Source organism: Ambystoma mexicanum, chromosome 7q (assembly GCF_040938575.1).
Source record: "Ambystoma mexicanum isolate Mex_15411 chromosome 7q, UKY_AmexF1_1, whole genome shotgun sequence".
Taxonomy (NCBI): Eukaryota; Metazoa; Chordata; class Amphibia; order Caudata; family Ambystomatidae; genus Ambystoma; species Ambystoma mexicanum.
The window spans coordinates 716,140,231-716,284,409 of NC_090941.1; the positions used below are offsets into that span (position 1 = coordinate 716,140,231).

Genomic DNA, 144,179 nt, shown 5'->3' on the forward strand with positions numbered 1-144,179 from the left:
CTCCACCCGTTGGCTGCACTTATGAGTCCCCACACTTGCCACCCGTTGGCTGCATTCTTGTTTCTCCTTTGTTCCTGCACTTCTGCATCCTACCCCATCCTCGGCACATCTCCCCTCCCCCTTCCCTGCTCTTGCGCGATCTGAATGACACAAGGCCTAGTAAGATCTGTGTTTTGTCCTAGGGCCTCATTACACGGATGGCGGTAAGGGTTTACCGGTACCGGTAAAACCTTACCGCCTTACTGCAAGGTCCCTTTGCGGGTTGGGGAATTTAAAGCCTGCTTTTTGCAGGCGTTAAAAACCAACCCGCAAAGGGACCAGGGAGCTAATTACGGTACCGCAATTTGCGGTGCCGTAATTAGCGCCTTCCCCATTCCCATTATGCCCTAAGGGGCAAAAATGGGAATGGGGAAGGGCAATGGGGGAAGGGGTAATTACCACCCCACCAACCTTGGAATAGGGCGGTAATTCCCCTTTCCACCAAGGTGGTGCCAGTATTTTACCGGCATGGACCAAGGTGCTAATAGCACCTTGGTCCACCGCCGTCCGTGTAATGAGGCCCCTAGTCTTTTGTTTCTCCCTCCTTGCCTTGTCGCGCTTGGAAACAATTTTGTACAGGCACGTTATAAATGCCATATCATATAATTAAGGAGCACCCTGCCCCTGTGTGCGCATTAAAACACACATCATACACAGTGACAAATGATGTACAGTGGAGGCTGGTACATTTGTCAACTTAAGAGGCTTAAATGTTTGTGCCAATTAGGCAGGATCAGCAGAGCACAGTGAAGGAGCCCAAACCAAACAAGGGTTGCTTGAGGGGGGTTCTCACTCCCAAGAAAATGTTTGAATCATTGGGTTAAAAGTATGCATTTTACAGCACTTTCTTTGCAAAATTGGGTAGAAATCAATACAGTTTGCAATTAGTTTTGATTGGAAGCACATGAAAATTCCCAATAGTTGCAAATCACAAATTGTGCATAGGAACATTTGCCAATACATTTCATGCCGCCTTTCCACGCGAGATATGGTAGTATAAAAATATATTCATGCTGGTTGTTCTAATTATGTCCATGCAGGCTGTATCAATGTATGCCATTATTACCATGTACGGACTCCCAGCCAGTAAAAATGCCATGTCACAGAAAGTATATCCAGGCTGACTGTGTACCATAAGTGTTATTACTGGCTAGATTGGCCTACATTCAATGTGGACCAATTTAGCCAAGTAGTATGTTTGCTTCAACCTTGATGCATAGTCCTGTGCATCAAGGGTAAAGCAAAAAGAGCACTGGCAATGATAACAGTTTGGGCATTCGTGTAGGCATGGGAAAGGCACTTCTGTATTGGTATTAGCTGGCCATTGATAGTGACAGTGCTAAATGGTTTGAGTACCTGAGCAGCCAATAGCAGTGCCTGGTAAATGTCTGATACTTATACACAAGCCAAAACTGTTGGCCTTGCCAATACTTATTTTTAAAAGAACTTCAGCGAAAGACATGCAGAGTGTTTTTAAATTGAGTGGCCAAAGGCAGACCTGATTAAGACATTTTTATTACACCAGTTACGTGTTTACAACTCCAATGAAGTCATGAACTCTCAGAAGACTCCTTTGAGGATACACTTGCAGACACATTGAGGGCAAAGTTTGATGGCAAGGCATGTTTAAAGCTAGCTCAAAGAGTTCCAGTGACGAGGTGTTTTGGGTGGGGAGGGCAGGAACTTGGTGAGAATTGCCATAGGGATTAGCAGGGCCATGAGACGTAATTTCACTGTTCGCACCTGCATTCATGTCCATACATTTTTAGGTAATTGAAATCGTGATGTGGTGTTAGCATTTGCATGCTAGGGGAGTGATTAGAAGGGAAGTGGTGACATGAGACATATCATTCTTACAGCAGTCCTTAAGTGTGACGTTTCAGAAATGAAGGCAAAAGGTAGCTGCTTGTAACATTGAAGCTTTACCAGAATAGTCTCATTCGAAATGTGGAAAGATGTTGTTGCCTCTTACAGGCCGCGGAAAAGGAGGACGCGCACACGGAGATGTCGTATGACTTCTTTATTCCTTGTCTACACATAGATTACTGGCGCCCCTACGCGCCTTCCGCAGAAACCCCTTTTCCTCCCTTGGCGCCGTAACATGGCTCTGCCTCCACAACGGTGGGGGCAGCACTCCTTAACCCCTGAGTGCTTGGTAACATCAACCCCGAACAATATATTCAAACATCGAAATCAACATTCTTCAACAAGTCTCATAGGTTTCCTTACGACTCTCCGTGGCCTCTCCTCTTGGTCACCTGCCTCTTGCAGTTCCGTGGTTCTTCCCTGCTTGTCCCTCCTGGGTCTCCTCCCGGAGGGATCCACAGGTCGTCCCGCGACTCTCGCGGTTCTGGGGAGGTCGATCGCTGGAGCGGCTCTGTTCCCTCTCGTCTGGTGTAGTGTTTAAATTGTTGACAGTTCCTGGTGACAGCTCTGCTTTGATCCTCAGCTGTCACCATCGTGCCTTTCACTGCGGTTACCCTCATGGGGCTTGGAGCAAACCGCGGATCTGTCTTCCTGGGCGTTGGTTGCTGGACGAGTACTTCGTCTCCTATGTGGAAATCTTGTATCACCGCATGGCGGCGAGCATCTGTCTCTCGTCTTGCTCTCTCCTTGGCTTCCGCGTCCCTTCGGAGTACGTCCATGTCAGGCAGCTGCTCATCAGATGGATTGTGCGGTATGCGGGTTCGCACTTTGTAGCGAAACATTAGCTCGGCCGGTGTCTTGTTGGTGGCTTCATGAGGAGTGTTTCTGTAGTCCCGTAGGAGTCGGCACAGTGCCTGGTGCGCATCGACTCCCTCTACTCTGGCTCTTTGTCTTGTTTTCTTGATCGACGCCATGAAGCGTTCAGCCATCCCATTCGCTTGTGGGTGGCGAGGAGTTATCTTCATATGTTCAAACCCTAGGTGTTCCGCTAGTGTACCAAATTCGTGTCCACTGAACGGGGGCCCGTTGTCAGATTTGACTATTTTGGGGATCCCCCACTCACTGAATACCTCCTCTATTGCCGCTGCTACTTGAGGAAATGCGGTGGTGGTGACCGTTTTGACGATCGGGAAACGTGAGTGTTCGTCTATTAGGAGCAGGAGGTAGTCACCCTCTTCCGTGGGCCCGTAGAAGTCCATGGCTACACGCTCCCACGGCCGATCGGGTATCTGTGTGTGTTGGAGCGGGGGTGGATATTCCGCAGGAGCCGTGCACTGGCAGGCATGGCAGTTCTTCACCCATTCTTCTACTGCCGCGTCTAGAAACGGGAACCAGACATGGCACCTCAGCTGTCTTTTGGTGTTCTCCGCTCCTCTGTGTCCCTCGTGGGCCGTACTGACTACTTCGTTCCTGAGCGTGGCGGGGATGACAATTCTGCACCCTCTGAGGAGGATGTCGTTGTCCTTGACGGCCAGTTCGCTATGTACCCTGGCCAGCCTTTCAATTTCTTGTCTGCACACCCCTGGTTGTCCCAGCATTGCTCTGTGGTGATCCCTCCATTTGTTGGTCAATGTGAGGCTGATGGCGAGTGCCGTGGTGGGGTCAGCCGCTGATGAAGCGGCAACTCTCTCCAAGGACAGCGCAGGTGGTAGTGAGTTGGACGCTATGTATTGCACATAGGCGATGTCTCCCTCGCGGGTCAGTGGGGCCCCAACTGGGTGTCGTGACAGATAGTCAGCGGGGTTAAGGTCACCCCCGGGTCGATGCACGATGTCGTAGTCATATTCTTGTAAGCGGATTCCCCACCGCTCGATTCTAGGGGGCATCTTGGTGTGCGGGTTGCCGAAAAGTGATAACAAGGCCTGGTGGTCCGTAATTAGAGTGAACTTTTTCCCAATGATGAAGTCATGGAAATGTTCGCACGCCCAGACGGCAGCTAAACTCTCCTTCTCTGCCTGGGAGTAAGCCAGTTCCGGGGTGGACAGGGCCCTGCTCGCATAGGCGACCACATGTCTCGGGTGGACATCCGCCCCGCTGGTTTGGGCTAAGATGGCACCAAGGCCCACCGGGCTTGCGTCCACCACGATTTCAGTGTGCCATGAAGGATTGAAATATGCCAGGCGGTGTGCTTCCGTCAGGGCACGCTTGATGTTAGAGAATGCCTGGTGGCAACCAGGGGTCCACTGGAACACAGTCTCTTTTTGGAGAAGCTTCCGTAGCGGGTCGGTAAGGGACGCATAGTGTGGTATGTACCTCGCACAGTAGCCAGCCATGCCGAGGAATGAGCGAACATCTGCAACCTGTCACGGTTCACCCAAGTTGGTGATGGTGTCAACCTTGTCAGGATCCGGCATCATCCCTTCGCTGGAGAAGATGTGTCCAAAAAATGTCAGCTTTGTCTTGCTAAAATGGCACTTGGCAATAATGAGAGTGAGGCCCGCTTCCTGGAGTGCGGCACACGCGGCGAGTAGGGCTTTGTCATGAGACTCTTTAGATGATCCAAAGACGAGGATGTTGTCACTGTAGTTCAGTGTGCCCTTGATGGGTCTGATCACCTGCCGGATGGCCTCCTGAAAGATTTCCGCGGCTGATGAGATCCCGAAGTTCAAACGCCGATACCTGTAGAGGCCGTCGTGAGTCGCGAACGTCGTGATGGGTCTGGATTCCGGATGTAGCTCCAGCTGATGGTATCCTTGGTTGAGGTCGAGTTTGGAGAACATCCGAGCATTGTTCAGTTGTACGATCATGTCCTCAATGCACGGTCCCGGATGCCTCTCGCGTTGAATGGCGGTGTTTGCCACCCTCATGTCGACGCACAAACGGATCTTTCCTCCCTCTTTGGGTACAACCACGAGTGGGGAAACCCATGGTGTCGGACCTGTGGCTGGTTCAATGATGCCATCAGACAGCAGTTGTTGGAGAGCGTCTGATACCGCCGCTTGCAGGTGAAAACCTACTCTCCGGGGATGTTGCGGTACTGGCCTCACCGATGAGTCGATGTGGAGCCGGATGGGAGGGGCCTTGAGTTTGCCCAGCCCTGTGCAGAGGTTGGGGAACTCCCTTGTGACGTCAAGCTGTGTGACCGGGTTCTGCGGCTGGTAGCACGCGATGGTGCCAACTGTGTCTCTCGTGTTTGTGCTCTCGGAGGTCGCTGTGATGGAGTCTCCCGGCCTCACGTGTATTTCAATCAATCCCAGGCGGGAAGCTGTGTGGTAGCTGAGTAGGCATCGGCTTCTGGCAAGTGACCGGATAATGTGTATTGTTGTGTCAACTTTCCGGCCATTTAGGAGGAGGCGTTGTGTGAAACATCCTATCGTCGGTAGGGGGGTGGTAGCTCCCCACTGAAATATCCTTGAACGAGATTGTTCAAGCGCCGGTGGGTTCGGTAGTACGGCATAGTCTTGCTCGCCCATTATGTTGACAGTAGCGCCTGAGTCAATCATGAATTGAAATTGCCTGTTTCCCATTTTGATGGGGATTTTTGGGGCTTCTCTGGCCTCTTCAGTGTCGAGTATGAGATTGACAAACTCGTCTTGGTCATATGGGTCATATGGCATGTCATATGCAGCTCCCTGCTCGTCCTGGTAGAGGGTCTCAGGCCTGTATTCCTCTGGTGGATGATCATATTCGTCCATGAAATATTTGGTCTGATCAGCCTGCTCTGGCTGTATTGGGTACCCCGGCGTTTGGTATTCGTCGATGGCCCTGACATACCGCCTCTGTCCCTGGCCTTGTTGGTAGTATTTGGGTTGGATGTATCGTGGAGGTGGCGGACGAAAGAATGGCCTGACAGGCGTTTGGGGCCTTGCGGGGGGAAAGGGTATGCCTTCCCGGCACACCGAGTGAAAATGCCCTTCTCTTCCGCAGTTCGTGCACCGTTGTGATAGGGCTGGGCATGAGCCTGCATGTGGAAAAGACATCCCACAACGATAGCATTGTCTTTGCTGGCGAGGAGTTTGGATGGTTTGAGTTCTGTATGACTGTGGCCCTCTGTCACCTGGACGAGATGGTTGTATGGTTGCGACCACTTCCGCTGTGTCTTGCTTGGGGTTCCTCGGGTTGCCCATGGATGTGGCTTGGGCATCAACCCTCTCATGTATGCGAGCGAGCTCGCTCACCTCCTGGATGGTGAGGGGTTTCTTCAGGAGCTGTTTTTTGAGAGCAGGGGATAGGCAGCCTTCAATGACCCTCAATCTTATAGCTTCATCCAACGAGAATGCGTCAAATTGGCAATTTGCTCCTTTTACTCTTAGGCGGGTTATGAATTCGTCGACTGTCTCCTGTGGCATTTGGGTGTACTTGTTGAATAGGTAGCGTTCATAGTCACGATTAACTTCTATGATGAGGAGTCTATCTAGAGCCTTGATCAAGTCCTTGAAAGTGTTCTGTTCAGCTGCAGGGATGGTCTTGACCACAGTCTTTATCTCACCCCCTACCAGATTGAGGAAGATGTCCCTAATATTGGGGGAATTACCATCACCAGACCCCCTGACGTAATGCTGGAAATCTTCCATCCAGTCAGTCCATCTGGGCCCCTTCGTGGCTTGTGGAGTCATGGTGAAAGGCGGGGGTAGTCGCAGCTGAATCGGCTGTACGATATGGGCAGGTGTAGGTGCCCCAGGGTTGGACTCTGCGGTGGAGGCCGGTGTGCTCATGATGCCAGAAAGTGGGTGTGTGTTCGGCCCTTGTGGATGCTTTGGTTAAGCTGGCAGAGCGTCACCCACCTGGGAGGTCGGGTGCCACAGATGGGCATGCAGCTTCACAGGCGTCGTGAGAAGGGAATGGCACTCAGCACTGCTGGGGCTTCGCTGCGAGCGCTGGCAGTATGAGGACACTGCTAAACGTCCTTGTTGGTCCTCTGGAGGGCGTGGGCAGGCTTGCCGGCACGCGAAGTAGGGGGGGCCGCAGCGGATGGCTAGGGCCCAGCTGCAGACTCCCCAGAGTGCCCGTAGTAGTGTGGGGACCAAGCAGACTGCCAGGGTCCAACGTCGTGCTTCTAGATGTAGTGCGGGAGAGAAAACCGCAGCGTTTTCGGGTGCGGCCAGCAGCTGCCGCCCGTGTAGGAGGTGGAGGGGCGGGAGGAGGCCCAGCCGCAGCCGGAACGAGGAACTGGCGGATTGCCAGCAGGGACGGCTTCGAACGCGCATGCAGCACCGAAGTGCCGGAAAGCCACGGACGAACGGCGGACTGCCGAAAGGAGGACTCCGTGGGTGCACGGAATTGACCTCGTCGCCTGTGTTGCCTCTTACAGGCTGCGGAAAAGGAGGACGCGCACACGGAGATGTCTTATGACTTCTTTATTCCTTGTCTACACATAGATTACTGGCGCCCCTACGCGCCTTCCCCAGAAACCGCTTTTCCTCCCTTGGCGCCGTAACATGGCTCCGCCTCCACAACAGTGGGGGCAGCACTCCTTAACCCCTGAGTGCTTGGTAACAGATGTTAGGTGCCCCCACACAAGGACATTTGCCCCTTCCTCACAGCCTCTGACGTTAGCGCCTCTCCCAACATTTGAAGTGTTAGTCCCCTTTCCCCCTGACATTTTAGCCTAGGTGCATCTCTGATGCCATGAACCCACCCCTTAATGAAGTGGCCCTCAGGGCGGCCACATTTAGGGGTGGTGCTGAACACACACTCACAAAAAACACTTCACCCATGCATTCATCCACCAGTTACACAACTCCATACATGAATGTATACATAAAACCAAACACAGCATTGACACAAACACCAGCATGCATGCATGCATTCATAAATACACATATACATACTAACTTAATTTAAATACACATATACACTTTTAATTTAAAATAAAAAACGTACCTTACCTCCATGCACCCTTAAAAAGCATCCACGCAGCCGACACGTAGACATGCTGCCTGACAAGAGAGAACTCCTCTCTCATCAGTCAGCGTGGTCATGCTGACAACATGAACACACTGACTGACAGGAGAGGAGCCCTCTCCTGTCAGTCAGAGTGGTCATGCTGAGCAACGTGAACACACTGACTGACAAGAGAGAACTCCTCTCCCATCAGTCAGCGTGGTCACGCTGAGCAACGTGAACACATTGACTGACAAGATAGAACTCCTCTCCCATCAGTCAGCGTGGTCCCGCTGAGCAACGTGAACGCACTGACTGACAAGAGAGAACTCCTCTCCCATCAGTCAGCGTGGTCACACTGACAACATGAACACACTGACTGACAAGAGAGAACTCTCCCATCAGTCAGCGTGGTCACGCTGAGCAACGTGAACACACTGACTGACAGGAGAGGAGTCCTCTCTTGTCATTCAGCATGTCCACGTTTTCAGCTGAATGACGGGAGGCAGCAGAGCCCACTTCTGAGCCCTGCTGTCTCCCATTATTTTGCTGTTTGTTGCGGGGCCAAATGGCTTTGCAACAAACCGCAAAATCATTGTAGGGGCAGAGAGCAGACAGCACAGTCCCCCGTGTGAATAAATGACACGGGAGACTGTGCTGCTTTCCACTTAGGAGAGGGGGCTGCGAGGCCCCCCGCAAGTGCGAGGCCCAGGGCAGTTTGCCCCCCCTGCACCCCCCTCGTGACGGCCCTGGATGCGGCTCAATTTTTCCAGAGGGAAAGTATCTGTCAACTCCTTTTAGGTTTGGCTAAAGATTTCTGAAAGCCAGGTGACATTTGCATACATGGCGAAAATGTGATCCAGCACCTCCACTGGAATGTTTTTGAAGGAGAGTATTTATCCTGACCCTTATGGGCTGTGAGTGTGATAAGGAGAATGAGATGGGTGCATGTACTGCCCAATAGAGAAGGATAGGGTACACACAGATTAGGAGGGGGCAAAGGATAAAACAATGTTGAGGGTATTGACCCTGATGTGTGTGGGAGTTAGTATGTGTTGGGTTATGTCCAGTGATTCTGCCCAGAGCAGGAATTCATCTCCTGTGTTTTTTATTGCTTGAGTCCTGGGGAGGTTGAAGTATTGAAGAAAGATGTTGGTCATGTGAGAGACTGAAGCTTTAGAAAGTAAGCCTGTAATCTCATCTAGGAAGGTACCCCACATTTGAGGTTGTCTGAAGTTGAGGTGGAAAGTGGTTGAGTCTTTGAGTGATAGAGGAAATTGGCAATTGAGTGTTTCCATTGAATCTAATGTAGATCAAGCATGTAACATATAAACCCAGTCGATTATGTGTATGACTGTCACTCCTCTGGCTAGTTTCCATGACCGGTCAATTTGTTGGATGCTATATTCGGGTGGGACAAGGACATCAAAGAGGTTGGAAGAGGTTTCTGTGTGCCAGGTTCTTGTAATGAAGATAGCATCAAGTTATCTGTGGATGAATTACTCAACATTAAAGATAATGTACAATGCAAGGGTGAGCAATGATGAGGGAGATTTGGAGAAGGTTGGCCAGGTTAGATGTGCAGTGTGGACGAATGTGTTTGGCCAGGCAGTCCCTGGACAGTGTATGGCTGAGCTGGGTTTGTGAGAGGCAGATGGTTATGAGTCTTAAGAGTAGCAAGGTGCAGTGAGTACAGCCTTGGCCCTGCCAGGCCAGTACAGGCACAAATAGACATCATGGTCTTCATGAAGACGATTGAAGAGTATTGCTTTGATATCCTTGATGAATTTGAGGAAATCCTCTGTTGGTTCAATGTTGGCAGAAGCATTTTTCAAACTACTGTAAGAAATCACTCCAGACTGGATTCAGTTGTAAAAGATGGAGCAAAATTACCAGCCACAGTAGATCTCAGAATGCAGAAATAATAGGGCCTGCACATCAAGAATACCAAGAAACCTTCTTGTTACTTGTGACGTAGTGAAGAATATTTTTCTTCTCACCAATGTGCCTCTCTGGATGTCTAATACACATACAGATGGACTAATTGGTTGGAAGATGGATCCCACGAAACACCAGGCTGTAAGCAGGAAAAAGGGCCTGTTAAGTACAATGTCAAATAACAGTACAAAAAAACAAAGTTTCTGAGTGTTTCCTAACCTGTACTGGATGATGACTTGACTAAGAAAGAACAGCAGAAAGACAACCAGGTGTAGATGGTAGGTCTAAACAAGTAAAACAAGGTATCAAATAAAGTACACTAACCAAAAGCAAAAGGCTATACAAGAATTAGGAGTAGATCTTACCCTTGGAATCAAACGAAAGGTGGTAAGGAAAATAGGTGATGATTTTCAGTAGAGCAATCCGAAATAATAGAACTGCGATGACCAGAGAGCAGTTCTAACAAATCCAATGAAAGAAGCTTTCCCTCAGTGCGCGCATTCGCATCCTCAATTAGAGTCTGGAAAGAAGGAAATAACCAGCTGATCCTTCGGTGCATGCGTTCGCATCCTCACAGATGACGATAGGAAGAAGAAACTGCTGCTCCCTCGGTGCGCGCATTCGCGTCCTCAGATATGAAAGGAGAAAGTTAAACAGCTGATCCCTCGGAGCATGCGATCGTGTCTTCAACGATGATGGTGAAAACAAGAGCTATCGGCCCCACCAAGTGAGTAAACTTACTCGAAGCTGTAGAGGAGTGTGAGCAGGTAAAGCAAGCAAGTTAGTGGTTAAGCTAAGGCATGTCGAAAAAACGTTCTGAGTCCCAGCATCCATAAATCAATGAATAACCAAAACACCAAATCCGATAAGGGCAAAACGAAGGCAGAATCCGTGAACCAGGCAAGAAATACCGGCGACGTGAAGTTTCCAGAACCAAAACACAGCGTAGTGGAAAATGTTCAGATGCGAGGTCTCCTTCCGAAACAGGGCTGAGAAGGACCTGATCACATGACTAATCTGACCGGTCCCATACGTAATGGACGCCACCGTTTCCAGGGCAACCGTCATCTGTCCATCACACGCCCAACTTGGAAAGTTTTACTTAAAGGAGAAGTACTTTTAAGACCGACTTTGGGAGAACGGCCTTTGTTTACTTTGTAACCTGGTCTCCAGGCACTAGTGAAACCGGCATTTCCAGGTCCATAAACCCAAACCATGACAGTACCCTCCCACAAAGAGAGCCCCCGCCGGGATGCCCAAAACCTGCTAACAAGACATGGGACGTGAATGTTCCCAACCGGCTCCCAGGTCCTATCCTCTGGTCCATAGCCTTTCAAACCAACCAGATACATCTAAACACCCCAAACGACCTTAGTATCCAGTATCTTGGAACCTCATACTCATCCTCCCCATGAACCGACAGTGGGGCAGGATGCCAGACTAGCCTAGTATCAGGATGGCTTGAGAAGCAAGACGTCTAATACCAGGTGAACCTTCCATTCATCAGGAAGCTCTAGACGGACAACCACTGGATTTATGATAGCAGAGACAACAAAAGGACCCACATAGCGCGGGAGCAGAATCTTACGACCAGGAATGTGAAGGTTTTTTGCTGATAACCAAAGTTTGGTGCCAACAGTGTACAATGGTGCAGAGGAACGAAGCTTGTCAGCATACCTATTGTAACAATCCTAAGCTTCAAGGAGGTGTTGTTTGATTTCTTTTTGAACATCTAGGATATTGCCAACACAGGATTTAGCTGCAGGACTGTTGCAAGATAAAGTGGGAGAAAGGGGCAAGGATCTAGGAGGTCTACCATAGAGGGCAAAAAACGGGGATGAACGAGTCGCTGTGTGGAGAGAGTTGTTATAAGCAAATTCCGCCATTGGCAAGACGGAAAGCCAAGATCTTTGCTATTGCAGCGTAAGACATCTTGGATATTGTTCCATGGTAGAATTAAGATGTTCAGTTTGACCGTCAGTCTGCAGATGGTAGGCACTAGAAAAATTATTGTCAATACCGAAAGACTTAGAGAGTGCCAAAAACGAGACGTGAATTGAGAACCCCTGTCTGTGATTATAAGAGTGGGGAGTCCAAAGAGTCGGAACACATGTTTGATGAAAAGATCGGCTAAAGCCGGAGCAGATGGAAGGCCATGACAGGGAACAAACAAGGCTGCTTTCGTGAGATAGTCAATAACGACCCATATGGTGTCATACCCATCAATCGCTGGTATTTCTACTACGAAATCCATGGATATCATGGACCATGGATGGTCAGGACAAGGCAAAGGTTGCAGCAACCCAACAGGTTTAACTGGCAAAGTCTTGCACTGTGCACATACAGCACAGGCAGATATGTAGTTGTTGACATCCTTTGACATTGACTGCCACCAACACCATCGCTGCAAGAGATCCAACATTTTCTTGATCCCTGGATGTGCTGCAATTAACGAATCATGACACCATTTGATAGCTTTGTTTCGAATTGGTGTGTTAGGAAGGAAGACCAGACCTTTTACATAAGGAATAGGTTGTATTGTTGTATTATTTCCATTTTGTAGTTTTGGATCTCTGATGGGGAGATTTCACCCAGTCCTGCAGATCACTACGCAAGGTAGGTTGCAAGGTACAACTGCAGATGACTTGATGCGTGAGCAGCAAAGACTAACTCGATCTAGAGGTATTGGCCTCTAGATACATACGCGACAGAGTATCTGCTTTAGTATGTAAGGAAACTGGACGATAAGAAATCGCAAAGTGAAACATAGACAAGAACTCATACCATCGTATGTGACGTGCGGTTGTACACTTGACCGACTGTAGAGCCAAGAGATTGCGATGATCCGTGTAAACTTGGACCGGTAGTGCTGTTCCTAACAAATGGTGTCTCCATACCAAAAAGGCATCCCTGACAGCAAGCAATTCTTTTTCTTTATTAGTATAGTTGTGTTCATAGGATGCTAATTTCCTTGAATGGTAAGCGACTGGATGTAAGCCGCTAGCATCAGGACAAGACTGAGAAAGAATAGCCCCCAAAGTGACATCTGATGCGTCCGTCTCCACAATAAATGGAAGCATGGGATTGGGATGCTGCAGAACAGGAGCAGTAGTGAATGCCGTCTTAAGTGCAGAAAAGACCTTATTGGCCACATTAGTCCATACAAACCTGCTTTTGCTACTGGTTAGAGCAGTTAGTGGTGCAGCTATGGCTGAAAAGTTATGTATAAACTGCCTGTAAAAGTTAGTGAATCCCAAGAAAGATTGGAGGGCCTTCAGGGTAGTAGGAGTGGGCCATTCCAGAATGGCCCTGACATTGTTATCGCTCATCTGCACTCCATTGCTAGCGATTTCATAACCAAGAAACTCTACCTCTGAAACATGAAATATACATTTTTCTAATTTAGCGTAGAGATGGTTATCCCTTAAGCGGCAAAGAACCCTGGATACATGAGACACATGTAGTTCATAGGAAGATGAATAGATCAATATGACGTCTAAGTAAATGACCAAGAATTGATCCAACTTGTCTCTGAAGATGTCGTTGATGAAATATTGAAACGTGGCCGGGGCATTACAAAGTCCCAACGGCATCACTCGATATTCAAAAAGACCATGGGCCTCATTACGAGGATGGAGGTAGCCATGGAGCTATTAGCTCCATGGCTGCCTCCGTTATGGGCTCCATTACCGGGTTACTCCGAGATAGGAGGACCCGGTAAGTCCTCCATGCAGGAACCCATCCCCATTCCCATTTGAGCCCCCATAGGGCTGAAATGGGAATGGGGAGGGAGGTAATAACGGGCAGAGTACAACTTGCCCGTTATTGCCTCCCTCTTCCCCTTGCGGGACGCGGCAAGCACGCCTGGTTTTACCAGGCATGCGATCCAGGTCCCACGATGGGAAGCTCGTGATCGGTGCTCCCGGATTGACGTGGCGACGTGAAGTTTCCAGAACCAAAACACAGCGTACTGGAAAATGTTCATAAGCGGGGTCTCCTTCCGAAACAGGGCTGATAAGGACCTGATCCCATGACTAATCTGACCCGTCCCATACGTAACGGATGTCACTGTTTCCAGGGCAACCACCATCTGTCCATCACACGCCCAACTTGGAAGGTTTTACTTAAAGGAGAAGTACGTTTAAGATCGACTTTGGGAGAACGGCCTTTGTTTACTCTGAAACCTGGTCTCCAGGCACAAGTGAAACCCGCATTTCCAGGTCCATAACCTTGAACCATGACACTGCACTAGGTCAACCTTATGTTGTTGATTTAACATAAGGACAGTTTTGCTGAACATGTGACAGGACAGATGTGCCAGCTCTTTGTCGCTGCATTCACTGTAAGGATCAAAAGTGCTGGATTGTATACAACACACATGTTTCTTATTATAATAGCTGGTATGGGTGTCATTCCCAGAGAGGACAGCCAGTAAAGCAGTAGCGAGTTGAGTTTGAAAAATAGCATAAACTCTGTTTATCAGCCATGTAGGTAAAGGCAGCTTTCTCTCGTATATTCTCCTGTCTTTGTATGATAGGAATCAATTGTTTTGAACGCTTCTGGGCTTATTGATAGGTGGAAAAAGATCTTAGTGTCATTGACTACATTTGATAAGGACTGTTAAGCTGATCCAATGTGTAGGCTTGGTGGCAAATGTGTATAATGAAAAAACAAGTTGACAGAGCTAAATCTTAGGTTGGTCTAGACAGAGCCCACAATGTCAGAAAGGTAGGTGAAAATGTTTTCTGAAATGATGAAACGTGCACGGTTTTAAGGTGTTGCTTGGCTGTCTCCTCATTGGTCCTGAGATTGTAGCGCAGGCTCTACGAGTCCAACTGGGCAAATGCAAGGTGATCAGAGAGAGAGAAGACAAACACTTGGGTATTTATTTTAAACCCTCTACTTCCAAATCTTGAAGTTGAGTTGAAGATCATGCGTAGCAGGAGGCCTGTTGAAAGGATGGGTACTTGAATTATCTGCTTCAACTCAAGCTTTGGTGTGTTAGTTTGGGTAGTAATAATCCACTAAGTGATTTAAGACTCTGAGGATAATGAATTGGTTAAAGCACTGCTACAGCATTATGGTTCCGGAATGTGTCTGTGAAGCTTACATTGGAAGCTGAAAAGGCGGATATGTTTGCCATAATGTAGGAATTATCATTTCCAAGTGATAATCAGGTATTTAAACTCTGAGATACTTCTGTAGTGATCCCTATGCACCCGAATTAAGAATAGAACGCTAAGGCCATTTAGCGTCCTCGTTTGTTGTCCTTGCATGGACGATTTGCCATACTTCCAGAAAGAGTTAATCAACATATACATTTAAGCTCTGATAGAACTCTAAGTCTCTATCATCTCTAGAAAGGTGACATTCGTGGCAGTGTTTTATTTGCAGGGCTGTAGTTTGTCAAGTCCATGTTTTTATTTGTAATTGTAGGGCTGACGTGGCTCCTGTTTCTTTGTATTCATGCAATGCTCGGGCACATGATGGCTGTTAGGGTCAAGATCTTGTCTTTCAATGTGGTGTATTTAATTGATTTGCGTGTCCTTCTTGGGTTGCTGCAGTTTGATTTTCTCCATCACTCCAGCATTCAGGTTTGCAGGTTGGAAGGTCTGGACGTGTGTGTAAAATGGCTACTGACAGGTTGTGCATCCGTTTATAGTCTAGGTACTGGTGCACGATTATTGATTTAATGCTATTGTACAGTGAATCATAAGCACAAAAGGACAGCCTTTCCTAGTTTGGTGTAACATGTGGATAGACAACAGTCCTGTTCCCGGGCGTGACATAGGAAAACAAAAGAAGTGATGGCTAGAAGGTTTAGAGTTAATCTTAAACCTCTGGCAATGTCTCTGGGCAACACTATAGAGCATTGTTCTGAAGCATGCAAGTCTTTACAGAATGGGCAAAGACCATATGCAAATCAGGCGGAGTCCCACCCTTGTTCGGGTTGCTGGTGGTTTCTGCAGAAAGGATGTGATCTATCAGTTCGGCATGACTGCACCTTCTGGGGTGCGACCAAGCCTGATTTGTATTCGGTCTTTCCCTTTCTGTAATGACTTGACAAGCAACGAAAGATGGTCTGGAGGCTTGCCCAGGGTGATCCCAGAAGTTAAACTAATTCTAAACCTCCCAGATAACACTTATTTTGTTTATCTGTAGTCAGTCTGGGTGTGGCATTCTAGATACATGTAACACATTCTCTGCTTGTGTATCGTTCCTTTTAGTTTATTCTGGGGTTGAGCAAGTAGCTTCAAAATTGGCATGCATTTTGCCTGTGATGGGAAATGATTACTTTCTCGGTTGGTGGTAGTGGACAGTTGGTAATGGGAGGCAAGGGTAACACTCTTCCTATTGTTGCTTTTCTTTGGTCTCTTTACTCCAGGACAGCGTGAGGTTGATGGTCAGAGGATTTGCATTGAAGGGCAGCATTATGGTGGTAGGTTTTGGTTCCTTGTAGAATTGTATATCTGTGGGCATGGGATATTATGTGATATTATGTCCATTTTTTGTACTATGCTATTTTTATTGTGTAAGGTTTAATTTAAGCCAAACACATAATTAAAAAAAGGGCCTCAACTTTTGCCCTACGACCAGATATGACTATGCTGAAACTTGGATTGACTTTGACAAATACATGCATAAAGTCAGATTGAAAAAATTCTTTACCATGTATCCACCTAAACTTGAATCAAAATCTAATCTCCAGGGGGGCACTGATGTTTCTATTCACGATGCATTTACTTTAAGAGATTTGGAAGATCTAGAAACTGATGGGGATCGTGACATGGATGTTTGGGACCAAGAATCTGCCTCCATGTATGTTGACACAGCTTGGCCTGGCAAGACACAACTCAAAGCTAAATCACGCTTCAACCCGGTATTTAATCCAGGGGAACATGTTGAGGCCTTTCAGGATTTGGTGGTTCAGGATCTAAAAAAAATCAGGAAGAAACGGGTGCCTCATAAAAACTAATCTTACTTCATCACAACAATGCACTATTGAACATTTGAGTGCCATGACGGACTGCATTATCAAACCATCAGATAAGGGCATGAATATCGTCCTCATGAATCGTGATGATTATATCAAAGAGGCCAATAGACAACTACTGAACAAGGACTGTTATGCTAAATTACTAAAGGATCCATCTGGAACCATGAGTGACAAATTAGAGCATCTCTTACAGACATGGAAAGAGAAAGACCTGTTGGATGAGGACATTTGTTCTTATCTACATCCGAAGTTCCCAGTTATTCCGACTATTTACTTTCTGCCTAAAGTACACAAGAGCCTTATAAGGCCTCCTGGCAGACCAATAGTCACCCTATGTGGTGCCTTGCTAGAAAACACTTCGAGATTCATTGATGAGTCTTTGATGTCCTTTGTTACTACCTTGCCTTCTTATCTTCGTGACACCAAAGATTTTCTCAGTCGTATAGAAGGTATACCATGGGAATCTACTTTTCTATTAACAACACTTGATGTAGTCTCTCTCTACACGTCAATTAGACATTCAGATGGTCTTAAAGCATGTAAACATTTCTTGCATACCAGATCTTTGAATTACCTCCAACATTCTCAAATGATATTGTAATGATTTCGCTTTGTTTAACTAATAATTGTTTTCTTTTCAACAAGCAGTTCTTCAGGCAATTACAAGGTACTGCTATGGGTTCTACATTTTCCCCCTCCTATGCTAATTTGTTGATGGGCTGGTGGGAGAAATTTGTTGTATGGGATCCTAGAAACTGTCACCACACATCCAAGATTGCCCTATGGCTTAGATACATAGATGATTTGTTTATCATTTGGGAAGGAACTAGTGCAGAATGGTTGGATTGTGTCGCAGTACTCAACATCAATGATCTTAATCTGCAGTTCACGGAGAGCCACAGCAAGACTGCTATCACATACTTGGATAGTCTTGTTACTGTGGCTCAAGGTGAATTGACCACTTGTCTGTTTAGAAAACCTACTAGTTCTAATATCCCTCTTCACGCCAAGAGTAATCACCCTACAGCTTTAAAATGGAGTATCCCCTATGGGGAGTTCATTCGCATACGCAGAAACTGTTCCAAGATCGAAACATTTGATTGCGAATGTACCCTCATGGCCAACAAATTTAAGCAACGGGGTTACCCCAAAAAAGTGTTGGAGAGAGCCTTCCATAAAGCTAGAGCGATTGATCGCTCTCTACTTTTGTCAGCTGACATCCCTGAACATAGAACCACAGACACCAGTGAGACACGTCTTATCTTGACTTATGGTGAGGGTGCCCACAGGATTCCACAAGTCATGCAATGTCATTGGCATATCCTTAAATCAGATGAGCATTTAAATACTATTTTGGGAGATCGCATTAATATTACTTTTCGCAGATCTACCTCATTTAGGGATACCTTAGTTCCCAGCTTTATGAGTCCTATCGACAATGCATTGACCGATGGTTGGTTAAACACCAAACCACGAGGCTTTCATAAGTGTTCCAAATGTAAAGCCTGCACTTATGCAGTCAACAAGACGTGTTATATACATCCTATCCTGGGAAACAATGTTCAAATCGCATCCAGAATCACTTGCGATACAGAATTTGTGGTCTATGTTTTGAATTGCCCTTGCAATATGTGGTATGTGGGCAGTACAAAGGGTAAATTGAAGCTGAGAATGCTGCAACACATAAGAGCCATAAGAAATGTTGATCCCAACTATCCGATGGCTCTGCATTTTCAGTCTCAACATGAAGGTAAATTGGAGGGCTTTTGCTTCTTTGGTATTCGGACAGTGCCTAAATCACCCAGAGGTGGTAACCGGGAGTTAATGTTGAGACAACTGGAAACTAGGTCCATTCTCGACCTTGAAACAAAAAAACCCAGGTGCCACAATCTTGATGAAGAGTTATATACGTTTTTAGGTACCAATTAAGTATACTTTGTGAATTTTCTTGCACCTTTATGCAATACTAGGTACCTGCAATGTTCAAGAGTGACCCCTTGTGTGTTTAATATTTGAATACTTTTCCATTCCGGTCCACACTCTTATGTATTAATGTACATTAACTCTTCTTTCTTCTTCTTTTTTATTGATGCATCTTACAGGTTCTTTCTCCAAATGATTGTGAAGCATATCTTGCATATGATTGTTTTTAACATGATTTTTAGGAGGGTATTTTCCATTGATATTTATCACTTTGATCAATATTTTTGTATAGCTTGGTTTTAGGCTTCTCAATTGCTTTTTTACTCTGTCCCCATATCTTGGTTTTTTGTCTCGCATTGTCTCATTGTCGATTGATTATTTGTAGTTTGGTATGTAGTCTTTTTAAGGTAATAATTTCCCAGTGATGTTATTTTCCTTGCTGGGCTCATCGAGCGGAAAGGGTCTTGAGGATTTTTTTTATAGGGAATAGTTTACCATTCATGGTAGGTAATTTTAAGTAAAGTTTTTTGCACTTGCACTTTATTGGGGATAAATTTGTTGTCTACTTTACAGCCGTCCATGGATGCACGTTTTTCTGTTGTTCCAGTCGCATTGTTATTTTATCTATTTGTGAGATATATATATTTATTGACTTTCATTCTTTTATCTATTTGATTGTTAAATCGTATTATGTGACTTAGTATATGCACCACACATTTAGGTACATATTTGTGCATCCATGGACGTAGAGCACTGTGCATTTTATCATTGCTATTGTCTGGACATTTCTCTCCTTTAAACTTTTTCCCTATTTTGCTGCTAAATATTATGCATTTTAACAACTGCTGCTATTGCACTAAGCACTTTAAATTTGCTGCTAAAGCACTTAGCACTTTACATTGCTGCTAAAGCACTAGGCACTTTATATTGTCTCAAGACTGCATTATTATGTTCGATTTGTATTACACCTCGCATATATATGCGTAAACCTAGACCTACATGACTATATATCTTTGTTTATTCGAGACGAACGTTGGACACTTAGAATGGCTACATTTTGTCTAGTAAACACATCATGTTGTGGGGCTGCTTGGACACCGTTGAGGTAATGGCTGTTTCAGACGTTATAACGTCGACAGACCTACAAGGCAGGGCTCGTCATATTTGGCGGTTGCCCTAGAATGGCATTATTTTTTGACTTTATTTTTATCTTGGGTACCAGCCTTTGTTGACAGACATATCATTGGAAAACACACGTTTATTTTGAACGATGTGTATTTATATATATATTTATATATCCTTTTTTATATATATTTTTTCCTTAGACACTCGTTATGTACCTGAGGTTTTCTTTTTGCCATTTTTCTTTTTGCCATTTTCCTCCACAGTCCTCGCAGCCAGCACATCTGTGCAATTGTTGCTATATTCTTCATCATATAATATTTGGTTGATGTATTGACACCAACGATGTGTTTTTATTTTATTTTATTTAATACACTGCATGTTGCAGTGCTTTAAATGTTCTAAGATGGCTGCCATGTGTTCATCAATTTGTACCACCTCGTGAATGGGGACATTCTATGCACATGTATCATAGAGGTTTTTAAAGCATATATAAGAAGTCCTTCTTCCATGAAACACCCTACCTACGTGAACAAGCGGTCAGTGTACCGCGAAACGCGTCGTTTTGTATCCAGGCTTTCCCTTTTTGCTGCACCTTTTTATCAATAAAGAAACATTTGTGCTGCCTGGAATTGCTGTCATGCCTTTCCCTTGCTGAGACTGGATTTCGTTTCTCAGCTGCTCTTGGGAGTGCAATAATCTTGCCCTGTTTTAGGGCATTTTTTCTTTTTTTGAAAATATATATATTTGGTTCGTATGCCCTCTACAATCAATGAATAACTGTGGTATTAAGAAACACTCAAAAGCATCCGCATAAAGCAAGTGTGGGGCTCCACAGGTCAGTGGCAGCTTTTTGGGCTTTGTAACAGTAGAAACGGTCTTCTACAAGTGTGTTTGGCCATTTCTGCATTGCATCATTTTTAGTCTTTTTTCTCGCATTTATAGATTTCATATTTACTGCGTGTTTGATTTGGAAGCTTTTATGACCTTATTGACAAAGTACCATTTGCTGGTTTCTGAGTAGGTCTAGGCAGATGTGAATGTACCTAGTCTGTAGACACAGAATGTCTTAGTATGCATTCATTTACCACTACTGCATCTCTAGTGTTAGATGATCTATGTATTTTTTTCTTTTTCTGGTCATTTATATGACCATTCACTTTATGTCTTTGATTGCTTGCTTATTCTGCTGTTACACGTGTATTGGTTTTGTTACATTTGAATTGTATTTGTTTTAATTATATATTTTTTATTGAATAATTCAAATAATACAAACTGGACGGAGTGGACGACGAGTGGCAGTCCTGCAGGAGAGCAGTGCGAGTCTGTTGCTCATTTCCAATGTGTTCTGAGTTGGGGGAGGATCCTACATAATCCCCATCCACCCGCGGAGTGGATGACGAGTGGATGACGAGTGGCAGTCCTCCAGTCATGTCCGTCAGGGCTACCAGGTCTAACAGGGAAGTGAGAGACACTGAGCTAAGTGACTCCTCCAGAGAAGAAGATGAAGGTCGGCGCTTGAGAAGCGCGAAAACATGTCAGAAACTGGGACAAAAACACCAACAAATCGCCTCCAAAGAGCAGCCCGTTGGTGGTCCACACAGGACCAACAAGGGCAGTAGTGTGGAGCCTTGGAGTGCGAAAGAACCCCTTGATCTAACGCAAACGGAAACCTATACTCAAACGAGGTGTGAAGAACTAAGTGAAGAACCAAGATCGGCAGTCAAAATCATCAAAGACAGAAACCGCCGGCCGTCAGTTTCAACGGAAGACTCTAGCAAAGAGAGTCCACCACACAATCTAAACAACTTACGTCAAACCTCACTTGCCGGGGTGTCCTCCTCGGCGAGTTTCCAGGAACTGGACCCGGCCTCAGCCGTGGCCCCTCCCTACCTGGAACATGTCCCAATGCCTCCCCTTGCCTGCCTGGCAGCTGCGGATCCAGCGGCACCGCCGGTCCCCACGGCAGCGGCTGTCGAAGGAGGGCCGCGGTCCGTGGGATAAGGTGATGAGTAGTGGGTGGGGCGGGAAAAGGAGGCCACCGAGGATGCGAAATCCAGGCTTGGTGCAGAGTCGGCGGACTCCGCTCATTGCTCCCCCCTCGGGGTGCCTGCGTCTGCAGTCGCTCCCCGCCCCACGTCGGCGGCTCTCGGAGGAGGGCCTCTGCTCGTGGTTGTTGCCGAGGGGAGGAGGAGGAACAAGGAGAGCGAGGAGAATGCGAGGACGGGCGTTGGAGAGGCGGCTAGGGAGGAGGCCGCGGCCCCCCCCGGTGAGAGTGGGGAGCTCCAACAGGACCCTGTCTCGCCTCAGCCTTGGCCGCCTGCCCTGCTAGCGCAGGTACAGGTAGTGGCGCTTGTCCACACAGACACGGAGAACAACGCAGAAGTTAGAGCGGCTCGAGAACAAAATGACATAAACGAAACAATTGAACAGTCGGGAAACACTGTAAACATTAAGAAAAGACAGAGAACTAGGTCCTTGACCATCAAGGAATACAAGAACCGCAAAACCCTGAATAGTAAGAAGGGTTACAGAGCAAAAAAAATGATGCAGAAGCCCAAATTAACAGAAAACCCACCCCAAACAACGCCGGTTATAACCAATGAAAACCGGGCAAGGGGAGGGTGGGACACTCAAAAACTCCATAAAATACTATTTTCTGGCAAATGGAAGACAAAGAGCAGTAAATGGGCTACACCACATGGAACTTTCAGACCACAAAATTTTGGAAGCACTAAACGAATGTTTACCTGTGGCCAAATTGCGAAGACGGGAGTATTATGTCAGTGAAAAACCGACCGTTAACAAAGGCACAGTGTCAGAAGAGAGTAACGAGGCATTAACTAAACCAAATGAAGAAGAGAGGGCGGAGAGGGAGACGCCGAACTTGATTTCGCCCTCGAGGAGCTCACAGAAACTGTTAGATCATCAACCAAATTTGTCGCCGCCAAAAGAACGTAGCAAGAGTGAAGTAATGACAAATATTGGCAACAAGCCCGAAATGGGGAAGGAGGCAGTAGACAATCAAAGTGATAACAATAACCAACAGGAAAAGATTCATACAATAGACGAAATTGACGTCCTCCGTGGACCAACAATAGAAATACTTGAGGCACCCCCCCAATCAACCCTGGATACACACTCACTATTAGGGGAAGTCACCTTGCCATCAGAAAAAGAAAAAGAAAAAAAAGAAGAAACCGCTGACAGAGTGCATAGAACACCAAAAAAAAATCTCAACGGGAAGAACCAAACCAAATGGAGCGGCCAAGGTCGATACGACGAGCGAGTATGTCCATCGACAAGGCAACCTCAAAAGATGCAAACGATCCAAACCAAGATACAGCCCCGAGTCCACAAGATTATCTAAACCAGAATACGGGGGGCAACGTCAGTTCCAGTCATTGCACAGATAGTAACAGAAATCAAAGAGTCCCATTAGAAACAGCAAGGCCGTCGCGAAGCCTATGGGCAAACAAAACAACGTCAACTGACTCACCAACAAGGAGAGGTACTACACAGCAACAACCGATAAGCCCGACGGACCCGCCAAACAAGAGAAAAATGGATCTATTTTCTATCATGTCATCTGTAAACATAGCATTAGCTCCCTTTATGAAGCTATATGAAACCATTGCAGATTCATTGAAAGACCACACAAGCATCCAAGCAATGATATACAGCAAAGTCATCTTCTTGGAAGCCTATGTTATGGCTTTAGAAGCAAGGAAAACAAACAGTTTGAAAGTAAACGAGGATGCATCCGTCCCACGCCAAAAAGAAAACCACCCAGACAAAGACCAAAGACTGGTGGGAAAATCAATCGAGACCCAAACCATCGCAACTATCGATCTAACTTCAACCAAAACAGTAAGCGATGTACTAAACAAGAGGGCGACGACGAAACCAGCTCTGGGCCAAACAATACCTACACCCAGATCAAATAAAACTGGAAACCATCCTGTAGAAGGAATCCTTCAATTCTTCACACGCCCAGTAATTCAAAATGAACCAACACAAAGGGAAGATAACAAAGTAAATCTACAACAATCACAGAACCAAAAAACGTTGAACAAAAGAGACATCAGCTTATCTCCGACAACAATTGACCTAATTGAAAACGAGGAACTGATGAACCTGAGTCAATATTCAACAGAGGAGACCCCGACGACCCCAAAGCGGGACAAAAGTAGCGAAACACCACACCAAAAAACCTGTATGGAAAAGGAAAGACCAGAACCATCACAGCGAACCAAGAAAGAGACAGGTGAAAAAGCAGCGACTGACCCGAGGGCCAAGGAGAAAAACAGTAACAAAAAAGGCACTCCATCACTTGAAACAGCAAGACAGACAATTCTAAAACGTATGATGAAAGAAACGAAAAGTGAAAGAGAAAGAGTGAGATCAAAAACCCCGGACAAGCGGACTCCCAGACACCGAGAGACAGTTCAAAAACGAACCCACTCGAAACAGAAGGTCCGAGACAATGATAAAGCAGACAAGAGGCCTGAAAATAGCAGGAGGGATCAACGAAGAAACAGGAAAAGCCATAGCAATGAAACACAAATAAGACCTCGCACTAAATCCAGGAACGATCGAAGTAGAAACAACGCTAAAATCGATCCTGTTCACCAAGAGAACTATGGGAAACGGTCTTTCGTTACAGGTCCAGGACACAAAATTACAATCAAAAACCTAGAAAAGTGGATAAAGCAAAATGGCGAATCAAGCTGGCACAAGTGCAAGAAAATAGAGATGACATAATACTGAACTGCAATTCGGTGTTAAAACTCTTCAAGTATATTCAAAAGCTGAAGCACATCAAATCAGAAGATCTGCTGCTGGTAGAGCCCAGCCATGTAGACACTAAAGCAAAAACGGTGCTCTACATAACATCAACAACGCTAAAAAAACCTTCTCTTTAATAGAAAAACTGAACTAGCAGAAATGGGATACGACTTAAAAGTGCAATCAACAACAAGCACAGAAAATAACAAAAAGGACGTAGAAAGTAAAGAATAAAATACGCTCCAGAAAAAACAAAAAGCTAAATATCAAAAACATGACACATCAACAACTGCCACAAAGAAAAACCTCACAAACATCAAGGAAAGAATAAAGGAACTGGAACCCGAAAAGAGCTTGGGGGGAAAGCTGACAGTCCTTAAAGAAAATAAACACCATGAAAACTCACCAAAGACAAAAGACACAGGAAAGACCACCAGAGCCAAGAAAACATCCCTAGAATCTGACAAAAATCGAAAAATTGAATGCGTATTGCAAACCAAAATGTGAACCAATGAAAGGGATATGGTCCTGGTTGCCAAAAGCACTGAGGGACAAAAAGCAAATATAGCAATGCAGCAGAGACGAGCACATTTTTCAGGAAAAACCTTGTATGATCCATCAGAAGAAGAAGATAAAAATGTGCTTGTGGAATACGAGAGGACACAACCATTTACTGGCAACCAGTGACATGGACCTGGGGGCATATGATTTAATATGCCTCCAAGAGACCTGGCTGACTGAACCACCCTCTATGGCAGGTTTTGAACTCATTCTGGCACCAGCTAAACAAGGGCTTCTACGAAGGCCGTCCTCGGGCCTACTGATTGCATGTAAAAACGATTGCGGGATCAAACTGGAAGAAACTTTGATCAGCAACCAAATGATACTGATGGTCAAGGCATCATGGACCCTCCAGGAAATAAACAAAGCTGGATACGGAAAATCTACTCTAATCATCGCCAACACCTATTGGAACCCAGCTAGCGTGGAGACAACCACCTACCTAGAAAACATCAAGGGTGCAATAGACAAAGCTCTGGCAGACCATCTGGCAAAATACTTCCTTATCTGTGGTGATTTAAACGCCACTTGTGCAGGTTTGGAAGAAACTGGAGAGAACCAAGGTCAAGGTTCGACAGGTAAACAACGAGGAAAACTATGGGCCAAATTGATGAAATCAAGAAACCTCCATAACTTGTACAAAGTTTTTCCTGACCCAAATCGTCTTCCATCGTGGGAAAGAAACAAATCTATGGCGACAATAGATTACATCTTTGTATCTGAACCTATTCTGGCAATAACCAAATCCTTTGATATAACACGAGTAACAGCAAATGACCATAATCCACTGTCAACGACCTGGGAGTCAACAAGCCCCCTGAACGATTACGTTGAATTTAACGTAATTACAAACGCGAAGGGAAACCGATTAAAACTGTCAAGTGATTCTATCATTGACATAGAAAAAAGATTTAGTTCTATGTCAAACAAAATAGGCGCAAACAAAACGGATTACATTCCGCTTTTGACGAAGTGCAAAAAGACGTCAACCGCAAACAAGAAAGGTGGAAATCCTCCAAGACATGTGTTTGGCATAATATTGGTGGAGAAACGCTGTGTTCTTCACAAAATCCAACGCAGAGCAAAATCGTCAGGAACACAAGCAGCAGTAAAAGAAGCGGAAGTGGCAACAAAACTCTACAAGTCATGGGCAAAAGGACACAGATTGAGTCTTTACCAACGAGACGCCGAAAACATTCTAAAAATAATAAGCGGAAGAAATACAAAAGAATTTTGGAGGACTCTGAGATCCATCGATGACACACAAGAAAACTCCATAATAAATGAGATTGTAGAAACAACTTGGACAAAACACTTTATGGCCATGTATCAGGCACCAACTACCCAAACAGGGGCACCAATAGAGTATAACTCAGACCCATGGGTTAAAGTGGACGACCCAGAAGAGATTCCACTAAAGATCGCGGGATTAAAAAACTCACGAGCCCTTGGACCAGTCGGGATTACGAATTTAAAACAAACCAAGAGGAGTGGACCAGCCTATTGAGCAAAATTTTTGACAGATGCACGAACCTGAACATGATACCGCCTTCTTGGAAACCAGCTACAGTGGTACCAATTTTCAAGAAAGGAGACAAAAAGGATCCCGTAAACTACAGGCCAATTACTCTCCTTGACATAATGGGTAAAGTGTTCGGCTCATTACTCCTCGACCGCTTCAGGATCTGGGCGGCAAATTCACCTTGCAACGACCCCTTCCAAACAGGATTTTAAAAAACATGGGCACGGCTGAAAACATTGGTTGCTAAACGTGTTGAAAAACAGAGTACTGGAAGGTGGCACAAGAATTTGTCGCTTTCATTGACCTCACTCAGGCATTTGATCGCATAGACAGGGCGAGACTGTGGTCTAAATTGGAAGCCTGGGATTGTCTGCCAGCCCTACTGAATCCGATCAAGGCCCTATACTCGGACACCAACATGCACATTCGATTGGACCAAAACGGCTTGCTGTCTTCACCAATTACTACGGCACAAGGTGTGAAACAAAGCTGCCCGCTGGCTCCCGCCCGGTTTCTGGCATTTATTGGGGATATAAACAAAGAAGATTTGGAAACACGATCATTCCCTACCAAAATTTGCAAAACTTTGATAACGCGACTCCTATATGCAGATGACCTGGTCTTATTGGACCAAACGCCAATAGGACTTCAACGGCAATTAACAAAACTACAAAAATACATGCAAAAAAACAACCTGGAAATAAATGTAAAAAACACGAAATTTCTGATATTAGAACCATCGCACAGGAAAAAAAAAAAACCAAGACTAAACTTAGAAGGAAGTCCAATCGAATGAGTATTTCATTTCAAATACCTAGGAGTAATTTTGGATTCTTCAAAACAGGACAAAGCGATGCAACTAGCTCTAACGACCAAAGTCAACAAACTGGCAGCCCAAGCAAGAGCTATAGATAAAAAGTTCGGCAGATACTCGTTGATCCCTGTACTTGAATTTTATAAGAAAAAGGTGATGCCAACGCTAACATATGGGGGAGACACAATGATAAACCTACCATCAACCATCTGGTCAAAAATGGAGGCAAAATTTTGGAAGAAAGTTCTAACGCTGGCAAACTCCACCCCGATCGCATCGATCCGCCAAGAGCTCAGTTTACCATCCCTCAAAAGTACAGTGATACAATCATCATTAATGTTGTACAGAAAATGTCGGATGGCGGAACCCCTGTCAATATACAACCTCATCAACCAGGAAATAGAAAGAAAGACAAACAAACGCCTCACCAATTGGAAAGAATAAAACATCAGAGTCTTGGAACAGATACATGCCGACGAAGATTTACTAACGAAGAACCCAAAGAAAACTCTTATAAAACTCAGAGAATTCGACTGGATATCAACCTTGGAGATAGCCGGAAAGAACAAGCTAATTACACATCTGCCACCCAATACGAAGAAAATAAATGAGCTACAAGAATACATAAAAAAGTTTCCTTCCAGGAAGGGGAGAGACATGCTGCTAAGGGCCCGTTTAAACTTATTGCCAACAAATGAGATTTTGGCCATTCGAGGCAAGTCAGAAACTGACTCTTGCCGTTTCTGCAAATCACAAGAAAAGGAAACAATCCGTCATTTACTCCTAAAGTGTGCCGCAAACCAACATATAAGGAACCGATACTTAAGGCCAACCTTTACGGACTTCATCATTTCGGACGAAGAAATATGTTGGTTTCGTCTGATTGGAGGCGACAAAACAAAATAGCAAATAGCCACATACAAAATACTGTAAGCTGGCCACCGCAGGCACACTTTTAGAGAGTCAAACTCTTTTTCTTCTTCTTTTTCTTTTTCCTTCGCTTCACTATGCCAAATGCATGACAAAAATTATTTTTTTGTAAAAATCTTTTGATTAAATACAAATAAAAAAATGAATAAATAATACAAACAGGAAAAAGCACTCCAAATAATGTCTGTCGATCTATGTCATGTTTAATGTAAGCTGTAGGAATTCAAAAAATGTTATGAAACAAATAAAACCAATACAAGGGGAAGGGAAGAAATGATGTTTAGGGGTAGAGCTGGTCTTTTAATCAAGCTACTTCAAGTAAAGGGACAATCACTTTTCTTATTTTTTAATGATATTGTCCTTGCAATATTTTCACATCAGCAGAAGGCTTGATAGGCATATGTTTGATCTTTCTTCATCCTTATTTTTCCCAATTCTACCTTTTTTAAACGTACTGTTCTGTGTTTCGTTTTTTAAAACTTTCTTTAGATAAATATTTTTTTTGGGTGCAGTATTTATCTCTGTTTCTTCTGAGACTTGACTTGAACCAAATCCCATTTTCCTTCAGTAATAAGGAGTGCATGTAACATTGCTACAGACCCTTTCCTTTTGATTGGCCCATTTTCATGCTACTTTCTTTCATCAATTGCTGGAATGTGTTTTCCTGCATAAGCAATGGCGGCCACCTTCATAGTATGCATGCACAGGATTTGCCTTTAGGATGCCCCATTATACACAGTGTGACTGTGGGGTCTTAGTGCCTGCTTTGTGCCACTTACTCTCCTAATTGTTGACATGTATGCCTCTGCTACTCCCACCTAACATGGCCTTCTGGGATTTGCACTGCAGTCCTCCATCATTGGCTGAACAATTTCAGCCCAAAATCAGGTTGCTAACACCCCTACTTTGATGAACCACTGTTTTTCTATCAGGTTCCTGAAACCGTATTCTGATTACCCACTGCTTTTCTATCAGGTGCCAGGAATCTTAGTCTGAATACTCAATGTGTTTCTATCAGGCGCTTTTCTTCTAAAATTAAGCATCTGCTGAGGTGACTGGAAGTGGGGAGATGAGGGGACCCAGGAAGCCAACGTATGGAGAAGATGAGGCAGTCTGTCCAGCCCAGTGATATTCAGAGCCGTTTGCCATCTTCTGTTGCAGGATCATAATTCCCTTTCCTACATTGGTGATAGAAAAGTTATATTGTACATTAGCACCCAGGGTGGGAGAGCAGTCAATCAGTTTCCTTGTATCGCGGGCTGACACCGCTAATCACAGCCCACATTCCCTGGAACCTGGAGGCTGCTTCCACTGCCCGCAGCTTCATTTTTTCCTCACCTTCCCTTTTGTTATGTTCCATTCACCCTCCCCCGCCCCACTTGCCTGTTTTCTTCGGCGGTGACGGCCCCTCTGCCTCCGTCGCGCTTCTGCTCCTGATCTGTCGCCACCATGGAAATGGAAGAGGGGCTCCAAATAGAGCCTCCCTTCTATATCCATGGCAGCCATTTTGGCACAGTATTGTCATTCATTGAACAGGGCGTGCTCCGCTCAGGCCTCTAACTCGGGTCCCGGGCCGATAACACCCAATCCGGCCTGCCGGATCGTTGTTAACTGCACATGAAAGCCCTCTTACGAGCTACACTTTCCCTTCGGAATGTTTTGCATCCTATGGCAAATAGGCGTTATCGCCTATTTGTCACAAATGATCACTAAATTGTCCTTATTGTTCCTATGCTGGACAGCAATCACTGCTAGATACCGTCCATGGTGGAACATTTAAGCATTTAAGTCGGGCAACGCCTTTTGCCAGCACCTGTCATTCTTCCAGTCATTCAAAGCAATGGCCTATGACGCCATATTCACTACTAGCAGTCTATCTGCCTTAATGGACATTTTGTTTGTCTGAGCACATGCACTCCCACTTCCATGTTGTCATTTCGCTGAGGACGTGTAGAAGCCTGCACCAAGTGCTGTAGAGTCTCATCAGACAGATGCAGTGGTGCATTAATCTGTGGCATTCAATTTAAGAAAGGTAAAAAGTCTGACATCAACTTTACACTATTGTCCATTTCCTTGTGTGCTAGGTGCAACAGACTGCACTTATGTGGCCTTACAGTCACAAATCAAGACTGTACACCTTACATTGTGATCGGAAGGGCGGGTAGTCCAGCAGTGTACCAACTTATAACAATGATCAACATCAAAAATGTCTATGATTTTTGCTCATTTTAGCTAAGCGTTGTATGGTGATAGCGTGGGAATCCCCACAGGGCCCGGCGGTTAATCAATGGCGGAAGGATGTGCTGAGATGGGGAGTAGCGCAGTTAATGGTGTTACAGAATGCAGACTCAGAGGCGGAGCGGGCAGATGTACCGATTCATTGGGCCCAATTGTTAGATGACTTATCGAGAGACATTGATTTACGACCTCCGTGAAAGATTGGAGGCAGGAAGGAATAAATAAGGAGATCAAAAGCTAAAGGAGAATACAGTGATGGGAGTTGTTGGTTGAACCACCTAGTTTGTATACATGCATAGACAAGGGAGAGTTGCAGGCTGGGGTCGAAGTGGGGAGCGGGAATCAACAGACTTATATGGACACTGAAAGGTGGGAGGGTTTAGGGGGTGGGAGGGACCGGGTAGTTGTTGACTTTGTTCGATTGGAAACTTGGAAGATGTTTATGGGGAGGAATATTAGGGGTTGGGGGGGGAGCGTTCTAGGGTTGTTATAATAAAATGCCAATAAAGAGTGTTTAAAAAAAAAGAAATGTCTATGATAACTTTCCTGCCAGATAGGACAGCTACATTTTCCGCCACTGAGATAGCTTCACAGGTACAAGCGAAGTAGAAGGGGGCATGGGGCTTTTTGGTGCGCACACACGTATCATGATATTTCATATGTGGGAAATCATGACATCAATACAGGGGAACATTGACAGTTGAAATATTGCCCAATTTTGACACATTTTCATATCATCCCACAACAACGGAATTAATGATGTCACCCACATTTACATGCAAAACATAGAGACAGGGCTACCTACATGAGTACAGTAAGAACTTGCATGATACCAAATAGCCACAAGATGAAATGTCAAAATGTATTGCAAGCAAATGTTTGCAATTTCACCAGGGTAGATTTGCTGTCATGTCCCTTTTATTTGCAGCTGAATGCATATCCTTTGCAGACTTATCTCTTAACACTATAGCCATATTGACTGAGGGAGGGGTCATTACCACAGGATAACAACTCACCACCAAGTTATGTCCTAAGGTGAAGCCGAGGGACATAAATTGGGAAGGGTCACTATCCCAAGTGATAATAATCCCTTCTGGGGTCTATAAGGCAATCAGCACATAGTGGTAATAGCAATACATGTTTTGGTGTTTTTGTGGAGAAATGGAATGTTACTTTAATATTGCATAAAGTAAATAGAGAAACCGAGTTAGTAATTTAAAGATATTTTAATTGTGTAATGTTTACAGGTTGTCTTCATAAATTAGTTATTTAAATTGCTAACGTGTTTATACTGGAGCGTGTTTAACATGAACTATCATTAGGTGTCCTGTAGAAGTAGAACATTCCTCTATTAGAAAGTCAAAGCATTTTTCCATGGCCTAGCTTTCTCTCTATTGTGTTAAATAGGATGTTCCAGCTAAACAAAGCTCCACCAGAGAGGAAGTGTCTTGTTGAAAACAAATCCTGCTGGGAAATTGCATACCTGCATCACCATTACTTTTGAAGACAGAATTTTTAGAATGCAGTCAATACCAGTAGTTATTGACTGCACTATGAACATTATGATTGTCTGAAAGGAGATCAATAATGTTCTCCATGTGCTAATATTCCATAATCCCATACCCCTTCACAACTATGGGCAATGGTGCACCCAAAACCACAAGATACATCATCAAAAGGGCCTTTGCCATGCAGAGGTCATATTTCTAAGGCCTGTGTCACACAGTTGGGAGGCACAGTTGGGAATACACACCAACAATGATCTGAAATATCATAGTGGTTTGATGTAAGCAGTATGTAATTAACACATGACAAGCCATAAATGCAGAGATGAAGAAGGGCCTATGTCCCCAACCACAAACAGCAATTGAATGTGCATTGCTGTATCCGAGAGTGACCTTTATGCAGATTCCTCTTTGTTATGGGCTGAAACGGCCATCCCACCAATACATCTCGCCACTATTTTGGCCTCAATTTTGGCCTAACCCACCCTTCCAATACACGCTCTGCTATTTTGCAAATAGGTGTCTCCTGGTCATATAAAGTGGGTTAAAGCATTCTCTGTCCGAAACACAAACTGGTGCACCATTAGGAAGAGGGTGTGACATAGAAGACATTTAAAGCTCATAGAGATTCAGGCACCGGTAATAGCCTGTAATGCTGGTGGACCCAAAGTCCAGCACTTGACTGGTATATTCTGGATCAATTGGCAACCTGATGTACTCCTCAAACAACTAGGGAAATACCTCAGCCAACTGGGAAAGGGTTTGATCCGCTCCACCAATGTTAATTTCTCCAGTATACAGTAGCATAAAGAAGCACCTTCCACTGGCCTTCTGGGACCAGGTTTAACGTTTTCGTTGGCCTCCCGATCAATGCTAGAAAGATAGGTATGGGAAAGGACCCCCCCTTATACCGCAAAATATTTTATATAAAGGTCTAAGTGATCTCCCCTCCCCACTTTAGCAACAACCCACCGTTTGCATGGATCAGGGCCAGTGTAGGCACTGTGGTGGGTGGTCTTGCTGCTGGAATGCTGAGGCACAAACCGCAGGTGGAGAACAGGAGTCTCCATTAATGCGAGCCTGGGATGGGAGTTCTGGCAGAGAACAGACTAGAAAGGAATTAGTGGTCAGGCTAAGAAGGTCAGTAACAGAACCAAATGTAAGAGCAAAGGAGAAGTAGAGAGCAGGAATAGTTAGGCACTGGGCGAGTGAGAGATACAGGAATCATGACTGAGAAGGAAGCCAGCACAAAGCACTGGGACTGCAAAGATGGAGAAAGGGCCCAACAGGGAATAGGAATGGCAGCACCAAGGCCCACATAAATAAGCGGATAAGGAGTAGGCTGGGTAACAGGAAAAGGCACGGAAGAGATCAAAAAGCAAATTAACATGGCATTGGACAATGGGGACAGCGTGAAAGCCCAAAGTGAGTTTGAGATGCATCTGCCAAAACTGCACAATGCCAGATATCCACCACAGCTGAGATCAAGGGTCAGCCTTGACTCTTTGCATGTCCAGAGAGCACACCAGACTGTGTACATCCCAAACAGTGCTACTGGTCTTGTGCATGTTGATTGCAACTTGGTGGCACCCATGCCCCTACTTGTCACCACAAATGTTCTGCTCTTGATGTGTTAGTGGGGCTCCAACTATTCCCCCAAATGTCAGGCAAGGCCCCATCTGAGATAAAACGCCACTCTTTGGTACTTTTACTACCCTGTGAAAATAAGGGTTGGGGGGGTCTGTTGAAGGTCTTGACAAGTAGACATTGCAAAGCTTTTTGGATTGTATTTATGCACTGTGTTTTTTGTTGGCTAAATTTACTGTAACAGTGCATAGAAAGTGTCTGGATGGTCGTCGGGCGATCGATGACCAGGCACTCATGTCAGCTACGTACAAGGTGATTCATCAAGGAAAACAAACAAAGTGTGGGGAAAACAATAAAGGGGAGTGAAATACGTTGTGAACTCTTTTTTTTGGGTCAAAACAACTGTCTGTCTCGCTTCTGTTGTAACACTGTCAGACTTTGGGGAACCTGCACCCTGCCAGAACCACTCAGAATGACAAAAAGCTCCAGAGCTTAGATGACCTGCCCCCTGCTACTCCTCTACGGGCAGTGTGACTCTCTTTAGCTGGTCGGGCAGGCGCAGGTCTGGGATGAGTAGTAGTTTGGGTAGAGAAGGGACGAGAAATTGAACCGAGCTTCTGTCTCCCCAGTCCTTCTCTGTTCCTTCAGGCGCCTTCTACCCAAGTTCCCTCCCGACATCTTCCCTCTTTAACTTTGCCCCCCATGTTCCCACCCTTCCTCTTTTGCCCCTTTGGGTCCCAACTCTCTACACTGGACACTTCTCCTTCCAACCTTCTCTTGATGTTCAACCACCACCTCCCTCTCTTGACCTCCTAACTCCAATCTCACCCAGAGATATGCTGCCATGTAACCCCCTAAGGGATATGGTGATCTGCTCCTCCAGGGATTTGGTGCCCTCCTAAACCATGAATATGGTGCTCTGTTTCCCCCGCCAGGGTAAATGAAGGATATGGTGTACTACTGCCCCAGGGATATGGTGCCCTGAACACCCAGGTCAATTCTTTCTATACCAATTCCTGTGGTCCCAACATCATGCCTCTCCTGTCAAATACTCCTTCTGGCTTCCTCAACAACCTTTGACCAAAGCCAAACAGTTCAAGCCTTCCTCTTACACCAGGTAATCAAACACCTCAACTGTTTCCCCTCCATCCTCCTCCTCTGATGTCACTACTTCTTCCTCACTTTCCCCAAACCCCTCTGGACGTTATTGCGTCCTGAAATCTTCCTCTGTCAACCCTTCCATAATTCTGTCTCCACCAACACCACCTAATTCTACTCCCAACCGACACCTTTCACTTCTTCTACTGCCCTTGGCTCTTTCTCCTCTGTACACCACTCCATATCTCTCTGCTGATTCACTTCTCTACCACCTCTAATCCGCTCCATTTTCGAACCAACACCCCACTCTGAACTCCATCCTCATGCTTGCCATACTATGTCCTTCATCCATCCCAGCAACTCCCAATGTGAGCTGTGTGGTGTGGCTATTTATAATATTTTTTCCTCCCCTGAGCTGCCTCTCAATCTGATGGTTTCCGCCTTAGCCTACGGGGGCAGGTCAGTGTTCCGCTACGGTGGCTCCTGCTGCTTCCTTTCTGTTTTCCAGGCTGGTGGGTCCCGCTCACATGCCAGGTGCTGGCTTGCACACGCTAGCAACTTCACTGTTTCTGCACGGACGTGGACGGCGTCCTCCCTCCTTCCAGCTTGCTCGCCGTTCCATCGGCTCATTCTTCGACACAGAGGCTTCCACACCTCTGGCGGCCTAACAGACCCACTTGCCTTAGGGTCCACAGGTCCTCTGGGTTGTCAGCTGACATCCTGGCTCCTCCTCCTCAGGTCCCACCATTGCTGCCTTCTTCTGGAAGGGTCCCCTGCTGGTCTCTCCCACACAGGCCTCCCTGTTGCTCCACTGTTCACTTTTATACACCTGCAACCAGTTGACAGGTTGCAACTGTGGATTCTCAATTGGGTTTGCATGACTATAATTAAAGGGACAGTACTCTGAAAGCATCTTCCTCATCTCAGTACTAGAGTGGTGAAATGGGTTTTTAGTGTTCATTACTCGCATTCGCTTCTTCCTCGTCCTAGTACTGTCAGAGGTAAAATGTGGGTAAATGAGGGAAACTGGTTTATAGTAGCCTATAAAGGCAGGGGGAGGGTTAGGATGGTCTTGAATAGGGAAAGGGGGATACCATGTCTTGCCTGTAGGCACCCCACTCCCAATCCCCAAGGGACCTCCACCCAGGTGATCCTCCCTCGCTTTGCCAACTCCAAGGTCAGGATCCAGATGACCTTTCCCTGGCCACCTGAGTAGAGGATCCAGGGGGAGTAGGAGTGAGGATACCCTCAGGTTTCTCAGACGAGATACACACAGGGGGGATTGTACCTTTTTACCGAAAATAAAGGTCTGCAAGGACCAAAAGTTCTAAAAATGCTACCACCAAAGGTTCGAACACCAAAAGTTCGAACCTTTGGTGGTAGTATTGCAGGTAAGTTAAAAAAATAAAAAAGACTGCGAGGCTGCGGGGGTGTCCTCTGCAACACCCCACTCACTATACTTCACAGTATAGTGTGCGGGGGTTGCGGGAGAGACCCCTGCAGCCCCTGTAGTATGTACGTGTGTTCTCACGAAAAAGGTGCAAACTTTTGGTAGTTCACTCCTTTCTCATGCGAACGTTTCGACCGTGGCACAATCAGCCGCGGTCGGATCACGTAGATCCACACAGGGCTCCATTCAGGAGTATGTATGTACAGTAGGTATTACAAGCCCTGAACCGTTGTGTTTGGTAGGGTCTTGGTAGTCAAATTTAACTGGACTGCTAAGTTAATGTAGCACCGGTTATAAACAACGTGAATTGGGCCTAAATTAAAATATGAACTAGTCCTAAATTCATTGAGATCGCAAGTCAAATGGAATCTTTTGTGCTATTATCGCTAAATCATTGCTCCTCCGAATGGGCTCAATGTTTGACATTTTTTATGAATCAATGCACTTTGGAGATTCTAATTTCATAACATTATTGTCTGAGAAATTTGAATCAATTCTGGAAACCTTAAATACAGACAAAAACTTGCTGATTGTAAAGGCAGACACTGTTAAGAAAAAAATATGGGAACATGACTGGATTGACAATAGGGATACGTTGGCCTACTTTTGTAATCACCTATATGTAGGTTGCCATACCTCGCTGACTATTGCAGTAGTCAGAGTAATTCATGTTATTTTCGTATCTAAGATTTAGGATTTTACTAAGCACTTTGTCCCTGGAATGGTTCTTTGCTATGATGCTGAACGTTTGTGATTATGCTATATCCTAGATTTATATTGAGTATTCTTGTGAAATGTAAATGAAATAACTATTGTTAGCGTTGTATGATTAATTGGAACACTTTTAGTATTCACATGAACATATGTATTTTTAGAAGTGATAATGTAAAATAGCAGTGTAAAATAATTGAAGTGCATCGTAACTTGGTACTCGATAACACTATAGTTACTTTTTAGCTGTCTTTGTTATGTTGTTGTGTAATCTTAAAATTGCTTTGTTTTATATGTCAGTATGTGAGTATGAAATGTTTATTGTAAACTGTAACACACTATAATAAAAAATAAATAAAGAATGTTCTAAGACATGCAGCATAAAGTACATGGCTTAATATTTAGTCCTGAAAATGCTTTGTGTTGTGGCAAGAAATAAGTTTGAGGATATCGTACATTCTACATTTCCAGGCCAAAAGCAAAGATACCTGTGTGACCTTGTATGAGCATTGGCCATACGCGATGTACCATTTTTATTTGTATTTTCCAATGGGACTCTTACCACTTAGAGCTTGCAACGTCGATTGAAAGCACCACATACACTTCTTGATGAACCCATCTCCCGCACAGCTGAACTGGCAACAACACCAGCTTCTTTAAAATCACTCTCCTAAAGCCGCCCTTCTCTCCAATCCTCCACCCATGCACACCAGACTGACCTCCGAGAACTGCAGTTTCTCGACCATCAAGGCTATCAAAGGTACTTTGAGCTGCATTGTCATGTAAGCACACTGGAGTGCCTTCCGCAGGGTGGGTGAATCAATGCCATCTAGGTGCCCACCTGCCATACCCTGGCAGCACTTCAAACAGAAAAGGGTTAGGAGATCCCATGACAGAACTTCTGATTAAGTGACAATTGTCCTCCTACCCACTTAAAATTGAGGGAGCGGCACCATCACGGCTCAAGCATGAGCACAGTATTTTCCAGACCCAATCTGTAAACAGCAGTGATCTGTGGGTGGAGATTCTATAGTAAGGAGGGAACAAACTTCATTTGTCAATAAACCATCTTTGAGACATTTGGTGGCAAGCATGAAAAATAGTGTTAAACGGGAAATCATATCGTTCCTCCTTTCTCATATATATTGGCCTAAGCCCAATCGCTCTGCGAAGAAAACCACATTGCAAAGTTCCGATTTTAGATCAACTTCGCCGCCATTTTTGGGATCATCCGCCATTTTGATTTCTGTTCAATGTAACTCTGTGTTCAAAAATGTGGACTGTGTTTCCAACTTGTAACCAAGCCGTCCCGACCCTTGCACCTTAGTTAGTGTTTAGACTGTCCGCGGGCCGAATGTTTAGACTGGGTAAAGAGACCTTGTCCCATGCTTGACTTGTGGTCTAAGGATTGTCTGCACCAATAAGTCTCATCCATGAACAATGTAAAGTAAATGTTGAACGTGGGCACTGGCTGAACTGCATTGTAAGGGAAATGTGCTAAGGCTTACTGTTAAATCCGGGAATACACTGTTGCCATTGTAACTTGTTTGACCGTAAACCAGAAGATAATCCGTGTGCATATTGTTGTATAAGCCATAAGTGAACTCGGTACGAACTCTAGACCATGGATTATTAACTTGCAGAGGGGCTGGACATTATTACCGAAATTGTATAAATAACCGAATGTCCAGGTGTCCAGTACCTCTCACTTCTCACACTGAAGGGCTGGTATTCGCTGTGATATACTGAGGGCCAGATAGCTATCTGATTTTGTTCTTTGTAAACTGCGCAGTAGTAATTAAAGATCTGTGATTCTTTATAAGCCTGTGTTTGGTGTATTTCCTTTTTTGATACTCAGCCTCGATATTTCCTTTTGCTTTAAAAGATGGTGCCCGAATAGGGACCCTCAAGATTGAAGCCATCTTGTTAAAGGTTGACGCGGCTATCGGACCGGGATTGGACGGTGAAAAAGGGGGCCCCTTTCTTGGATGAGAAGCGATACCTCAACAGTACTGCACGACCCGATCCCTGGACGGTGAGCCCACGGTCCGAGACGGCATCTTGACGAGGGTCTATATATCGAGGTGGGCAGTTTTTGCCGAAATCACAAACCAAGTGGGTCCTTTGTGTCCTTAGAAATCCGGTCGGGCCTCCTTAGTTCTTTGATCAGGTGAGTCGTGACCCGATTCTTAAGTATCCTGATAATTTGTTTTGGGGCATTGCACTCGCAAGTACAATTATTGACCAGGTAACACCAGTAATCTGACATGCCTGAGAAATTGTCTGCCTGCTTTAGGGCGTTATTCCGCAGTGACAGACAATCTTTGGAATTTAGCCGACCGGCGCCAATGGAGGTGTCTCCGGCGTGTACTATGTACTGTAAGCACGGCATTGGTAGTATAGTGCTTAATGATATTTGGCACAGACAAACTAGACATGCTTCTGAACAATCAGTGGCCAACCAATGGTAGTTTTGAAATTCCTCGTATAGAATATTTAGAGTCTATATTATTAAAGAAAAAGGCTAAACCTGCAGCATTTGATGTATTACAAAATTGGAAGAAATAAGCTATGCAGCAACTTAAAAGTAGAGAAAAACATGCACGCCGTCATATGACCAACGCCGAAAAAGCGTTGTTGTACGATCAAAATAAACAGTCTGAGTCAGTTAGAAATATGGATAGGGCTTTTTCACTTGGTATTCAGAAAATCTATCCGTCAAAAGACTCATGTATCTAATTGACAAACTTCTAAATGAACGAAGGCCTGGTGCCACTGCGCCACCTCCGTATGTCCCTATTCCTGCTGTTTTACCTCTTCCTGCTGTTGTTCCTCCTCCCGTAGTTGTTCCTGCTCCTCCTATCGTTCCTCTTAATGTTGCTCTTCCTCTGGCTGTTGTTCCTCCTCCTATCATTGTTCCTCCACTTGCTCCTCTGCCTTTTCCTACTGTTATGGGTTTGGTAGATTTGCCTTCTGTACCATTGATAGCACCCTTGTTACCGAATGTACAAGATTTGTCTACTCTTTCTCTTCCAAGTAGTTCTGTCCCACTTGTAGTTGATAAGGGAGCGGAATCAAAGATTGTCACTCGTAATACTGTATCTAAAGAGAGAAAGCGCGATTTGACTGCATGGGCTAGACAGTGCATGGAGAAGGGTGAACAAGCTGATGTTTTTGCCACACTCTCTAATCTCGACACTTTTCCTGAGAAAAACGTTTTTATTGAAGGGTTGGGAATTCATTTGCGTATAATGTGGAACAGATTAGATGATATAGATCTCCCACAAGGGTTGAGGGATCTGAATGTTTTATCATATTTAAGAGATGCTGTGGAGAAAGTACATGAGCACGTCGAGAGGGTTTTTGAGTGTAAAAGGGAGTTGGAAAGGTTACAGAATGAAGAAATTGATGGTGATAGTTTGGGCGTTAAGTTTGTACAGAAACGGTTCCTTCCTTTTTGTAAGTCGATAAGTGAGGAAACATGAATTTGCACAAAGGATGCGATAAGGTGGATTTCAGACATGTCGATATCTCCCGTAGAAGTATATGACACGTATAGTCAGTATACGCCAGAAATGCAGCGGAAAGTGATACATGTAATGGTAGAATACCTGCAGGATGAATGTATAAAAAGAAAGATTTGTTGTCCCGCAGAATTATTGAATATCTACAAGAGAGCTTTTTCGTCTAACATTCCTTCAGCTGCTTTAGCGTTCGATTTAGCTCTGTTGCTCAGTAAGCGTTCGGAGTTTCCTGTCTCTCAGTTGCCTATGAGAGAGGTTCCTCCGACATTTGTCCCAAAGGTTGAGATTCTGTAATGCTCACCTGGTATTCACGGGGGCGTCACTCAGCCTGTTCTGACCTCTTACGACCTTGAGGCCTTCCCTGGAGGCTATTCGACTGGAGACTGGGTCTGAAACACAGGATTGGTAGAGTTTAACTCCCTATTGTCTCTGTGTGCTTGAACCCCTTCTTCCCCGGGGTCCAACCCTTCCCTTTGATCCACAGCTCACCTTGTTTTCTTGGATAGTGTGCTCTCCGTCCTGCTTTCAGCGCAGGGGCGCGTTGATTGTTGCAGGCTCGTTGCTGCCTAGTTACTTCACTGGCAAGAGTCCAACAGGTAAGTATAATGGGCCTTATTACGAGTAGCCAGGTAAAAACGGGTTCATTACCGGCATGCCGGTAAGAGCGGGTCCGTGCTCAAGCATGCGCGAACCCCCATGCCGGTAATGGTAATACCGGCATGCCGCTAAAGGCCCTCCAACCCCCCGATAGCGGCATCACGGGACCCGCCAATACCGGCACCGCCTCAGAGCAACCCCTAAATACCGGCCTGGTAATACCACCATGCTAATACCGGGTTTGCAAAACCGGACCCGGAAATTACATCATCAAGCAGGAACGGGAAATGGGCCGGCTGCCATCTTTAAAAAAACATAATCCATTGCCATCCTCCCTAGCCACCAGTCTTTTCGTGTCGTGCTGTGTTGGAAAACCATGAGGATGTCCAAGGCCACCTGGAAGACGACCACCCGGCAGCGGAAGAAGCGTTTTTCAGACGCTGAGCTCAATATGCTTGCTGACACTCTGGCTGCACATGCAGCCATAATGAAAAGCAATGATATGAAGCGAGAAGCCCAGATGAGGAGAAAGGAAATCTGGCAGGAGGTTGCCTGGAAAGTGTCGGCTGTGGGGACCACCCCACGCACCGTGCGTGACTGCCGCAAGAGGTGGGACGACCTCCGCTTGATGGTGCGAAACATCCTATCGAGAAACAGGAGGGTGGCCAGGGAGACAGGTGAGGGTCCACATTCACCTGCTAAGCTGATGCCCTGGGAGGAGACTGCCAGCACTTTTATTGATCCTGGGTCAATAGAGGGATTCAGAGCGATGGAGATGGGTGCGGCATCATCCACAGAAAGAGGCGAGTGACCCTGCACATCCCTGTAGGGGAAAACATGACTTAGCACTAGTGACGTGGATGTGAGACTAGGCAAGGCAATGTATGTCCCTACACCCACATCAACATATCCAAGTCAAGATTGTGGCCCAAACCCTTCCACACAGAAATGCATGCTGAGTGCCAATCCCATAACCTAATACACGGGCAACATACCAGGACCGTGCCCATGTAACCCAACACACAAGCCCCATATCAACGGCATGCCACCTGCCATGCAGTGAATGCTAACATACCCCCTCTGAATACCCTGCGTGACACACCTATAAGACATGAATGCATGATCAAATTAATAATGAACAGCACCATTGTATGCCTCTGCCATGTCACGCCCTGCATCTCTTCTACCCCCCAGGCACCGATGATGAAGAAGCAACCCAGTAGACCACCGCAAGGGCATTCACCTCACACCCTAAGAAGAGGGCTACCACCACCACCACATCCGCTGGAGGCAAGCAGGCCACTGCCAGTGTGCCTGTGTGAGCTGGGACACAGCCAGCAACACCTGCTGTCAGTGTGCCTGACACACTACTGACCCAGCAGGCCACACCCACACCTGTCGAAGGGGAGTCCCTGGAAGCACCCGCCTCCACTGGGGAAGAACTTGATGCCAGTGTGGAGCCTGAGGGAGACACCGAGGTGGCATGCCCAGCCACCCCGAGCCCCGTGACCACCCCCTCACCCCAACACCTGCAGTCACCCACCTGCAGTGAAGCTGATCCCTGCCTCCGTGACTGTGACCTACCCACCTCTGATGAGTACAGTCCCGAAAATGCCATCCACGTGACTGCACAACCCACCACTCCCATCCCCCTCCAAAACCCTGGAGACACGATTGTCGACGGCGGAGGCCCGACAGGAGGCCATGTTAGACCTACTCCGCCAGTACATAGCGGACGGGGAGGAATCCAGGTGGGGTATTGTCACAGCAATTTTGGGGACCACAGCGGCCATCACAGCCAACACTGCCGCTGTTAATGCATCGGCTCGGCTAATGAGGGACTGCCTGGGGGCGGTGACACAGATACTGACTTCAATGCTGCTCCATATGCAGCAGCCATGGCTTGCAGGAGGTGTGGAACCTGCCAGCGACTCACCTACTACCTCCACACCAGCTTCATCTGTCCCCACAAGCCCAGTGCGCCAGACACGTAGGAGTGCAAGGCACACTGAAATGCTGCCTTCGGACAGGGAAAAGTCCCGGAAGTAGTGTGGGCAGACAATGGGAGTGGGACACAAGGTTGGGGGTGAAGGGGTGCATCTTGTGGAGTCTATTGGGGGTATTGGTGTTGGTTGGGGGGGTTTTGGAGTTTGTCTGGGGGTTTGGAGTTTGTTGGGGGGGTTTGGAGTTTGTCGGGGGGTCTAGGAGTTTGTTGGGGGTGTTAGGGAGGGGGGAGTGGGCACATTTTAGCTGTTGTAAATAATACACACGTTGTGATAAGAAAAATCCATGGCTGGACATTGTTATTTTTGTGTGCATCCATTTAATGTGTTACTGTGTTCAGTGCCCAACTCCCAACATTCTCTGTGTGCATGTCCACATTGGCCTAGTGTCTGATGGACACATGTCTTTCATAGTCCCTGTGGGTCAGGAGTATTTGTGAATCTGTGCTTGGCATACTGCATGACCATCCCATGCATCATGTACTAGCAGGGGGGCTACTTCACTTCTGTCTCCATCCTCCTCATCCTCACCCGGGGCATGCATGTCAATGTCAGGTGGCAGTGGTACATTTCTCCGGACGCACATGTTGTGCAGCATGACACAGGCCATGGTGATCTTTGCCACCTTCTCAGGCCTATATAGGAGTGCCCCACCAGACCTGCTTAGGCAGCGGAAACGTGCCTTCAACAGGCCAAAGGTCTGCTCTATCACAACACGGGTGCGGGTGTGCACATGAATGTACTCCTCTTCATGGCTGTTCTGCGGGTTCCGCACAGGGGTAAGTTGCCACGGCCTAAAGGGATATCCTCTGTCACCTGCAAGCAAATACAAATAGGTGTGTGTCACTCTGAGCTAGCACCTTCAGGAAGCACAGTCATGGCGGCAGCAATTTGGTGTGGACATGCACATGTCCATGTACGTATGCAAAATTGTCACCTAGGTGCATTCTAAACTGTTATGAGGTGTGGTAGTCTGGATGGGGTTCAATAGATGATGCAGGGTGTAATCACGCATGCTGAGGCGGATGTATTGTGGTAGTACGACAATTTTTAGCCTCCCATTCAAGCAGTTAGTTCTATGCATGGTCACACTAGCCACATTGGCCCAGTTGCCATCCTGTACAGTCATGCATTGCTTGCCATCACCATGGTGGCCTGGTTGTGCCTCTTACTTGTTGTCATCGATATGCATTATTTGTTTAATTTGTGCCAGTGATGTGTCAGGTTCAGGTCTTTGAGTGTTTAGCTCTGCATGCATTCTCCAATCACCAACAATTGCCACCCAGGTGGGGTATGCATCCCCTGACCCCTTTCCCAACCAGGTGGAGTATGCATCCCTTCACATCAGTACCCCATAGCACTGCCATGGCCCAGTTGTGCAACTCACCAAGCAGCCAGGCACATGGTCCAGCATGTAGCTCCATGTGACGGGGTAGGATGGAGTTGCGCAGTACCATGGCATCATGTGTTGATCCAGGATATCGGGCACAGCAAAGTGTGATGATCTTGCTGGAGTCACATGCCATCTGCACATTGATGGAGTGGTATTGCTTGCGATTGTGGTACACCGCCTCTATGGCATGGGGGACTACCAATCCAACATGGGTGCAGTCCAGGGCACCAACACAATTGGGCATGCCTGCCACTGCATGGAAGCCTACTTTGGTGTCGGCTATCTCCTGGCCAGTCCGTGGTAGGGATATGTGGGTGCTTGCGTGCTTCAGGAGGGCATCCAGCACTTGGTTCAACATGCGTGAAAAAAAGTGGTTGGGGAATACCATGCAGCTGCCCCACTGTGTGTTGATAGGTGTCTGTGGCCAGGAAGTGGAGCACGGACACCACCTTTAGTAGTGGGGGGATGGCAGTGCATATTTCTATGAGGCTGCCTATGTCGTTGTGTATCATATCCACTATGGTGGTGATGGTGTCCCGGTCCAACCGGTACAGGGTGTGGATCTGCTCAGGGGTTAGGTTGAATGGGCTGGGTCTGATGCGAGGGATTGGTGGCTGCCTACGAGGCACTGCTGGCTGCGCTGGTGGTATTTGCTGGGCCTGTCTCACCCTCCTTCTCCTCCTGCGTCTCCTCTGTGCTGCCTGTTGTTGCTGCTGTAGTTGTTGTAGTTGGTGTTGTTGCTGTAGTTGTAGCAGTATTGGCATGTCCTCCAGCGTCATGAATGCAACAGCTAGTAATGGCATTTTGGTGTTGGAAGGGGTGTGGTGTGTGGGTGTGCTCATTTTATACTGGCCCAGCCTCCATTGCCGCCACCTGTGGGGATAGTGTGCACCTGTGGCAGTTGGCTTGTTTCCCGATTGCTGTTTGCGGGTGGTCCGCGATGCCTGTATGGCCGGCATCGTGCAGCCCGTGATTACCGGCTTCGCGATGCCGGTATTTGCATGTCCGCGTGGGTTGGGATGTCCCCATATTACCGGCATGCTGGTATTTGATCCCCGAAGGGGCGCGTTTACACACCCATGCCGCTATTAGCAGTGCCGCTAATACCGGGTTGCCGGGTCAGAATACACCAGAGCGGTAAACGATGCCGGTATTACCATACTGGCATCGTTTTTGCCTTACCACCAACCTTGTAATGAGGCCCAATGAGTCTTTTGAACAGTTCTCTAACTTTGTTCCTTTCCTTCCTTCCTTAGATGATGGCCGGTGTCCGGGGATGGCGCCGTGCTGCTGAGATGAATAGCGCTGAAGGTGAGTGAGAGCGCGATGCACCCCTTTCATATTTGCATTGAACTGAGTTATTTTTCTGTGTCTTTTAGGTGCCGCGACATTTTCAGCGTGGATACCGGTTATAAAGAACAAATCCGGTGGGTAAGCGCGGAATGCGGCGCCTCTAGATGTTTCCATGCTAACCTGGAGTGTCTTTTCCCTCTTGCAGAGGGATGAGAAGTTTCGGAGACCGAGTTCCCCGAGAGCGGCTGGCATTCAGGTAAGCGTTTGAAGCTCGTACAGTATTTAAAAATAAGCGAAGTTTTGCAGAGTGCTTACTAATGCCTTTTTTCTGTTCTTTTCCCTTTTCCTTAGGAAGCGGCGTGCCGGGATGGGAATGGCACCGCCGAAGATGCCCGCAGAACAGAAGGAGCGATGAATGATGGGCAGAAGCGCCGTAAGGTAAGGCTGTTCTTGTTCTTGCAGGAGCTGAGCACAGAAGAAAGATGCAGGCCTACTGGAGACCGATCCGAACACAGCGAGTGTCCCGCTGCAGGTGCAGAAAACGCAAAGCATGTTTCTCAGCCCGGGTGTGTCTTAAATAGTCTCTGGGTATCCCAGGTGTCTCTGAGCTGAACCACACCCAAAAGACTAGACCGCACATGCAGTTCTGGGAACCAAAATATTAGGGGGGCATCCATCTTGTCCCCATCAATGCACTACAAGTCCAATCCCCAATGTTATCCTATGGCAGTGAGGTAGTCTGGTGCCACAAGTGCCAAGTCTGACTCCAAGTGGGTCTTTGGAGGGATGGAGAGGCCCTTGAGGGCCATGTAGGTGATCGTGGCCTGGCTCCAGCCTGACATCTTGGAGGGCTGGGGACATGAGGGGCAGGAATCGTGACAGATTCCAGCTAATCCTGCAACAAGTACTGCTGCTCAGGACATTCCTGCACATTATGTGTCGCAGTTTGTTCACGTCCCGTTCTCGAGACATGAAGTGAACACCATTAAACAATCCATTCCCGATATTAGGAAAAATCCAACAGAGTTTTATAAAGAGATAGAATCTGTCTTGCAGTCATCAGTATTTACTCTGAGCGATATTGATTTGTTATTTCCCATGCTCCTACCTGTTGAATTGTGGAAAGAGATTAGGACTGTAGACGATGTACCTGGGTTAGGAGATACATGGGTTAATATAGTTCGATTAGATAGAGAAAGGCCAGCTGGCGAGAGACCGCCACAAGTAATACTGACTTTGTCTGACAGAATAGTCACGAAACTAAAAGCTATAATTCCTGAAAGAAGGATTATTTGGGACAAACTTACTGATTGTGTCCAAGGGAAATCTGAGGGTGCTAACACATTCTTTAATCGGTTCGAACAAGTGTTTTCAGATTACAATGGACAAGATTTGAGCAGACTCTGGAAAACGTCTTTTGGTAGACAAATTTGTGCGTGGATTGTTGCCTGACATCCAATCGAAAATGATGTCTTCAGAGAGTGCTTGGCAAGCTAAGTCTCAGTCTGAAGTATTGCATCTGGCTCAGTACTATGAGAAGTGAGTCAATAACGAGAAAGAAAGAATTGGAAAGAGAAAGGGAGACCTGAAAACTAAAGTTCTATTGCAACAAATTGTTAGAGGCCCTAGAGGGGGTACTTCACAATTTAGGAGACAGTATGCTCCACAAGGAAATGTGCCATTGGGTCCTGTAAACGTGAACCAGTGTGCTTATTGCAGACAAGAGGGTCATTGGTGTGCACAATGCCCGATCCTCCAGCAGAGGTCGAATAACACATTTGGTAACATGGGTAGATGATCCAGGGGCCGCTCTGGGGCAGTGGGTCCTGGCAGAAGTCAGTTTTCTCAAGACGCGCAACCTTTTTCACAGGATAATCAGGCACCGAGTGTGGATAATAGAAACATTTTTGATCATCCTTCTGCTGCGCATCTCTCTGAAGAACTTCCTTTTGATGACATTCTGTTTCGCTAGGATTGCCCGAAGCAGGGTTTGGAACCGACGCCTATTCCCGTTAATCAGAAAGGTCCCTACTTTGAGATGATAGTGGGAAATAGGAAACATCTATTCTTGATAGATACAGGAGCACAGAAGTGTGCCATTGACCATTCACGGGTTGCAAACATTCCACTGTCAGGGCAAACCAATGTTTCTGTAGGGTTTTCTGGCACACCAGTAGTTTGTCCGGTTTCTTCGCCATTACCGATTACATTGGGTCCATTCACGGACCACTGTCCATTCCTTTTGACTACGAACTGTGGAGAGAATTTGTTGGGGTTGAATCTGTTGAAGGAATTAAATGCGGTAATTCATTGTTCTTCAGATGGAGTGCGTTTGAAGATTTCACCACAGCAACTTTCTGTCTCTCAGTTCTTGACTAGACCTTTGCCGCCGGAATTTAGTGATGTTCCGGAGTGTTTGTGGGCAATTGACGATAATGATGTCGGTGCTCTACAAATTGAGCCTGTTAAGATCATTTTGAAACATGGAGTAAAGTTGCCACGTATTCCTCAGTATAAGAGTTCGGTTGATGGTGAGCAAGCTTTGAAATGCATAGTCTCCGATTTTGTACATTGTGGGGTAATTGAGGAAATTGCAGATAGTTTGTGCAAAGGTCCGATTTTGCCCGTGTACAAGAAAGGTGATAATGCAATTCCTTTTCGTTTCATCATTGATTTACGTGCCATCAATAAGATTGTTGCTCCACAGTTTCCTATTGTGCCTGATGTGACGGCAATATTAACCATGATTCCGGCTTCTGCTACTCACTTTAGTGTTGTAGATCTTAAGAATGCTTTCTTCAGCATTCCTATACTCAAGGATAGCAGATAGCTGTTCGCGTTCACCTTAGGGGGACGCTTGTTTACATGTACCCGTGCGCCGCAAGGTTACAAGGAAAGTCTGAGCGTCTATAGTCTATACTTGTACACTGCTTCAATATGTGGACGATCTACTTTTAGCTGCTGAGTGCCTAAAAGCACCGTGTTGTTGCTTATTCACCTAGCAAAACATGGACACAAAGCGTCAATCAAAAAGTTTCAGTATTGTCGACAGGAGGTCCTGTCAAAGGAGGGAAGAAGGTTGACGCCTGGGCGGATAAAAATCATTTCTAGCATGTCTGTCCCAAATACACTGAAGGAAGTCAGAGCCTTGATAGGAATGGCTTCTTATTGTAGGCAGTGAATCCCGAACTTCTCGTTAACGATTAAACCAATGCCGTGGAACTTGGAACACCAGCGAGTGTTTGATCTGCTCAAGACTACATTGTGTTCAGCACCAGCTTTGGGCACACCAAATTATGAAAAGGCCTTCGTGAAGTATGTGCATGAACATGATGGATGTGCTTTGGCTGTCTTAACGCAGGAACATGGAGGGAAGAATAGGCCGTGCGGCTACTTTTCTTCCGCCCTTGATCCTGTTGCATGCGCTTTGCCAAGATGTTTGAGAGCGGTCGCTGCTGCTGCTGCTGCATCTGTAAAACAGAGCGAGGGTATGGTCCTAGGCCATGCTTTAACCCTGATGGTACCTCACTCTGTAGATGTTCTATTAAACAGAACACAAACGCAACACCTCACCTCCGCACGATTAACGTGATACGAATTGATCTTGTTTGCTCCGCACATTCAAATTCAGAGGTGTTGCGTCTTGAATCCGGCTGAACTTTTATCTTTCCCGCAAGGTACTGCTTGCAGTGACGAAGCGTTGCATGACTGCCTTTTGCACCACAGAGCAAGAGACTAAAGGCAGAATTGATTTGAAAGGTACACCTTTGAACAATCCACAAGGGGAGCTGTTTTGTGATGGCTCCTGTTTCAAACTTCCGGATGGCACATCCACGGCTGCTTATGCAATCACCACATTGAGCACGATTTTGGAGACCAAAAGAATCACGCATAATTCTGCGCAGGCCGCAGAGATTATAGCATTGACTCGAGCTTGTGAACTTTCTGAAGGGCTTCCAGTAAATATATATACTGATAGTCAGTATGCTTTTGGGGTGGTTCATAACTTCGGTAGACTTTGGGCAGAACAAGGTTTCTTGACCTCACATTGGATCAAGATCCAATATGGCTCCTTGATAGTACGGTTACTCTCAGCTCGCACTCCCTACTCAGTTAGCAATTATGAAATGCGCAGCTCATCAGAAAATCATAGATGATTTGGGGAAAAGGGAACGCTTTCGCTGACCTGACAGCCAAACAGACTGCCACTGATCTCTATTCAGAAATGTATACTTCAAGGGAAGCCACTAAGGTTTGTACTTTGGATGAGGGTATCGAATCTGTAAAAAGTATTCAAGCTGATGCCACATTAGAGGAATCTAAACAATGGGCTGAGGGTTTGGCAAGATTGGATGATGATGGGTTTTGGGTGGACAAGGTAGAAGGAAAATGGTTGCTGCCAGATGCATACATTACAATGATGGTCGAAATGGCTCATGGCCCCACCCACATCTGTGCGAGGAAGGTTTGCAAAATGTTACAAAATGTCTGGGTGAACGATAAAATCTCCAAAATAGCTGAACGTTTTGTTCAGAGTTGCATGATCTGCCTACAGCATAATATGGGAAAGGGCACATCGACTCCAAGAGGTAGTTTTGGTCCACTTTCTGTCCCCTTTGAGGTTATCCACTTTGATTTCATTGAAATGGAGCGTTGCAACAATTACAAGTATGTCTTAGTTGTTATCTGCGCCTTTAGTAAGAGGGTTTAAGCCTTTCCTGTTAAAGATGCCACAGCAATGACAACGGCAAAAACCATGCTTAAGGAATATTTTCCTAGGTTTGGTTTGCCAAGGGTCATCTGGTCGGATAATGGTCCACATTTTATTGCTGCTGTAATTCTGCAGATATGTGCGGGATTACAGATCGATAAACGGTTCCATTCGGCTAGACATGCTCAAAATGCTGGTTTGGTAGAGAGACACAATGGCATCATCAAGAACAAGCTCGCTAAGACATGTGCTGGCACCAAACTGAAATGGCCGGACGCCTTACCGATCGTGTTGTTCTCAATGAGAATGACCCCACAGACTAAGACTGGGCTCTCCCCATTTGAGGTGGTTATGGGTAGGCCAGCTAGCATTGGAACCTGCCTAAGCCGCAATCTTTGCGTGGCATTGAACATGTACTTCTTTCCGACTACTGTGATCGGTTAACTAAAAATCTGTATTTGATTTATCAACAGGTGCGAGAAGCCCTCCCCGTCAAGTACGAGGGCCCAGGTCACAGCATACGGCCTTTAAGCTGGGTGTTGATCAAATCATTTGAAAGAGCATCCTGCCTCGCACCGCGTTGGAGGGGCCCGCATCAGGTTCTATTGACCACACAGACAGCAGTATGAGTGTCGGGACGAAAGCATTGGATCCATGCGTCACATGTCAAGAGGATTCCCTTCCCTTTACCACACGATACAGAAGACACAGAAATCCTTACCAGCGCTGCTCCCAATGATCACGTAGCATCGAGCAGCATCGAGAGTGCTTTGGAGACTCTCCCTGAGCCCGTGGGGCCTGGGGAAACAGCCGCTTTATGTCCACACTCTCCTACGGATCCTTTTTCACCATTTTCAGAGTCTGTCACAAATCCACCACTTCCTTCAGGAAGCAACGACACGCTGTTCGCAGATCACGCAGTACCAGGAGTCACAAGGTACGATCTACGTCCACGGAGCTAGACTTACTGCACGGTTCGGCTGTGCCACCAGGAAAAATCATCGGAGGGCTTGTCTTTTTGGCCCGTTCTTTTGCACGTACAGGATTCTGTTGGCTGGGGTTAGGGAAGGACTAAGAAAACGCGCGATCAGGAGATTGCCAGCAAACAAACTCTGGAGTGTTCGTTTGAAGAAACAATGCCTGCAACCGCTCCCACTCGTACAGAACAAATAAGAGACTGTGTGTCTGATCGTAACAATGAACAATCGAATGCGTGGGCCCCCCGAAAACGTATTGTTGACTTGTGATTATGTTAACCGGTTTCACAATAGTAATTGCCTTAGGATTTTGGTATTTGGAAGAAGTACATCCGCTTGAAATTCTTTTGCCCACTGAAAATGTACCTACTGCTTCTACACCTTTCGTGCATCTGCACATGCTATCCCCTAGAGACTCTCAGCACAGATAAGAGTTACCACAACAACACTTTATTACTCATAATGAATGCCACACATGCCATTTTTAACAAATCTAATTGTTGGGTTTGCTTGCATTTACCGCAACACAGAGACAAGGGGTTGGGCTGGTATATCCATCCTTTACCTATGTCTACTGCATGCAATGCTTCTTTAAGGGCACTATTCTTTGGCCGATGGAACGATAGCATCTCGGGGAACTTTGATGGGATGAATTTGAATGATTTTGAGAAACGAGTTCTGACGCCCCTGGGATGCTCACTTTTTGCAAATAGGAGCAAGCTTAATGTTGCTTCTATTAGGCCTTCTGATAGACTGTCTCGCCCTTTTCAATCTTTGATCTCTTTCAAGATGGCTCCTATAGGCAATAGGGATGCCACGCCACCTTCCTACACTGTTAACCACAGCCCCGATTCAGTTTCTTTCTGCATACAGAGGAAGGTGTAACGCTCACCTGATTCTCGCAGAGGCGCCGGTCTTGACTGGGCGACTACCGTATCTTCAAAGGTGATGTGTAGCACCCGGTTGGCTCTTTGGGCTGGACCTCTGTGCACTGTATGCCTGACTTCAAGAGTAAGATGTCTTAGGTAAGTGAATGCCGAGCTCTCCATCTGCCTCGGGGCAGGGTGCTGTAACCAGTTTCTTCACTGGATCGGTAGAGCAGGCCTCTTGACTTCAGAGGACTGCTGTCCGTCGTTTACTGCACAAACGGTAAGTTTCGAGTAATTCTATTGTCTTTAAAGTCTTTAGTAATGATGTCTCTTGTTTTGCAGGTTCCGGCGATGGCGGATGACGGGCTGAAGTGAGTTGAAGATGGAGTCCGTGTGATGAATAGAAGCGCCTGGAAGCACGTAAGTAAGCGCTTGTTGCCTGCTTCACGATGCGCTCTTACTGTCTTTTATTTTGCAGGTACGAGTTCGGAGCGGCTGCAGGGTGCCGGAATACCCACTGGGTTAGAGTAATGGCACGTGAGTATTAAAGTTCCCCAATGTCTTTAAACGCACATAGTTTTGTCTTTCAGATGCAGGATGCAGCGCCGAAGGCCTCCGGAGCGTGCGAACAGTTGGTAAGCTTTTGTCTTTCAGATGCCGGAATGCAGAGTGAAGACCTCCGGAGCACACGAAGAGTAGGTAAGCCTTTGTCTTTCAGACGCCGGAATGCTAACCTGTTCTTTCTTGTCTTTATAGGTGTTGCTGAAGACTGGATTCAGGATGGTAAGCCTTTTTCCTTAGGCCCAGGATCCGATGCAGAAGACACGATGAGCGTTCTGCTGCTGAGGATGCAGAATAACGCAAAGCAAGATTCATCCACCGGGTGTGGTTTAAATAGCCTCCTGTAGTGCTTAGGTGTCTCCTTCCACAGCCATGCCTTGGTAAGAAAAGAGTTCCTGCTTTCCAGAAGAGTTCCAGTGTTCTGAATCTAGGGAGTGGCTCCTGCCCCACCCAACAGGAAAAGTAGTTCCAAACAGAAGAGGATCAGAGGCTCAGCTGGCAGGCAAGTAAGCAGCATGGTCTGCTGCAGGTAAGTCCACCCAAGCATTATGAGCCCGGCGCTTCCAGCGCTGGGACTGGGCATATTTATGAGCCTGGTGCCACTGGTGCCAGGACTGGGTCCAAAAGGTCCCAATTGGGACTGGTTGGCCCTCGGAACCTGGGTTATGGATCTGCTTCCAAGGGAGTTGGGAAAACCCTGACCTTTTGGAAGCAGAGATCATGAAATGGTACTCAGTCAATGGTGATTTCAAGGGCTGCACCAACGTTGCAAACTTGACCAGACCTTTGTATGTAGGCGGACCTGTCTACTTTGTTTGCGGTAATGAAGCTTTCCCATGGTTACCTAGGGATTGGCAGGGAACCTGTTATTTAGGAATTCTGTTACCCGGGGTATTCATAGCAAGCACCATAGAAATCTCTAAGGCTCGTCCAAGGCGGGACGAGAATGGCTATACTTCAGCACAAGTTCTGGGTGACGTAGCTAAGTCCTTTGTACCATTTTGGGGGCATATAATAAACTCTGAGGATATCAGAAGACTAGCAAGAGTACTGGAGAGGACCATCAACCGGACCACTGACATACTCTATAACAATACTTTAGAACAGAAAGCGATAAAGTTAGTGGCACTTCAGAACCGGATGGCATTAGACGTCATCCTGGCTGAGCGTGGTAGAGTATGTAAATTAGTGGGGTCCGCTTGTTGCGTTTTTGTGCCAGATTCCTCCCCAACCATCTTTCAGTCTTGCTGATCATTTTGGGTATTCTGTTATTTTTCTGTTGCTGTATACAGTGTCTTCCTGGCATATGTTTGGTGTTAGGAGGAAGTTGTGCACAGGCGATGGGAACGTTGGGACAAAAGGTACACGCCCCAGAGAAAATCGCAAACGAATTTGTGTTGAAGGAAAAGTCTGTTTCTGACCTTATGGCGATCGATATCTCTGATGATAGTGATTCAGGGTGTATGGATATTGAGACGTGGAGTTACTCATATAGTGACTAGAAGTAGTTTAGCGCTTGGCTTAGGCCTAAAGGGGAGATTGTTAAACAGGAAATCATATCATGACTCCTTTCTCATATATACTGGCCTAAGCCCAATCGCTCTGCGAAGAAAACCGCGTTGCAAAGTTCCGATTTTAGATCGACTTCGCCGCCATTTTTGGGATCATCTGCCATTTTGATTTCTGTTCAAATGTAACTCTGTGTTCTAAAATGTGGACTGTGTTTCCAACTTGTAACCAAGCCGTCCCGACCCTTGCACCTTAGTTAATATTTAGACTGTCCGCGGGCCGAATGTTTAGACTGGGTAAAGAGACCTTGTCCCATGCCTGACTTGTGGTCTAAGGATTGTCTGCACCAATAAGTCTCATCCATGAACATACATCGAAACAATGTAAAGTAAATGTCGAACGTGGACACTGGCTGAACTGCATTGTGAGGGAAATGTGCTAAGGCTTACTGTCAAATCCGGGAATACACTGTTGCCATTGTAACTTATTTGAACGTAAACCAGAAGGTAATCTGTGTGCATATTGTTGTATAAACCAAAAGTGAACTCGGCACGAACTCTAGACCATGGATTATTAACTTGCAGAGGGGCTGGACATCATTACAGAAATTGGATAAATAACTGAATGTCCAGGTGTCCAGTACCTCTCACTTCTCACACTGAAGGGCTAGTATTCGCTGTGATGTACTGAGGGCCAGATAGCCATCTAATTTTGTTCTTTGTAAACTGTGCAGTAGTAATTAAAGATCTGTGAATCTTTATAAGCCCATGTTTGGTATATTCCCTCTTTAGGTACTCAGCCTCGATATTTCCTCTTGCTTTTACAAGACGAGCCCTCAAAAGATGAAGAAGAACGTGTTTCTAAAGTCAAATAAAATCAAAATCAGAGCATCTCCAGAAGAGAACAACATCCTCTTCAAATCCTAACATGAGTTACTGCACTGTACTGTATGGTGTATCTCTTGCTCTACTGTAAACTATTACAATGTCCTCTTCAATATGGGCTAAAGTGCTTTGCATTGTGTTCTTCCCATCGCAGCCCAATACATATCTGTCCGTTTTGAGGGCGTCATTAATTTTCTAATGGATTTGGAAGGGCCTGACCCTGCATAGTGGATACCATACTGTATTTTACGTTCTTTCAATTACAAAGATGTAATCCATTTTCTGTTGCCACTGGAATGGTTTGATACTGAACGAGGGAACCGTACTGTCCGGTGTGTTCTTCATATTTGTGGGAGCCCATGAAATGAACATGCTTTAAGTTCCTTTTCTTTGGCACCTTTCCTGCCCCTACCAGTGTTGGACATCATTTAACAGGACACATTGTCACTTGACAGCCCCAATGAGTGGGAGAAATGCCAGGGACCAGACCAACCATCCTATGATCTTTATTTTATGTATTTATTCATTGTGCATTTGTTAGGTGCTTATACAGTAAGTCATTTCTGTTTCAAAGCGCCCACAGGGCAACAGGGAGGGAACATGGGATTGAAAAGAGTGAATACAGTGGAAGATAAGATGAACCTACTATGCCTTCTGAGTTTTCAGAATGTGCAAGTGCAGCGAGAAGTGGGGAAGCAGGGATGAGGGTAAGTGTGCGTGGGTGAGCAGCAGATGAGGTGCATAGTATGGTAAGTGCTATGCAGCCTGCAGTCGCATTGGGTACAAAATGCAAGCCTACAGGATTGAGGCTGGTGAGTGCTGAGGTGAGTGCTGCGACGTAGGCAGAGGCTAGGGCGACTGGATATGGGAAGCCAGGTCCCTGAGGGACACATAAGAGCCCTGGCCACCAATCACAGCGACTGTTAGTGGTGGGTGTAAGGAGTGTAGATTAAGGAAGTGGATGTCATAAAGTGGGCACAGGAGCAGTGTAAGTACCTACCTATGATCTCAGTGACTGTCTGATTTTCAGGAAGTGCAGTAATGTCCTTCATATAAATAAGGAGGACATTTGGGTGCCCGCAAAAAAAGACTGGCAGCAGCTTAACATTCAGTGATTTTTTGATATTATGGTGCTTCTTGATCACAAGATATCTGTACAAGCAGTACTGCTGACACGTAAAAGACATTCAATTAATTTGATTGGCCTTTCTTCTTTTCGGTGGTCCACAGAATGGGAGTGAGTGAGAGCTTCCTCTCTATCATGCACCCTCCGATAAGGTTTGGACCAATGTTGTTTTGTCACCTGGGAAAAGACAGGACTGACCCATGTCCCCTCTTATTGTTGCCCTGATTATAGAACCTCTGGCATGCATATTACATGTTCTGAAATCAGAATGGGCTTGCTACTCTATATGCCAATGACCACGTTCCTCTATATCCACTCACCTGAGAATCGTTTTGACTCAAGTCGTGGAAGATGTATGCCTGCATTAAGAGTGGACCAAATCAGAACTTTACCCACCTACTGATACTACTCTGGTATAAGGCTCTGAATGGGGCTTTTCATAGTTCCCGAAATCGATGCGCTATCTAGACTTACAGGTGGGTAGGAGAGCCTCAATCCTTCATGAAGACAAGTGTGTGCCTTTGCTACTTGAGCCCACATTTAAAATAAAGAGGTGTATTCACTGCGCTAATCAATATGGTGCATTTTTAATGTACGCATTTCAAATATTGCTTGATTTTAAGTAATTTGATTAATACTAACTTTGCTTGTGTTTGTATGATTTATTAAGTAACAATATATTTTAATTATAGGCATTTGTGATGTTGATGGTTTGATTTTTGTTTAATTAGTTAAAACTATTGTCAGTTTTATTTTGTTTTGTACAGCATAAGGTAAAAGTTAAAATTTTACAATGACCCTCGTTATGGATGTGGTGGTAATTCAGTGGAATTACTGTTACCTCCATTATGTCCGGCGGAATTACTGCCACATCACAAGTTGTCAGGAGCGCGTGCACTCCATTGGAGGTAACGGTAATTACGTCCCGCGAAAATGAGTGACGGACGGTAATGCTGCCCGAAATCGGTGGAATTACCGTTACCACTGGCACATTCGGCACTAATTCTGCTCGCGGAATTACAGCCGGCGGAATTACCGTCTGCGGAAATAGTGTCATTGTCAGAACGGGAAACCTGCCGGCAGCCACCTATAAAAATCCAGTTTACTCTGAATCTACCATTTCCTGGTGCCAACTGGAGACAAGAGTTGGCAGGAACATATCCCAAGAAAAGGATAAAAGCAAGGGTGCTAGGGATGAGGCTGAGGAAGCACAAGTTCAGTGAGGGTGAACTGCAGGTGCTGGTGGATGAGGTAGTTGTACATGCAAAAGAGCTGTATGGAAGTAGACAGCAGAGGACCTCTGGCCAGAGGAAGTCTGTCATGTGGGCGGTGTGAGGAAGGCATAGTATCAACAATATAGAACACAAGACAAAAGATACAAGTTCCAAAACCTTTATTAAATAATGGTTGGGGTTGGAGCAATCCCAACTGGTCCTAAACCTAACAAGGGAGTAGTCTCGAACATGAAATAAAAGAAAAACCTATGCCCCATCAGTCTTGGTCAAAAGAAATGGCCTATACTAAATAAACCTAACCTTGCCCTCCTTCTTAAACAACAAATGTGGGTAGAAAAGTGAAGAAAGAAATGTGTTTTCAAAACAAAAGTCAGAATGGCTTAAATAATAGTTCCCTTCCCCACGTTTAATAGCACTGGATTTATGAGAGTTCAAATAGATCGGTGGCTGGCCCAGTTTCATCAAGTTCAACAGAGTCTGGCTTACTGCAACCTTTGTACCCGTCAGCAGTTCCTTTGGGCGCTCTGTGCCATACCATCAAATGTCCAGTGTTCAAAGTTCAGCTCCTTTCATCAAAAACTCCATATGTAGTTTTTACGTGCATTACAGTTCATTTCACTTTTACCCTCAGGCACCACATTTCCTCTGTCAGACTTAGGCCTGTCCAGATCACAATTCACACAGGCTTCCCTCAGTCAGGCCCAGGCCTGCAATGTTTCATCTAAAGTTCCCACAGGCATCCCTCAGTCGGGCTTGGTGTTGTAATGTTTCCTCTTTAATCACAAATTTCTCCCACAGGCTTCCCTCAGTCGGGCCCAAGCCTCCCAGTTCACATAGGCTCCCATCCGTCAGGCTCAAGCCTGCAACGGTTCACATAGGCTCCCCTCAGTCAGGCTCAAGCCTGCCACAGTTAATGATTTGATTAACAAGTTATACTGTCTTTAACTCATGGGGTTCTATTCCCCAAATGTGCTGCTTCGCTTGAACTTTGTTGAAGACTTTTGAGACTGCAAGGATTTTACTCAGACTTCCGCATGACCAATTTGACCTTCCTTTGGAAAGCAGTTCACTGATCAGTTTAAATAGACATTGCTCGGCCAGGCTCAAGTATTTCCCCTTTCTCTTCCTCTGGCTTCCCTGTGCCGGGATCGCGCTTTCTGCTAAGGTAGATTCAGTATTTTGCTCTCTTAGCACTATTATCCACCCTTTGCCAGTGTCACTTGGTATTTGTAGTTCTCTCACTTCTGGCATGTGTAGTTTCACTTTGATTTGCTCTGCTTTCACTCTTAATAAGCTTTTATTTAAGACTGTGTTACCTTCTTACTTTGCTATCTGCTTCAAAAGGATTTTACAGAGTCTTTTGATTTTTTGACTTCCTATCGCAGGACCGCTCTGTTACTTTGTAGTTAGTGTGCGCGATGAACTTCAAACACCACTTGTCGGGCCACGCGCAAACTTCAAAGCTTTCTCACCATCAGTTCACAAAGGCTCCCCTCAGTCGGGCTCAAGCCTGCAATGCTTTCTGTTTGTCACAAGTCGCAACAGGCTTCCCTCAGTCGGGTCCAAGCCTGCCAGTTCACATAGGCTCCCCTCAGTCAGGCTCAGAGATTTACCAAAAATAATGTCTCTGGACCTAAAGTCCCACAATGCCTAACTCTTATTTCGCTCCCACTTCGTCAGCTCCCCTTATTAGTATTCTGTTGTTTTAGGAGTAGTACAGTCTCTTAATGGGATGTTTCCTGAGATCAGGGTCTCACCACCTGCCCCTCAAAGGCCTGTGTTTTAGCATTTCACCCAGGGGAGGAGCTCTGGCTTGGGCACTGCCAGGTAACCCAAGCTGCCCCTGGTTTGGCTTCCTGGAGTCATAGCTCCCTTGCCACGCTTCAGACTCCTCTCTACTCACAGGCTCAGTCTTCTGGCAGTCCTACTCCGTCCAGGCCCTCCAGGGTTCCCCCAGCTGCTGTTCCTTGCTTCCGGCCTCTATGTCCCATCCAGCATCCCCAGCTCGCTCAGAGTGTTGCTGTGAGCTCCATCTTTTACACTTGCTGAGAGAATTAACAGGAGTCAGGTGTGAGTGGTTGCCCAGCCCTGCCTGACCTTGTTAACGAGACAAGATGTAGACTGTCCATAGGAATCTATGGTACATTGTTTCCTATGGGTAATCTTCATGGCTCCAATTAGCTTCTTCTTTGTCTCGTGGCTTTGGGAAAAAGCAGTACGGATGAATTCTGGGAGTTTTAGCGTTTCTTAGTGTTTGTAGAAAAATCTAAAAAATGTGGTTTGGAGAAGGGGAACAATCTGGCTGTTGTAAAACATGGGGTGATATATGTGCTCTCCCTTTGGTGGTTCTCCAACGCCTCCCTTTGATCTTGGTATCTGTTGGAATTCGGAAGGGGTGACGTGATAGGATTTATAATTGTTTATGATAGTGGAGGGAATGTCGGGTAGGGAGGAATTAAGGAATTAAGGAAAGGGGGACACCATGTCTCACCTTGGGACTCCTCCTCCCTCTCTCCACTCCCGGGGTCCGGACTCAACATCAACAACCCCTCCCTAGCCGCCCCAGAAGAGGATACTAAGGCGGTTGATAGAGAAAAGCCCTTGGGCTTTTCACAGTACCCATACGAGACAAGGTTGTGGCAGTAGGCATTGCCCGATGGGACAGTGAAGACTGCTGCAAGAGGTGGAAAAACCTAAGCTCCAGGTTCCACAGTCTCATCGCCAGGCGCAGGCAAGAGACATCAGCCACAGTAGGTGGCACCGTGGAACCCCTCACCCTGACTCAGTGGGAGAAAAAGGCCAGCTCCGTCCTCCACTTGAAAGGGATAGAGGGGATTGGCAACACAGAAGTTGGAGCAGCAAGTCAAGACCATGCCGGTGAGTCTTTCAGTCCCCACTCCCATGTGAATGCACTGGCCAAAAGCATGCATCCCCATCATAGATGAGCACAGTGGTCAATGGAATGGCAAACCACATAGCAAAGGCACAGAGAAAGCATGCATGTGCCGGGGAAGGTTGAATACTGTTGTAATTCACATGCACCATAGGAGAAATGTGCATGTAAAGCCATGAAAAAATTAGCAGAGCCCATGTTTGCTGTGAAAGTTCATGTTGCAAAGTGAACCCCCTGCGCCACCACAACTACAAGCCATAATGGCAGGCCAAGAGGCAATGCGCTCATGCATGTGCTGTGTGCACCCTCAGCAGGCACTACTCCCACCTTGCATTTGCTGAAACCGACCCTTCCCATCATACAAAATGTGTGTAGGATGACTATACCTCATGTTGCAGGAGTTTCTCACTAGCCCACTTACTAGTATGCATGATGACTGACAACATGTCATTATCCAGCCAGCAGGTTCACAGTCGACTCAGGCTGAAGAGGCAGGGTCTTCCACTGCCCAGTGCATCTACCTCCACTCCTGCACAGGCCGGCCATGGGAGTAGCAGGAGGAAAAGCAGGAGGGAGGCACCAAAGCCACGTGACACCAGCCACAAGTAAGCAGTGTGAAGTACAGAGACAGCCGATGACCCCTCAACTGACTCTGCAGATAGCACAGGAGGCACTGCACATTCAGCAGCTGGAACTGTCACACCACAGCCAGCCCCGTGCCGATCACCAAGGAGCAACATGATGCTGCACTGACACCTGCACCCACCCATCTTCCCCCTGACACCCACTCATCACCTGTGTCAGACAGCCATTACCAGCCCCAGGCTCAGGCAGACATAGGGACTGATGGCACTCCAGATGATGACGAGGATGACACAGGCTTCTGCTCACCCTGCTTCAGCCATGGCCCTCTACAAATCCTGCAGCCTGCAACATAGCACTGACTGGCTGCAATCTGGGTGAGGCTGGATGCCATGGAGCACCGGCAGCTCACAATATAGAACCTTGCAGAGGGCATATGGACAGTGTCCAAGGATTGCCAGGTCCTTGGACCGGAACTTTTGGCAGCTGTCTATGGCAACTGCTGCCATCCCATCAGTGGGGCAAAGGATGAGGCAGCATACAGAGGGCATGTCAGCATTTACTGAATCCATGCATGCTCCTTACAATGCAACACATCCATGGCCAGGAATCTAAGCCTTCCCCTCCCTCACCCCCAGAGAGGGTTTATTGTCTGGGACCCCAAGGCAGTGCTCATTCTGCAATCTAGCCCATTCGGTGCCCGAGCAGGCTGGCAAAGGGCCACGAAAGTGACATGAAGTGACATGACACTGTTTCACTGACCACACGTGAGGTGGGTGGCTTGGGCTGTTGGGGGTTGGGGAGGTGGGTGGCACAGGTTGTTAGGTATTGGGGAGGTTGGTGGCAATGGACTTTGGGGATTGGAGAGGTAGATATCAAGGGAGGTTGGGTATTAGGGAAGTGGGTGGCAAGGAATGTTGGGGATTGGGGAGGTGGGTGGCAAGGCATGTTGGGGATTGGGGAAGTGGGTGGCACGGGTTGTTAGGAATTGGGGAGGTTGGTGGCAAGGGACATTGGGGATTGGAGAGGTAGATATCAAGGGATATTGGGGAGGTGGGTGGCAAGGCATGTTGGGGATTGGGGAGGTGGGTGCCAACGGCTGTTCGGGATTGGGGAGGTGGGTGGCAAGGGACATTGGGGATTGAGGAGATAGGTATCAATGGATGTTGGGGTTTGGGGAGGCGGGTGCAAAGGGATGTTGGGGATTGGGGAGGTGGGTGGCAAACAATGTTGGGGATGGGCGATCATCACAATTAAAAAATAAGTTCACTTGAATAAATGCGAGGACATTACTTTTTGTGTCAAGGTGATTTGTTAAAAATGTGCATATCTGCTTAACTGTGATGTATGTGCAAAGTAAAGTCTCTAGGAAAAATGTTATATTGGTTCTTGCCACATCAGATGTACGTCCCTGGCTTCCTCATGATCAATGTGCAGCAGCAATTCATCTGCGGACAGTGCATCATTGTCTGCTGGGGGTGGCATGTCCAGGTCAGGGTGCAGGGGGACATTTCGCCTGAGGCAGATGTTATGCAGCATGGCATACACTACAGATATCTGAGCTACCTCTACTAACCTGACCATCAGAGCCCCTCCAGTATGGTCAGGGCAACGGAAACTTGCCTTCAGCAGGACAACGGTCTGCTCAATGCAGAATCTGGTCCAGTCGTGTGCCTCATTGGATTGCACACAGGTGTCATCAGCCATGGGAGCTGGGGGTAACCAGAGTCACATCCAAGATCATAGGACACATATGTCACTCACAGTACATTGAGCATGCATATCATTGTTGTCTCTTGAGGAGGTTATGTAGCATTTGTACAACATGGTTTACATTCCCAGTAATTCAATGATGTATGAAACATTTCATGGGTACATGTGCATTGTCACTTAAAAATACACAGTGCACACACCTCATGAGCAAATTGTGCCAGACATGGCCTGGGATTTCAAATGTGCATGTTGTCTGTGTTGTGCCTGTGATGTGCTGTGCAGTCAAGTAGTGCCCTGCTGGGTTATTTGTTATTTATACAAAAACAATGAGCACGCTTTTACAGCATGAGTCCTCTTTTTTTAGGGGCTTGTTGGAAGAGGACAGGGTACAGAGAGAAGCAAGAGAGGGGTTACCAACAAACTACCTTTACATATCCTCACCAGAGGTCACGCAACTGGCTCTCACACCAGATCCATGTAATCACGGACCATCAATCTTTTAACAAATATAAAGAGATGGTAGGCTCAATTTTAGCAAACATAATTCATCAGTTTATTATATTTTCTAATAAAACAGACCATTTGGTCACGTTTACACAACTCATACATAAAAAACACAAATAAAAAGAAAAACTTGATCTATAATTTGAATCTTTGTGTTGTGTTCACATAATACTTGATAGTCAACAATAGTGGTGTTAGTAGCACAATGGGTGACTTCACAATAGCCTGATCTTATATTGCTAAAGTGTCCCCACTTTCTTTGACACAAAGCAGGTGTTACTTGTTGGGGCATTATGCATTGCTGTCATGGAACTGGCAGTTGAAGAACTCTTAAAAGAACTGCTGGGAAACCCTGGCTGGTCAACAATGTTCATTTTTTAAAAAAGGAATGTATTTGTATATAGTTCAAAGAACCTTTACAAAATTACACAATACCTATTTTACAATTTTACAACACATTTCAATCTTAAAAATACCAATTAAAATCATATTTAAGTTTAAAACAATCTATCAATGAAGAAGCAAAATCTCTTTTTCAATTACCTTCAGAAAATCAACCAAAGCAAATATTAAAGCCTTCTCATTGCCTTTCATAATTCTACTCCAGAGTGAAATCATACAATCTTCATAGTTCAAATTTATAAATCTTAAGAAAGACTTTGTCCTTTGATCCCTAAAGAAAGGACATTCTAAAACAAGATGTTTTAATGTTTCATTCCGTGCTGTGCATTCAGGAAACCGACAATTGGAAATGCCCAGCTTATTTTTACCTATTTCCCAATACTTTGTTCTTTCAAGGGTATGATATTGGTTTAACCTAAAAGGCATGTAATACATTCTAGTATGTTGCACGGAAACATCCTAAGATACCCACTACATCCATCTCTTTTATGGGGAAATTGCGCATATTCCTTATATGTACACAGAGTGGCAATTTGATCAATGATTTTACACCAATCGTTCTGAAATAACTTTTGTTTCACGTAATTTGGACGCCTATACAGATCATCGCTATTAACACTCACATTCAACAAAGTATTCTCCATGGTCACATAGTAGCTGGTAATAGACCTGGAGGAGCAGCCCTTTGTAAAATCAAAGAAATCTCGATAAATTGAATTATGGGGGCAATTCAGAATTTTTGAATAGTTTGATAGAGCACACAGTATAAACCTGGTAGATAAGGAAATCAGTCCCATCTCGTGTTCAATAATGCAGTTAGGAATAGATAAAGATAGGCGCAGAGGTTTTTTCATCATACTGCCCTGTAGTAAGTCCAATTCTTTATGCATGCTACTAGGACAAATGTCCAATGCATAGAAAAGAATTGGTTCCACTTTTAATGTAAGGAATTCGAGGAGCGGAATAATTGAGAATTTGCAAAGTGTAGAAAAAATGAATTTCATTTGTCTCAGCAAAGGTCTGGATTTCTGCTTTAGATAGTGTACCCATGAGTTATTAGTATTCACATTACTCAGTCGATATCCCAGATAGATGGTCTCATTTAGCTCAAGTATAGGAGTGTCACCAATGTGCCATCTAAATTTATTAAGCTTTTTGCAAGATTGAAAGATCATAACGTGGGTCTTGCTTGGATTAGGAATAAGATTATGATTATAGGCGAACCTTGAGAATATGTCCAATTTGGATTGGAGACCAGATGGAGATAAGTCAAAAAAAATCAGGTCATCAGCAAAGGCTGTAGTCGAAGTGAGCAAAGCCTTGCTGGATAAGTAATGACAGATTCCCAAAGGTTGTCTATATCTGAAAGATACAGATTAAAGAGCAAGGATGCAAAGTTGCATCCCTGCTTCACACCAAGATAGAGAGGAACAGACTCGGTAAGAGAACCCCCACGGGTTAAGCGAATTCTACATGATGTATTTGTGTGAAATTTGGTGATCCAATATATGAAGTGTTCAGGGATTTCAAACTTTCGCATTTTATTCCATAAAACTTGCCGCACAACTGAGTGAAATGCAGAAGACATGTCAATGGAGGCAATATAAACATGACCAAGTTCCCTTCTTTTAACACCAGCAATCAGATGGGCCATGATTGTAGCATTTAAAGGAGTGCCCATCTGACGCCTAAATCCATTATTTTCAACATTTTGATGTTATAGTTGAATCTATGCTTGTGATTGGATTCAAAAAGAGGAATTTTGGTTCTGTACTGATTGAGAGTGTCTTCAATGCAATCATTAATTATTGCAATGTTCAGGTCCTGCATGTGCCAGGCCGTCACAGGGCATGCATTGATCAATGGGTGATATTCCACCTCCCATCACATGGTATACAACTGGTGCTGAGAAATTGTATTGTGTGCTGGCACTTGTACTCATCCAGCTTCCAAGTCCGTTGCTCTCTGTTTCTGTCAATATGCGCCGGCAAGGTGCTGTTATGGAGGACCGTGGCATTGTGGCTATATCCAGGGAAGAGTGCACAGCCGTGTGTTCTTGTAAGGTCAGTATCGCACTTCACTAGACCATTCATGGAGTGAAACTACTTCTTGTTGCGGTATGCTTCTTCCGATGCCTGGGGAGAAATCTACGCCACATGGGTGCAGTAAAGTGAGGCAATCACGTTTGACATGTGGGCTGCTGTGTGGATACATGCCTTTGTGTGGCATTTATCTGTGCCAGGTTAGTGGGCAGGAAGATGTGCTGGGATGGATGGCACACAAATGCCTCCAGCAGCTGCCCGAGCACAAGTGTACAAGTGGGCTGGAATATGACATGCAACATGCCCACAGTGTGCTGGATTGTGCTGCTGGCAAGAAAATGTGGCACAGTTATGCATTTCCCAGTTAGCGACGGCTGATGTTAGCATGTTGAAGGTGTGTTTGGGTCTGGTGCAGGCACTATGTAGTCTTTCAGAGTGGACCCATGACTTGTTTTCCATCACCTGTAAGCATTTACTTCCACCTTTTAGGTGCAGATAACTGCACTGTGTTTTCGGCAAAATTACTACCAATTTTCTGTGGTATTTCAACTTCTGTTGCAGCGGAAATACCGTTTTCAATATTGGCATTAATTCCACCAGCAGAATTAGCAGTGACACTAATTCCACCTGATGTTGGAAGTAACTCTGCCAGCGGTAATTGATATTGATATTTTATTTGTATCGTGCTCGTACACAAGTGTTTAAGAGCGCGACGAGGCAAGGGAGGGGAACAAGGGAGAACAAAAACAATGATTTTACTTGGCCCAGTGACATTGAGATTGTGCAAGTGCATGGCAGAGGGAGAGGGGTAAGTGCAAGGGAGGGGGGAGAGATGGAAAGTGCTGAGCAAAAATAAAAATAAGTAAATAAAACATGAATAAATATAAATAGAGAGGTGGAAAGTGTTGAGCAAAAATAAAAATGAGTAAATAAAACATGAATAAACAACAAAAAGTAACAAACAGTGGTAGTGCATCCAGCAAGTGGCACGTGCTAGGAATAAGGCAACAGACAGGGTGTCTCTGAATAAGTGCAGAAAAAGAAAGGGGGGGCTGTAGGGTTATGTATACAGACCCCGGTGCAAGGGTTTGCCCGGAGGCAGTGCAGGTGGGTGGCAGCGTGATCAGGTACCTTGGCCTAAAGACAGAGGGAGACCAGGTGCACGATGCCGAAACAGAACAGATCAACAGGGGAGAGGAGGAGCAAAGGCAGAAGCAAAGAGGAAGGTCTTGAGGTGCGCATCCAGAACCGGAGATGGTTCTCCTCAAGTTTCAGAGTCACCAGATGGAGGCCCCAGCCGAAAACAAAGATCTACCCCCAGCTTGTTTCTTAGAAAAACGACTGACCCTGAGGGAGTTAGAGGTGGAGGAGCGAAGGATTTGGGAGGGACGGTATTTATGGGGGGGACAGCTGACGGTATTTTGGACCCAGGCCCCAGAAAGCCTTGTGGACAATTCAAGGGGTCTTGCATTTAATCCTTGCAGCCACTGGGATCCAGTGAAGAGATTTCAGGCTGGAGAGATATGATCCCAGGGCTTGAGGCCAAGGACAAGTCTCGCAGTCCTGTTCTGGATAAGTTGCGAAGAGTAGAAGCAGGTAGATTTAGAAAGAGCCTATTGCAATAGTCCAACCTTGAGAGAACCAAGGCTTGAGAGACGGTGAGCTTCTGGGGGAAGGAGAGGAAAGGCAGAGTACCTCTGAACAAGTGTAGTAGGAAGTTTGACTTTTTTGAGACATAAGAGATGTGGGCAGAGAAGGAAAGCGTGGAGTCAAAGATTACCCCAAGGTTCTTGGCCTCGCAGGTGGGGGTAGGAGGAGGGCCAAGGGAGGCCGACCAGAGAGTGACAGGAAAGGAGGGTGAAGGTGTGCAGATGAGGAGGATCTCAGTCTTGCTGGCATTCTGGCAGAGATAGTTGGCAGCACACCAATCCTGAATGGCAGATAGGCAGTCGGAGAAGAGAGAAAGAGAAGAGGTGGCCAAGGGAACCCTGAAAATGAGTTGAGTGTCATCAGCATAGCACTGGACATTTGAAAAGAAAATGGCAATGCAGTGGGCGAGAGTTGCCAGGTATTGGTTAAAGAGCCACAGTGAGAGGTTGGACCCCTGGGGAGCACCGCAGGTAGAGAGGGAGATAAAGGAAAGGAAGGACCCAAGTTGGACCTGGGAGGTTCGATCAGAGAGCCTGATCAGTGATGCCCAGGTTGTCATGGAGACGGTTGAGCAGGATGGTATGGTTGACAGTGTCGAAGGCAGAAGAGAGATTGAGTAGAATGAGGGCAGAGGGAATGTTAGAGTCAAGGTTGGAGAGCAAATCTTCATAGATATTCAGGAGAGCAGTTTCCGTGCTTCTGGCAGCTCCAAGTCCAGACTGATGTCTGTGGAGACAGCCAACAGAATCAGAGTGGAGTTTAAGCTGAGATATGGCCAGCTTTTCCAGGAGTTTGCCCATAAAAGGAGTAATGGAAATTGGGCGATAGTTAGCCGGGCAAGAAGGACCAGCTGTGGGTTTCTTGAGAAGAGGATGCACAAGAGAGTGCTTTAGAGGGGAGGGGAAGGCTCCTGAGGCAAATGAGAGGTCGCAGAAATCGGCCAGGGCAGGAGCGAGGGTGTCAATGTGGTCCTTTATGGTTTTAGAAGAACAGGGATGAACCTGTTTTGACGAGACTTTCATAGATCGGACTTGTCGACCTCGTCAGGAGAGAAAAGAGGAAGGAGGAGAAAGAGGGTCTGGGGGTGACTGAAGGAGGGTCTGAGTTCACAGAAGGAGGGAGGAGAGGAGGAGAAAGTGGACAGGATGTCCTGGGTTTTTGAGATGAAGTGAGAGGCAAGGGCCGTGCAAAGGGCCAGGGTGGCGACGGGAGGGGTTGAGACTGCAGCAGGGTTGGCCAGCTCGTTGCAGATTTTAAATAGTTTGGCCGAGTTGTTAGATGCTGCACAGTCACAGGCTTGGATGTGGGCTCTCTTCTTAGTGTGGACAGAGAGTCAGTATTACCTTTGGTGCAGGCGACAGGCCAGTTTGTCAGGGGATGAAGAAGAAGCCCTCCATTTCCTCTGAGCCGCACTACTCTTACATTTAAGTGTAGCTAGGTCTGAGTCATACCAAGAATTACACTCCACCAGAGGAATTAGCGCCAACCTCTAATTCGTCAATGTGGTAAAAATTGAGGTAATTTCTAATACCGCCACTTTTTCTGTATACCGCTGAACTTGTAATGAGTCACTATGTGTTGTATGCATTTTTAATATTAATGGATTTCTTTTTTTAAATTTGTCTGACCTGTACTTGTTTTTGTTATATTACATTTACATTTTATAAATGAAAATGATTTTACTTATGTTTTTTTTAATTACTTTATTCAACAAGTTGGCAATGGTTACAAGAAGTACATTTGACTTTGCTTTCCATAAACATTATTTTCTGTTACATGTGTTACTGTTTCATACTGCAAGTAAATTCATACATTTGTTTCCTTTCATCAAATCCGGATTTATATGATTTATTTATTTATTTATTTATTTGGATTTATAGAGCGCACATCTGCCCGGGGGCATCGTGGCGCTAAAGAAGTCTTACTTGTTACAGGCATGCATAGTGAATAAACAGATAGACAGATTTGCATAGAAGCATATTTTCATACATTTGCTGTTATTTCCAAATATACAGTGGTGAGAATACAGGTGAGGCAGGGTTAGTTGAACAGCGTGGTTTTGAGTAGTCTACGGAAGGCATGGTATGATTTTTCGTTCCTTAAGGCGGTGGGGAGTGCATTACATGTCTCTAAACATCAATATCAAGTTATGCTTTCCATGTACGCCCATACTGGCCCATATGTCGTTGTATGGTGCTGTTATCACAGTTTGTACATGCCCCTCCTCCTTAAGATTTACATAGGACATTTCAGTGAACCATTGTTGTAATGTGGCGCTTCTTTCGCTTTCCATTTGAGCAATATACATTTTTTGGCGATTATGCAGCCCATGTTGAAAAGTCTACGAATCTTAGTTTCTGTCTTACCAATAGCTCCCAGGAGGTATTTTAGCAGGAGAAATGTCGGGGTTATACCGGTCATTTCGTTTAGTATTTTTGCGATTTGTTGCCAGAAATCAATGATCAGGGGCATTTCCAGAACATATGCATCGTATCTGCTTCTTCGCTGTTACATTTTGGGCAGAGTTACACTTTTTGAGGGTTAAATCTGGTGATGTGTTTGGGGGTGTAATGGAGCCTATTCAGCACTTTAAACTGTATCAATCATAATCGCGCATTGAGAGATACTTCTTTACTGTGGTTGTATATTCTCTGGCATTTGGTTTCGTCGATCACTGACCCTGTATCGCTTTCCCGTTTTTCCCTCAGTGTGCTTGTTGGGGGAGCATCCTCTTGTATTTTCGTGTATAGTCTTGACAGTAAACTTTTCTTGTTGTCACACTTTACCATCATTTCAATATGCTTGTTTGGGTCGGGCTCTAGAGGGAGCAACGGCCATTTCTGTCACACAGCCGCTCTCATTCGGTAATATTGCAGTAATTTCGTCGGGTTAGTGCCCAGTTTGTTTTTGAATTTGTGTAATGTGACAAACCTGCCCTCGGGGAAGAGGTCTCCTAGTTTCATGATCTTGTCCGGGTCCCACGCTTTCTGGCCATCTACGTCCATTGGGGGGGGGGGGAGATCAACGGGACACTTTTACAGTATGGGTTCGTAATTTTTAGCCTTGCCATTATACGTCTCCACGCATCTAATGTGGTGCGTAGTGGGCCGAATGGGGCTGTTTTATGATTGCATAACAAGGTCGTTTTTATGTCATTAGGTGCTGCGGAGCATTTCTCAAGATCAATGTGCGCATATTTATTCTCTGGTTTGAACCATAGACCAGCGTAATGGGCTTGTGCAGCCAAATAATACAGCTCGAAATCCGGAGAAGCCAGGCCCCCTCATTTATATGGTTTGGTGATGGATTCCCATCTCATCCGGGCTGTGTTCCCGCCCCATATAAACCCCACCGCTAGTTTCCTCAGCGTATCAAAGAATCAAACAACTGTCGTCCCGGCCAAATCGGTATTGTATGGAAAAAGTATAGAAGTTTAGGGGCCACAATCATTTTCAGAATAGCGATTCTACCATTGAAAGAATTTAGTCCATAGGTTAAGTTTATTCTCAGGTGTGTTGAGGTATTCCGAATGATTATTCTCATATAGTAGTTTGAGCAACTGTGCCGCCCTCAACCCTAGATATTTCACTGAATTCTCCATCCATTTCATCCCATATAATGGCTTCGGCCTGGGGGTGTTGTCGTTTAGTGGGAAAAGTTCCTATTTCATTGTGTTAATTTTGTATCCTGAATATAGTGTGAATTTGTTGACTTTGGTAAGGATCAGTTCTATGTTATCTTCAGGGTGTTTGAGGTATATTAGTGTATCATCTGCATACAGCAAAATTATATGTCGGGAAGCCCATAAGCGTATCCCCCGATGATTGTGGAACTCGCAAATCCTACATGCAAATGATTCTATTGTTAGTGCAAAGATCAGGGGGGAAAACGGGCATCCGTGTCAGGTACCTCTAGCCAGTTTAATTGTATTGGAGTCGTTTTTATTAGTCTGTATCTTAGCCTTGGGGTCATTATATAGCAGTCTTACAAATTTGTTGAATCCCTCCCCTACTCCCAGGCATTTTAGGACCCCCAAAAAGAAATTCCTCGACACTGAATCAAAAGATTTTTTAGCATCTATCACCATCACTGCGGCGGGAATCGTTGGGTTTATCCGTGCTATTGTGCCAAACAGTCTTTGCAAATTTAGGGCTGTTGATCTGCCCGGGACGAAGCCCAACTGGTCAGGGTGTACTAGTTCAGGTATGTAGGGCAAAAGTCTGTTGGATAACGTTTTAGCAAGAATTTTTGTATCCGCATTTATTAGCGAGAGTGGGCGGTATGAGGACATTTCATTAGGAGATCTCCTTGGTTTTGACAGAACTGTGATTACCGCCTCGGTGACGGAGGTCGGCAGCACACCAGTGTTAGATGATTCCTCCCAGACTTTAAGCAGTTTAGGGACTAGGATATCCTTGTTTACTTTGTATAGCTCAATACGAATGCTATCAGGGCCAGGGGCCTTGCCGGACGCCAAAGAGGCCACAGCTTCGGTCAGTTCCTCCTCTGTTATTGGGCTACTCAATTTATCGATGGAGTCACCATCTAATGTGGGTAGTTTAGTGTGTTCCAGGTACTCCGCCACCTCCCCCACCGTCACAGACTCATTCTTAGAATATAGTGTTTGGGAGGCCACCAGGGGGCGCAGGCAAGATAGCTGCCTGAGCTGACAGCTCTGTCTCGAGCCCCGGGGAATCCGAGGAGTTGAAGAGGAGAAAAGGATCCTTCTCGCCCTAAAAGAAGGACGAGTCAACGCTGTAGCATGAGATCTGTCTGGGGATCCAATCCCGAGATCTCAAAGTGTCCCTTACAAAGAGATAGGAAACATTGACGGCCCAGGCACTCATCCCCCCTCCACGGTGCGCACAGCATTGGGGAGGCGGTGTGTTGAGTAACCCTCCCAATCGAGGAGACAGCCTGTTAGGCAGAATCACATGCAGTACCCTTGGGGAACACTACATGCAATTAAGACTAAACGTGTTAGTACAATTTCACCTTTGGTACAAGCCTGTACTACACAGTAACGTGGTAGCAGTGGCTGAGCAGCCAGACTTATCTCAAAAGTAAAGGGAGCAATAGAACAAGTTACACAAAGGACCAACAAATACAGTGATTCAAACAAACACTTTCTCAAGGTTTCTTGGTAAATGAATATGCATTTATTTACACAGTCATTTGGAAAACATTACACTAGCAAGAGCAGCTCAATATCATATACTAATATACTACAAATACACAACCAATAAGTTACCGAACAAGTTCAGCTCCCCTGAAGTGGGAGCAAAATGGCACTTCAGTTACTTTAAAAAGGGGTAAAAAGACAAGTTTATAAGAAATGACGCACAAATACTTTCATAGGGAGGGCAAAGGGTTTCAGTTAACTACAACCAGCAATTCAGTTCATAGGCCTGGGCCAAAGTCAATGGTTCAGAGTCTTTGTATAGGAAAGCACAGTTCTGGTAGTAAACAGTTATGTCTTTGCCACGGATCTTAGAAGAATTTGGTCAGAAGAAAAGTTAGATGTTGGTTTAGGGAAGGACAAGCCTTCGGAGTTGGGTAAGGAACAAGTTACTTACCTGTAACTGTTGTTCTCCAGCACGGGTCTGGCATGGATTCACATGCTCATGAATATTCCCTGTCGTCAGGCTGGGAATCCTCGGTAAAGAAAAATCAGTATCAGTTTCGTTTCTGATCTGTCTTTCATAGTAGTAACCAATCACTGATCTCTGCGTCATACTGACCACAGCCAATGACTGCCATCTCCCTAAGCCCCGCCTCTGGCAGCCATCTTCAGATTTGGTAGCACGTGAAGTGGCAGTATGACCAAGTGAAGAGCCGCAGAGGGGTAGGCGGGAGGGTTCGCATGTGAATCCATGCCAGATCCATGCTGGAGAACAACAGTTACAGGTAAGTAACTTGTTCCTTTTCCAGCATGGGGTCTGGCATGGATTCACATGCTCATGAATAAAAGAATACATAGCAGTACACACATGCACAACCAGGGGAGGTGGCAAAGGCTCAACATTAAGCATTACATCCAACACTCAACATTAAGCAATTCTTACCTCCTCACCAGGCTCACCTTAGGCGAACAGGTTGCGCAGCACTGCTTTGCCGACCCTGGACTCCTCCCTGGAATCCCGATCGACGCAGTAGAATTTCGTGAATGTGTGCGTCGACCTCCACGTAGCAGCCCTGCACATGTCCAGCAAGGGCACACCAGATAGGAACGCCGTGGTAGCTGCGATCGCTCTGGTGGAATGGGCTCACGGACGGCCAGGCAGCGGTCGGTTTGCCAACCTATGACAGTACATGATACAGCTGTAGAGCCATCTGGAAATGGAAGCCTTCGAGAGAGCCTTCCCCTGATTGACAGGTCCAAAGTTCACAAAAAGTTGTGACATCTTCCGAAAACTCTTCGTGCGGTCCACGTAGAACTTCAGCGCTCTAGCCACATCCAGCGAGTGCAAAGTCCTTTCAGCTGGCGACGAATGCGACAAGAAGAAAACAGGCAACACCAAGGGTTTGTTGAGGTGGAAGTCCGACGGCACCTTGGGCATGAAGGAGGGGTGCATCCTGAGCACTACCCTCGTGTCGTGAAAAGTCAAGTACGGGGGCTTGCAGGAAAGGGCCTGGATCTCTCCCACCCGTCGTGCAGAGGTGATGGCCACAAGAAATGCTGTTTTCCACGACAAGAATTTCAACTGAGCTGAGTGCAGAGGCTCGAACGGAGGTCCCATGAGCTTGGTCAGCACCACGTTGAGCTCCCAGGCCGGGGCCTTCACCGGCGGGAACGATCCGAACAGTCCCTTCATGAATTCTTTCACCAGACGACGAGACCACAAAGACGTCCGTCCCGTGGTTCTGGTGTATCGGGAGATCGCAGCAAGATGAATCTTGATGGAAGCGTGCGCCAGTCCAGCCTTGGCCAGCGTCAGCAGTTACGGCAGTACTTGAGGAGCCGTAATCCATAGAGGGTTAATCTTCTGTGCGTGGCACCAGACAGAGATCCTCTTCCATTTGTGTCCGTAGCATTTAAGAGTTGAGGACGCCCTGGCCTTTGCAAGAACCTCTCTGCAGTCGGCCGGTATGTCGTAGCCTCCAAACTCTAACGCTGCAGGAGCCAGGCCTGCAAGTTCAGCGACTTCGGGTCGTGATGGAGGATGGCGCCTCCACTGGCAGCTTGATTGACGGGGACGCTGACAAGTCCAGAAGGTCCGGGAACCATATCTGCCTCGGCCACACAGGTGCGATGAGGATCATCCTGCACTGTGACCTCTTGAGCTGGTTGATGAGCTGGATCAGCAGCGGCAAAGGAGGGAACGCATATAGGAACAGGCCCTCCCAGCGCAACGAGAAAGCATCGCCCATGCTCCTCGGCTGGGGAAACCTGCTGGTGAACCTCCGGCACTTGGAGTTTGTCGCCGTCGCGAACAGATCGATCTGGGGTGTGCCTCACCGTCGGAAGAGGCGGTCCACTAGATCCTGTCGTAGTTCCCATTCGTGGCACGAGCGCAGCTCTCTGCTGAGCAAGTCGGCGATGGTGTTTTTTATTCCTGCCAGATGAAAGGGCACCAGAAACATCCCTTGGGTGACGGCCCAATGCCACAGATCCTGCGCCTCCTTGGACAGAGCTGGGGATCTGGTACCGCCCTGCTTCCTGATGTAGAACATGGTGGTGGTGTTGTCGGTGAAGATCCTCACCACCTTGCCCTTGAGGGATGGAAGAAAGGACCTGAGGGCCCAAAACACTGCACGGAGTTCCAGGACGTTAATATGGAGGGACTTCTCCGTCGGCAGCCAAAGGCCCCTCGCGTGCAGATTTTCGGTGTGCGCTCCCCACCCTTCCAGGGAGGCATCCGTGGTCACTATCTTCTGGTGGCCTGGGGTCTGGAAGTCCATGCCTGCCGTCAGATGCGCGCGGGTGCCCCACCACCGGATCGCTCGTCGGAAGCTCTCGTCGAGTGTGATCCTGTCCTCGAAGCTGCCCGTCGTCTGGATCCAGCAGCGTCCAGGAACTCCTGTAACGGGCGCATCCGAAGCCTGCACAGGCGGATGAGATAAATGCAAGAAGACATCATCCCGAGTAGGGACTTGATGGACCTCACCCTGGCCGCATCCGCAACCAGCATCCGCTGCACTTTGCCCAAGATGGCCCTCGTCCTTTCCTCCGACGGAGAGGCCAGAAGCGCCACTGTGTCGAGCTTCGCTCCCAGAAACAGTGCGTCTTGCGCGGGCACCAGGTGGGACTTGGCGTAGTTTATAGAGAATCCCAGGTCCGTGAGTAGTTGGACGGTCCTCGCCGTGTGCTCCGCGGCGAGCTCCTTTGTCTTTGCTCGGATGAGCCAGTCGTCCAGGTAGGGGTAGACGTTGATCCCCTCCAGGCGCAGCCGCGCCACCACCGGTGCGAGGCACTTGGTGAACACCCTGGGTGCCAACCTCAATCCGAAGGGAAGGGCTCTGAACTGATAGTGACGCCCTTGGACCATGAATCTGAGAAACTTTCGGTGTCCCTTTAGGATGGGGATATGGAAGTAGGCATCCTCCAAATCCAACGACGACAGGAAATCGCCCTCCTCCAGTTGACCCAGGACGTGCTGGAGGGTGACCATCCGGAACTTCTGTGCCTTGATGAATTTGTTCAGTCGTCGTAGGTCCAGGATGGGACGCCATCCTCCCGTCTTCTTCTTCACGAGGAAGTATCTTGAGTAAACTCCGGAGCCCCGAAGCCTCTTTGGGACGAGCTCGATGGCGCCTTTCTTGAGCATCGCCTTTACCTCCAAGAGAAGTTGAGGGACGTGATGTTCCTTCCTGGCCACGGGGGGGACGCGCAGGCTCTTCTTTAGAAACTTGAGCGCGTGACCCTGGACCAGGGCGTCCAGCACCCAACGGTCGGTGGAGATGGACTCCCACACGCTGACGAAGTTCGCCAGCTGGCCTCCCACCGGGGTGCATCGGTGGGGGCCCGACCCCACGGCCGGTTCAGTCCTGCTTCGACAGGGCTTTGCCGCCTTGTCCTCCTTGGCGACGACGGCGGGGTCCGACTGACTTGCCTCGTCCCCTGTAGGCTTCCTGTGACGACCAACGGGCCGCTTGACGATAGGTGGAAAATCCACCGCCGGAACCTTTGGAGGCCCCCTGCTTGCCTCCGCCACTCCGAAAGGGTGGCCGTCGTTGCTGGAGAACACCAAGAGCCCGGGCCGTCTCCGTGTCCGTCTTGATGGCTTGTAGGGAATCGTCCACTGTTTTCCCAAACAGGTTGCTCCCGTCGAACGGCATGTCCAAGACTCTGGTCTGCACGTCCTGACGGAAGTCAGTTGCCTTGAGCCATCCACGCCGTCTAAAGCACATGCCGTTGACAACTGGCGAAATCCAGTGTCAACGATGTCCGTCGCTATTGTAATGGAGTGGTCCGACGCCACTTCTCCTTCCTGTAAGATCTCTAGGGCCTCCGCCCTCTTGTCGTCTGGCAAGAAGTCCAGCAGGGGGGCGATTTTGTACCACAACTCCCTGTCGTAGCGGGCTACGATAGCCAAGGCGTTGGCAGCCTTAATCGTCGTCGCTGCCGATGAGATGACTCTGCATCCCATCGTGTCCAATTTCTTTCCCTCGCCGTCCGGCGGGGAGGTTGACGTAGAGGCCGAGGCGCCCCCCCGCTTTCTTCCTGGCCGCCACGGAGATGACCGAATCCGGTGTCGGCTGTGCCCGAAGGCACAAGGGGGCTGCGTCTGGGACCCGGTACTACTTCTCGTACCGATCCCTTCTCGCAGGTGTTGTGGATGGGTTCTTGAGGAGGGCGAGACCCTCATCCCAGATATCGTCCAGTAGAGGTACAGCGAGGACCGTCTTCCTCTTGGTCTTGCGCCATTGATAAAGGAAACCTTCCTTCTTCTTCTCTTCCGGGCAGAGCTGGAAAAGCTCGGATGCCCTGGCGATCATGGCATGAAACGATCCAATCTCATCGGGCGGGGAAGCCCGGGGAGGAGATGACGACGGGAGATCCTCATCGTAAACCTCGTCGTCTGTACCCGTCGCGGCCGTGACAGTCCCCGTATCATCCCCACAGGTCGTGGACGGGGAGGAGGGCTGAGCAGGGCGCGATGGTTGAAAAGGAGGTGGAGGATGAATCCTTCTTCTCTTAGGAGGAGGGCTCCCAGAAGGGCCTGGCTCCGGGTCCCCCGTCAGGAGCGGTTCCTCCGTTGGTGGTAACGGCAATCTCGTCCTTATCTCCGAGCATAAGGACTGTATAGCCAACAAAATGGCCGCCGAGTTGTCTTGCGGCACTGGTTGAGGGGATTCCGACGGGCGGTCAGGAGCCCCGTCGGCACCCTCGACGTTCTCGTCGTCTCCTACGTCGGGGTCCCTTCCGACAGGCTGGTCTTCTTCCACGCCAACGCTGTGGCTTAAGACTTCGATCAGCTCCTCCTCAGAGGTTGAGGCCGAATCCACTACGACCTCCTGCCCCCCCCTTTTTCTTCTCCGTCGGAGGTTTCACGGGGGTCCTGTCGATGGGCATGTCGGTGGCAGGGAGACTCTGGGCCCCGAGGTCACCACCACTGGTGTAGCCTCCACAGGCTGAGCCAGGGCCGCCGCGACTGTCTCGATAGAGGCCTTGGCCGGGTGGATTAAGGCTTTCACCACCTTAGGTGCGCTCACCGCCTTCTCCTTGGGGGGAGGGTCACCGCCTCGCTCCCCCTCCGATGGTGCCTTCAAGCTCGACCGGGATCTCTCCAGGAGCTTCGCCTAGTGCTCGGCCTTCCTCTTACCCGAGCCAGAGCGTTGGCTCGTGGTTGATGGCGCCGGAGAGGATGCGCCCTGCCTGCCGTCCGTAGAGCCCGACCGTTCGGCGCTCCCAGTGCCAGCGGACTCGCGGTGCTTGGCCTTCTGTTGGACCCCCGTCGCCGGGGCGCCCTCAAAGGTCTTAGAAGACCGCTCGGACTTCTTCTTCTTCTTCTTCTTCTTCTTCTCGCCTGATGGGCTCTTCCCTTCCAGCCAGTTGGCGAGACGCAGATGGTGGTCCTTCATGGTCCGCTCCGACATATTGCCGCAAAACGCACAGTCCTTCTCCACGTGCGTCTTGTCCTCATGCAGGCAGTAGAGGCAAAGGGAGTGTTCGTCCTCCTTAAAGACATTCTGAAGCTGGCATCCAGGGCAGACCCTGAACAGCTTTCCGGGCGTCGAGCTTCCCTTCTCCTGGGCCATGATCTAGATGGGCCTGAGAAACTTCTGGAGTCCTCCAAAAGCGTGGCTCGACGAAATCTTCACCCTTGAGGGGCGTAGAAGAATCCGACACGGGTCCCCCTTGATCGGATAAAGAAACGGTGGAGCTTGAGGCTCTTTTGACCGAAAAAGAGAAAGTTTTCCTAAGAAAAAGCACGAAAAAAGCACTAAAGCTCGAGAGCAATAGCACGAGGATCCCAACACTTGAACGTGCGGTAAAAATCTGAAGATGGCTGCCAGAGGCGGGGCTTAGGGAGATGGCAGTCAGTGGCTGTGGTCAGTATGACGCAGAGATCAGTGATCGGTTACTACTACGAAAGACAGATCAGAAACGAAACTGATACTGATTTTTCTTTACCGAGGATTCCCAGCCTGACGACGGGGAATATTCATGAGCATGTGAATCCATGCCAGACCCCATGCTGGAGAAGTTTCACAAACTTTCACTGTGGCAGAAAAGATTTCCAGACCACATTTGCACAGTACCTTTAAAGTGAAGAAGAGATGTAGCTGAGACACTTGTTCTTGGCAGTTCGAGCAGATCCCGCTGTTCCTGAGCTTCAGTCGTGGGGACAAGAAGGATGATGTCGGGAGGTTCCTGCACTGCCCAGGGAAGAGGCCACAAGCTTGGCAAAACGTCTGTTTAAGGTGTGAGTAGCTTAAAGACCACAAACTGGCATCGTTCCCACTGGTTATCCAGTTTTCCATAACACTCTGCAGAAAATTCGACTAGGAGGCTTACGAGTTGGTTGTTCCCACCAAACTCAAGGGAAGAAGTTAACCTTGAAGGGCTTCTCTGTCGATGGAATTTCAGGCAATTCGGACCTGCAGCAGGGCTTCACCGGTCGTCCAGAAGTTGCAGCAGTCGTCTTCCTTCAGCTCTTCTTCAGTTCTTTTTTTCCAGTGGCCAACTCTGCTTTCCAAGTCCCAGAGGCCTGCTTTTAAACAGTTTTCCCCCATTCATTCCAGCCTGGCTGTCACTCACACAGCAGGGTGGCTGTCCTTGCCAGACAGCGAGCCGGCCAATCACGCAGAGCGCATTCAGGTCTCCTGGGAGACTAAGCACAGAGAGTTTCGGGCACCTCCCTCACATCCTGTCCACCCCAGACACTCAGGTGCCAGAGGAGGGCTTCAGCACTGAAGCCCGCCAAAGGCCAACGAGCAAAGGGACCATACCAGGTTTGGCGTGCAGAGACAAACACAAGAAGGACCTTTCTAAAAAGAAATGGTGAAAAAAGTTGACCGGAGTCTGTTTTCAGGTCTTGGGCGCCATATTGAAAAACATGGCTGACACGATTTTTAGCTACCGTTGTTTGCGGTCAGGAAAAATCCTGGTAGTTTGATCTAAACCACTGCCACCAGCCATTTCAAGTGGGAAAGGGTAACATTTGACGGTTACATTAGTGTTTTGACTCAGGGGATGCTAGGCAACCCCTCCAGCACTCTATAGGAAGATAGCGTGTGATGGGTCTGTAAATTTAAAAAACTAGCAAAGTCAATTTAACTTTACATGCTCTGGGAGACAGTAGTCAGTCCCAGAGAAGGTATTTAAACCTTGGGGAGTCTGAAAGACACCCCTGTGCCACTGCACTGAGGGTGCTGTATGACACACAGAATAAGATGATGCCTATGGAGTTGTTTTAAAACTCCATAGCCCAAGAACACAAAAGTAAAACACATTGAAAATTAAAAGTTCAAAGTCCCAAAATATAGCAAAAGAGCTGCAGGGCTCTAAGGTAGAGGGAATTTAGCACTTGGGTGAGCGTTCCCCCTAACACAGACCGGCGAGATCCCATGTCGAGGACGCTGCAGCGGAGGAGAAGCTAACCTCCTGGCAGCGGGGTGCCCCACTGACAACCCGGAGTGACTCCCCCAACGGGTGAGGTGGCCTGAGCACTGGGACCATCCCCCTCTCCTGCCGGCCCAGGGGTGTCTCCAGCTCTTCCATTGGGTTGTAGGTGAGGGCCCCTGAAGGTCGGATATACAGTACGGCGCATTACTCCCTGTGACAAGGCCAGCCCGGCCCAAGCTGAAGCAGGAGCGCGATCGAGGGGGAATAAGCACTGAGCACTCCACATGTGAATGGCCTGGAGGACGACCCCAGAGCGGGATAAGCGGTCCAGGTACAGTGGGTGATCATCATCCCCCCACAAAGCTATAACCCGCAGACGATCCGATCTTGAATGAAGTGTCCTCAGCTGCAGAACGAAAAGAGGAGGCATTTAAGAGCCACACCACAAACACACAAACACGGTGGTGTACCAGGGGAGACCACAGCAACTATATAAACTCAGAGGAGACCCGGGAATGCCGTACTCCAGTGCCGGGGTGATCCCCCTCCTCTCCTGCTACTGAAGCCCCTGCGGTCCGGGCCGTCGCGGGAGCACGCCCGGGGCATTTCAAGCAGGAGCAACACAATTGACTGAAAATATAAGGTGAGGCGACGAGGGGGCCCATATACCACCTACATGCGGAGTGGCATGAACACTGCTGGACCCTGCAATATTTAAGGAGACTCTGGCCAATAGGGGGTTCCGCTAACAAAAAGCACAAAGCCCCAGCCTGAAGCCACATGCAGAGTGGTATCTAGTGGAGGCCACCCTCCCCTGTGTCTTGACTCAGTGGAGTGATACCGACGGTGAGTGGGGGGGTAGCTGGGGACGTGTGACCTGGCAGCCTGAACCGTGCACAGCTGTGGGCAGGGCCTTACACCGCCCAGGTACCCTTGAAGAAGTAGACATTGATGGTGGGAGGGACTGGGTAATGGAACCCAGAAGAGGGTACAGAGACAGGGGAGCAGGGAAGTAACTGTGAGGTTACCCAGACTAAATACAGCCCCAGAGACACGTGCTGGACAACCCAAGAGACTCAAAGTAAGGGAGGTGAGATGAGCCACGTGCCCTGGGGCATCATTGACAACCGGAGGGCACTATGTGAAGGGAAAGAAGTGGACAGTTGGGCATAGTGGACAATTGATGGCCCATCACGCCTTCCACTCTGGGAAGTCTGCTGTAAGGCGGTCCTCATGGTGAATGTGGAGGAGAGAGGGGTAACTGGTGGCCCTTAAGCCCCGGGCCTGAAGACACATGTGAGAGATCACCTACTGCCACGTGCTACGTGGTAAAGAGAACGCAGAAGCACGCAAACAGGTCTTGCCACATGCGCCCACTGCATTGAACCCCAGGGGACAAACTTACATTTGCCACGGGGATGTGCCACAAGCACCTGTTGGGCACGGGAACCCAAGGGGGGGGGGGGGGCAACGATCTATGAGCTGGAAAGAGGCCCTGGCCAAAATATCACTACCACAGAGAAGACACTGAGAGGGACGCCGGCCCCCCCCCAGGGGTTGCACCGGACATGGGCAAACCTGTCATGATCTCTGCTTCCAAAAGGTCAGGGTTTTCCCAACTCCCTTGGAAGCAGATCCATAACCCAGGTTCCGAGTGCCAACCAGTCCCAATTGGGACCTTTTGGACCCAGTCCTGGCGCCAGTGGCACCAGGCTCATAAATATGCCCAGTCCCAGCGCTGGAAGCGCCGGGCTCATAATGCTTGGGTGGACTTACCTGCAGCAGACCATGCTGCTTACTTGCCTGCCAGTTGAGCCTCTGATCCTCTTCTGTTTGGAACTACTTTTCCTGTTGGGTGGGGCAGGAGCCACTCCCTAGGTTCAGAACACTGGAACTCTTCTGGAAAGCAGGAACTCTTTTCTTACCTAGGCGTGGCTGTGGAAGGAGACACCTAAGCACTACAGGAGGCTATTTAAACCACACCCGATGGATGAATCTTGCTTTGCGTTATTCTGCATCCTCTGCAGCAGAACGCTCATCGTGTCTTCTGCATCTGATCCTGGGCCTAAGGAAAAAGGCTTACCATCCTGAATCCAGTCTTCAGCAACACCTATAAAGACAAGAAAGAACAGGTTAGCATTACGGTCTTCAGTGACAGCGCTTCACTTACCTGGTCCATCGGCTGTCACCAACGCCTCGCGCTGCATTCCGGCATCTGAAAGACAAAAGCTTACCAGCTCTTCGCACGCTCCGGAGGCCTTCGGCGCTAAATCCGCATCTGAAAGACAAAACAAGGTGCGTTTAAAGACATTGGAGAACTTTAATACTCACGTGCCATTACTCCTTTCCACATCTAACCCAGTGGGTATTCCGGCACCCTGCAGCCGCTCCGAACTTGTTCCTGCAAAATAAAAAGACAGTTAGAGCGCATCGTGAAGCAGGCAACAAGCGCTTACTTACGTGCTTCCAGGCCCTTCCATTCATCACACGGGCTCTATCTTCAACTCACTTCAGCCCGTCATCCGCCATCGCCGGAACCCTGCAAAAACAAGAGACATCATTACTAAAGACTTTTAAAGACATTAGAATTACTCGAAACTTACCGTTCGTGCAGTAAACAACGGACAGCAGTCCTCTGAAGTCAAGAGGCCTGCTCCCCTTATCCAGTGAAGAAACTGGTTACAGTACCCTGCCCCTCGGCAGATGGAGAGCACGGCGTTCACTTACCTAAGGTGAGAGCGTTAACCTTTGGGGTTCTACAGGAGAAGAGAAAGGGAAGAAGAGAGAGACATTCAATAACCCAGTTCATTAATCCCATATTTTCTATCTGCAGACATCTTACCCTTCGAGTCAGACATACAGTGCACAGAGGTCCAGCCCAAAGAGCCAGCCGTGTGTTACACATCACCTTTGAAGATACGGTATACGCCCAGTCAAGACCGGCGCCTCTACGGGAATCAGGTGAGCGTTACACCATGCAAAACAACATTCAGGCGATCCTAGATGATACGAGGGATGAGAACGGACATGGGGTCGAAACTGGCCAACCTCACGACTAAGGTGTCCACATTGGAAGACAGGATGGACGGTGTAGAGAATAATCAAGTGTCCACTGACTTCCTGGAGACACAGATGGATGCGAGATTTGTGGCGATACAGTGCCGCGAGGAGGAGCTCCGTCTTAAAGTAGATGACATGGAAAATCGCGAGAGGAGGAACAATCTGAACTTCTTCGGCCTGGTGGAAGTGGAGGGCGAGACACCGTCGGGTTTGGAGGGCAAGGACATAATCCGGATCGTCCTGGGAGCAGACACTGGAGAAGGGGTCGTGACAGACGGAGTCCATCAGGCAGGGGGAGGGGTGGGAGCGACCCTCGCTCAGTGCTGGCACGGCTCCACTACTACAGAGACAAAGCCAGGATTCTGGAAAAGGCAAAGAATCTCCGAGACATACAATATGGAGACTCCAGATTGGCCATCTTTCAGGATCTCTCGGCCCTCACGCTACTGATGAGGAAAAAATGTGTGGCCACTACCAAATTACTACAAGCGAATGGGGTCAGATATCATTGGGGGCATCCATTCTACCTGGCCTTTGAATGGCAGGGGGAGAGGCATCACCTTGTCGACGAGGAGGACATCCAAAGAGTCACGGACAACCTGGCTGGTGGTCATGCAGCGCGCTCAGGAGAACGGGCCGAGGGAGACCCGGATCCCACTCAGGGACCTAGGGGCCAGGACTCATCCGGGGGAAACATAGGGTTAAAGGGACACGGAAATTTCAGAAAACTAAACCCCTCCCCCCCCGGCTGCCCATAGGAGCCACTTGAAGTGAAGCGAGACTGCCTCATAAGTGTTCAGCACATTAATGTGCGCTTCATTTTTATGGAGGGGGCCCTGAGGGTTTAGGTGGTGGTGCAGGGCTCAGACAAATTGCTATAGTTGGCTTGTTCTTGTTGTTGGGTCCGTAGTGACAAAGCTGGGGCTGATGATGTACTACTTGTAAGGTCTTCCCAGTTGTTGATTGTGGGATGGGCTAAAAAGGTTACTCAATGTTTTTTAGGGACGGGGATGTGGGGATTGAGAGGTGTGACCCTGGGGGTTGCCACCGAGGGCCGCTGGGACACAATGGACTCAAAGGTTTGGCCTAAGAGTGGGGGGGCGGGTTCCCTGTTTCACAAATAACCTGGGTCTTGGGACGAGCCACTGATGGTTCACCGACCGATCGCAGTTATCCTGCGAGATGGAGGCGGATGCCTCAACATGGGGGGTGGCAGGTTAGGGAGGGAAGGGTGTGGTGTATGGAAGGTGAGTGAGGGGGTGAGGGGTGGGAGTAAAAGGGAAGGGGTTAGATGGGTTATAACATGGATCCTTGGTTTACTAAAGGTTTTGAATCGAGCAGGACGCATAGAGGCTCTTGAGGACAGGATTGACAACGATAATGGTTGAAGGATGGGTTAAGGGCCTGAATTCGCAGAACAAACGGTTCCTTACCAGCAACATGATCCACAAACAGAAATCGGTGGTCATTTTCCAACAAGAATCGCACTATAGGCGAGGTGCTGAATCGACAATATGGGGGAAGGAAATCGGGAGGAACTTTTGGGCTTCCCATAAATCCTCCAAAAAGGAAGGGGTGGGCAGACTTCTGGGTAAATCATTACACCTCACAGAGGTTGAGATAAAGAGGGGTTTCAGAGGGAGGTTCTTGGGGATTAAGGGAACATCCGAGGGCATACACATCACCCTTGCCACTCTCTACGCACCCAATACGGGCCACAAAGTTTCTGCACAGGGTGTTCAGGGCAATGGATGAGTAGGCGGAGGGTGCCATGGTCCTGGGTGGAGATTTTAACCTTATAGCAGACCCCTGACTAAATTGGTGGTCTGCGAAGGGGACGGGGGGAAAGAAGCTACGAAGGATAATCTGGCCATGAAGGATCTCTTGCAGGATCATTATTGGGTTGATGTGTGGCATAAGACGTGGCAGGGTCCAGGAGGTTATACTTTCTCCCCCTGCCCCCACTTCAGACATACACAAGAATTGACCTCTTTCTGATATCGGAGGAGGGAGTGGGGAAGGTAGGGGTGCCGAGTGTGGAGGCCATTACCTGGTCGGATCATGAGCTGTTGGTAGTGAATTGGCTACTGCCAGGACCACGAAGAGCTAGAGGTGGTGTTGTAACGATACCCTGATGAGGGACCCAGTATTTAAAGAATTCTTGAGGAAAGAATGGAGGCATACTTTGAGATCAATGACAATGGGAAAACGGAGATGGTGGTGGTATGGGAAGCAGGGAAGGCCACCTTTTCGGGGCCTATTCATTGCAGAAGGGTCACAACGGAAGCGTGAAAGGGCCCTGATCGAGAACAGGCTTCATGAGGAATTGAGGACTATGAGGGCATGGCTCATCCGCAAAGATGAGAATCGAGACGCTCTCCTGGGGGAAATGTGGAAGAAGAGGCAGGCTCTGCATACAGTCCTTATGGGGGGAAGTACTTAAAAAGATGAGGTACACGCGGCAAAGGTATTACGAAAGGGGGAAATAAGGTGGGGACCTTGCTGGTGCACAGAAGTAGAGGCAATAGGGTGGAGAGGCAGGTGGGAGGGATTCAGGATAAAGGAGGGAGGCTCTGTAAGGACGAGTTGAGTGTAGCGGAATGCTTTGTGGTCTTCTATAGGGAACTGTACACCAAGCAGGAGTGCAAGTCGGTAGAAGATATCCACAACTACCTGGAGGGCCACCCCCTTCCCAAACTCAAAGATTCTGAATGGGAGGCCCTGGATGGGGAGATATCGGAAGAAGAGGTGGAGGAGGCGGTTAAAAGGCTAAGGACAGGAAAGGCCCCGGGGGGGATGGCTACACGGCCAACTTCTTTAAACAATATCAATCCATCTTGGTGAAACCAATGGCTAAATTGTTTAACCAGATCAGAGGGCAGGACACGATTCCACTGACATTCCTCCAGGCCGTGATTGCTGTGATACCCAAACCGGGGAGGGACCCTGGCGATGCGTCTGGAAAGATATCTTCCCCGGCTGGTCCACCCGGATCAGGCGGGATTCGTGTCGAACAGACAGGGAGCAGACAGTATGCGCAAAACCATCCACGTGCTGAATTCAAGGGACATTCGGGAGAATGGGGCTCTTCTGCTATCTTTAGATGCCGAAAAGGTCTTCGATAGGGTGAGCTGTGCTTTTATGGGGGAAGTTTTGGCATCTCTAGGGATGGGCACGAGGTGGCTGGGTTGGATGTCGGCACTGTATTCCGACCCTTCAGCAAGGGTGGTGGTGAATGGTAATGAATCTGGGTCGTTTCCACTGGGGAGGTGCACGCCCCCTCTCTCCACTCATATATGCATTGGTGATGGAACCGTGGGCGTCATCTATCTCAGGGGAGGGGAGATCAGCGGGGTCAGGGTGGGGGACGTGCACTGTAAGATCAGCTGGTTTGCGGACGATGTGTTACTTTATGTGACCAACCCATCCCAGTCGGTGCCACGGATCCTGCATAGTTTGAAACACTATGGAAACCTGTCGGGCTATAAGGTGAATCTGGGGAAATCAGTGGCGTTCGTGGCAGGAAACCCGACGGCTGCGGGAGGAAAATATGTGGAGGGCTCCCATTTAGAATACGGAGAGACATGTTTTGCTACCTCGGGGTTCAGGTGACATAGGACCTTGGAGACCTCTTAGCCAGTAACCTCCTCCCTTTGTGGTCGGCTGTGAAGCAGGATATCGAACGATGGCCAGGGTCAGGACTCCCATGGATGGCACGTCTTAATTCAGTGAAAATGGTTATCCACCCCAAGTTTTTGTTTTTGTTCCAAATGCTTCCAACCCAGATACCCAAGTCGTTTCTGGTGGAGGCTAAACAGGCCCTGCTACGCTACCTCTGGGCCGGTGAAAAGCACTGAATCTCCTACGAGGTACTGACGAGACCAAAGGGGGAGTGGGAGTCCCAGACCTTAAAATATGCTATAGGGCTTCACAGTTAAGAATTTTGGTGGATCACTTCCCTCCGGCACGGGAAAGCAATGGGTGGTTATGGATAATAAGGTCTTATCCCCAGTCACGCTGGACTCAGTGTTGGGTGTTTTGTGGTCGCTATGGAGGGAGGCGACTTTAGATGGCTCACAACATGGCCCTCACCTTTAACCTGCATTTGGGCTCCCCGCTTAGGGATAGGATAGATGAGCCACTTGTGTTCCAAAAGTCGGTCTCAGTAGGGCTGGACAGTTGTGGGTGGGGGGAACTTCCATGTCCTTAAAGGAGCTGTAGGAGGCCCTGGGCCTAGATAATCTTTCGCCCTTTCGTTATCTGCAACTAAAGGGGGCTCTCATGGAAGACAGATGGGGGGATACCCTGAGGAGGGAATTAACAGACTTTAAAAAATTCCTGATTTTACACAAGGGTTCCAAGGGTGTAATATCCAGACTCTATAAGCTATTGCTCTTAGCGGCCCCGAGTGATCCTCCGACCGTGCAGGTGCGATGGGGAGAGGATATCGATTACAAGAGATGGACCATCATGTGCAGGCAGGCCAACCGTTCAACTGCCTGGCTCCAATACTGCCATCAGGCTTTGAAACTGCTACACAGATGACACTATCCCCCACAGAGGATAGCCCGGATGAGGGAGGGGTATGACCCACACTGCTGGAAGTGGTATGTTGAAAAGGGGGACTATGTGCACATGTGGTGGAAAACTCTGGTGGTGCAGATGTACGGGGAAGAGGGCCTGTCCTGAATAAAGGGGGTGGATGAGATAGGGAGGACCTTGTCCCCGTGGCTGCTTCTTTTTGGGATTGAGGTGGAGGGAGACCACGGTGAGACACACAACCATATGCTACTGGTCATGTTGGTAGCGGCTAAGTGCTGCCTGGCCCAAAGATGGAAAACTCCATGAATGCCTGGGGAGAAATAGTGGGTCACTAAAGTTTGTGCAATCTATGACATGGAGTTTCTTCCAGCTCACAGCTTCCTCTCAGCTCCCCTTCCCCAAGAATGTGGAAGTTCCATGAAAAAAAGAGTCTTAAAGTTTACCTTTCTCCAGTTCAAGGCAATATAGTTCATAATCAATCCTGGGGTTCCCTTCCCCAAATTTAATACAACACAATACAAACAAAAGGGGTCTTGAGACTCCATTCCCAAGACAACACATATAGGCCAAGTCTCATGGTTCCCTTCCCCCAAGACTTCAATGTCTCACACAGGTTCCTTGGTACTTGCTCCTGTGCACCAAGACACCTTTACTTGATTCCTTTAGTTGGCCTCTGGGATTAGGGTGTGCTCTTGGGCTCCTCTGGCTTCCCTTTAGGCGCCTCGTGGCTCTGCAGTCAGTGGACTGTAGGGTTGCAGATACAGTCCTTAAGTGGTTGGGAGGCACAGAGGCAGCGCAGGTGCAACTGGTAATGCAGGAGCCTGGTCCCATAAGTTCAGTGGGTGGCCAGGTAACCAGTATGCACAGCAGACAGGGACATCAGCGAGGGAGAGAGAAAGCAGAAGCAAAAAGGAAGGCCTTGAGTTGCTTCCAGAACCTTAGGTGGTCCTGTTCAAGTTTCAAAGAGGTGGGGAGGCTTTTCCAGAGGGAGGCCCAAGCCGAGGACAGAGATCTACGCACAACTCTCTGCCTGGAGAAACGCCTGACCATCACAGAGTTGGAGGTGGATGACCAGAGGACTGGAGAAGGAAGATGCTTAGGAAGAGAAAGTTGGATGTAGTGTGGTCCCCAGCCCCATAAAGCCTTTTGGACGATGCAGAGGATCTTGATCTTGATCTTGATCCTTGCAGTCACCGGGAGCCAGTGGAGGGGTTTCAGGGCTGGAGCGATACGATCCCTGGACTTGAGGCCAAAGACAAGTCTCGCCGTTGGGGTTAAGAATATGGATTAGAGTGAAAGGGTGTTAGTGGGGTCTCCCCCTGTAATGATGAAGTGATTTTTAGAAGAAGTTAAAGACAGAAGAAGTAAAGGTAGAAAGTAAACCTGGCAAAGGGAATTAATGGTGAATTGAATGCATAAAAAGTAAAGGCATACATCTCATTTGCCCATCATTGAGTCTTTGTTGTGTAACACCAATTGTCAGATGCCGAATATTGCACTCTGGATGTTGTTCAAGGTGAGACTGAGGCAACATCAGATTCCTTTTAGGTCTTTTAGTAATTGCTAATACCTCAGTGGTCTTGTCTTGTTACTGTCAGTTTTTAGATCTCCTTCAGAATCTATTGTGCTTTCTTTCAATATTTAGAGTATGGTTGTGCTATCTGTAGGACCTGTGTTTGCTGTCTAAAATTAGAAAGAGACATTAAATGACTGTCAGACAATCTGCATAGTTGACTCATAATTCCTTCAGAATTTGCAGGTGGGGTTTCCTGTTTTAGTGCCATATTGTGGCAGTAAAACAGTGTAAAAGCAGTAGTTTTGGGGATTGGGAGAAGATGTCCCTGAGACAGATGAGGTACTCCCCCTTCCACTTCGATAGTGAACCCATAATCCCAGAAGATTTCATGGGATGTTGTTACTCTTTTTCCTCCAGTCAGGGTAACATCAGAATGAACACTAAGACCTCTTTTCACCACTCTTGTACTGGGACGAGGAAGATGTCTGCAGAGTACTTGCAAGGTCAGGCATGTGTACCTTTAATGAGAGTCAGGCAAACCCAATAAGGAGTATACACCTGCAACCCGTCAAGTTGTTACAGGTGTATAAAGGGAAACCAGTGAAAGAGAAAAAAGAGCACAGGGAGGGTTGTGTAGGAGAGACCAGTGGACCCTTTCGTAAAGAGGCAGCCATGTGGTCGGACCAGAGGAGGAGCCTGGATGCCGGTCGACATCCCTGAGGACATGTGAAGCCCAAGGCGAGTTGGACCATATGGCTAACACATGTGGGGAAGCCTCTGTGGCAGAGATTCAGCAGTTTGGGCTTGCTAGCCAGCAGGAGAGAAAAAGGACACTGTTTGCTTTCTCAAAGAAGCAACAAAGTTTCGAGGGTATGCAGGATTCCATGTGTTGTGCGAGCGGGGCTCGCTAAGGTCAGAGCGCCAGCCAAAGAAGCAGAAAGGAAGCCAGAGGAGCCGCTGGAGTGGGATGCCAAAGACCGGTGAGTGTTGGGGAAATCTTCTCAGAAGCTGGGGCGCTCTGGGCAGGCTGCGCATGAATAACAAAGCGCCGTATGAATGAAAGCTTCAACCCCATCAGAACTATGCTTATTGAATACCGAACTGAATGAAAGTTTAAAAACAAAGCTGAACTATGCATATTGAACAGCGAACTGAATGAAAGCTTGAAGCAACGCTAAACTATGCATATTGAATACCGAATTGACTAAAAACTTGAAATTAAACATATTGAATACTGAGTTGAAATGCAACTTTACGGGCAAAGTAAATAGTTCATAAAAGCCACAAGGAAGAGTGCCTACATAAAAGCAACCTATGGGAAAAAGAGCAAATGAGAAAGAGTGCAACAAAAATGTGGGCATGAACAAAACAACCACAAAGTGAATCTTATGAATGAGTACAGTGCTGCAAAGCCAAAGACTGACAAAGAGGAGTGTGGCACATGATGGCAAAGCCAAGCGATTGACACAGAGAAGCCTGCAGAGTGTGCACCTGTATATAAAGCACCAAGTAAAAGTGTAACTGTACACAGGGGCAAATGCTGAAGAGCCTGTGTGGGCTGAAGAGCCTAGGGGTCCTGGTTGCTTAACCTGTGATGGGTGGACCGTGTGCTCTGACAACTGTGCCTAGACCAGTAAGCCCTATATTCTGAAAGCCAAAGACATTGTGAAATAAACCATGAAGGAGCACTATAAGTGAATTGGTGATGCAAGCCAGAAGAATGGTCAGGTTGACCTAGAATTAAGTTAAACTTTGAAAGACTGAAACAAACATTGGTTTCTACGTTGAAATCTTGGGGAGGGGAACCCTGAGACTTGATGAACTGCAAACGCTGTCTTGAGGACGGAGCATCAAGACACTTTTCTTTTGAACTGTGCTGCTTGGAACTTGGGGAAGGGATCGCCGATGATTGTGTGGAACTGTTTGAACTTTGGCAAGGTAATCAGGAGCCTTTTGTGGGAACTTGGAGAAGGGGAGCTGAAGAGAAGCTAAGAGAAAGACGAAGTGTCGGACTTTATGTTGAACACAATTTCTTTGATTGTTGACATCCATACACGTTGTTTAGCATTAGTTGAAAGGGCAAGCAGAGGTTTGGACACAGACAGACTTTTAATTTGAACTCATTGACTCAGACTTTCCTTAGGTTCGTTCAAGTAGGGAAATACTACCTTAGCATAGGGCAAGTTAGGCCTTCTACCATCCTCACATTTGAGTTAATAAATCATTTTGCTTTGAACTTTGAATTTGTGGTCTGTGTCTTGCTTCATGATGCCTTCACACAATGTAATACATCAACAGATGTTTCACCAAATCCAAAGTCTAGCATTGGGACTGAAGGCAACGCACTCTTTTCTTAGGAGGGATACCCCTAATTGGGCCCCATCTCTAGAATGTCCCATGAGGATCAAAATGGAACCTCAAGAAAATATAGCAGAAAGTGGGCTCAGGAAATCTAACCAAATACTTAGGGAGAGTATTGTATGGTCTATGTATTTTCCCATAATCAAAATAAAGTTTATATTTCCAATGAGTTCGTGATCCCCAGCCCATTCCAAAGATTTTATTTTATGCTTCATAATACCAAAATTAGACATTGAGTTTGTCGGTTACTGCTCACTTCCAACAGGAGATTATCGCAATCAGATGCAAAACCAATTAGCAGGGTAAACTATTTCCTCACAACTGTAAGGTTTAAATCCACAAATAAAGATTTATTGGGAGACACTATCATTTTTTAAAATAATTTCAATTGCATACCCTTATGATAAGATTGCCATGATTGGATGCCTAATGCATGACGTATTAAAGCAAAACAAAAATAAGTTGGTAGGCCCAATAGTCTTTCCCAAAAGCAATTGTCTAAAGGATGCATTTTATTCCCGTCTAAAGAAATTAAGCTCTCAAGTCCATATAGAATAGACAGGATACATTTCCCTACATAACATTTTCTTAAAAGAAGTAACGTGTATTTACAATACTTTTGCTTAATTCTTTGCATGTGGGGAGGGGGAAACTTAGATCTTAATTGAATAACAGATATCTCCAGTCCTAAATTTGTTACAGACCAGGAAACTAAGATAGACTAACTTTGTGGTAATATTAAGACAAGTCCTTCAATTAACCAATTACATTTAGATTTATTAGTGTTATTTTTAGAAATAAGAATTGCGGCTTTCAACACCTTTTTACTTAAATTGTTGTTACATAGTTATTGGCTCATACAATTCAAGGCCTATTGAAGTCCAATGAGGGTCCTCTGATATAGGGTGATCTCATCTGCAAATAAGAGAATTAAAATACTAAAATGTCCAATTTTAGGATGAAATAAACATCATTTGAGTAGTAAATTGACAAGATCAGATAGATATAAATTAAAAAGACAGGGGGTTAAATTACAGCCCTGTCATAAACCGACAAAAATGCAAACCTTTACTCCCAGATATTTTTTTCTGTATGTAACCTAATTAACATATTAAATAAACTGCCTGGAAAACCCCAGTCATTTAATTTATTCCAAAATCTCATTCTATCTACACAATCAAATGCTCAAGAGATGTCCACACATGGCAAAATAAGTATCAATTTTTTTTCTCCAAGCTTGCTCTTGTAACCAGTGAATTTTGACACCTTTAAAAGAAGTGCCAGACTTTTTACGAAAACCTGTTTGTAATTTAGATAGTCGACCAACTGTTTTCACCCAAGGATTAAGATCATCTATTAATAATGATGCAAAGATCTTAGAAGAGCCATCAAGCAGGGCTTTACAGCGTTAATTAGCAGGGTCAGTGAGGTTTCCTTTCTTAAAAATGGGGACAAAGCGTGACCACGATGAGGGGGGAATACTCCCCCATAGTGCAATATTCGATTATAATTTGTACAGAATATTAGCCCACAAAACATAGTCCCATTTAAGGATTAAATTGGGTAGTCCAGATGGGCCCATTGCTCTTGATCTTTTAGGTTTATTTAGAATTTAATATTCATTCTAGAAAAAGACCCTTTACACAGGCTCAGTAAGTCTACTACAAATGATGAGGATGTATCACTGGAATGGCCAAACTTCTCTATATAATACTTATTCCAATTAGATTCAGGAATAGTGTTGTCTAAAGTAGAGATTAAATTAGTGTGGTTAATATTTGTACTATTAATACATTTCCAGAACAATTGAGGAGTGTTTTTTGTTGGCCACCGTCAACATAAATTAGCTGTACTGGATGTGAAGCTGTGTTCTATTTTCTTTTTAGTAAAAAATACACACACTCCAGCCTTTAAAAAAATAAATATGAACCTTTCAAAGCAATTGTTCAACTAAGCTTAAAAAAAGTTGCAGTAAAGTCATTTACTTTTAGGAAGTTAGAGATGTATTGGGAAAACTGTTTGTAGACATATTTATTTCTTTACCAATAACAAATTGGAAATGTATTTTACAACATATTCAATAGTTTGTGACTATTTGCATTTTTCTTCTGGTTAAATATGTAAATGTATTCACAACAAAGCTGATAACCTTATGCTATGATAACCTTATGCTAAGTTCATTGAGATATTGAGGATTGTATGGTATATTCTCACTGTGTTGCCATCGATTGATTGTAAGGCCTGACAAGTGATGTGAAACATTCATTTTGCTCTTTCTTTTTTTGTTGTTTGTATTTTAGGTTAGACTCCTGAAACAATGGGTGACTGGAGCTTTCTGGGGAGGCTACTAGAAAATGCACAAGAACACTCCACAGTGATTGGCAAAGTTTGGCTCACGGTACTCTTTATATTCAGGATACTAGTCCTGGGGGCTGCGGCAGAAGAGGTTTGGGGAGATGAGCAATCTGACTTTGCCTGCAACACCCAACAACCTGGTTGTGAAAATGTTTGTTATGACAAAGCCTTCCCCATCTCACATATCCGCTTTTGGGTGCTTCAGATTATCTTTGTGTCCACCCCCACTCTTATTTACCTGGGGCACGTCCTACACATTGTGCGGATGGAAGAGAAGAAAAAAGAAAAAGAAGAACAGCTGAGGAAGTGCATGAAAGACAGCGAGGAAAACGAAATCATGTTGCAGAAGGGAGGTGAAAAGAAGGAAAAGCCCCCCATCAGAGATGAACGTGGAAAGATTAGAATAGGAGGCGCACTTCTACGCACTTATGTTTTTAATATCATTTTCAAAACTTTGTTTGAAGTTGGTTTTATCGTAGGACAGTATTTTCTGTATGGTTTTGAGCTGAAGCCCCTCTACAGGTGCAACCGGTGGCCCTGCCCAAATACTGTGGACTGTTTTATTTCCAGGCCAACTGAAAAGACAATATTTATCATATTTATGCTTGTAGTGGCTTGTGTTTCTCTTTTACTTAACATGTTAGAGATTTATCACCTAGGCTGGAAGAAGCTTAAGCAGGGCATGACAAACCGGTATATCCCAGACCCGGCCTTTAACAAGAGTGAGCCAGTGTCCCCACACCCTCGGACCACACATCCAAGCATGGGATACCCTCCCTACTATACCGAGGCATCTTGTTCTGTTGCAGCTGTGCCTTCTGCTTTGATGCACTCTGCCTACAGCAGGGCCCCACCACCTGATTTCAAAATGGTGCCACTTGTGGAGGAGCATCTCCACACAGCATATTATGGAGGGAACACCCATCACCATGCAATGGCCTGTGAACAAAACTGGGCAAACATGGCTGCTGAGAACCAAACTCGTGGGAGAAAGTCTGGTTCTGCATACACCACAAGCTACTCATCAGCCAGTGCCTCTACCAATGCTCTTAGCAGCCTGAGAAAAGAAGGTAGTTCCCTAACAATGGGGGCTGTTAGCAGTGGAAGCAGCAGCAGTCTGAGTGGGAAGATAGAGATGGACGACGGACATGTGACCACTAAGGTGGAGTTGCATAAGCCGCCTGTCCTCGTAGATACGCGGCGGTTAAGCCGAGCTAGCAAATCTGGAGGCAGCAGAGCACGCTCAGATGATTTAGCAGTATAGCATCTCATACTGTACAACATATCAAGAGAGGGGAAAAAAAACATACATGCTTGGAAAGAAAGCATTAAGAGCAGATAAAAGTGAAGCCCAGGTGCTGTCATCTATTTGGGACATTAGGTTTGAAAATGTGAAGTTTACTGTTTGCACACCCTGTTGTAGTGGGACAAGTTACACTTTCAACACAATTTGATCACCCTGTTAGCCATACTGGCATGGTTATCAACATGTCAGATAGCCAATGAATACCATTGCAATAAACGGGTTAAATAACCAAATGCACTAAAAGAGGTTCAAAGGTATTCCCTTGTTGCATGCTTGGCACACCTAAAATGACATACATACAAGGGGCAGTCAATGGCAGGAATCAGCTGCTGAGAAAGGAACATTCAAGAAGCACCACTTCAACATTCAAGGATAAGCATTGGTGTGTGTGGATGCCTGATAGATTAGAACAGGATTATTGCCCCTATTTCATACTGGTAATCTCTATTACTCTAAGTTCGTGCCATCCTCGTCATAGTCCTTATATAATAAGGCCAAACTGTGATAAGATAAACTAACAAGAAGGTAATGGTTGCTTCTTTAATCTTCCCACATTTCCATGCATTACATTGGTGGGATACAAGTGCCTTCGGGAAACACTGATCTACATTTTTTTTTAACTATGAAGAGAATTTGTCAGTTCCCTGACCCTTGTGGCAAGACCTGAAACCATTACCTTGATCCAATATGATGGAACCTGTACCTTCCTTTAAAAAAACTGAAATGACTGAATATTATATTCGAGAAGTGGAATTGTTTGTGCAGAAAAATGTTAGATTAACTTCCCTTATGCTGATCACGAGCAGAATTCTTAAGCAAATAAAGGATGATCAATAGACAGCTAGATACACAATTAAATTGTAGTAAACCACATAGACTGCATAGTTTAAAGAATTACCTCATTTTAACATTATTTTAATTCAGAGATGCACCACAACTCTGTGTCTACAAAGTAGAATGATGCACACTATCTAACATGAAACAGTATGGAAAGGAAGGCAGAGTTGCCAACTGGCACTGTGTCATGAAGAGGATATTTGTCCAGTCCTAGACTTTTAGCCAACTACACTTTGAATGCTGGGTCTTGTAGTTATGGGGTTTCCATCATGAATATTGGTCCACAAGTTCAATCATGTTCCGTGATGTTGACTAAAATGTCAGAAATGGATAAAGGTACACCTCATGACACAGATACAATTAGCAACTGCACGCACGTGTAACCAAAATGCAAAACACATTTTCAATTACAAAATGCAGGATCATATGCAAACATTTCGTACATAAAATGTGTTGTCCTTACATTAAATTTGGGACAGTGAAACAGAAAACTGTCATTTATTGCACTCAGAACTTGCATTAATAATGTACCTGGTATTATGATACAAGGGTGTTAGAAAGTAGTTGTCTTATGCACCAGCAATGTTATCAGTATCTCACTTAATCAATCTATAGAGATATACCATGATACTTCGATCTAGCAATAATGTGGTTATTTCATACAATTCTTTGAATTTCTACAAAATAATTCTCTATATAGAGCAAATTATACAAACAATAAAGCAGTATGAACTACAGTACACATGCCTTAAACGTAAACAGGAACCAATTGATATGTTATCACCTATTTGAACATTGTGCTTGTGAATATAAAAAATGATTGCCTATGATCAAAGTTCAATAAACATGTATTATTTCTGGATTGTAATTTCGCTGCATGACACATTTAAAGCCAACATTATTTCCCAATGAAGTCGTGCCCAACAACACCACAGACTTCAATCCAAACAAAGGGAATGCTTGGGTATCCGAGAACGTGAGCACTACACAAATAACACACTATTAATGGTAGTTATCATACTAACTATAGTGTTTATCTAAATACAGCATGTTTTGAGTGAGTTTTCAAAGAAGATCACGAAAAGGTATGATGTGAAAAAAGATATGCCAATTTCAAATGTGCAATAATTGATGTGATGTGGTCAAAGCAGTACTGCTGAAAGAGCTTGCACTAAAGCAGTGGACACCCTCAGGAGTCCCTCAGGATAGCATCTCTCTTTTTACTTTTCAACACATGTGTGACTAGCACAGTTCATTGGATAGCACCATCTATCATTCCAAAGGTATGCTAACAACATACATCTCTGTCTTCAAAGCAAATGAGAGTAGGGGGCAAATGAAAAGAAATGACAGATCACATCCGTTGCTGTATGTGCTAGCATTTAACAGTTCAGAAGTAAACAAAATATATTTTTTGTGGCTGCATCTTTGAGATAAACCAAAATATGTTTTCCAAAAGCCCAGTGCCCCAAGTCATTGTGACAATTCAGACCTATAATTTTCTCACCCACTCCTCCCAGAATTATCTGAGTGGCCAAGGGTACCATACACACTTCGAACAATCTACACAGCTAAAAAACGTTGCCTTGTACACACCAAACAGTAGAAGGTGAAAGGAGATCAGAAAAGTGTGTCCATCACCCAAACATCTACATTGACAGTGTGTCTTAACATGACAATGCAATCCTATTCACTGCTGGGGCTTCCATGCTTTCCTATGGAAATTCAAATGTATACACATATGTCCTAATGATACTGTAATAGAAGGCAATCTGATCAAGACAAAAGTGAGTGAAGTAAAAGCCTTGGTGGTTATAAGTAAAGAGATCAGTGGAAATGCCATGTAATCATGTTTGTCACTCTCCAAAATGGCATTGTAGCTGGTGTTTTGAACAATACCATGTTAAAACTGTTAATAAATGTATCATCTTCACTTTATGAACAGGAGAGAATTTTTTTCCAGATTCCTTCATGCTCAAATCTTAGTCAAATTTGAAAATATGTAACCTAAGAAATATCTAAACAATCAAAATCAAGAAAGAGTTGCACTTTGAATAATGTACCACTTATGTTTGTTAACATTTTCCAATTATGTATCAAATTTATAATTTGATGTCTTCAATTGTTTCTTCCATTGGGTGATATCGTGCCATGCATTTAAGATATAGCACAATCTGTTAATGTGAAATACATTTAAAGATCTGCACAATTTACAGTTTTGGAGGAAACAATAAATAGTATTAATGTTTCTTCCTGTTTTTCTACAGTGATAACTTAGGTAAAAGCACATGGCCTACCAATAAGCTAATTTAAGAAACCAATGTGTTCATGATTAACTAATATGGTTCATAACGGTTTACCTGCTGTCAAAACTAAATTAGACTTTATATGATGATGATGAATTGGATCATTGTTCAAAAATGTTTTCTTTAGGGAGAAGATACCCAATGTTTAACTACGGTTTAAAGTTTTTTAAAAAATATTTAAGCAGTATGAAAACCATACATAGTATGCTTTTCAGGTTAAGAATTAAAATGCGGTAATTGCGAAGAATAATCACACTTCAACAGTTATTCTAATGTAGAGTTGTGTCATGCTAGCAGTTGATTTCCAAGTTACAATTGCACAGATGAACAAAATACACATATGGAAGTCTTCATTGGTATTACACAAATAAAAATAGTCCTTGTAAATCTGTTGTTTCCCTTATATGTTATTTTGAAAAAAACAAAGTTTTTTTTTATTTAGTACTGTACACATAAAAATTAAATTTTAGAAAAGTTAGAAATGTAGGTTGAATACATATATAATTTAGAAAACACACATGCTGGTAGGACATAAGTAGCTGTTCATAATGTTTATGAATTGATCCCAAACCAGGTAGCAATCTGAAGACAACATCTTTTTTTCTTTTTTGTGTTTGGATGTTTTGTTGAAAACTAGTAGAAACTCTAGTTACTTTGATTCTGAATCGCTGCACACTAAGAGGGCTTATGGAATGATGCTTGTTGAGCACACTGGGTGTTATATGAAATGAGAAAGGTTTTACATTTTTTGAAAGAATTATGACATCATCGGCTAATTGTGTTAAGAGGAGTACATTAGTGAAATCAAGTGTACGGATTCAAACTCGCAAAACCCATGTGAAAAAGTATTGTACAGTTGGAAGTATGTGTTCTTCTTTACAGGAATTCTCATGGCTAAACAATGAGTTACAGCTAATACCTCCCTCAGAGGTTTCTGTTACCCAAATCATTTCAGTTTTCCCTTTAGATACTTTGACATAGATGTTGAGAGTGTTCTGGTTAGCCAGGGATGCAATTACATGAAAAGCAGCAAACTGTTCCAAGAGCTGTCTTCGCAGAAGTGCCTTGTGTGTGAAATTCTGTAAGAACAAGTTGATGTAAATGTCAATTTACCTCAAATGTTTACAAACTGTTTCTGAATAAACCTTTTTGTACTGTACGATTGCCTCTTACATTAAATGGTTAGAAATATGTAAGTGTTTATGGGCACTGCTTAGTTGCAGCTAGATCTCAAATCAGCATACTTATGTGTGAAAGGGCAAAACTATTTAAAGCACAAACAACATAGAGCAGAAGAACACAATTCAAATTACAAGCACAGCAATATTTGTGATGATAAATAAGAACTATATTAATCAAAATGTAATGTTGGACCATACCTTGTGAATGTAGCACTTACTCATGGCACTTTTTGTTGTTGGCGTAAATCAGGTCCCATGATCCAAATAAAACATACCTTAATATCAATGTGCCAAAGCATAAGACTATGCACTAGAAACAGTTGAACTATCTTGAGGAAACCAAGCATACAACCATGAGATCTATTTCTTCATTTACTAATAAATCTTAAAGGGCAACTCCACTTTTTATAGCACAACATGCATTTTTAGCAGGGACTGTGGAGTCTTTCCCAGCAGCTGACAGTCTTTGTGATACAAAAACCAGTGAAGAATTCCCAGAAGCTCCTATATCTATTATGCCACAACTACCTTTAGCAAAAATAGAAATGACCCTCTTTATTGTGGGGACAACAGTAGGGTTCCAAATGTATGAGTTCCGATAGTCTGAAGCAGTCTCAAACAGTCCCGTAATGGAGCCCTTAAAGAATGCCCTCATGCAACAAACTAAAATGGTTACACTGAGTCATGTGGTGCAAGTCCCTGGGGTCCAAGAGGAAATCAGCAGTGGTGGTGATGTCAGGCCGACAGAACAGTTCTATGTTCTTTTGCTGCCAGCTTTTCTTACGATTTAATCTTTTATGAAAAAACTACCTTGAAAAAACAAATCGATGTTTATGTTATGTTATGTCATGAATTCTTATATAGTGCACGGTCGCCCGAAAGCATCATGGCGCTAGAGAGGAAGAGATAGAAGCCCAGGAATAGAGACGCCATAGGCCATCAGCCACTGAGCTCAGAATGCCATATGGTTGGACTTTTTTTTCATTACCAAAGGAAGTTTATTCCACAGCTGAGCCGCATCAATAGAAAAAGCATGTCTGCCAATCCGAGAGCGACGGAAGGAGGGCACACACAGCAGGCCAGCGGATACTGATCGCAAGGAACGCTTCGGAAGGTAGCGCACAAATTTACTACAAAGATACTCTGCCTCCTGGTCATGCAGAGCCCAGTGAACAATGCACAGCGCCATGAATTCAATACGCTGGGCAACCGGGAGCCATTGCAAAAGGTGTATAACTGGGGAAATGTGAGCCCGAAGGGTGACCCACAACCACACATGCTGCAAGATCTTGAATACGTTGAAGTTGGTGGACCAATCCCTTAGGCTGTGCCAGATAGAGTTGCATTAGTCCAACCGACTCAACAACATCGCAGCCACGACCGGGGTAGCAGAGATGGCGGTATCATATGAAGCACCTTTTTTAAAATGTTCAGATGGAAAAACCCAGTCTGGCATACAGCGGATACCTGGGCATCCATGGAAAAAAAGTGGCTGTATAATCACCCCCTACATTTTTCACCTTAGCCGTGGGGACAGGAAGAGAGCCTAAAGAAGAAGGCGAGAAAGAAGAAAGAAGCAATCCAGAGTGAGGGATCAGGAGGGGAACCCACCACCAACACCTTTGTTTTGTCCCCATTCAACTTCAGCCAGTTTAGGCCCATCCACTCCCCTAAGGTCGTTAGGCACTGATGAAGGCACAACACCACCTCAGCCCGATCAAGATCTAAACTGATCAGGATCTGGGTGTAGTCGGCATAGGAGTAGCACCTGACGCCAAAGGAGCGGATGAGGCACACTAGTGCCCAGATGTAAATGTTGAAGAGAATGGGGGACAGAGCAGAGCCCTGAGGCACACCACAACTAAGGTGGCAGGGATTAGAAGAGAAAGAAGGAAGCAGAAGAGATTGAGATCTATCAGCTAGGAAAAAGTAAACCAGGCTAATACTTGACCAGATATGCCGATCTGGGCCAGGCGGGAAAGCATGGTGGGATGGTCCACAGTGTCTAAAGCCGCTGATAGGTGTAATAAAATCAGGGCTCCAACTCCCCCCGCATCCACCAGCCTGTCTATGTCATCCTGGACAGAAACCAGGACGCTCTTAGTGCCCCTGCCCGGTCGAAAGCCTGACTGGATTGGGTGAAGCCGATCAGATAACTCAAGAAAAGAAGACAAGAGAGGTGAAACCAGTGATCCCAAAAGTTTCATAAGCGCAGGCAGAAGAGAAATAGGACGAAAAATAGAAGGTAAAGAAGAGTCCAGCAAAGGTTTTTCTAAAAGGTGGATTACCTTAGCGGCCTTTAACTCAGGCGGGATATACCACGAATGGCAGGAGGCATTTACGCCTTCCTTGATCAACCCTAAAAGGTCAGAGAAGATCTCCTTCAAAACTCTCAATGGCACCACATCAGTTGGGGCGCTGGATTTGATCTGTTGAATGGCCTTGAATACCGACTCCTCAGAGAAGAGAGCGAAAGAAGACAAACCTGATCGCATGGTACCCATGACATAGTCAAAAGGTATATTGCCAAGAGTGGATGTAGTGGCAGCTAGTGCAGAGCTAACTGAGATGTTGGCACGAATAATCTCAATATTCCTAATGAAAAACTGGGATAAGGAGTCACAGAGCTCCTGGGTCGGCTTGACATAGGTGTACATTTTATCGAAGAAGATAGAGATTTAACAGCTGCAAAATGGGCCTTGGGCTTACCCAAGGAAGTTTTGATTCTCTGGGCAAAGTAAGATTTCTTTGCCGCTAAAATAGCACCCGAATAGGCCGCTGAGCAATCCTTGTACTGGGTCTTAAGAGCAGGATCATAGGCAATGCGCCATTTCCATTCACTTGTCTATTTTTCAATCGAGTGGCCCTCAGCTGCTCCGAAAACCACGGCTCCGAAGGAAGCCTTTGAAGTTCAGTGAGCCAAATCATTTTTTTTTTTAAATGGTGTGGGGGATTCCACCTCCAAACTCCCCAACCCTATTATTTTATAACTATCCCAAACCCCCCTAGCTCTTATTCCACCTTACACCCTAAAGTTTTCAATTAGTTTTTTCGATGTCATTTTTTCATAAAATATTACAACGAAAATAAAACTGCCGGCAAAATGACTGCATACCGGACAGAACTGATGGTCGGTAGATCCAAGCAGCAGAAACATATTGTAAACCTTTCTAGCCAAAACACAGAGCAATCAATGGTTGCCACCAATGTGGCTGCAAAGATGGGCAGATAACATATGTTACACAGGTAAGGAAACAGCAATAAGAGAATTTCAGCAGAGTGAAACATCAGAGTGAAAGCAAAATCTTTAGTCCGAAGTCAGGTCGCATGACACACGATGTGGTGTTCAAGAGGCTATCAGCAAAGGCCCTGATGACTGATAGTTCTAGGTTCTAGGAAGAATAAAAAGAAGTTCTGCCAACAGTGCAGCTCTAAACATGGGCAGATAACACATGTTACAATCAGGGCCGGTCTTTGCATCAGGCAGCACAGGCGGCTGCCTGACGTCAGTCAGGCTCTGAGGGGCGCTGCACCAGCAGTCCACAGTGCCAGTGCTAGAATACATGTGTAACACGTTTGTTTCCTAACATTATAAAAATTAATGTGCCTGTTCATTTTTATAATGTTAGGAAACAAACATGTTACACGTGTGTTCTACCACTGGCACTGCTGCATGCTGTGGCCTCAGCCAGGGCAGTTTCTAGTCAATTTGGTGCCCTGGACGAAACACTAGGAATGCGCCCCCCCCCCGCACACCATCCTATGCGCCACTCCCACCGCACCCCGCACTCCACTCCCGCTGCACCCCGCGCACCACTCCCACCGCACCCCGCGCACCACTCCCACCGCACCCTGTGTGCCATTTCCAAACTACACCATTAAGGAACTCCTACCCAAAGTCAAACAGTCCGTCACACAAGGAATGAATTGCCATTTGCAACGGTGGGCAACTTTTCCACTGGTGCCAAAGACAATTTTATGCCCCAGTCCCACTTAGGCTGCAGATAATGAGGACTGGGCACACCAAGAGACCATGAATATGGCATAGGATGCAGTATATACAACCAGCAAAGAACACAAGATTCTGAAGGGGGTTTGGAGGCAACCTAAGCCAAAAGGGCAATGACAAGGAGACACCTGAACCCAATAAACAATCACTTTAACATTGTTTGAATCGGATCAAGTGTATGCTTTGATACAGTAAAGTCTTGACTGTTGTAAGGATACACGGACCAGGATTATTTATTTATTTATGCAATGTGTGTCGGATACAGGTATCCGACAAACATTGCATAAATAAATAAATTATCCGTCCCCATGTACCCGACAAACATTTCATAAATAAATAAACCTGTTTGTGGCTTAAAGAATATTTACTCAGCAACACTGGTCAAAACTATTATCCGCATAGTGAAGTAACTCCTCACCAGTGCCATGGAAGTGGTTTCAAGTGTAATTGATATTGTTTGGAAAAGAAGTGGCATGAAAGAAATAGCGCTGTTTTAAACTATTATTTTGGCCATTTTCTGGGCTTGCAGGGACGCACCATGGGCCCAAACGGGTCTCTGTTTGTACCGTGTCGGGGCCCACGGTGCTTCCCTGCAAGGCACGCCCACTCCCCACAGCCCACTGCACCTCCCCTCCCATCCCAATGCCAGCACGAAACCATTTAGTGACTAATGGGCCACCATTAGCAGTTTCCTGCCAGCATTGTGATGGAAGGGGCTGGTCTAAACTGCAGGGGGACATCAAGTGTTTTATTGGTGTGCTTATGTCCCCCACCCCAAGTGGTGCGAAAGTGGTCAGAGGGAGCCTCTGACTTCTGTAATGTCACGTAGTACTTTTGTACTACGTGACATTACAGTCGGAAGGAGCAGCGGCAGCACCTGACATGCAGAACATTCCCCACATCAGTGCGCCGCCGCACAAACTGGGGAATTCCATCCCCTCCAGAGGCTCCAGGGACCGGGGCAATTGCGCCCTCCAGGGCTATTGCGCCCCAGGCAGTTGCCCGCCTCGCCCGGGCCAAGAAACAGGCCTGGCCTTGGCCCTCAGGCAGGGCAGGGCAATTGGCAAATAAATTAGCAACATTTGTTGCTTTATTACCTTCCACCGGCCCAGGGTGGCGCCGGCGCTGCTGGCGCCTGCCAGGCCCATGGGCGCACGTGCGGTGTGCCCTCTTCCAGGCTATGGGCGTGCACTGACACTGAAGTGTGGATCGATTGGTGCTGGCTGGTGTTGTCGGCCCCGGCCATTACGGAAAAGAGAAGCGATTGGGTCACTAAATCCTGAAGTTGTTCCCATCACAAGCACACACTGCCCAGCAGCAGCAGAATCAGCAAATACAAACAGTTGCCGCATCCTGCCCTCGCTGATTGGCCTTGTTTCAGGACACCCGGCAGTAACTACAGCCTGCCGAGGCAAGCACACTTCTTTCCTCCTGCTCCCGTCCTCGCAGGTGAGGCCTATTGCTGCATAGGTGTTTTATTTATTTTAAAATGGTATTGCGGAGATGACTGGCCCAACAAAGAACAGCCTCTGGAGGCCACAAAGCTAGACACTTTTGTCGTGGCTCAAGTAGTCATGAAAAAGGAAGCGAGCACTGGTGGTGGACTCTCCTCAGGAGATCAAAAGGCCGGTTCTCGGAAGACCTGGGCAGAGTGTCACCGTCAGCAGATCTTAGACAGTTGCACGTTCCAGCGGGGTTGGATTGGTCCGTTCATCGGCCATTCGGCCCGCGGCAGGCCAAAATCACTTCGAGGGTGAGGCCCTGGGGGCCAGTACGACACATGGGGCGGTTTGGAGGTTACTATGGCCCCCTAGTTCCCACTCCCAAGCATATTGTTCGTCGTTCCCTCTTTCCTGGGCATGCCCAGCCATTACGGAAAAGAGGAGCGAGTGAGTCACTAAATCCTGAAGTTGTTCCCATCACAAGCACACACTGCCAAGCAGTAGCAGAATCAGCAAATACAAATAGTTGCCGCATCCTGCCCTCGCTGATTGGCCTTGTTTCAGGACACCCGGCAGTAACTACAACCTGCCGAGGCAAGCACACTTCTTTCCTCCTGCTCCCGTCCTCGCAGGTGAGGCCTATTGCTGCATAGGTGTTTTATTTATTTTAAAATGGTATTGCGGAGATGACTGGGTCAACCAAGAACGGCCTCTGGAGGCCACAAAGCTAGACACTTTTGTCAAGGCTCAAGTAGTCATGAAAAAGGAAGCGAGCACTGGTGGTGGACTCTCCTCAGGAGATCAAAAGGCCGGTTCTCGGAAGACCTGGGCAGAGTGTCACCGTCAGCAGATCTTAGACAGTTGCACGTTCCAGTGGGGTTGGATTGGTCTGTTCGTCGGCCATTCGGCCCGCGGCAGGCCGCAATCACTTCGAGGGTGTGGCCCTGGGGCCAGTACGAGACGTGGGCCAGTTTGGAGGTTACTATGGCCCCCTAGTTCCCACTCACGAGCATATTGTTCATCGTTCCCTCTTTCCTGGGCATGCACTGCTGACTTTATTTTAGTGCAAGAGTTTCATACATTTCACTGTTCGCTCAGACTTGTTTTATACTATTCTTTGTCGTTGTGCTTCTTTTGTTTGGAATAGCAATCACGCTAGTCTAACGAGATAAACAAACACCTACACAAACACACCTTGTGAATGATGGTGAGAAGGATGGATGCAGGCACTGGACCAAAAGCTGAGCAAAGTCTGCACAGCAGCTGGCTTGGGAAAGCAACTCAGCAAATACAGTAGAAACCGTCTCCGTGGGCGGTTGGCCAGTATTCCGGATAATGCAAATACCCAGACTTGCAGGATGCATGCTTCACTTTCTTTGTTCCATTGGGGGCAACATGCTGTAGCATCAATTCATGGCCTTTAAAATACCCAGCACGGTGCAGCTTCTGATCTCCTTTAACACAAACGCTGGGAAATGACCATGACTAGCTAACGCCACATTAATCAAAGCCAGGTCTCTAAAGAATGGTTCAAGTGTTGGGGAATCACCTGCTCACACTTTCTGTCGTGTGACCAACCAGTGTGCAAAAGGTGTTTCAGAGCGTGGGGCTCTTGATGCCACCCATTTCTGCATTTGATACACCAGCAGCTAAACACACCCTGGGGAGGCCACTCCTTCTGCATAGTCCATTTCTCGCCCAATGTTCTTTACCATGATAGAGAATGTGAAAAAGCACAGTGCTGCAAGGCTGGGGGGTGAAGGTGGAGGGAAAGCACACTATGCTTGGTGTACACTGGAGATGCTTCCCCTGACAACCGCAGTACTCCAAGTCCCTTGAAATGAAATTCGTCTATACACTGCACAATGTGCAAGGGCCGCTGTTATTCAAGCAGCACGCGACTAGTAATTTGCAAAAAGCTAACTTAACGAGTCCCAAGAAAAGGTTACCTTCCACCCTTTAAGAATTTGATTGTTTATGTTTTTATTTTGGGTTGGTCGACATCGTTTTTCTTTGCGATCTTACAGTTTCATGGTGCTGTCGGGAGCTAAAATGAGTGATCACGAAGGAAATATTTAAGAATATTGAGAGCTCATGAGCATGAGCGAAACAAACCTCAATACTCGAACTGCCATTTCTCTGCCGTGGTAATGCACTGTAGTGTGTTTCAATGTAATGTCCACATTGTAATGTCATAATTTTAGAACGTCACCTCTCCAATATTAACATTGGGAGCTATGTTGAATTGTACATGCACGTCAACTCTCTGCATATGTTTAAAGTAGACTTTACCGCTCACATGGAGTAGTGATATTGTTTACGTGTGTCCCTCCTAAGTATATGTGAAATATTTGATGCAATACAGATTGCCTAAATGCATGTATTTTAATGCTGAGGTAGACGAGCTTGTACAGCTATCAGTGGGTATGTTGCTGGTGCTTGTTCTTGGAGGTTCGAGTAACACTGTTCAAGAACAGTTCATCACCTTTAAGAGTGGCTAAATGTTTGAGGTCATAAGAATGACATTAGTGTAGATCTGTAATTGTCGATTCTCTGACCTGAGTCACAGCAGCACACTGGTCATTATTACTAAAAATGAAAATCAAAAGCAGACTAACATAACCAGGTCTGTTCGGGTTTGACCCTCTTATTGCTGTTTTCTGAGGTTCATGAAATTCAGCAGATGCCAGCATTGCCAATTTTGTTAACTCATAGTCCACACTCCCGCTGCTCAGCCCATGACACATGCATGAGATCACAGGTCTGGGGAGAGGAGACGCCAACGATGCTTCCCGCCTGGGGTGCAATCTGTTGTAAGACCGGCCCTGGTTACACTGGATAACAACAACAGTAAAAGAAATGCAACACAGAGTGGCAATGAAAATCAGTAACAGCCCTGATGCTTGGTCGGTGGAGCTGATATGAATTAAATAATATAATACTATCATTTTAAATCCTAACTTGAGATTCTTATGTGACTGATATCTAACTGATACATTACAGTGTATTTTGTGTGAAAGATTCAAAAATCTATCTTTCAAATTCTAATTTTGAAATGCAGTTTTCATTCTGTCCAACGGGTTGAGGGGGGGGTTGGTACATACAAATAAAATGAAAAATGACACAAGGCTGTGCTATTTTATAAGATTGAGCAAGCCACAGAAACATAAACATCCTATATTTATTGTGGTTATAGAAATAAAGGGAACTTGTTTACCTCTTATTATATAAGGGGTTCAGCGAAGAAGGTACCTTGTTTCTCTACAAATCACCTTTATGTCACTATAATCAAAGCAGGACCTGTTACTATAAGCCAGGTAAGACTCATCTCATACTAATACAGCATCAACGCTGTAATCGAGCCACCATTATCGAGCGTAAAACACAACATATAGAGAATTGGGTTGCAAACAAAAGAAATTACGTGGTTATAGGTAAACATGACACGCAGTTGTTTATAATAATATACAAAAAAGATAGGTGATTGTAAAGTCCCAAATACACATCTGCCAAACACTTATCCTATTATCACTTTTTATGAAAAAAAAATGTATATGAATTATAGGAAATCTTTATAAACCAGCAGAGCATGATTTGGTCAGAGACATTATCCATCAGAAACGCACTATTTGAATAACAAACATAATTATGACCAAATGACAAATAGTATACCAGATGCATTAACCTGCTCAATAAGGCACACCAGAATGTCACTGGTCTGAGCAAATACAGTGGAACTCTAACAAATGTAAATACAAAACCTGAATAACCAAAATCCTCTCATTTCTAGAGCAAACTTGACTGTTGTTGTGGAGGATTGTCATCTCGTGAAGGTGTAAAAGTCCAGCTTTTTCGATTTTTATTAATAATAAAATGATGCGCGTCATCCACCTAAGGAAGGGTGGTCTGCTCAACAGACCACGCTTTCATTAAACTCTATGACAAAAGTGTACACCTGTAACCTGCAGCAGCAGCATCCCAATCTGCAGTGTCTGCCTTGCAGTGGCACAGAGCAGTTTCAGAGGTCACAGGTGCCCTTTTTGACAACCACTGTAACAGCAAAGTTACTGCAGTGCAGAGGCAGCATTTAGGTCTGCAACTCCTATCTAAAACTATACAAATGATGCTAAACTATCACCAGGTGGTAGGATAATCTGGAAATGTAAGACATACCTAGGTTTTTGGTATGGCGGCTGATAGCTAACATAATTATCAAAGCCACATCTGATGTGTAACATACTAGTGTCAATCCTGTCAGCTCAAACTAGCTAAGTAATGAAATGGATTACAGGCGCCTAACTGTATGCAGTCCGAATGAGGCAAAAGCCACTATTCCGTTACAATCAATTTTACATTCTGCAGTGAGAACCTTGTTTTTGTCTACCTGTGTTATCTAATATCTCCTCCTACTTGTCCCGTATCCATTGACGTCCAATAAAACAATGGCGTGAGTTTCAGTTTCTCTGTTTAATTTTTAGGAGTATTCATGCTTTGTCCTTCCAGTTATGTTCCCTGATTTCCCTGTATTCTCCTACTAGAGAACCTAGTTCTGCCTCTCAGCATCTTCTTTCTGCCCTACGACCAACCGGTGCACCTTCTCGATTCCATTCTCTCCAACTTCTTGCCTTCATCTCTGGAACGCTCTACCCTTGGAGATTTGCTCATGTCCTACTCTTAACAAGTTTAAGAAACATCTTAAACTCCATTTGTGACAGTCTGTGTCTCCTTAAAAAAAATGTTTTCTTCCCTGAATTGTCTTGTGAGAATATTTATCTTGGTTCATGTTGCAATCTTTGCATTCATTGTGCCGACTGTCCTTCTATTCAGCGCTTTGGATAAAAGCGATATCCAATCTTTGTAAATAAATACAAAAAGTCTGAGAGGATGAAAACATTCTCTGAGCCAAGCCCAGTAGCTCCCAACAGGAGATCTCTTCGAAGCCTGGCTTTAAAGAGGCATTTGCGTATCAAAGGCCTGACTCACACTAGGGGTGGTGGTATCAGAGTGACTCTTTGAAGATGTAGATTGAGAGATGGTGGAGTTAGGACAGTAAGCGAGTACAAGTGGGTTTGAGAACGGATTCCTTTATCTTGCTTTACTGCGGGCTTTTCTTTCCTTCTTGTCCCCTCAACGTCCGATGGAGCAAGGCACATTGGGTATGACATTAGGAGGAAAGGGTCTCTTGACTCAAGGACAGGGATGGCCCGCTTAACTATGGCTTGCTTCGATCCAATCCTGTGTGACATTTTACCTATATAAGAGTGTTTCTCCCTCTCCTTCACATATGGACCTTGACGGATATCAGGAAGAATTCATTTGGACCATGTTAGGGGAACAGGTCTTTCCAAACCCCTCTGTCAAAGGCGAAGACAGGTTTTCCAAGGCAGAGGAAAAGATCTGCTCCCTACTCATCCCCAGGACACTTTCGGGGTAACTTTGCTGAGGGCTGAGGTATGACACCCAGCTAGCAAACCTCCCTAGACTTGAAGGGCAGAGACACAAAGGGACTTACCTTACCCTAGCGCCCCCTACAGTGGGACTCAGAGCAACCAAGGGGCTGTGGTATTCAGGTCCAGGGTTGGACTGGGCCTATCGGTCATTCAGCCGCAGGCTGAATGACTTATTTATTTATTGATAATATGCTTATAACAATAAATGTTTTGCATATATAGTCACATAAAAATTATCAATAAGCCTCAATAAAATCAACACATCACAATGAAAATGCCAATATACCACTTGATAACTCTTTTAAAATAGCTAATATCATCACATAAAATGTCATCACATAAATAATTTAATTCATATCATTCCCATCAAGTAGCCTTCTCCAAATATCACGCATAATGCAGTTGTGCATATTATTATTGCATTCCATGAGATGTTTACTGCGTAACTCAACAAGACTATCACACTCACATATTATGTGGTATGCTGCTTCTAATATGTTTATTCCACATAGTCTGCAGTATCTAAGCTCTTTTTGGATACCAACTTTTTCCCCTATTATTTCTAAGACATGACATATGTTAAATTTGAACATCAGGTAACAGAGGATAGTAGTACAATCAGGATAGGCATGTTGATAAGTTGTTTACTCTCTCACACATCCAAATGACCAAGAAATAATCTACTATTTGCTTTTGTCGCCAGGTTAACTATCATTTGTTCTCTATCTAGGCCATATACCAGGCTTTTTAGCTTCTGCTTTGTCTGAGCAATGGAATATAAAAGCCAACAAAAAATATCATTATTAATCCATTTATAGTAAACCCCTCTCCATCTATGTAGGGTTAAAAAAATCAGCTTTGTTATCTGCCTGTACATATTGTTCCATTAGCTTCACCACAAAAGTACAGTTGGTGTGTCGTGTCAATTTAACATACAACATAGCCACCATCAATTGTACACGGCTATTGACACTGTTCAGCTCACATTCTAATAGGATGTATTCATACAAAAGATTGTTGGGCATTCTCATTATTATCTTCAGCAATTTTGCTTCAAATTTGTCCAACTCATTTTTTAAATGACCCCCCCAAATTTCAGCACCATATGCCATACAGGATACCATTTAGCAGAATATAGTTTCAAAACAGTACTCACTGAGAAGTTACCTTGACATCCAATGAATTTACTTAATGCCATGGTAGCTATCATACATTTTCTCTTAGTTTCACTCCAATGTTTTTTCCAATTAAGCTTATTATCGATTATTACCCCCCAAATATTTATATTCATTTACAACTTCAATCTGTCGCTTGTCTATCACCCATCTTGGATTTTTGTTTTTATTCAGAGTTTTATACTCAAACTTCATTATTTTTGTTTTGTCTGTGTTAATGACCAGATCATTCGCAGCAGCAAACTTATCTAATTCATCCAACTTTGCTTGAAGTCCCTTGGGTGTATAATTTAGTAGAAGGAGGTCATCGGCATACCGTAGCCATCCAAGATTAAGTGCGCCCAACTTAATATCATTCATCTGGGCATGCACCACATCTCTTAGAAAATCTGCCAAGTATAGATTGAAAAGTATGGCCGCAAGTGTACAACCTTGCTTTACACCAGGTAATGTGGGTATAGCTTCTGACAATCTCCCCTCTATATCAAGGCGAACTCTAACAGATGTATCTTGATTTAGCAATTGTATCATATAGAGAAGGTCGAGAGGTATTCCCCATTGTTTTAGCTTAGCCCATAATTGACTTTGTGAAACAGTGTCGAAGGCCGCTGAAAAGTCGATAAAAGCAACATATACGGGCATCCCACGATTCCTCCACGAATATTCAACAGCACTAAATAGGATAGCTATTTTATGGGATGTCGATGACCCCGCTCTAAAATCAGATTGACTTTCAGGCAATATCCCACAGCATAATATCCACTGATTGAGCTCACTTAGTAGAATTTTAGCAAAGATTTTTGCCGGGATATCCAGCATGGCCAACATCCTGTAATTGGCCGGGTCTTTGCGGGCACCTTTTTTTATAAATTTGAAGTATGATACTCTTCTATCACAATTCAGGAACCTTCCCTAGGCTCCAATCCACTAAAATATAATGTACAACACCCTAGCCCATCTTTCTGGGGACTGGTGCAACAGAGCATTACAGGTACTGTCAGGTCCAGCTGCTCTTGACTTAGGCAATTTCTTTATCAAATTTGTCAAGGAGACTACCGTAAATGTTTCCTTCCACACCATTGCATCGTTCTGGTGACCTTTATCGTCACTCACCATGGTATCCAAAGTATTCTTAACATAGGCAGTCCAACTACTCTCCGGTACACAATTGATCAGGAGTGTCTTTTCTTTTTTACTATTTATAATGTCCCACTTGGCTTGACTATTTTTATTTTTTGACGCGTGAGCCAAAGTAAGCCATATTTCTTCCTTTTTCTTTTTCAGGTGGTTTTTTAAACATCGTTTATGCTGCATTTTAAGTTGATATATGATGTCAACTGCATAAATATAATTTTCCATTATACATTTACGAATATTCAGAATAAGTCTTTTTTTTTCAGATGTATGTCATTATCGAATTTCTTATGGTGTTCCAGATTCCATTTTTCATTGACTTACCTATAGCTTCATTTTATCATTACGCCCACTTTTATTTTTTCAGTTAATTGTTCGAACTCACTAAACATATTACTCTCAGGATTCAATGGACTAGATTCAAATGTTTCAATAAAGTTTTCCAACAAGTGTACGGCTGTCATATTCCCTTTCTCAATGTCCATAGGATTCCATTTTATTCTGTTGCCTGCAGTATTTACCCCAATATCTCCATTCTTTTGTTAATCGCCTCTAATTGTAGATTTATCTATCAACCAGAGATATAGGGGGATGGTCACTTTCCTCACTACAACCTACGGCCATGTCATGCACAAGCACACGTGCTCTTTTATTCACAATCACGTAATCAAGAGTACTCATACTCCGGCCACATATCCGGGTCACATTTTTCTCACAGTCCCCAGGTGTGTTACCATTCAATACAATTAATTGAAATTTATTAAATAGGGAAATCCATGCTTTACCCTCCCTATTATAGTGACAATTGGTAAACGGTTCAGAGTTATGTTCTTATATTGTAATCTCAGACACAAAATTAAGTTTAACATTTAGGTCTCCTACAATAATTAGCGGCATCTTACTACTAGATTCCACTTGGGTTGGCCCTAGGCTGGCTAACTGAACTTTTCTAAACTGAACTGATTCCCTTCTGTCCATACATCCTGAATCACCATCAGAGATATCAATTGCCATGAGGTCAGATACTGAGATTTCTTTCAGCACAAATTCATTAGAGATTTTCACTGGGGCGTATACTTTGTGCCCTAATGTACCCATCGCTTGTGCACAACATCCTCCTAACATCGAACACATACCAGGAAGACATTGTATACAGCAGCAAAGAAACAACAGAATACCTAAAATAATCAGCAATACCAAAAGTAGCTTCCATCCCCAAGATCTTGGGAGGTCCCAGAACCAAGCACTAAGATCCCAGTTTCCCTCAGGAACATGCACTTCTGAACTGAGAACATGCAGATTTTGAATCGCCCTAAAGATAGTTGGGGAGGAATCTGGCACGAAAACGCAACAAGCGGACCCCACTAATTTACATACCCCACCACGTTCAGCTAGGATGACATCTAATGCCATTCGGTTCTGAAGTGCCACTAACCTTATTGCTTTCTGTTCTAACGTCATATTATAGAGTATGTCAGTGGTCCGGTTGATGGTCCTCTCCAGTACTCTCGCTAGTCTCCTGATATCTTCTGAGTTCAATATTTGCCCCCAAAATGACACAAAGGATTTAGCTACATGGCCCAGAACTTGTGCTGAAGTGTCGCCATTCTCATCCCGCCGTGGACGAGCCTTTGAAATCTCTACAGTGCTAGCGAAGAATACCCCGGGTAACAGAATCCCTAAATAACAAGTTCCCTGCCAATTCCTGGGTAACCATGGAAATGCTACATTACCGCAAACAAAGTAAACAGGTTTGCCTACATATAAAGGTCTGTCCTCACTAGTCAAATTCGCAACGTTGGCGCAACCCTTAAAATCACCCATTGACGGAGTATCATTCCTCTGTATGCAGAAAGAAACTGAATTGGGGCTTTGGTTGACAGTATAAGGACGGGACAGTCTGTCAGAAGGCCTAATAGAAGCAACATTTGGCTTGCTCCTATTAGCAAAGAGTGAGCATCCCAGGGGCGTTATAACACGTTTTTCAAAATAATTTAAATTAGTCTCATTGAAGTTCCCTGAGATGCTATCATTCCATCAGCCAAAGAATATGCTCTAAGAGAAGCATAACCAGCAGTTGTTAAAGGTAAAGGATGAATATACCAACCCAGCCCCTTATCCCCGTGTTGCGGTAAACGCGAACAAACCCAACAATTGTATCTATTAAAAATGGCATGTGTAGCATTCATAATGAGTAATAGAGTGTTGTGGTAGCTCTGTCTATGCCGAGAGTCTCTAGGAGATAAAGTATGCAGATGCCCAAATGGAGTAGAAACAGTGGGTATATTTTCAGTGGGTAACACATTTTCAAACAAATGCACTTCTTCCAGATACCAGAATCCTAAGGCAATGACTATTGTAAAACCAGTTAACATTATCACTAAACAACAATACGTTTTCGGGGCCCACACATTCGAGTGTTCGTTTTCGTAGCTGGTCACACAGTCTCTTATCTGTTCCGTATGCGCGGGATCGGTCGCAGGCATTGTTCTTCAAACGATTTGCAGCAATGTTTTTTTGCTGGCGACCTCCAGGCCGAGCATCATCTTAGTCCTTTCACAAACCCTAGCCAACAGAATCCCCTTATATACAAATGATCGGGCCAAAAAGGCAAGCTCTCTGATGATTTTCTTCGATGGCACAGCTGAACCGTGCAGTAGGTCTATTTCCTCGGACGCAGATCGTACCTTGTGACTCCTGGTACCAAGTGATCTGTGAACAACGTGTCGTCACTTCCCGATGGAAGTGACGAATCCAAAGCGAGATCTGATGCAAGATCCGAAACTGTTGGAGAGTGTGGAGGTGCAATGGCTGTTTCCCCAGGCCCCACAGGCTCAGGGAGAGTCTCCAACGCACTCTCAATGCTGTTTACTGCTTCGTGATCGTTGGTTGCAGTACTGGTGAGGGGTTCTGTTTCTTCTGTAGCGTGTGGCACAGGGTTTGGAATTCTCTTGATGTGTGACACGTGGATCCAGTGCTTCTTGCCCGCTTCCCGCACCGCCGTCTGTGTGACCAGGAGGACCTAATAGGGGCCCGCCAACAAGGTGCGAGGCAAGAAGACCGCTGAAATGCCTTTGTGAGGACCCAGTCTCCCGGCCGTATGCTGTGACCAGGGCCCTCGTACCTTACTGGTAAAGCCTCTCGCACCTGGTGATAAATCAAATACAGATTTTTTGTCACAGTAATCAGAAAGAAGTACATTTTCGACTTCACGCAAAGAATGGGGCTTTGGGACATTCCAAATGTTAGCTGGCCTACTGTCATGACCCTCGCCCAAAACCCCCTCTGGCAAACCCATTGGCCAGGTGGAGTCAGGACTCGGGCCTCTAGAGCCTGGCATCCTCTTCAAAAGCCTTCATGGGGCCAGTCCTGGTGCCTATGGTGCCAGGCTCATACACCATGAAAAACAATGTGCTTGGGAACTACTTTATTGTATTGTCAGCCAACACGGAGGCATCCACATAGCTTGGTTCCTAAGAACCAAGCTATGCGGTCTACTGTTTTGGGTGTGGTAGCCTAGGGACTACTTTACCTGGACTATTTTGTTGGGGCTATTTAAACCACACCCGAGCAAGACAACATGCTTTGTGTTACTTTGCAGCTTGCAACATGACGCTCACCGTGTTCAGCTATTCCCTCGAACCTCGGAGACGCAGAACCTGCAAGGAGACAAAAGGAACATCATTAGCAGCAGCATCTTACCTGCAGTCTTCATCTTTAAACACTCGCATCTACTGAGAACAGCTTCCTCGAATCTGCACCCCTCCCGGACAGAACGACCTGAAAGAGGAAGATAGAGGCAACATTAAAGAAAGCAGTAGAGACATTTCCAAATTACGAACTGCTCAAAAGGCTTATCTGGCTGGTCGCCTCTCGGCTGGCACCACTCCGGACATTCCACTCGCGCTGAAGAACACCGCGACCTACAAGGAAGGAAAACACAGGTTAGCAAAGGCAAGACTTCGCAGCACTGCGCATAGCGATTACTTACCGCGTCATAGCGCTCTTAATGCACCATCATTTACCAGCGGGGCTCAACCAAGCCAGTTCGTCGCGCTGAATCCCCGCATACCTAAGGGAGAAAAAAGACATTTTAAACAAAGAAAGGCATGCAGGATAGCAACAAAATTAAAGAACAGCAATAAGACCTACCTGAACAATATCAAACGGGCCGGCGTCAGTGAAGTAACTGGACCGCACTCGCCCATGAAAGACAATGCGCCCCTGCAAAGAAGGCAGGACGGAGAGCACACCTAATTCTACCACAAGGGGAGGAGAGGGCGCCAGAGGGACTGAAATCATACGGGGGTGGAGGGAGTATACTTACCCCAGTCGGTCAGTCTTGAACACAGTCCTCCTGTAGTTTCAGGCAGAACCTTTCCTGCAGACCACATCAGGGCAAAGCTGAGAAGCATACCAGCAAGTAACCCGGCTGGGTGGCGTCCCTGTGGATACTAGGTGAGCATAACACCTACCCATGACCACCTCAAAGGGAGAGAGCCCAGTCTTAGTTTGAGGGGTCGTCCTCATGGACAATAATACGATTGGTAAGGTTTCCAGCCATTTTAGTTTGGTGCCGGCACACGTCTTAGCGAGCTTGTTCTTGATGATGCGTTTGTCTTTCTACCAGTCCAGCACTCTGTGCATATCTGGCCGAATAGAACCGTTTATCGATCTGTAATCCCGTGCATATCTGCAGAATTACAGCAGCGATAAAATGTGGACCCTTGTCCGACCAGATGACTCTTGGCAAACCAAATCTTGGAAAATATTCCTTCAGCATGGTCTTTGCCATGGTCATGGCTGTGGCATCTTTGACGGGGGAAAGCTTCAACCCATTTGCTAAAGGCACAGATGACAACTAATGCGTACTTGAAGTTATGACAACGCTCCATTTCAATAAAGTCAAAATGAATCACTTCAAAGGGGACAGAAGGTGGACCAAAACTACCCCTAGGAGTTGATGTGCCTTTTCCCACATTGTGCTGCAAACAAATCATACACCCCTGAACGAAGCGTTCAGCTACTTTAGGAATTTTGTCATTTACCCACACATTTTGAAACATTTTGGTGACCTTACGAGCACAAATATGGGTAGGACCATGAGCATAACAACCATCATCATAATATACGCGTCGGGCAATAACCACTTCCCTTCAACTTTGTCCACCCAACACCCGTCATCATCCAATTTTCCAAAACCCTCAGCCCATTTCTTAGATTCCTCTAATGTGGCATCGGCTTGAATGTTCTTTACGGAGTCAATACCCTCATCCAAAGTACAGGCAGTTGGGGCTTCCCTTGAAGTATACATTTCTGAAGAGAGATTAGTGGCAGTCTCTTTGGCTATCTGGTCAGCAAAAGCATTCCCTTTTCCTAGATTATCTACGTTGGTCAGAAACTCTGCGCATTTCATAATAGCTAGCTGAATTGGGAGTGCAAGCGCTGACAGTAACCATACTATCAAGGAGCCATGCTGGATTTTAGTGCCATGTGAGGTCAAGAACCCTCTTTCTGCCCAAAGTCTGCCGAAGTTATGAATCACCCCAAAGGCATACTGGCTGCCAGTATATATGTTTACGGTAAGCCCTTCGGAAAGTTCACAAGCTCGGGTCAATGCTATAATCTCTGCGGCCTGCGCAGACTTATGCGTGATTCTTTTGGTCTCCACGACCGTGCTCAATGTGGTGATTGCATAAGCAGCTGTGGATGTACCATCAGGGAGTTTGAAACAGGAGCCATCCCAAAACAGCTTCCCTTGTGGATTATTCAAAGGAATGTCTTTTAGATCGATTCTGCCTTTGGTCTCTTGCTCTGTGGTGTAAAGTCAGTCATGTGACTCTTCGGCACTGCAAGCAGTACCTTGCGGGAAAGGTAGATGTTCAGCCGGATTAAGAACACAACACCTCTTGATTTGGATGTGCGGTGCAAACAAGATCAATTTGTATATCGTTAATCGTGCGGAGGTGAGGTGTTGTGTTTGTGTTCGGTTTAATAGAACATCTACAGATTGAGGTACCATCAGGGTTAGAGCATGGCCTAAGACCATTCCTCGCTCTGTTTTACGGACGCAGCAGCGACAGTTCTCAAACATCTTGGCAAAGCGCATGCAACAGGATCAAGGGCGGAAGAAAAGTAGCCACACAACCTATTCTTCCCTCCATGTTCCTGCGTTAACACAGCCAAAGCACATCCATCACATTCATGCACATACAACACAAAGGCCCCATAGAAAGTCCCTGATTAGTGATTCCAGTTTTCTGAAGAAGGGCAGGGGGTTGTAGTAGCAGACGTTCGTGAAGTAATACAGGAGTCTCGGAAGGATAATCATTTTCACAATTGCTGCTCTGCCCATCATGGAAAGTGGTAGTTTTGACCAGAACTTCATGGAGTTGCGGAGTGCTTTTGTTGCTATTTCGGTGTTATGGTCATGTGTAAGCTCTGGGGTATGTTTTATATTAATTCCCAGATATCGGAACATTCCTGGTCGCCATTTTATTCCCACCTCTGGCAAATCGGCTTCTCCCACCTCGTTAAGTCTGGCCAGCGGGAACGCACAAGATTTTGATCTGCTGAATTTAATCCCGGAATAGCGAGCATAGTTATCAAGGACATCGAGCAAGACCTGCGCGTTTACATGTGGGTCCTTTAGGTAGAAGAGTACGTTGTCAGCGTACAAGGAGATTATGAAGTGTCGATTGCCTAGTTTTATGCCCGCATCAAAGAACTGCTTCCTGCAGTAGATGGCAATCGGTTCCAGTCCCAAGATCTACAACATGGGTGACAGCGGGCATCCTTGCCTGGTGCCTCGCTGTATCGGCCATGCTTCAGATATTATTCCGCCGGTTTTCACTCTGCCCATGGGTGAGTTATACAGGACTTTGACCCATCTCACGAAGCCCTCTCCAAATCCAAACTCCCTCAGCACCTCGATCAACCATTCCCAGAATATGGAATCGAAGGCCTTGATGGCATCTAGTGACAGCACCGCCAGGTCCTCATCTCTTTCATAAGTTTCCGCTATGACATGTTGTAGTCTCCAGAGGTTGGCCGTGGTGTTGCGTCTCGGGACAAATCCATTTTGGTCTTCATGTATTATAGACCCCACCACCCTCGCGAGTCTCTTAGCCAGAATGGTGGTCAAAATCTTGCTGTCATAGTTCAGCATTGCTAACGGGCGATAAGAATCACAGCATTCGGGTGGCTTGTTTGGTTGGAGCATGGGGATTATGATGGTTTCCTTCATGGTGCAGGGGAGAATTCCTTTCTCGTATGCTTCCGTGTAGACCCCGTATAGTATCGGGGTAATGGTTGCTTCATAGGCTTTGTAAAATTCGGGTGGGAGACCATCGCTCCCTGGGGTCTTGCTAGTGGCTAGGGAGCTGATTGCGTCCTTGATGTCTTCTGTGGTGATCTCAGTGTCTAGTGCTTCTCTCTGTTCTTAAGTCAGTCTTGGGAGCCCGATCTCATCGAGGGTGGCTCTAATTTCCTCCCTGGGTACTTGTTCATCGTGGGAGTAGAGTTCGGAGTAGAACTCCGCAAATGCGGTGTTGATGTCCAGTTGTGATTTATATGCTATTCCACGTGCATCTTTGATCTCTGTAGGGAAGTGTCTTGGATGTTCACGTTTGCACAGCCATGCCAGTAGTCTGCCTGGCTTATCGGCCTCTTTATGGGCCTTGGTGGTATTAGCTGCAAAGTCAAATTTAGCCAGTCTGTCCCAGGCTGTTCGGCATTCGTCTCGGAGTTCCCGCATGATCTCCTCCGTCTCCGGTGTGGCGTCTGAGTCGGCTTTGAGACGTGTTATTTCTGTTTCACGTTCTTCTAATGACTCTTTCAGATGTCTCCGAATGCCTCCCGCTGCAGAGATCGCTTCACCCCATGTTACCACTTTCATCGCCTCCCATAGCGTACTCCAGCTCGATACGGATCCTTTGTTGTTGTCGATGTAGTCTTCGAGCTTAGTACCGAGATCTTTCCCTGAAGTACTGATCAGTAAGTGCTGCGGGGGCCAAGCTCCATGTCGGTATCGGGGGCCTGGGGCCTTTTAGTTTCCACTGCATGACTAGCGGTGAGTGGTCAGATATCGATCTGCCCAGGTATGTGGTGGAGTCCACCGATGCAATTTGTTCCCTGTCTACGAACAGGTAGTCGATCCTTGTGTGGATCTTGTGCGGGGCTGAGTAGTATGAGTAGCTTCTTTCTTCTGGGTGTTGTGCTCTCCAGATGTCTACTAGGTCCAGGTGTTCCAAGGCGTTGTTGAGAGCCGTGGTAGCGGCATTGTGTGGTTGTTGGGGGGGCACAGACCTGTCCATTTCACCACTTCTAATGCAGTTGAAGTCACCACCCCAAATGAAGGTGCCCTCTCTGTGATAGCTATTTTGGAGCACAACATTGTAATGTGTGATGGTATTCCATGTTGTGGGAAGTAGGAGTTAACCAGGCATATTGTGGTGTGCTCGATCGTCCCCCACACTATTAGGTACCTGCCTTCCTTGTCAGCTTCCACGCCCTGTAGGCGAAACGGAGTGCTTGGGTGCGTATTTGGAGTAAGGTGCTCCTTTCCCAATACCTCCCCATCGTTCTGCTAGCTTGGATGAGGATTCCGCCGTCAGGTGGGTTTCTTGAAGCATTGCAATAGAGATCTTCTTTCTGCGAAGATAGGATTGAATCCGGTTTCTTCTCAGGTACGAGTTCATCCCACGCACGTTCCACGTCATTATTTTTAGTTTTGATGCCATTTGGGTGTATAGGTGCTCATTTCAATCCCCTCCATGGTGGGTCTGCCCAGTGGATTCAGCCTCTCGCTAACGGGGCTCAGCGTTCGTCTCTCATTTCTGCCTGTGTTCAGGTGCTGTGTCAGTCTCGTCCGCTGTCTTTTTTCGGATGTAGTAGTGTGAAGACTGTGCAGCCAACGTAACGATTAACATAACTATAACTAGTGCGCCTAGCGACTGCATTGTTGTTGCTGTGCTCAGGCGCTCTCGCGCCGTCGGAACCCATCCGGGCGTCGGGCTCGAGTGGGGTCGGTCAGGCAACTGGCCTGTCCTGGTCTGTTCGCGGGGGCGAAGTCCTGTGTCCAGTGTGGGGCCAAGCGAGTGCCGCATTTAGCTGGCTAACTGTAGCGTAAGTTACTTCCCCGGTGCAGGGTGCATGTGTTTGTAGTGAGTTCTTGTTTCGGCGACCATGCACGATTCATGTGTCCCGATCTTTAGCTTCTCTCATTTGTCTCTGGGATGGGTGTCCTCGCCTTGAGCTAGGTTATTATCCTCCATCCACATGTTGGCGGCCGCTGGAGACTCTAGGAAGATCGAGCGGCCCTTGAAGATGACCTTTAATCTGGACGGATAAAGCAGCATGTACTTCAAATTTAGTTGCCGCAACCTGGCCTTAATTGGAACAAATGAGTTCCTCTCCCTTTGTACTTTTGGGGTGTAATCCGGGTAAATGAATATCATTGAATTGCTGCGTTCTATTGGGCCTCCTTCCCTGGAGTACCTCAGGATGACTTCCCTGTCCTGGAAATTAAGTATTTTTGCGATTATTGGCCGAGGGTGCAAACCCGGAGGAGGTTTCTTTTTGAGGGACGTATGTGCCCTTTCGACTGCGAAGCCTTGCGTGAGTTTTCCGACGCCCATTTCCTGTTGCAGCAGGGACTCTATATATGCAGTGGGGTTTGGGCCTTCGTCACCTTCCGGAATTCCTAGTATCCTGATGTTGCCCCTTCTAGCGCACCCTTCAGCCTCCTCGGCCCTCGCCTCGAGGATAGCCACCTTCCTTTCAAGATCCACTACCTTGGCTTTCAGTTCAACTGTGTTTTCAGTTGTTTCTTTTATGGTTGCTTCAGAGGTGGCGACCCTGTCTGTTAAATTCCTGGCATCCTGTCGCACAAGTTGAATGTCTGACCTGAATTCGTCTATCTTGGAATCTATAAATGTGTGCAGAGACGCTATGGCTTCCAACACTTGGGTCTGGCTCTTGGGGGGGGGGGTCCGCGTTTCTTGGTTGAGTGGGTTCAGGCGCGGAGGGGTGCGGGTCGGCCATGTTTTTAGGTTTAGTAGAGACATAGTTGTCCATTGTAGTGGGTTTTGGCTTGCTTCTGGAGGACATGGCAAGTTCGTGGATATGTGGTGCCGAGCCTGCCTGGGCGGGTATTAATGTTGCTCCCTGCGTTGGCTAGATCAGGTGGGCACCGGGTGATGGTGCCCTGCCAGAGTGTTGCGGGGTTTTGCTTTATGAAGGGGTAGTGCGTGAGATGTCAGTGGCCTGCAGGTTTTGCAGGAGTGTTTAGTTCGTTCTAGATGCACCCCAGGCACCACTTCGGTGGGGGGGGGGCTGGAAATGTTATCTACCCTTAGGGTCTGGGTCTTCTTCCCGTAACAGGATCTGGGGAGGATACGTTGGATGGGTGGTTAAGTAGTATTAGGCACGGAGCCGGGGAGGTCGCTGCTGATGCCTCTGTGTTGTTTTGTGGGGCCCCCCGGTCTCCTCACCTTGTGAGCGCCTGATCCTCGCCGCTGGTGCCGGTGCTGTTCGCAGGCGGGGGATCAGGTGTCTTCTCGCCCCGAGCCGGTGGCGTCCATCGATTCCCTCCTCAGATGTCGCTGGTGTATGCGCTATTCCGTGTTGTTATGGGCGCCGCGCACCTCCGGTGGGGCCAGGCGGCTGTGTTGGGGGAGCCACGCTCAGCCTTCCGGGGCCTCAGTGCCTCCGGAGCAGTCTGGGGTCTGGGTCTTCTCCCCCCGATGGCTCTCTCCAGCAGTGATCTGAGTTTCTCTGGCAGGGCGGGTGTATGGGAAGCCGCGCTCCGCCTGATCAGGCCGCGACTCCGTAGGAGTAGTTCAGGGTTTGGTTCCACCCCCTCTTATCGGCGCTCCCCGGCGGCCCGCAACGCCTTGCGTGACGTCGGGGCTACGGGCGCCCAGCGCTCAGCCTCGCAGCCACAGGGGTCTATGTGCCCACGGATTTGCGTCCGCTTCTTTCCTTCTCCTCCGCGTGTTGACCGCAGCAACAACGGTCCGCCGCGGAGTGACAGGCGGCGTCAGTGCAGCGTGGAGGCCGCCATCTTGGACACCAGCGAGGGCAGAGGGGGGGGAGAAGGGTCCGTGTAGGGCTATATTTGCGTGTTCCCAGCACCGATTTTCTTCTGGACTGCCATCACTAGTCGGCAGTGGGTTCCGCCACCTTCTGATTAAATTTGTCGCCTGAAGGTCTTCTGCATGCGGTTGAAAAAAGATCATAATGTGGCGTCTCGGCCAGAGCTCGGCGCCTTAGCCTCCTTCACCGTGAGCTCCAGGCCACGCCCCCACAGATCTTTATTCTATAACTGTACAGTTTTACAAAGAAACAAAGTATCAGATAGCTATCTGGCCCTCAGTACATCACAACGAATACCAGCCCTTTCAGTGTGAGAAGTGAGAGGTACTGGACGTCTAAATATTCACATCTTTTATACAGTTTCCAATCGTAATGTCCAGCCCCTCTGCAGCTTAATAATTCTCAGTCTAGGGTTCATGCCGAGTTCACCTCTAGTTAGTCCAACTATATGCATGTGGTTTATTTCCAATTTGTACAACAACAAGTCATAATAGCAACAGTATATCTTCAGATTTAACATCAAGCCTTAGTACACGTCCAATACAATGTAGTTCATTTAGTATTTAAACAACATTGTATTTGATGAATGTCAGCGGATCGGACTTGTTGGCGCGAGTAATTCTGAATCTACAGGTCAAATGTAGGACAAGGTCTCATTACATGACCCAAACATTTAGCCTACGGGCAGTTTAGACATTAACCTATATGAAGGTCAGGACAGCTAAATTACAAGCAGGAGAACACTGTCCACCATTTTAGAATACAGAGTGACTTTGAGATGGAAATCAAAATGGCGGATGGACCTAAAATGGCGGCTAAGTCGATCTAAGGTCAGAACTTCGCAACGCAGATTTCTTCGCAGAGCGACTGGGCTTAGGCCAATATATACAATAAAGGAGGCACAATATGATATCCAGTTTAACACTCCGGCCTTCTCGGCCACGACACAGCAATCCAGCTCACAACGTAGCAGCACAATCCACAGCAAGTTGGTGCCCACAGTAAACAGTACACTTGCGTGCACTTCCTGGTGCGAATGACTTGTTCGACCTGGGGGCCGGTTTTATAAAAGCAAGCCACCCTGTGCCGGTTTTGTGAGGATTAAATATGTTCGTAACTGATGTTACTTTAAGTAACGCTTAGATTCCCTGCGGGCAGCCCGCTCAGCAGCCCAGCAGCCCAGCTCATGGCAATGGTCCAGTGACACAGTGGATGCGCATGCATTCATCAAAGAAAGGTAACACATAAGTGTTACCTTTCTTTGATGAATGCATCACAATAGAGTAGGCCGTGCTCGCCTAGCAGTCCCCTGGCCTGATCCAAGCCATTTTCCAGCAATGGCCCAATGGCATGGGGCCAGTCAGGAGCAGGAGCTGAGGTCAAGGCCACCGAAGCAGCCGGGGCCAGCCCCCGCTCCTGTGTGAATTGTCACACTCACATTGCATTTGCAAGTTGCTTTCAACTTTGCAAGTGCAACAAGTTGTTGTTGCACTTGCAAATTTGAAAGCAGCAACTTTGTTCTCTAGGGCCGGTGGGGAGGGGCATCCGGCGTGCGTGGTGTCGTAGTAACAGACACAGGCCCTAATTAATGGAATGATTTGTGCAGAAAATAGGGGGCATGCGCATGGAATCGTGCGCAAGCGCCAGTATGTGTATTCATGGAACACATTGCGCGGGGCTTACCAGGGACTTGTGAGCAATCAGCGCCGGTCCAACATGTCACTGCAACACCACAAACGTCTTATGTGAGACTCGTGGCGAAGCGGCGTTGGGTTCTGCGCAGTCACCTAAAAAGGGGGAGCAACACGTGGAATGGGGAACAACAAGCGAAAATATGGGCATAACGAGGGATGTACCAAAGTAAAATCCTTGCAACGCCCATACGCGTGCTAAAACTCTGTATTCATGGAATTGAACAGGGCTCTCCATCGTGTGGAAAAAGATGCGCAAATCCAGAAACATGTACGCCATGCGAAAGCTGATGTAAGCGTCAACCCTCACTAAAACGAATGCATAAAAAGGGCGCGCGGTCAACAAACGCGTGTATACAGCTACGATGAATGTACCATTTTTCACAGAAGTGATCGTGGGACACCGCAGGAGGAGGAGAATGGCCAGGGCACTTATTTTTCTACCTAGAACCAGCCTTTTTGGGATGCCTGATGACCAGGTCTATGGCAGGTATAAGTTTCCACCTCATATCATATCAGACCTGAGCCACTTGGAAAAGGTGCTCAATGTTCTGCATTTTTTGGCCACTGGAGAATTTCATTGGACAACTGCCATAGTTGGGGCATTTCACAGCCCACACAGTCACGCTGCCTACACCAGGTGTTGGCAATCGTGACTGCACGCCCCTCAGTCCGCAGGCACATCAACATGCCCACAACACCTACAGAAAGGCAGGCCGTGGTCCAGGATTGGTGCGATTGATTGCACCCATGTGGCTCTACATCCACCCAGGGCCACATAGCACATCTATCGCAATCGCAAGCACTGGCATTCCATCAAAGTGTAGGTTGAATGTGATGCCAAGGGTCTCATCACTTCTGTATATGCAAACTATCCAGGGTCCACCCATGATAGCTTCATATTCAGAATGTCACCCCTACACCGGTCCCTGGAAGCTGGGAGGCATGGCAACACATGGCTCATTGGTGGGTATAAATGCTTGTGTACATGCATGCATGTCACACACAGACAAATACACAGCAATGACAAACATTTTAACCTCTACAGGGGACAGTGTCTACCCTCTGAGCACCTACATGATGACGCCAATACAGAACCCTGCCACACCACTCCAGGTAAGCTACAACACAGCCCATATTGCAACTCGTGGCATAGTGGAGTGCACATTCGGAGTGCCCAAATCACGTTTCCGCTCCGTTGACCGCTCTGGTGGTGAGATGCTACATGCACCACTACTAGTGTGCAGGATCATTGTGGCAGCATGTGTCCTGCACAATGTTGCAACACAGCCCGGTGTACCGGTGGACATGATGGTGCCCCCACATCCCCAACCACATGCACGTCGCTTGCGCATGGTAGGCAAAGAGCACGTGGCGAGGCTGCCCGTACCCAGCTTGTGGCACCATTTTTCACATAAGATCCAACCCCTGTGGAATGCACACAGCCCTGGCACAATCCAGGTGCCATTCAATGATGACAAAGGGGCAATCATCTGTGCCCACCAAAACACCCTGAGAATACTACATTGTGTGCATTCCTAAAACAAATCATTTTTTTGGCTTTCTAAAAGAAACATAGATGAGGGACTATGCCACTACCACCATGCCAAACTCGACATCCAATGTCCTGTGTGTCACATAAACGGTTCCATATTTATATTCTATTTCATTTGCACAACATGCCTTGGCCATCACAGCGCTGTTACAGAAGGCTTACTCAGTTACATAAGTGCTTGTCAAAACATACATGTTGCCTAGCCCCGTGTTGCAGGGTGGCAGCATCATACAAATGCAGAAAGTAAATTTAGGTGGCCGTAGCTAGGAGGAGAGGGAAGAAGGGGGGGGGGCATCCACATCTCAGTCGACCATGGGGGGGGCATACACAACATCACAGGCAACCAGGTGGGGTGAGAGGCATACACAACATCACAGGCAACCATGGGGTGTGAGGGGGCATACACAACATCACAGCGACCAGGTAGGGGCATACACAACATCACAGGCAACTGGGGGGCATAAACAACATCACAGGTGACCATGGGGGCATACACAACATCACAGGCAACCAAGGGGGGTGGGGGGAATACACAACATTACAGGCGACGCTTGGGGTAGTGGGGATCATACACAACATCACAGGTGACCATGGGGTAGGGCTTACACAACATCACAGGTGACCAGGGGGGGCATACACAACATCACAGGCGACCGGGGTGAGGGGCCTATACAACATCACAGGCAACCAGGGGTGGGGGGCATACACACAGTGCCCCATTCCCATGCAAACACCACAGAAGTGTCAGCAAATGCCATGCACTCACCTCTCTGTGGAACTCACCTGCCTTGCATACGATGCACTCCATCAGGAGACGCTCTACCGACATGGAATGAAATGCAGAGTAACAGCACAAAATACATGCACATACATGATCATTGTTGACACCAGACAGAAAATATGCATACAACACAGAGTACAGGTTCAACACAGGGTGAATGGCCATTGATATGTGCAGGAGTACAGCGTACCACACCAGAGACTGAGGGAAAGAGAGTAGCACACAGAGGGTGAATGACAAGGAATTGACTGATCAAGGAGTCCATGGCCTGGTGTACCGATGTACAATGACATGCTGCACAGCACAGTCGCTGCACCCATGGAGGCATCCACATAGGTAGCTTACACAGTGACATGAACTCCTATCAAATTACCACAATGCCATGGGAGCATGCAAAGGACATATAAGAGAACCAAAATGCAGAAAAAAATGACCAACAATGAAGCATGCACAACATGCAAGACAGTGCAAATGCTTACCAAATAACAGTGTCTGAATGTTGGCAATCCCACATGACCTTCACCAGTAAGTGTGCTTCCTAATCTGTTAAAGGAACGACATTGTCTGGTAAAGGGCATGAGGAGTGTGGACTTCGAATGGTGCAGGATGTCTCAGCCGGGACAGCAGTCAGCGCCACATCACGGATCACTGGAACAACATGGGCGAACATATTAAAACACATTGTGCAGTATAATGAACACAGCACACACGTGCCAGTGCAACAAAGCCATGATTGCCTGCACATGCCACCCGATGCACCCCCATGCAAACATGCTAGATGAGTTCACTACTGCACATGTATAGTCCCTGTAGAGTTAATGGCACACCTGAAGGACAATCAATGCAAATAATATCAAAGACCACAACCAGGAAAGGACAAAACAAAATATGACATGTCAACATCTGGTCGGGGGGGGGATGAAAAAAGATAATGTCCATCTTGGACTGCGGGGGGTGGTTCTTGAAACTGGAGGAGGGACAGGCAGGGTGCACATCAACACCCACATGTGTGAAAGTTGAAAAAACAATTCCCTCCATGGGTACATGGACCGCACAGATATGATGAATTGGGAGGGCTATAGCTGCTGTCGCCACCCTCCTGTGTAGAATACGAAGGTGGTGGTGGTGGTGGTAAGGGAGGTTGACCACGCAAGGCCCTGGCCTGGTCTTCCATGGCAGCAGCCATGCGTGATCCAGATGAATGCATCTGAGACATGAAGCCTCGGAGGTTCGCATGCAAAACCTCACGGGATGCACAGAGTTCCTCTGAGATGGTATGATTCCACTGTTCCATCTGCTGTTGGCACTGTGTACTGCGGGCTGCCTCTCGCACTTCCATTGAAGCTCTGAAGGCCATTAACTCTCGCCTCAGTGCCTGACCCTCTGCAAGCAGGGATGCCTGCAGAGCCCGCAGTTCGACCCGTTGGCTCCTGTTGCTGGCCTCCATGTGCATCCTGTGTGAGCGGCATGTGGACCGCAATGCCTGCAGCGGGCACACTACCTGTGTTTCTTGTGAGAACATGGAATTGGCCACCCTATCCATGCCCTGAGCCAACATCTCATAGGAAGCACCCTGTTGCTGTGCAACACGCAACATTGACTGCTCCCACACATTCTCCCCAGCCACGACACGTCCACCACGTGTGCGTGCCCCACAGCTGCTGGACCCATGAGAGCGTGGCCCTAGATGTGAAGCCGCTGTCTCTGGCTACAGGACTGCATCCCTCCCTTGGTCATCCATCTCAGGATCGGAAGCCAATAGAGTGGAGCGTGGCCTTGCAGCCGTAACCATCAGCAGACAGACATGGCAACACTGACTGACCCTGTGAGGGGACGTTACCCCCTGCAGACGCACGGGCTACATCAGTACCATCACTTGATGCACTCACCTCCGACAGCATAGGGGAATGGACGTCCGGCTCACTGCCAGAGCCACTGGTATCATTGGAGGTGAACTCATACTGAGTAGTGCCCCAGATGGACTGTAGCACCAGTGAATTTGCATGGGCTGCCACAACACGTCCTCCACTGGTGTTCTCTCCGGGCTCAGGCTCCCATTCCTCCTCTTCCTCCTCCCCTGAATCTGGTGGCTCATCACCTGCACATGGACACATAAAGACATGAAGAATCAGGTTAATTGCTTCTACTACATGTGTTGTCATCATAATGCTGTCCTACAACACATTTACATGCATTTTAACATGCCATAATTTGCATTCATACACTACGTACATAAATCCCTGAAATCATGGCATCTGCACACTTGCCACCACATCCCATGTCCCTGAACATGTAAGCACTGCAGACATTCCCAACAAACATGTGTGGTGTCCCAGGTGTGTGATGTGGAGAGAGTGAGGACATGTGCTTGGAGATAGGAAGAGGGGACAGTGACACACAAGAGGGACAGAGCCATGCACCCATGGGCGACAGGGGGTCCAGTGTGGCAGGTCAACATGGATGACTCCAGACTGAGTTCTTACAAGGGGCTCAGTGCCATAGCTGCGGCAGGGATTTGTACGGTGTAGCAAAAGGCTAGGACACTCATGGCACAATATCCCGCACGCTGACAGTGTGCATGGAAGGTATGTGTAGCATGAAGCCACCTATGGACATATGTGGATGGAACCTTTACTACATGCAGTGCATGATGAATATCACGTGCTTCAGACACAAGCACTTGACTGGCATAGCTGAGTCAGTAACATCACTGAAGTACATAGCCAGATGCCACGTTGTGTTGGCATGCTGGAAATGTGTATTAGTATCTGCCGGTTGCGGATGACTACTGTCACAAAGCCATGTTCAACCGATGTGCAGCACATGCGTTGTATGCACTCTGCGGTACACTAAGCTTGAGTCAGTAGACCATGACATGGTTCACCCATGGCAGTCATACAAATGCAGGCAGAAGTGCCACACAATGATACCAAATCATTAAATCTACATACACATATTCAAGACCCACACGCTTCTTCACTCAGAAGATGTTTCCTTGTATTCTGGCAGGCCTCCCATGCCTTGGATCTGATCCACATGAATCAACTCGCTCATGGCCTCTTCATGTGGGGTGTGCTCCTCCTCCTGCAGTGACCCAGCTCCAGTCACCATAGCAGAAGCAAGGTTGGCACCTAGCTTTTTTTTGGTTCGACGGTGAAGGTCATTCCACCGCTTCATGACCTCACGAGTGGTGCACCTCTCATTCCCCAAGGCGTTGATGCCATCCGTGACTCGCTGCCAGTGGACCATACACTGAGCAGGCGTATGGGTGCTCCCTGGCCCCATGCACATGTCATGGTGGTGTTTGTGCACGTAGTCCACAAGGATCCTGAGTTCATGATCATTGAAACTTATCTTCCTCGATGTGGAGGCCTCCTTTGCTGTGCTTTGGGATTGAGCCTTTCCCTGTTCTGCACACTTCTGCCTCTTGGAAGGTGGTGCAGACCCTGTGTGGCTGGGACCACTCACGCCATTAGGGGCTGGACCACTAGTGGCCTGAGCCATGGCATCACCCTCTGATGTTGGGTCAGTTACTGGCCCTGCAGGTCCCTCAACCTGGGAGCTGGGTCCAGGTGTTTTGCATTGCCGTCCCTTCCCCTTGGACACACAAGCATCAGCTGCCCCTGCGTGTCTGTGTCAATGGAGGGGGCGGAAGACACCAGATACCGCTATTGCTCCCTGACCCTCGTTGTTGGGGACAGCAGCTGCCCCTGCAGGTGCCTCAACATGAGAGCAGATGACCCTGCAGCTCCCTGACCCAGGGTGCTGGGGTCAGGTGTTTTGCGTTGCCGTCCCTTCCCCTTGGACACAGGGGCCTCAGCTGCCCCTACGTGTCCGTGTCCCTGGGGGGAACACAACAGATACTGCTGCTGCTTCCTGACCCTGGTTGTTGGGGACAGGAGCTGCCCCTGCAGGTGCCTCAACCTGGGAGCAGGGGACAGCAGCATCACCTGCAGCTCCCTGACCCTGTTGGGGGTGGTGCACAGCTCTCCCTGCACGTCCCGACCCTGGCCACCTTGGGCACATCTGCCACATTTCCCTCTTGGGGCATTCACAACCATGGTACAGGTGGATTTGTACAATGGAGGTCCAACAAGTAATTGTCCTGGGCAATAGGAGTGAGGGGGCAGGGTACATGATGTAAAACGTACTAGTATGGTCCAGCAAGGCTCCATATTACCCCTGGTGAAAAAATAAATGGGACGCATAACGCACAGGCACCTCAAACATCAAAAAAGCATGGATGCGACCCCTCGGTAGCTCACGTGAAAAGAAAAAGCATTACGCGGTACGCTGTGGCACCCAACAACACAAAAAATGCATACGCGAAGCCCACGAAAGCCACTGTAATGTTAACAATGGGGGTACGCGATACAAAGGGGCAGCCAGAGTATGAATAATGTGTATGCGACTCACCGTTCGCCTCAAAAAAAGAAAAATATAATGCGCGTGTGCCCAGAGGCAAATCCCCCACCAAAATAAGAAGTTTGCACTGTCACAGTAGTGAACAAAATGCGTTGCAGCACAAAAAACTCCAAAGTCCACACGTCCGTCCGCTCCAACTCGCACAAGCTGTGTGATGTTCTCCTACGCACTCCTTTATCCCTTAACTGAACACCAACGGCCAGCGATTGTCATGTAATTTACGCAATTAGGCCCTTTGCTCTGATTTCACGTGTATGTGCTAATTTTGCATGCGCAAAGTAACCGTCACTCTGTTTCCGGCTGCCCACACGAATAACACAGAAGACCCATGCACTCCTGCCTATGAGCCTTTTTACCTGCCTCCTACTGCCATGAGCTGCCTCCTACAAGCTATCTGCTGCTGCCTGCCCACTGTGTGTGCCTGCTGTCCACCTGCCCTGCATTTTGAGTGCCTGCTGTTCAGCCATTGCCAGTGCTCCTGTCCTCGGCCCTGTGACCACCTCAGCTGATTCAGAAGACTCCCAATGTGCCAGAACATCACCACCGCTACACAGCCCATCCCCAGGACCACTGTGCCACCCACACCTGCCTCAGGGTTTCCATGTCTGAGCAAACATCTCCGGAGGCAAGAGGCAACCCCACGGCAGCAAGGCAGAGGGCTGTCAACTTCACCGCCAGGGAAGTTGACATCCTGGTAGAGCAGGTCCTGGGGCATTATTATGCCCTCTTCAACCCTGCAGCGGAAGTCAGCAAGGAAGGATGAAAGCTGATCTGGGAACACATTGTGGGTGCCATCAACGCAGAGGGGATGGCACCCCGTGAATACCAGCATGTGCGCAAGCGCTGGGAGGACCTGAAGTCCAGGACCCACAACAAGGACCAGCGCTTCCTCCAGGCTGGTGCCAACCAAGGGGTGCGGCGGGGCCGGTTGAACACCACGGACATGCGGGCCCTGGAGAGGTTTTACCCGGCGTTGCACACCCAGGTCAGCGATTTGCAGCACCGTCTGGAGTCGTCAGGTGAGTGTCCATGTATTGCTGTCCTCCACTGTGCATGTGCATGTTGATGTATGGTGGGAGTGTGCACCTTGGCCTACAGCAAGTATGCCTCTTGTACGGATGTCTGTATGCATGTCCCAGTCAGTGCTGCACATGTGTTCAATGAAGCATGCCTGATTCCAATGGTGTTACTTTTGCAATGTGTGTTGTATGGCAGCATATTACGACGTTCACGTGGTTTCTTACATGTGTCTGAGACATGCCCGTGAGAGAGGTGTGACACATGGGTGTTGTCGTCACCATCATGAACAGGCATGGTGTATGTGTCTGAGGTGTGACTGTGTGACTGGCCATCACTCCGGATGGATGTAACTGGTGCATTTCAATGTGTGCCCTGCTCTTGCTGCCTGATGAACGTTGAGGGGACTCTGATGTGATAGCTCAGTGTGCTGCTTCAGGACTGTCAGGTGATATGTGTGCATGACATGTGTATGTCCCCTGACGCATGTGTGTGTAGCATGCACAATTTGTAGGTGTTGACAGTGCTATGTACAAGATGTGATTTTCTGTTGTGAAGGACAGACATGTATGTGTGTTGTGGAGGGCGATGAGGGTTGTGACATTTGGCAGTGTACTTCATGTGCAAATGTTTTATGCCAAACACACATTGGTACAGTACCCTGATGTTTGTGTTCTATGTCTCCTTATCCGTAGCGGCGTTGGAAGAAGAGGGCGGAGAAAGTGCTGTGGAGCAAGGCAGCAGGGATGCCTTCACCGGGCAAAGACGCAAGGCCCAGTCACGCCCCCTGGCATCAACATCATTGGGGAGCAAGGAGACTGATGCCGCATCTCAAACATCAGCCACAGCTGCTGAGGGGAGGTCTAAGAGGGCGAAGGTGGATGTGGACTCTTTGGCAGCTGGGGGACAGGAGAACTCAAACAGGGGCAATCCACTGCAGAAGACGCTGAGCAGGCATCCAGGTTGGTGGGGGAGGAGGAGGAGGCCGTATCAGCCCAGTCCATGGGGCCCGGCGGGGGTGATGAGGTGGGTGTGACTGGTGCAGTCCAGACTCAGGGGCAGGAGGCAGTGCAGGTTGCCGTGCAGGTACCTGTGCCAAATCCTGCCCCTGGGCTAGCGCCCATACCAGTATGCACCTGCCGGCATGCCCAGGTCAGACCCATCTGCAGGTGTCGGATGTTTCCACACAAACCGACACCCCAATGCCTGCAGATCTGGCCATTCGAGACAGAGTGAAACCAACGCTAGCTGGTATCGTGAGGCGTACAAGCACCATTCGTGATGGTGTGCCAGTGCTGCTGCTGTTCACTGGGGCCGGGGTGCTAGAGATGTATCGGTGGTTGTGCTGAATGTGAAGGTGTCCTTCTCAGTATGCCATTGTGTGGCTCAACATCATAGGGTACTGATCAATATGGCAAAGTGATATTTAATATATTAGAGTGTTTTTAAATGTGCATTGTCCCATAATATGCCATAGCATCCCTGGGATTATTGGGTACTACGCAAGGAGGTATGGTTGTTTCTGAATGTGGCAGCATGCTGCTAGTGTGTGTTGCAGTGCCCACCCAGCCACTACCATATATATGAGCACTAGTTCCAATGTTCTGAGGCTCAACACTACTGATCCTGTCATGCTCTTTGTGCATGCAGGATGAATGTGTCCGGTGGAAGAATAGCCATGGATTGGCAGAGAGGGCCATCACACTACGCTTTCACATGCTCCAGGTCTACCCTCGGCTCTGCTTCCTTTTGTGGAGCGGTAGGAACAGTCGCGGCAGTGCCCAATACTAAGGGGCTGGTGCAGTTGTGAGGGATACATTTTTGGCCAAGGATGACAGAAGGGGTTCGGGCATCCAGCTGAATGCAGCAATTGCTCCAAAGGACCAAATGCCTGCTCTTTACCCATCTAGGAGGTCGAATTCCTACATGGGCCACAAGACGTTCGCAAAGTCATACAAGGTGAGAGGGATGCATGGGGATAACAGACACACTTATGAGCCCTGTCAACTGCTAAATGCCATCCCTACAGTAATGCACAAATTTACTTGGGGGGTCAGGAGTCGAGATAGGGCCTCTGGGATCATTCTAGCAGCCAAACAACAGAAAAGATACAGAGAGGCGAGAACTTACCTGAACAATTCTGAGAAATGCTATCATAGGTATTGCTTAAAAAAATAGATAACTTTAAGTGGTTCTCTTTATCTGCAACCCATGTGAGATCAACTTTACTTAGGGTCGTTGGCATCAGCAGATGACAGTTTTGCATGAACACAGACTTCTCATGAAATAGCAAAGAGACCAAACAGCATCAGCTCAGCATCATAGTTTATTTATTTACATGCACGTTTTTGTTAACAATCCATCTGCAACCCGCTAGGGACTAGTGTGTGTGAATACTGTACTTTTATCCCACTAAAAGGCCTTCAAGTGCACAAGAGTACAAGTGTAATCAGCGACGTTGAGGTTTTGGTTGAGCCGGGGTGAACTCTAGGGCTTCAGCGTATTGGGGTTAGGGAGTGCAAGAGTGTGCAAGGCTTTTTGGCTTTTGGTAGAAATGTGAGCATACAGTGCCGCATTTAAGCACGTGGGGCACAGGCAATCGCATTTGGGTGGTGCTTTGGTGTATTCTATACCTATTGATGTATGGTTGTTTGAGGGGCGCAGTCTGTTTTTTAAATTATACAAGCATGGAAAAGCAGCCCTGGACTTTTGGGACAGAAGACAACTATGTTTTGTAATACAATCAGCAAGCTGATTTTGGAAAGTTTTTCTAGATGTTTTGACTTTGATTTTTGTAAATGTGTTTGCATTTCCTCACCTACCTTCAGCATTTTATGTGAGTGATGCAATGGCCACAGCAGTCTGCAGTGCTCACTCTACCACTGCAGAAAGGGGGCCATTGTGTAATGGCAACACTCGGAATAAAGTTTTTACACGCATAACCAGCTATTGCTAGTAACATGCAGCCCCTACTGTGCATGTTTAGTAGCAACGTGCAGCCTCGCTAATTCTCCTGCATGTGTACATGCACGTTACCAGCCACATGCGGCAGTGTTTGATATGTGCACTAATTGTAGCACTCTCTAGCAGCATTTCAACAGCTAGTACGACACATCTTGGCACAACTAAATCACAGAAGACAACAAGGGACACACTAGGTGACAACTAACCTAAGCTAACTGCTGCACTACCTCACATGTGTTTATTATGTTGCTGTGCCTTTGTATACTGCTATTGTGCTATTATATATATTTGTGTGGAGTCAGAAGCAGGGAGGTGTGCTGCTATTTATGTAACAGTGGTCAAAACCTTACCCTAACATCCCCAACCTCTCCCTAAACCTCATTCCGGTTTTCCTAATTCCCCCCTTCCTATCCAACCATCGTCACCCTAACTCTCCTTCCCTGCTGGGGTTGCAGAGCCCTGTTTAAGCATCGGCTTGCAGGTCCCAAAACCACAGTGGGGGTGGTTGGTTCATGCCACTACTGTGCCTCTGAGCTGTGGACCCTGTCACAGAACTGTATGCAAAGTTATTTTATGCGTTGTGTTGTAATGTAATATTTGAGCATAAACACGATTGGCAAGGTACTTTGCCATCATTTGTCTGTACTGCTTATTAAATCCAACTCTAATTTCATTACTGGTTTCAACGAGCAGACATGCCTTGAGTCTGGTTCTGCAAAATAAGTATTTAGCTATGTGATGATGTTGTTGTTTTAAAAAAGAAGAAAAGGAATGTTATCACTTTCTCAAACGTTTACACAAAACATAATATGCAACAGACACATTAACCCTCCATAAGAAGCATTTTCTGTAAAGTCGTGAATTGATGCGATTCATGGATGATGGGTTGATGGCCACTTTTTTGAGGCGAAGGGTGGGCCACTTTTTTTGGGATATCCGGGCCTATTTCTTGTCCCAGTCCGACCCTGTGCAGGCTCGGACTGGCCTATAGGGCAACAGGCCCATGGCCGAACCAAAAATGCAAAATGCTGGTGTGGGCCAGTTTTTTTGGTCAAAGTGGGCCAGTTAGATGTGTTACTTCACTATGTGGCTAGTAGTTTTGACTGGTGTTGCTGAATATATATTCTTTAAAATGCACAAATTGCATCGTATTTTATCAAAAAACTCCCCCTTGGGTACTATTCAAACAGTGTCACAAACGGAATGAATAGCCACTTCGCAACTGTGGGCCCCTTTTTATTGGTACCCGAGACAATTGTATGGCCCAATCCGACCCTGGCTGGATGCCTGATGCAATCTGCATGCTGGTGTAGGGATCAACATTATTAGTAGGCCTTGTAGCTGTTCCTTTCTATTTTGGCTGCAACAAAGGGAGAATATAGCACTCAGGGTCATTCATCATATCTCAGTAGTCCTTGAAGGAGCAGGATAATCAATAATAGACTGTCCATGACACTCCTCTCCCTCAGGCCTGGGACAAGGATGGATGGTCTGGGGGATCTTCCATTTACCGCTTCTTCGGGCCCAGCACCGTGACCACTGCATCTCAGGTGCATGCAAAGGGTTTAGTTATATCCCTCAGCTCCATGCTTATTAGAATCACAAATATGTCCATGATACAGAATCAAAAAACTTTTTACGTATCTAAGAAACCAGCCAACAACTTGTGTCTCAAAGTTCAGCAATGGACCAGGAAGTCTGTCTGCCAAAAATGTTAACATCTGAGTTGATTAATGGCTTGTACAAGCCAAAAAGTAGTGGATCTTTACATGGTTTTAATAACTGCATATTCAACGACTAAAACATCGAGTCCGGCAGCAGGCGGGCTTCCATTGCTTCTTTTAGAACTGTGAAGGAGTTTGGGGCAGGACTTGTTTCACATTCTTTACAGCATTCATAGGTTAGCCCATCAACATCCCAGGCCTTTGCAATCTGGATGGTGTTCATCACATGACGGCTATTGGTATTCAGCTAAATCCCCCAGGACAGCAGATCTTTCTATAATAAAGATTGACATAGAATTCCGAAAATACTGCTTCCCTTTTTTCAAGACCAGTGTGGGTACTACCCACGCCATCTCCCATCATCAAGCCCAACTTCCACCCCCTACCTCCATGGAACAGCTGTGCCAATATCCTGCTCGATCTGTCAGCTTTGGCACATTTCATAGTCATTACAGGTTTGGTCAAAAACATGTTCTACCTGTCCTCAGTTAAATGGAATCCATTGGGCTTCAGCTTAAAAGATAGTTCCGGGACTTTTTTTTAATTGTCCCTACGGTTCGGCCATGTGTTTTTAAGCATAAATCGGTAGATCGTAGAAAACTTTCCTATGGACCTTACCCGACTTTTCGTCCATTAACGCACTCGAAATCAGCCGCCATTTTGTGATAATCCTATCATTTCCCCCCATCGACCTGGCTCACCTGCGTTTGCGGCACTAAATCAAATCCCCCGCCCCTGAGCCTGACATCAGCAGACGCGTACCGCCCATTTCCCAACGCCAAAGCACGTTTCGTGTCAACAATCGCTGCGCCTCAGCTTATGAAGTGTCGCCATGGAAATGGCAGGACGCCTCTTTCCTCAATAAGTATAAACACACCGTTTCACAACACACAGCAGCAGATTTTCGATTCCATTCCTCTCTCTGTGTTACTTTGAGTATTCTGTGACTCGTTTCTGTGCTCTGGTCAGCTACCTTCGCCGCTTCTAGGCCTTGTGAACACCTGTACCATCTCTGTAAATTATTTTACTTTCTTTACCACACAATGGCTACAATAATGCCGTATATGTACGAGCCCGAGTACACCGAGGAGGAACTACTGGAAAGGCAAGCACGCGAAAACGATGGGGATTCGGACGGCAGTTGGGAGGACCAGTCAACGGATGAAGAGCCTGGACCATGTCGCATGGACGGCGTCTCCACCTGGTGCACGTGCAATCGGTGCGAGCTAATGCCAACTGAGGAGGAGAACTGCTGCTGCCGTGAAAATTCCGGGTGCTTGGCCTACATTTCGGAAGGCGAGCCAAGTCCGCAATGCATCACCGAGCTGCCAGAGTTCAGGGAAGCCTGCCTCTCACGGACCGCGTTGAGGATGATGATGGTGCTTATGCACGAACTTCGCGGCACTGTTCGTCCGCGTAATCCGAGTAACGAGTAAGTATACTCTGGTTGTGATGTCAGTGATGCCACTACTATTTCATGGTCGTCTCCCACATATAAAATGACATCTACATATCATTCGAACGCATGTAAATTGGTTCCATATTGTGCATTTTCTAGATAGAATTTTTTTCAAAGCAGAATGACATTTTTTACCTGAATCGACATTGATAATAAAGTTTTGTCATTTTAATACAGTTTGCATCTTTCTTTTTCACAGGTGGTACAGGCTGGTGGCCTATCGTTGCTTCACTTGGTGGCTTCACGGGAGGCTCGGACACCGCGTTCGGAGAGTAATACCTGCCTGTGCGGTACTTGCCATTAGACAACATTTCCCCAGCGACCGTGGACAATACCGCGGATTTTCCCTGGATGTGCTGCAACCGGAACTTTACAATGTGTAATGTTTATTATTTATGTTCAATTGAAATTAAGATCTAAAATAAAACCCAACATATATTTTAACAATGGTTGTTTTGATTTTTTAAATGAATCTAGTGTGTCTCCATTGAATAGTCTTCCTGTGCCTTGTCTTGTCACACCACATGTCTCCGGCCAGCATCCTCCCTCACGCTGGCCGCCCACCTTCAATCCACATAAGTGTGTCTCCATTCACGAGTCTTCCTGTGTCTTGTCTGCACGACCACCGCCCCAATCCACCCCCCGCCCTATCAAAGGCAGTTTGCACCGGGGTATTTGCGCTGGCAAGTGGAGCTGTCAGGGAGCGATAAAGGCCAAGAGGTGCCAAAGACCATGTACACTTCAAAGTGGTCTATAGAGCATGGGTTGTTGTTCCCATGTCTACCTCCAGACCCCGTGTCTCCTGCCAAGCATCCTCCCTCACGCTGGCCGCCCACCTTCAATCCACATAAGTGTGTCTCCATTCACGAGTCTTCCTGTGTCTTGTCTGCACGACCACCGCCCCAATCCACCCCCCGCCTTATCAAAGGCAGTTCGCACCGGGGTACTTGCGCTGGCAAGTGGAGCTGTCGGGGAGCGATAAAGGCCAAGAGGTGCCAAAGACCATGTACACTTCAAAGTGGTCTATAGAGCATGGGTTGTTGTTCCCATGTCTACCTCCAGACCCCGTGTCTCCTGCCAAGCATCCCCCCTCACGCTGGACGCCCCCCTGCAAACCGCATAATGCCACGACATATACACGTCATTCATTCACAAACACACCCCTGTTTCGAATTCTTTATAACCCACTTCATATTTCTAATGAGAACTTCTTTGCGCTTTGCTAGTCAACCCGTGAAGGTGCTGGTTATCTGCTCTTCGTCTCTGTGAACTTCCGTGACCACTTCGAGCAAACTCGTCAGTTTGCAACCTGTGAACTGCTCCCTGTTCTACAACAAGAAACTACTCTGATCCCTGCATCTAACTGTTTGTTCGTCAAGGTAAGGCCATGTACCATAATCATTTTGCGTCCAATTTTTTAATTTATATCTATTTGCTAGTAGTCATCAAATTGCATCCATGTTTTCTTTTCGTTCAAGACAGTACATGCAAGGAACTAGTCACATGTTCTGAGTTTAGTCAAATTATTTTTCTATTTTTTTAAAGTTATTCAAATACTTATCCGCATGTGAATAACGTGTATAGTTCCAAGAACCAAAACTTGCATTGGACCTTTTATGTGTGTCATTTAATTTTTTAACACATTGGTATTCATTGAGAATTGTTGATCTTTACTTTTCAGAACTTTCCACAATGCCTGCCTGTTCCATTGGCGGTTGCCCTTCGAAGATCCGTAATAAATCTGAAGGTACTATAATGCATGTTTTCCCTAAGACAATAGATCAGATAAGAGAATGGGTCCGATATTGCGGATATCCACCGTCTGAGCTTGAAAGTAGAGTCCTAGAAGTCTTTGCGGACAAGAGGGGTGATCGATACCGCATCTGCAGCAGGCACTTTAGCTCAGACATGTACTCCACATCATTGCTAATAAAGAAGAAAACACCGCGAGCGACGCGAAAATTGCTCTCAACCGCTATTCCCACTCTATTCGTCCACATCCCTCCACTGGTGAGTCAAGTTTACGGATTTAGCTCTCGGCCTTGCGGTAGTGTGTAGCATTAGCTAACAATAATTTCCCCATTTATGTATCCACTCAATATGAAGGCGGAAGATTCTCCATCCGTGTCGTTATTGCAGTCATCAGCCACTTCAAGCGCCTATCGGGTAATCTTACTTAGCTATTCTGCCACTGACTTGTTTTAGGCATGTAAATCAATAGTTTTAATTTATCGTGTAATTATTTTACCTAATGGTACACCCTAGTACTCGTCCTCTAGTCTTTGTTTTCAGTTATAATTATTGTTATCCAAAATAATGCAAGTACTGTCTTTCAGGGAGATGCTGAGGAGTCCAACGCATTGACGACAACCGTTGATGTCACTCAGATGCTCGAGGTATGTTTCCGGACAGTTCCATCGATGGAGATCATCAGATCTTGCATTCTTGTAGCGTGATTGTTACACACAATGTTTCTTTCGTTTTTAGCCATTGATATGTCCTTCTGTCGTCACCCTCCTATGTGTCTTCTTTTTTCAATATTGTGTTCATTACTAATGAAAGTCCTATGTTTCAGGGAGTCGATGGAGCATTAGTCCAAGAAGAAGGGGGAGCATGCAGTTACGGGTCGGCGCAACAGCTTGCAGAAGTGTGCACCGCAGTTACAGCGTCCCTTGATGTTCTTATGCATTTCGAGGTATGGATACTGACAGTTCGATCAAGCGAGATCATATGACGTGATTACATCCGCTATACTTCCTTCTTTATTAACGCAAGTACTATGTTTCAGGGAGATGACGGAGCTTCTTCTACAAGAACATCACCCCTAGTAGTTGATGCAGATCTCTGGGTGGTGACACTTCCAACGATCGAGCAAATCGAATCATATTTAGATATCCATTATTTATTTTAGACAACTGATCATTTGTGCAGGTCTATTTAGATGAGCCGTTGACGCCTGCACAAAGTTTATGTTCTTTTTAACAAAATAGAAAACCATACTAATGCAATTACTGTGTTTCAGGGAGTTGCTGAAGCGTCATCTTCAATAATATCAATGGAAGTCTATGCGGGAGGTATGGATCTTGACAGTTCCATCTAACTAGATCAACAATGCGTGAATAATTGTCGTTTGAATGTTCTACACAATGCGTTCATTTGTGTTTTGCTATTGAGATGTACGTGGGTATTGGTCCCCAAGTACATTTTGTGTTTTCAATATTATTATACATACTAATGAAAGTTCTATGTTTCAGGGAGTCGATGGAGCGTCAGTGCGTGATGGATGTGCTTATCATGAAAATATAGTCGTTGCAGCGCAAGAGGAAGTGGAGACATGCACACACGAGTCGGAGCAACAGCGTCCAGATGTTGAAGTTCGAGGCAAGAAAGTTTCAAAGAAAAGAAAGCAAAAGAAGGTTAGTGTCCTGGTCACTATATTATGTTGTTTTTCACTGTTAATAGTTCAATACTGTAAGTTGTGTTTAAACTGAACATCCCTTTTCCAATCTGTCCTCTAGTTGCGAGTGGGTGTACGAACTAGATCTACACAGACAGTGAAGCGAACGAGAGATGTTGCTTGTCAAACCTTTTGGCAGGGACTTGAGACTGGAGATGCATCGTGCCAATGGGAAGAATATGAAGTGATTGACAACGGAGCTATACCACCACCAGCCATTGATAGTGAATGTCCTCCTGGTAGTTCGGATGCAGTCGGAGATCAATTCACAGAATCCACACCCGCAAAAACTAAGACCGCGAGAAAGTTGAAGAAATTGTTTTATTCTCCCATCGCCGGAGAAGGAACAGATGTTGCAATGGAAGAGAATGAAATGGACGACAATGAAACACCATCAATATCACTGAACATAGCGGAAGACGATATCAGAGATTGTACCTTTAATGTGAGTGACATGTCCTCAACGTTACAGGCCGAACCAGCTGGGATGCAGAGTGACAGTATAAGGAAAGAGGCCAAATTCATTGTATTCGATAGTTGTTTGATTGATATTATTATGATGATGAAATGTGGGCATTCGGTTGGTGGGGAAGTATGTGGGGAGCCATTGATTAATGTGACTCGTGCAATTCGAGGCACTAACCTTAAAATACATGCCACCTGTACACAATATCATCCGTTCTCATGGTCTGCACAACCCATGCTGGGGCAACTGCCAGCAGGCAATCTACTTTGTGCAGCGGCCGCACTTTTTAGTGGTTCAAGTTTTAAAAAGTTAGAGTATTTCTTTCAGTTTGTGGGAATCCATTTCATTGCGAAAACTCAGTTCTACAAATACCAAACCGATTATCTATTTCCAGCCATTAGCGAAGCTTGGAGAATG

At 46.6% G+C, this 144,179-nt stretch overlaps 1 protein-coding gene across 1 annotated transcript; it reads left to right on the forward strand.

Annotated features, from left to right (window-relative positions):
• Positions 1-94,240: 94,240 nt before the first annotated feature.
• Positions 94,241-95,774, forward strand: GJA3 (gap junction protein alpha 3). The gene has a single exon (XM_069640144.1). The coding sequence runs from the start codon at positions 94,249-94,251 to the stop codon at positions 95,548-95,550; it is 1,302 nt and encodes a 433-aa protein (XP_069496245.1). The 5' UTR covers positions 94,241-94,248; the 3' UTR covers positions 95,551-95,774.
• The last annotated feature ends 48,405 nt before the right edge of the window (positions 95,775-144,179 follow it).

Bases quoted from the DNA above. Each gene is read 5' to 3' on its own strand.
- GJA3 (XM_069640144.1), top strand. From the start codon at position 94,249: ATGGGTGACTGGAGCTTTCTGGGGAGGCTACTAGAAAATGCACAAGAA.